The sequence below is a fragment of the Desmodus rotundus genome, chromosome X, assembly GCF_022682495.2.
Source record: "Desmodus rotundus isolate HL8 chromosome X, HLdesRot8A.1, whole genome shotgun sequence".
Lineage (NCBI taxonomy): Eukaryota > Metazoa > Chordata > Mammalia > Chiroptera > Phyllostomidae > Desmodus > Desmodus rotundus.
Window position 1 is genome coordinate 22,826,714 of NC_071400.1, and position 144,179 is coordinate 22,970,892.

General features: G+C 37.3%; 1 pseudogene; it reads right to left on the reverse strand.

Annotated features, from left to right (window-relative positions):
* Nucleotides 1–737: 737 nt before the first annotated feature.
* On the reverse strand, nt 738–60,653 carry LOC112310560 (probable ATP-dependent RNA helicase DDX53; annotated as a pseudogene).
* Nucleotides 60,654–144,179: the final 83,526 nt, after the last annotated feature.

Genomic DNA, 144,179 nt, shown 5'->3' on the forward strand with positions numbered 1-144,179 from the left:
TATTTGCAGATGGCATGATGCTGTACATAGAAAAATCTATAAACTCCACAAAAAAATTACTCGACCTAGTAAGTGAATTTAGCAAAGTAGTGGATATAAAGTCAATATTCAGAAAAAAAACATATTTTTGTACCCCAACAATGAAATAACAGATAGAGAAACTAGAAAAAAATCCTATTTAGTATAGCAACAAGAAAAAAAAAAGCACCTAGGAATAAAGTTAACCAAGTAGGTAAAAGACCTGTACTAAGAAAACTACAGAACACTAAAGAAATCAATTAAGGAAGATTCAAATAAATGGAAGAATTTACTGTGTTCATAGATTAGAAGAATTAAGCCCATTGAATGTCCATACTACACAAAGCAATTTATAGTTTCAGTGCAATCTTCATAAAATACCAGTGATGTACATCACAGATTTAGAACAAATATTTCATAAACTTATATGTAACCCCAAAAAACCAAACCGAAACAAACAAACAAACAAACAAACAAACAAAATAACCTGAATAGCCTCAGCAATCTTGAGAAAGAAGAACAAAGTTGGAAGGATCACAATACCTGGTATCAAACTGTACTTCAAGGCCACTGTAATCAGAATAGTCTGAAACTGGCATAAGAACAGACACATGGATCAATGGAGCAGAATAGAGAGCCCAGAAATAAACCCATGTCTCTATGGTCAATTAATATTTGACAAAGGGGACATAGCATACAATGGAGTTAAAATAGCCTCTTCAACAAATGGTGTGGGGAGAACTGGAATGATACATGCAAAAAAAGCCATCTAATGCTTGCCCATGTTTTTTGTGTTCTCTGTACCCATGCAGTGACTGTACAGGTAGGCTTTGGATGCTTATATCACTGGATGAATCATCAGCAACAAGTTTTCTGCTGGCAAACACAATGGCTTTGTGTTTTGGCAACACACTCTACAGGATCAGGAATTATGGATAAAAGATAGTTTCTCTTCTTCTGTTCTAATTATTATACTTTGCTTCACTGTATTATAGCAACCAGATCCAGAGTACCAACATAAACAATTATAGACTCTTTCAAATGCGATTGTGCCAGTCAACAAATGGTATCTGGCCAGTTGTACTGTTCATAACAGTCTGTTGGTCCAGGCACACATCTAATAAAATCTTCATTATCTGCTGCTGAAATCCTAGATCTAGCATTTTATCAGCTTCATCTAAGAGGAAGTAGGTGATGCTTCTTAAGTTGACAAAGTTATTCTTGCAGATCATTCAGTTGCTCAGGAGTTACAATGATGATATCTATCCCTTTGGCAACGTCTTTTACTCATTCTTTTCTATTTCTACCACCATATATACAAATACTTTTAAGATTTTTATATGAATACTTAGAACATTCAGTTTCCACCTGAAGATCTAATTCTCCAGGCATTGTAAGGACTAGCCTGCCAGGACAATTGCTTTGTTCTCTAGGTTGAGAATTGGTGTGAATAATCCCAGACAATAAATAAGACAATGATTTGCCTGTTCCAGTTTGGGTGACTCCTATAATATCTATCCTTTGTAGATTAATTTGCCATGCCTGTGATTGAATTGATGTTGGCTGTTGAAATCCTGTTTTTTAAGTGTTTTTCATCAAGTTAGGATAATCCTGGAAAGCACCTTCAAATTTACAAGTCGGTTTGGAGGTAGAACGTTTTTTTGCCATCTTTCAAGTCATTACACATAATACTGAAATTTTCCTTTATCCAAATGTCTACCTACACTTAAGACAGGAAACTTGTTGCTTCAGATTCTATGTCAAAGTTTTTTTTTTTTTTTTTAAAGGAAAATGTACAGGGAACCAATAGTGATGAGAAGGAAACTGGGACTCAAATCAATGGTATGGACCAGAAGGAAGAAACAAACATCCAACCAGAAAAGAATGAAGAAACAAGAACTTGGAAAAATGAGGAGAGGCTTAGGAACCTCCAGGACACCTTAAAACATTCCAACATCCGAATTATAGGGGTGCCAGAAGGAGAAGAGGAAGAACAAAAAATTGAAAACTTATTTGAACAAATAATGGAGAACTTCCCCAGTCTGGCAAAGGAAATAGACTTCCGGGAAGTCCAGGAAGCTCAGAGAGTCCCAAAGAAGCTGGACCCAAGGAGGAACACAACAAGGCACATCATAATTACATTACCCAGGATTAAACGCAAGGACCTACATCCAAGATTACTGTATCCAGCAAAGCTATCATTTAGAATGGAAGGGAAGATCAAGTGCTTCTCAGATAAGGTCAAGTTAAAGAAGCTCATCATCACCAAGCCCTTATTATATGAAATGTTAAAGGGAGTTACCTAAGAAAAAGAAGATCAAAAATAGGAACAGTAAAAATGACAGCAAACTCACAGTTATTAACGACCACACATAAAACAAAAACGAGAGCAAACTAGTCAAACAACTAGAACATGAGGGTTGTCAATAAGGGAGTGGGAGAGGGGGGTAAAGGTACAGAGAATAAATAGCATAGATGATAGGTGGAAAGTAGACAGGGGGAGGGTAAAAATAGTGTAGGAAATGTAGAAGCCAAAGAACTTATAAGTATGACCCATGGACGTGAACTATGGGGGGGGGAAATGTGGGAGGGAGGGGCGTGGGCAGGATGGAGTGGAGTGGGGGGGGAAATGGGACAACTGTAATAGCATAATCAATAAATATATTTTTTAAAAAATTGGTGGTAAATCTGCCCATCTTTTTCCAGTCTGCAACTTCTGCCCTAATTTGATCCCAGTCTATCAATGACTGAACTTCTCTAACAATGTTATCTGTGGTTAAATCTCTTCCAACAGAGGGTTGGGATGCAGCATTATCTGAATTGTAGTTTCCTTCTTTTATAGCTTGCCTTTGCTTTCTTTGCCTTACCTCCTTACTGCCAAAAATTTTTACCTCTGAGTTGAAATCAACCTTTATGATCTGCATTTTGGTGTTTCTCACACTCTAGATGTCCTTTATTTTTGATCCGTGGTGATAAATCACTGTACAGACCACACTGTTTTTCTTTCTTTTTTTAAAATTAAAAAAAAATTTATTCAGTTACAATTGTCTGCATTTTCTCCTCATCCCTCCACCCCACCCCAGCCAATCCCAACCCCCCCTCCCCACTCCCCCCTGGTTTTGTCCTTGTGTCCCCTATAGTAGCTCCTGTAGACCCCCCTACCCACTATCCCCTCCCCACTGTTTTTCTTAATTTAAAGGCAAGAGCAGGTTCTCAGGGACCAGTGGCCCTAGGCTCCAGGTGGCTGGAGGAGTCAACCCAGTCCCCACCTCTGATCCCTCTGCAGTCTCTGCCTCCATTGCCATTCTTGCAGGCCCTGCCAGCCCTGAGATTGCTTAGAGTCAGCTCCACCCTCTTCTGCCCTGGGACCCAAGCCAGTGCTGTGTGGCAGAGTTTGCACAGACCTCTCCTTGCTTACTTCGGGTTGGGAGATGTAGCCTGAGGTCTCTTTCTCTTTTGACTCTTTCCTTAAAAAATTATTTTATTGTTGTTCAAGTACAGTTGTCTGCACTTACCCCCACCATACCCCCTCCAACCAGCCATCCTCACCTCCCTCCTCTGATTCCACCCCCCTTGGTTTTGACCATGGGTCCTTTACAGTTGTTCATGAAAGTCCTTCCCCTCTTTCCCCCCATTATTCCCTCTCAACTTCCCTCTGGTTACTGTCAGATTATTCTTAATTTCAATGTCTCTGGTTATATTTTCTTGCTTGTTTGTTTTGTTGAATAAGTCCCACTTAAAGGTGAGATCATATGGTATTTGTCTTTAACTGCCTGGCTAATTTCACTTAGCATAATGCTCTCCAGTTCCATCCATGCCGTCACAAAGGGTAGGAGCCCCTTCTTTCTTTGTGCTGCATAGTATTCCATTGTGTAAATGTACCATAGTTTTTTGATCCATTCATTTACTGATGGGCACTCAGGTGGCTTCCAGCACTTGCCTATTGTAAATTGTGCTGCTATGAATATTGGGGTGCATAGGTTCTTATGGATTGGTATTTCAGGGTTCTTAGGATATAATCCTAACATTGGAATTGCTGGGTCAAAGGGCAGTTCCATTTTTAGTTTTCTCAGGAAATTCCATACTGTTTTCCACAGTGGACTCACCAGTCTGCATTCCCACCAACAGTGCACCAGGATTGCCTTTTCTCCACATCCTCTCCAACACTTGCTGTTTATTGTTTCATTTATGATGGCCATTCTCACCAGTACGAAGTGGTATGTCATTGTGGTTTTAATTTGCATCTCTCTGATGACTGGTGATACTGAGCATCCTTCCATATGTCTCTGGGCCCTCTGTATGTCCTACTTGGAGAAGTGTCTGTTCAGGTCTTTTGCCCATTTTTTAATTGTATTATTTGTCTTCCTGGAGTGGGGACATGTGAGTTCTTTATATATTTTTGAGATCAAACCCTTGTCCTACGTATCATTGGCAAATGTTTTCCCATACTGTTGGTTCTCTTTTCATTTTAATGCTGTTTTCTTTAGGCTTGCAGAAGCTTTTTATTTTGATGAGGTCCCATTTGTTTATTCTTTCCTTTATGTCCCTTGCTTTAGGGGACATCTCGGTGAAGATATTGCTGCATGTAATATCTGAGATTTTCCTGCCTATGTGGTCCTCTAGGAGTTTTATATTGTCATGACTTATATTTAAGTATTTTATCCACCTTGAATTTATTTTTTGTGTATGGTGTAAGTTGGTGATCGAGTTTCATTTTTTTATATGTAGCTGTCCAGGTCTCCCAACACCATTTATTGAAGAGGCTATTTTTTACTCCATTTTATGCTTCTGCCCCCTTTGTCAAATATTAATTGACCATAGAGACTTGCATTTATTTGTGATATCTCTATTCTGTTCCATTGGTCTATGTGTCTGTTCTTATTTCAGTACCAGGCTGTTTTGATTACAGTGGCCTTGTAATACAGTTTGATATCAGGTGGAAATGACATGATAGGATACATAGAAAATCCTGTAGACTCTATCAAAAATCTATTCGACCTGTAAATAAATTTGGCATAACAGCAGTATACAAAATCAATATTCAGAAATCAAAGGCATTTTTGTACACCAACAATGAAATATCAGAAGGAGAAATCTGTTTTGACTCTTGAGCAGCAGACCTTACTGCCTGTCTTATACATAGCTATATAGTGTTACCTAGGGAAACGTTTAATAGGATTTCAGGGAGGAGATTTGATGGTATGACCAATAAGAGGTCTGGGACTAGGGAGAGGTAAAGCAGGCACCTCTGAGGCAAAATTTAAAGTGACACTCACACCCAGGGGCTGACACTTTATAGGAGCTTGAAATTGAGTGTTTTCTCATCATCTGTGTCATAGGTACCTGAATTGTTCACCTCACACTAGTACTAGTTCAGGTTGGGATCAGACTTGAACCATGCTTTGAGCTTATCTGCATAGCCTTTTTTATAAGCCAATTATTTCCATAAGAAGAAAAACTCATGGATTTTAAAATATCAGCTTGTTTCAGTAAGTTTCTTTCTGTATAACAATAGTTGATCTAAATAAATTCAATTCCCTGTACTCTACGGTAACTTAAATTATACCATCAGAATTCAATAGTGCATGCTTAGGGATGGCACTTTGACACTGATTCTTTGGCTAAACTCCAACGTTTGTATAGGCAGCTTCTAGATATTGTTTCAGGGATGCTGATTAAATGAGGGGTAGAGTGGGATCTAAGGAACCTTAGGGAATGTTTTCAATAGTTTGCTAGTTTTCTCAGTGCCTCAATTTTTTTCTTTCTCTGTGGTTTCGTAGATTTACAGATCTTAGAACTGAAAGACCACATAGAAGTCATGTGTTAGGTGGAATGTAGAAGACACCATGGCAGCAATCTAGGCAGGTTGATATCCTGCTTCTATTTAAACAGTCCCAGAGGCCAGGAGCTCACTTTGTGTTTGGTAGTAGGTAGGAATGAGTGGCCAGGGGGGAAATAAAGGCAGGGCTCTCACCATTACAATCTAACAAAGAACTTAATACTGGAGGCTAGAAGTAGGAGGAAAACATGTCTCATCAATTAACTCAGCAGTGCTGAGCCACGTTTGATGAGATTGCCAGGTGTCCCAAGCATCACAAGCAAAATACCTTAGGAGAAAGGGGGTTTAGTCCGTGAGATCCTATGCTGGGAAAGGGAGCTTCTGTAGTGATTTCACTAAGACAAAGAACCTTTACTAACTGAGAAAGAAAACCTCTGTAGCTGTACATTATTCCCAAGGCAGAGAATGAGGGAGGCCTAGAAGCTGACTAAGGTATATAAGCCCTGAACCCCAATAGTCAGCTGTAGCTTCAGCTCATGTGTATAGAACAAACTCACTAACTTACTAACAATTCTTTTCTCTATATGTGGGGAATTTGAAGTAGCTGCGTGCCTGCTTGCAGCTTTGGGCTTCCGTGTTTCATAAATAGACTTGCCATTTCATTTCCATTATACATGTTTGTCTCTCACTTGAATCCTTGCCTGATGGGTGAGACAAGAACCAAGGCAGGGGAAAGGGCCTCTTGACTTGGCTCTCTCTCTCCCCATCCGTAACAGTTGCTTCAAGGATATCCACTCCATAAATAGGCATTTTAATGGTTACAAAGATGGTATTGAACTTAAATATGCCACCTCTTGTTTCCTTAGGTCCTCCAAATTCTTATTTAGACACAGGATAACAATATGAGTAAGACCTAGTGCCTGCCCTAAGGAGCTTACCATCTAGTAATACTTAAAGTATTCCATAAGATATTCCAGGACAGAAGCCATGACTTCTGCTTTTTAGTCCCTACTTAAAACTGGAAACACAAGATGTGGTGAAGTAAGAATTTATTTAATTGAATTTGGTTGGATTTTGTCTGAAAAATATAGTTTTCTATGTTCACTCCTTAGCAAGCAATGCAATGCATAGGAAAATGCCAGTATCCTGTGGCTTGACACCTGGACCTTAAAGTGAGGATCCGCACTCTGCTCCTCTCAGCCTCCCAGATGAAGAGTTGACAATCTCACCGCCCACCCCCTGTCCTGGGCTTCTCCTGCTCAATCCCCACTCCCTTTCTTTTGCTCTGTGTCCTGTTGATGGTTATATTTGTGTATAATTATTATTATAGTATTATTAATATTATATATTTTAAAATTTGGATTCTCACTTTGGAGAGAAGAATGCTCTCATCCCCTCTTTCTGCATCCCCTGCCATTTTCACTGGCTGCGGGAGCTTTATTGTAGGAAGGGATGGGACACTTTGTACATCGTACACATATGCTGCAGGAGGGGGTGGGGTCAATGGGCCTTTCGGAAACTACAGGTGCCAAGCCCTTCATGCAGAGCCCTCCTACCCCGTCCCCCAAATAGAGGGAAATAACCAAACAACTATCAAACAACAAAACCATAAAGTTGGCTTGATGGTGGGTTTCTGTTTTAGGGGAAAGTGAGGCAGAGGTTCTGTAAAGGGTTTCTGCTTCTGGGCTGTTTCTGTGGCCACAAGCACATGGGGCAGAGTACTCAGGCCTGGCCCCCACATGCCCCCACATACACACAACACTCTCACTGATTCTTGTGTGACTGTGCCTCCAAGGTGTGGGGCTGCTGGCTGAGCTTTTGGGCTGGGAAGGCTGTCTGGGAATCTGAGGCTGGGGGAAGGTTTTGAGATGGGGCCCCTATGAAGCACATTTGGAGAGAAAGAGCCACGAGGAGAGGCCTGAGGAGGGACAGAGTGCTGGGGCTAGGGATGAGTCAGGGTCCCTTCCCTTTCTCAGAATTTTCTCTAAGATACACAGTAAATAACTCCCTGTCCCTGTAAAGCTGGCCACAAAGCACAGGGACAACTGGGGAAAGGCCCTTGAGTGAGGTGACTCAGTGGGAGTGGACCTTGGTCACTCCAGGGTGCCTGAGGACTGGAACCTTTGCATCCACCAGCAAGTGTGAGTGAGGGGACTTGTTCTTCCTTGCAATACACATCCCCAGAGGAGTGGTTGTTGGGATGGGGCTGTGAGGATGGGAGAGGGGACTGGGAGGTTTGCAGAAAACCTGCCTCCCTTCTTTCCTCCTTGGCCCCTCTCACCAGCCCTCTTCCCTGCTCCTTCCACTTCTGAACTGCTGTGGACCCCACCTTCCTGCTCTTGGCACCCTCATTGTTCGGCTACCTCTTTCCAACCACCCCCAGGCTGCATCCTACCTTCCCTCTTGGCTACTGTATTTGTAAATAGCAACCTTTGGAAAATGTTAGCAGTGTAACAGTCCAGGAACTTTTGTTGTTGTTGTTGTTGTTGTTGTTGTATTGATATGAAATTAGGTTCTATTTTTGTCAAAGTATATTGTAATAATAATGATTCAAATGCCAAAATAAAAAGAAATTCCAGTATCCTAAGACTGCACCAAGTTTGATTTCTTGATGAAGCATCCCAAACAATTTCAAATGCCAATGGATGACATGTGTGTGTGTGTGTGTGTGTATTCTTTTATTGGTAGGAAATTATCAACTATGTTAACATGTTCCCTGGGCAATTTCAGCTTTACTATTAGTGGCTCATTAATCATCTGTTTAGATGTGTTTACTCACACTTGCTGGTGTACATGACCTTCTTTTCTTGTATGTGAAGTCTCAAAGAGGCATGACCATTTCTTCCCCATCTATTTTATTCTGATCTGAACTGTGTTGTCTCCAGAGAAGAGCATGGAGTCACATAGGTATTCTAGTTTCCCAACCTTTCCCCACCCACTGGCAAATTGAATTGTTTGTTATTGTGGAATTCATAGCAACTAATCCTTTATAAACTCTCTACAGCAAAATGTTACTTTCCAGAGCCCTCATTTATTAGCAACCCACTGATGAAGGTAACACTGGCCAAACCAAGAGTTCATGCTTTGGTTTTTGCCAAATTAAAGACCCTAAAAAAGCAGAGCAATGTGGGGATTCAGAAGTGTATTTCCGGTAAAAATGAAATGGGTCACATAAAATTTACCTGCTGCCTAAGTAACTGCAGTGTTTCATAAATTTCCATATAAAATTCTGGCTTGCGTTCATCCCTCTTTTTAAATCCTCTCATTGGAGTGATAAACTTGTGGGCAAAGAAACAATTTTTATTGTTATTTAAAGAAGTAGTTTAATTCCAACTATGAGGAAGGGACTGAGCCCATATCCAATATAAGCCAGCTGCAGTACTAATGTATGTGAAGTCATCTTTTTCTTTCTCTAGGCAACCGAGCATATATGGGTCTTATGATTCATCTTGGCAAAATGCTTGTTTTGAATTGATGGGCTTGTCCAGTAGCAATTTGTTACATTGACACTTTTCCTTGCACACTTACGAAGAGATAGTTATTTGCAGATACATTGTCTTCCTCTTCACTGAGGACCTGTTTTGCTCTTGGTATTTTTCAGATGACATGAAAAGAATGGAAAAATTTAGGCCTGAACTGAAGGTCACAATTGATTGATTGGCTGAAAACCAGCCTTGGATGTACAGATTAGATGGTAGATCTTGCTGAAAACTTCATATTTCTCTCTCTCCTTTCTCTATCTTACACACACGCAAACACAGAGAAACACACACAAACTAAAATAAAAATTTCTATGAAAATAGATTTTTTCTTTTAAATAGGACATATAATTTTTTACTTTGTACTTCTGTATTTATATATCTCTTCTGAAATCATCTTGTTCAGTTAGCATATTAGAGTACTTTAACGCTGGTTTATAAATTGTTTTTGTGCCCAAGTAAGATTGTGAGAAACTTATAATGATGAATGTGAAAAAAATTATATATATTATTTATATGTATAAATAATATAAATACATTATTTATAGTATATATAAAACATGTACTATGTATATAAAATTGCTAAACCTGTTTAACTTAGTGTCTGCAAATAATGATTACTGAATATAAATTTTGAATGTGAAGAAAATTAGACAAGTGTGTCGATAATTGTCTTCTGAAGCAGCTGAGTCTGATAAGCTCTGTGAGGAATAAACAAAAAAACAAACTGAAAACAAAAATGTTAATATGTTAGAACAATGTAGCTATTTTTGATTCAAGTGGGAAAAATAGGGTATATGTCAACTTTAGCAAAAACTTATGGTTGCTTAAATCAATATGAAAATGATTATATTTGTATAACAGCCTGATGTAATTTTGTGACATGACTCCCCTTTTGGAGTGCCTCAGTATCTGCAGGTCAGTCAACTCGAAGGGAAGCTCATCCCTGTCACTGAAAAAGATGATGGTGACAATCAAATATAGATCATCTGGGTAAGAGACCTCAACCTCCAGGCAACCAAGAGTGAAAGTGAACCTAGCTTAAATTGATTAGGCTTTCATGACTTCATGATGATAGATGGAAATCTACCAATTATACCATGGGGCAGAAATAATAATGACCATGTCTATTACTAAGTATAGAGAATATTTCTGGGTAACTAGGTATTCTCTATTCTCACAAACATTTTAAAAACTTTCTGGAGGACAATTTATTTTTTCCAGTGTTATTGAAATACAATTGGCATACAACACTGTATAAGTTTAAGGTATACAACTTAATGATGATATTGGTATGTAATATGAAATGATTACACAAGTTTAGTTAATATTTATCACCTCATATAATTACAAAAATATTTGGTCCTGAATAACATTCCATTGTACGTGCATATACCACATTTCCTTTATACATCCATCTGTCGATGGACGGTTAGATTGTTTCATATCTTGACTATTGTGAATAATGCTGCCATGAACACTGGAGTGCAGAGCAATCCCTTTGACATGGTGATTTTATTTGGTTATTTTATTTTATTTTATTTTATTTGACATGGTGATTTCATTTGGGTCATATGGCAGTTCTATTTATAATTTTTTTGAGAAATCTCCCTCCACATTGTTTTTCATAGTGGCTGCACCAATTTACATTCCCACCAACAATATACAAGGGTACCCTTTGCTCTATATCCTCCCAGTATTTATCTTTTGTCTTTTTTATGATGGCCATTACAACAGGCTTGAGGTAATATCTCATTGTAGTTTTTGATTTACATTTTTTTCTATTGATTAGGGATGCTGAGCACCTTTTCATGTACCTGTTAGCCATTTGACTATCTTTGGAAAAATGTCTACTTAGGACTTTTGCCCATTTTTAAATTAGATTATTTTTTGTTATTGAGTTGTATGAGTTCTTTATATTTCTTGAATATTAACTCCTTATCAAATATATGGTTTGCAAATATTTTCTCCCATTCTGTAGGTTACCTTTATATAAGTTATCCTCTTAACAACACCCTTCATTTTCCCTGTTCATAATCTAATTTTGAACCTTACTGATTATTGTAAAAATGTGTTGTTTCACCAAGAATTCATAGTTGAAAGTATTGTTAATTATTTTAACAGTATAATATATGTACTCACACTACATATATTAATTTACACTTATAGAGAGAAACTATGTATTGAATTTCAGAAATTCAGAAATTTATGATATTCAACCATGCCCCTCAGTATAAAGTTTCAACAGACATCCCTGATTACTCCTTTAGAGTGTTTTGGTACATTTACTTTACAGAATTTGTATGTTTTCTGGTAGTCTTTTACTGGTTTTATTAGCCCATGCTTTTCATCTTCCTCTGGATTTTAAAGTTCTTGAAATCAGAAGGTACATATTTCTACTTCTCCTGAGTGCTTCAGTGGATTAAATTAAAGAAGAAAGAGGAAGGAGAAAGTTACTGCTGAACCACAATATGCCCGCCAAAGCCAGAGTGGGGATTGGGGAGAGGTGATGTTAAAAGGTAAATTTACTTGAAACTGTGAGGTAATTTTAACACATCTGTCTCAGTTTTTATCTGGGGAAGAGTTCAATTAAAATGATTTGGCTTCTTTAAGGCTCTTAATATCCATTAAGAAGTATAAAATAGGGTGGTGAACAAATCATATCTGTCTAGGGTTAAAGTTCAAACCTTCTCAATGATGCTGATTTATTGAACACTTTAACCTTGTGGACTGTGAATCTTGTTCAACTACTTAGCAATTTATGACCTACCTGATACTCCCCACCATAGCCAGCCCCTTGAACTTAACCTATTTCTTGCCTACTTAGATCTATAGATCTCCCACTTATTTAATGGAAAATAGAGTGCTAGTACCTCCTGACCAGCCACATCTTTTTGTCAACTATACCTCAGGTAACAAAAGCTGAAATGGTCAGTTGCACATTTTGAGTTAATCCATGTGCAGGAAGATTAAGTAGTGGTTTGTTTGGGAAATGCTAACATAGATTAAGGGGGAGGCATCATGATTTTAATAATATTTACTTTATAAGATGGATAATACTATTAAAGAGTGATTCCATACACAGGGCTTGGCAGATAACAATAAGCACACAGTAAATACTATTCTGTTCTTTGTAATTTTTTTTCTAAATTCCTTATGTGTTCCTGCCTAAGATCTGAAATGGTAAAACTCTCTGATAATAATCATACACACTTGCACACACACAAGCACACACACATGTGCATACTCACGCACTACTTTGAAGATCCATTCCCTTTCCCACATTTGTCTAAATAAAAGCTGCTGCAATGGCCAGAGATGAATGGTTAGTGCCTTGATCCTTAAACATCAGTAGGCACTTACAAATTGCCTCTTACAATATTTATGTGCTTATTGGCTAATGCTGTAGTTTGTTTTTACAAAGATAATATCAAAACCATAGTGATTGAGTGCCAGATACCTCATACTTTTCTGTTTCATCAATTATTCAGTGAAATCTATGCACATTAATGTTCATAGCAGCACAATTTACAATAGCCAAGTGCTGGAAGCAACCATCAGTAAATGAGTGGATCAAAAAACTGTGGTACATTTACACAATGGAATACTATGCAGCAGAAAGAAAGAAGGAGCTCCCACCTTTCTCAACAGCATGGATGGAACTGGAGAGCATTATGCTAAGTGAAATAAACCAGGCGGTGAAAGACAAATACCATATGATCTCACCTATAAGTAGGGCTTAATCAACAAAATAAACAAGCAAGCAAAAAGTAGAGACATTGAAGTAAAGAACAAACTGGTAGTAACCAGAGGTGTGGGGATGGGGGATAAGGGGGAAAAGAAGGGGAAAGGCAATCATGGAACATGTATAAAGGACCTATGGACAAAGCCAACATGGGGAAGGATGGAGGGTGGGAGGTGGGGGTGGGTGGGGCAGGGGAAAGTGGTGGGGAGAAAATGGAGTCAATTGTACTTGAAGAACAATAAAAATAAAAGAGCTCTCAGTTGTGGTAACATGGAACAAATGAATGAAGTGCTCTTGAAACAGATGAACTACAATGTGACAGACCCCATAGATCAGAGCTGATGTTCCAAGAAGCTTTTTTTTTTCATATTTAGGGGTGATTTTTCATACTGAAAATTGGGCAAAGAAGGAGCACAATGACTGGTCAAAATAGAGCTTTATATCTGTGACTTACGACTATCGACACTTAAATGATCTATATATTACACGAACATATTACAGGCCCAGGGCACCTAATGCAAAGAAGATGTCATGTAAATAATTTATAGCCTATTGTATGGATGATGAATTGTCTTGTGTGCACACTCTTTCCAAATTGCAGACTAAACCAGAAACTTTCAGAGCCAAGGTTTCCATTCACTAAACCACTAATAGGGCCAACATTTTTCAGTTAGTTGGGTTAATTCCATATTCCCATCAGAAGAACACTTGGTGAGGATGAAATTTTGGTCTGTTTAATCAAATTTGGAATATTCTTTAGCATTGTGACTATATTTGTTAATCTTACTAATCTTTTTCCCTCAGCCTTGGATATTCAAACAAAAAAATTAGTCAATATGCATTTAGCACAATATTAAGGTCAAAATCCTCCAAGGGTTCTATCTTTTAAAAAAAATGCAAAAAAACAAAATGAGAACTTCCCAACTCTCCTTGTTTTTCTCAAATCCAGAATATAATTCTTATGGAAATGTACAGGAATGGTTTTTCTTTTTCTTTTTCTTTTTTTACAAGAATTTTATTATTTTTTAAATATATTTATTGATTGTGCTATTACAGTTGTCCCATTTCCCCCACTCCACACCATCCTGTCCACCCCCTCCCTCCCACATTCCCCCCTATAGTTCATGCCCATGGGTCATACATATAAGTTCTTTGGCTTCTACATTTCCTATACTATTCTTACCCTCCCCCTTTCTATTTTCCACCTATCATTTATGCTACTTATTCTCTGTACCTTTCCCCCCTCTCTCCCCCTCCCACTCCCCTGTTGATAACCCTCCATGTGAGCTCCATTTCTGTGGTTCTGTTCCTGTTCTAGTTGTTTGCTTAGTTTGCTTTTGTTTTTGTTTTAGGTGTGGTTGTTAACAATTGTGAGTTTACTGTCATTCTTACTGTTCATATTTTTTATCTTCTTTTTCTTAGATAAGTCCCTTTAACATTTCATATAATAAGGGCTTGGTGATGATGAACACCTTTAACTTGACCTTATCTGAGAAGCACTTTATCTGCCCTTCCATTCTAAATGAAAGCTTTGCTGGATAGAGCAATCTTGGATGTAGGTCCTTGCCTTTCATGACTTGGAATACTTCTTTCCAGCCCCTTCTTGCCTGTAAGGTCTCTTTTGAGAAATCAGCTGACAGTCTTATGGGAAGTCCTTTGTAGGTAACTGTGTCCTTTTCTCTTGCTGCTTCTAAGATTCTCTCCTTCTGCTTAGTCCTGGGGAATGTAATTATGATGTACCTTAGTGTGTTCCTCCTTGGGTCCAGCTTCTTTGGGACTCTGAGCTTCCTGTACTTCCTGGAAGTCTATTTCCTTTGCCAGCCTGGGGAAGTTCTCCTACATTATTTGTTCAAGTAAGTTTTCAATTTTTTGTTCTTCCTCTTCTCCTTCTGGCACCCCTATAATTCGGATGTTGGAACGTTTCAAGACATCCTGGAGGTTCCTAAGCCTCTCCTCATTTTTCTGAATTCTTGTTTCTTCATTCTTTTCTGGTTGAATGTTTCTTTCTTCCTTCTGGTCCACACTGTTGATTTGAGTCCCAGTTTCCTTCCCATCACTATTGGTTCCCTGTATATTTTCCTTTGTCTCTCTTAGCATAGGCTTCATTTTTTCATCTAGTTTTTGACCAAATTCAACCAATTCTCTGAGCTTCTTGATTACCAGTGTTTTGGACTGTGCATCAGATAGGTTGGCTATCTGTTCGCTGCTTAGTTAAATTATTTCTGGAGCTTTGAAGTGTTCTGTCATTTGGGACATTGTTTTTGGTCTTGGTGCTTCTATTACTTAAAGGGGCGGAGACTTAGGTGTTCCCTGGGGCAGGGTAACGCTGGTTGCTGCGCTTTGATGCTGTACATGGGTGAGGGGCCGAGAGGGAGTAATGGTGCCTGCTCCACTCTCTGCCGGATTTCAGTCACTCCCTCTGCTACCCACAATCAAATTGGGCCCCTCTGGTGCTGGTTCTTGAGTGGGTGGGCTTGTGCACTCCCCAGGCCCCTGTGGGTCTCTCCAACGACCTCTCCTGTGAGGCTGGGAGTTTCTCCTGCTGCCGCCCCAACCCCCACAGGTGTTTTCAGTCAGAGGTTTGAGGCTTTATTTTGTCGGGCTGGAGCCCTGGGTCACGTAGTCTGCTTCGCTCCCCTGCCGCCCGGTTCATCTATGCATGAATGTAGGGCCGTGGTGTGCTACCCACTGTTCTGCCTGCCCCGTTCTCCGCCACTCTGAGTCCGGCCCTCTCGGTTTATCTGTGCGCGAATGTAGGGCTACAGGGTCTGCTAGTGGTCAGACTGCCTGCCCCGTTTGTCCCACACTCCACCAGTCTCGGTCCCGCCACGGCAACGTGAGTCTCTCCGCCCCGGCTGCCTGTCTCCGCCCCTCCTACCGGTCTGGATGAATGTTTATTTTTTATCTCCTTGGTGTCAGACTTCCTCGCCGTTCGATTTTCTGTCAGTTCTGGTTGTGCAAGGAGGCACCGTGTGTCTACCTACGCCGCCATCTTGGTTCTCCCTCAGGAATGGTTTTAAAGTGAGCAGAATTGTCCTTCTCCTTTAATTTTAAAGATCAGGGGTCTGGGCTATCCCCCTAACCATCTTAACCTCCTTTAATAGTCCATAGATCTATTGTCCAAAAATTTTTCAAAACATCCTTCAACTAGATATTGTGGAGACTGAACAAATAACTTTCTGTAGAGAGAGGACTTAGAAGCAGATCCTTATGGTATACCTTTTCGACTCTACTTGTGCAGTCTAAAGGCTGTGGACATCTGCCAGTTAGTTGTGATTTTGACTACTATAGATAGCCGAACCACAGTATTCATCTAATTCCAGATTTCCCTTTGCAGTTACTGAACAAAAGAGGATTGGGGATGATTCATGAAGCATATAGCCTAGGGCTCAAGTTCATCCTAGGGACAGAAGTTATAAAACAGTTGCATAGAAAAAGAATATAGGCTGAGTGCTCATTTTGGGTTAGAGCAGGTAATTGTACACTTGGGCAATATCCCCAGAGAGATAAGTGTAATCATGTGTCAAGGTCAGACAAAGGAAGAATGAATAGAACTTCAGGAGCTAGGGTGGAAGTAGAGATAGATTGCAAGTAATTCTCATAAGCAAATAACATGAAGATTCCTTCAGAAGGCCCAGTCTGGGCTCTTGGCTCTCTCATCTATTGACCATACTCACACAGCTAGGTTTTATGTGAGAAACCAACAAAAATGTGACCATCTATGTTTAAATATATTTATAAACTCCCTTTTATCTAAGTGTATATTTAGCTTTTATATACTACATCTAACTTTACCTTTGTATGTAAAAAAGTAGAATAGTAGTCCCCCAATATCTGTGTATATCTTCCAAGATCCCCGGTGGGTACCTGAAATTGTAGATAGTAGCAAACCCTTTATATGCTATGTTTTTTTCCAACATGTACATATCTAAGATAAAGTTTAATTTATAAATTAGGCATATAAGAGATTAACAACAACAAATAATAAAATATAACAATTATAAAAATATGTTCTAATAAAAGTTATGTGAATGTGGTCTCTCTCTCTCTCAAAATACAGTATCTTATTCTATCGTACTCATCCTTCTTATTGTGATGATGCTAAATGGCACAATGCATATGTGATGAGAAGAAGTGAAGTACTCAAAATGGCATTCAATTTAAGACATAACTTATTTATTTCTAGAATTTTTCATTTAATATTTTTGGACTGTGGTTGATCCTAGATAACTGAAACCCCAGAAAGTAAAACCACAGGTAAGGGGATATTACTGTAGAAGTTTTTCCAAAACAAGAGTATGTAATTTTAATAGTTAATATCAATCTAAGTATCTTTTATGAAAATGTTTTTTTTAAGATTTTACTTATTTATTTTTAGACACAGGAGAAGGAAAGGAGAAAGAGAGAGAGCGACAGGCATGTGCCCTGACTGGGAATTGAACTATCCACCCTTTGGTTCACAGGCCCATGCTCAATCCACTGAGCTACACCAGCCAGGACTGAAAACGTTTTTTTAAGAGTAAAATTTCCCTTCAGAGTCAACTCTGTCTTTCTGCAGTGAAATCATTTCTGTGATTTATAGAACTATTATCTCCTCTGTGATACATACAAAGATCTTCTGAGTATATGTGCAAGTTCTATAGCCTTAGTTCACCTGGTGTTTCAACAATCAAGTAAAAGAGAAAGGTAAATGTACAAAGGATAGGGTTTTCTCCTGATAGGTGGAACATGTGGAATTTAGAGTCCTATTAAGAGACTTCTCATCAAGCCAGGGCATGGTTAGGAGGTCAGAAGGATTGGGTAGTAATATATTTAAATAGGGTCACTCTATAGCCATTCTTTCAGTGTCATGGATGCCATGTTTTCCTGAAGGATCTTTTATAAGTTGGAAGATTTCTTTGTTAGCATGTCCCCTCCTTTATGCAGGAAGAAGAGTAACCAAAATGTGCTCACACTTGAAAAACTTTATTATGTCTTAAACTATATTGTGTCTAATATAGTTTATCTCATATATGGTGCTGGACCCAACTCCAACACCATTTATATCATAAACAATATTAATTAAGTTACAAAATTCTTTGGTGTATCATAGAGTTGAACAATAGCTTGGGATTTATGGGACCTAGCTACACTGGTTCCAATTGTGTTTTGAAATGGCTGTTTGAATGTAAGTATGTCATTTAACCTTTCTAAGGATTTGTTTTCTCACCTTTAAAATCAGGAGTGGGAATATTGGTCCACATTAATGATTTTCTAAGTTGTTTGTTTATATGTGTGTGTTTTTATGCAGTTTTTCAGCATAATTTTTAAATAAAATATTATGTAGAACTCCCACATGTAAAACAGATAAAATAGAGCAATTCTGCTTGAAGCTACCATCATTTCATCAAATGTGCCCCAAATGTGTATGAGCCCTTAGGCTCATTAGAGCATAGTTGAAAAATCACCAGTCAGGATCTAAGGCTCCTCATCATTCTGATCTTCCATGATTACTAGACTTGGTAATGTTGAAGCAACAGGTTTAAATGACTGAATTAGTGTGAATTTTATCTTTATTCACCAGGATGGGTGAAACCATTGATTTATTTAGCAGTGCCTAACACAGGGAAGATTCATCCAAAGTATTTATTGTGGTAGACACTCACTGTCAGGTGGTGAATTAATTGTTACAGCCCTATTTAAAAAATGGTTAGAGCTCTCCATTTAATCAGCTACACACTGTACGAAAAATAAATGTGTCCCATTAAAAGAGGGTATCAACCCTGGCTGGTGTGGCTCAGTGGATTGTGCACCTGCCTGTGAACCAAAGGGTCACCGGTTTGATTCCCAGTCAGGGCACATGCCTGGGTTGTGGGCCAGGTCCCCAGTGGGAGGTATGTGGGAGGCAACCACACATTGATGTTTCTCTTCCTCTCTTCCTCCCTCCCTTCCCCTCTCTCTAAAAATAAATACATAAAATCTTTTTAAAAAAAGAATGGGTATCAAGAAATAAAGTATATCATGGAGGAAGTCAGCTGAAAACGTTACTAAATTACTGGTGTGTGTGTATATGTATAATGTGTGGTGGTGGAGATATTTGAAGTTTTTACTGCAGTAAGTTTGCAGTGACCACATTACTTGGAAGTGGCAGCACTAAGCATAAGTTATGCTGGTCTACCCAAATAAGTGGCAATAAAAACTGCATAGTGCCACACGCAATAATCACATAGTTTATTCAAATTACTTATTTTCTTTGGGTTTTATCTCTCTTAATTTATTTCTATTTTTTCCTTCTTGCTTATGTTACTGAACATAGAATTATGCCCTCTTTGGAGTATGCAGGGTCAAGAGCATTTGAAATGAAAAGAGTAGAATCCATTTATGTTCCAGTTAGAAATTTATGCATTGGTGTGGGAAGTCTATAGTCTGTCTGCTGGTGGTCATGGTCAAATATGGATTAGAAAGGATAAATTATTAACCATAACTTACAAGAACAAATGGGAAAGGCATTTGAAACTCTGAAATAGCAATAAAGTTATTAAATATTGTTGACTGGTTTCACTAGCTCTACTGAGACAATGTGCTTGCAATAAGTAGATTGGTGAATATGTAATCCAGCCTTCTGGCATCAAAAACAACTTTTGCTTTGCTTCTAGATTGAATTAATATTGGAATATAAGCTTCACTGGAGCAGGTATCTATCTTGTATGTGACTTACCACTGTATCTCTAGTGCCTAGAAGACTACATGGCATATAATAATTTCATAATATTTTCTGAGTTGAATGAATGGATGCAATCCTTATTTTTAACAAGAGACTGCATATTTTTACCCTGCATCACTGAGTAGGGAAAAGGATTAACTTGACTCTTGCTTGAATCCTTACTAAGCACGCTCTGAACCTTTTAACCTCCTGGAAAAGTCAGAAGTCAGCAGCACAATATACATGCAGAATGGAAGTCTTGATTCTAGATCACAGTGAAATGTACCAGAATGGAAAGTTATGATACCTGGCAACCATACTTGTCCACATGCATAAACTAAGTGCTTGAAGATAAATCCAGTTTTCCATGATGGAATAAACTTTAGCTGAGTATCCTGATAATATGATAAAAGGTAGTGAGTAGCACAGCAGGAACACTATCAGTATTAAAGGAGATCCTAAATAGGAAAACAAACAAACAAAAAATAACAGCAACAAGAATATAAGAGATGAAGAACAGATAGTTTCTGTCCTAGAGTAATTATTATTTATTTTCAATTAAGTGTTTATGAGTGCTACTGTATATAAATCAATATTTGTCTTCAGTAGAGGTACTGTCACAAATTCTGTGGATATTTAATTTTTACCAGATTGAATTTTATATCTCTAGCTTTATTTGAATTTCTGTTCTCAAAACATCACCTTCTCTGATGTTAAAATTTTGTGATATTCTAACTTCTCTAAATCTTTTGAAATTCCATTTACCTATCCAGTGAGCCCACAAAAAAAAATTTAGTGGTGTATATTATTGGGCACTGAGACTATAGTAATCCAAAAAATAAACATAGTCTCAATTATTCTACAACTTTCAATTTCCCATACCTAGGCATAAAATAATATCACAACTTTTTTTACATAAAATTACTTTTTTGTCATCTCTCAACCATATCTTTATATCCATTCAGGATCAAATCTCTTCTATTTTCTCAGTATTTGTTTGCTTTGTTAACATAATCTAAGTCTATAAAAAGTGCGGTATGATGATTAATTTCATGTGTCAACTAGACTAGAGCATGGGGTAGCTTGATATTCTTTCTATCAACCATTATTCTGGATACTTCCAAGAGGGTATTTTTGGATGAGAATAACATTTAAATTGCTAAATGGAGTGAGGTAGATTTCCCTCATCCAATCAGTTTAAGGCCTGAATAGAACAAAAAGACTGACCTTCCTGAACAAGAGACAATTCTTCCTGACTGATGCTTTCTAACTGGAATATTAGCTTTTCCTGCCTTTGGAATGTAACTAAAATGTCAGTTCTTCCTGGGTTTTGAGCCTGTGTGGCTTCAGACTAGAACTACACCATCAGTTCTCCTGGTTTTCAGGCCTTCAGACTGAGCCTGGAGCTAAATAAAATCTCTTCCTGGGTTTCCAGGACTCACCTGTAGATCTTGGGACTTGCCAGCCTCCACAATCATAAGAGCCAATTCCTTATAATAAATTTCTTTCTATTGTCAACATAAGAAATGTCCAAATCTGTGGACAATTTTTCATTGTTGTTCAGCTACAGTTGTCCCACTTTCTCTCTCATTGCTCTCCCCTGTCCTGCCCACACCCCTCCCACAGTCAATCCCCACCCTGTTGTCCCTGTCTATGGGTAATTTTATCTGTTCATTGATTATACCCTTCACCTTCTTTCCCTGTTATCCCCCTCGCCCCTCCTCTCTGGCAACTGCCAGTTTGTCCTTTATTTCCATACCTATGGCTCTTTTTTGCTCGCTTGTTTGTTTCATTGATTATGTTCCACTTATAGGTGAGATCGTGTGGTATTTTTCTTTCATAGCCTAGCTTATCTCACTTAGCATAATACTCTCCAGTTGTATCCATGCTGTTGCAAAGGATAGGAGTTCCTTTTTTCTTTTGGCTGGGGAGTATTCCATTGTGTAATTGTACCATAGTTTTCTGATCCACTCATTCACTAATGGGCACTTAGGCTGTTTCCAGCAATTGGCTATTGTAAATTGTGCTGCTATGAACATTGGGGTGCATAGGTTCTTTTGAATTGGTGTTTCAGGGTTCTTAGGATATAATCCCAGCAGTGGAATTGCTGGGTCAAAAGGCAGTTCCATTTTTAGTTTTCTGAGGAAATTCCATACTGTTTTCCACAGTGGCTGCACCAGTCTGCATTCCCACCAACAGTGCACTAGGGTTCCCTTTTCTCCACAATGTCACCAGCATTTGTTGTTTGTTGATTTGTTAATGATGGCCATTCTGACTGGTGTGAGGTCGAATCTCATTGTGGTCTTAATTAGCATACCTCTGATGGCTAGTGATGCTGAGCATTTTTTCATATGTCTATGGACCCTCTGTATGTTTCTTTTTGGAGAAGTGTCTGTTCAGATAAAAGTTTATTTGAGCCAAAGTGATGACATGCTGGGAAGCATGATCTCAAATACTCCAGGGAGTGACAATCCTGCAGTTTCTTTTCTACATTTAATATTAAGGAGGGATAGTAAGAAAGATTCCATGAACTTGACAGAAATCAAGGCAGGAAAATCTCTAAGACTGAATTACAAATAGTTAACTAGATTACGTTCTTTTTAAATTTTTTAATAATTAAGAAATTATTTATTTTCAGTGACGGGAAGGGAGAAGGAGAGGGAAAGAAACGTGGATGTGTGAGAGATACATCAAGATTATATGTTCTCTTGAGGGTAGTTATACTTCTGAGGAGTTTGAAAGACAGGCATTTTAAAGGTGTATTAACCTAAATGCACAAAAAAAGTACACAAGACTTGTTTAAATCAAAAGTAATGTTTTACTAAGGAAGTTACGAGCCTGAGGTATGACTAACCACTATGATCTGCCCATTTAGGAATTTAAGATCAGATCACACTGTGATTTTGCTTTAGGTTAGATATGTTGAATATTACAAAGCCCCTTTTTTGTAGTATACACACACACACACACATACACAGTCTATTGGTTCTGTTTCTTTGGAAAATCCTAATGCAGGGGCTCCTGAGAAGATATACCATAAGTTGTTCATAATTATATAAGGGTGAGCAAAAGTAGGTTTGTAGTTATGAGTATGTGAAACACAGAGTTTATTCCTGTATTTTATTTATTATTTATTTACTATTTACTTGTATTACAACTGTAAACCAACTTTTGCCCACCCCTTTACTTCTTCAAGTCCAGTTTCCGAAAAGTAGCCTTGTTGAAATCTTGTGAAAAAGGTGAGAATATAAATAAAGTCAATAGTACACCTCTTATGACCTACCCCATTATCAGATTTTATTCACTTTGTTGTTTTACCAAATTAACATAATGATTTTACCTAATTAATCAGATTGCTTATGTGAGGTACCTTGCCACTCATCACATACCATAATTTGAACCTCCAAACTAATCATTTTCAGGTATTCAATTTGTGAATAATTTCAGAAATTGAAATATTTCAGTTGTGCAAGATTCTTTTTTGGCCCTAATACCATTCTCATAGACTTTCATAGTGAGTGGGGTTATCCCTAGTGACTGCCAATACCACTAACCATTTTTGGCTAGACACTGAACATACCTCCAAATTGTGGCAAAAAATATATATTATACATGTATATTTGTGTTGAAAGAAATCTGTAGTTAAGACCATGGAATATAAGCATTAGTAAAGTTTTTGGTTTTTGTTTTTGTTTTTTGGGTTTTTTTTTTTTTTTTTTTTGGTCTGCATAGACACCAACTCACTTTTCATACCACAATTTTGCCAGGAAACAACAGGATTATCATGCAGTAAAATCTGTAGAGGATTGTTTCTACAAAGAGTGTATGTTAGAACATATTTTACAGAGTTGCCTATAACATGACTGATATCTAATGTTAATATTTAAAATATTCTGAGATTGTGATATCTCCTTTCTGTATCCTCTGTCCCCACCTTTCTACTACCAAAGGGAGTAACTTTTCCTGAGCCATGATGAATATTCTGTAATGGCTATGATATCAAACGTTAAGCAAATGTGTTTCTCAGATGATAATGTTCTGTACATCAAAGTATATATTTTCAAATTGTGCACTTTAGAATTTTGACTGGAGATATCACCTTTAATGTATGCTTCACTAGCTGCTGATGGATGGGAAAAAATCATTACTAATTGATATGCCTTAATGACCTGAAAGCTTTCAGAGTTGGATGAACCCAAGGGAACTGCTAAGAGATAGATATTTGATTCTAACTATGCCTGGTACATGCTGAAAGTAGGCCCATTGTGACAATTATATCACTGTCAAATTGCTAGACCTCAGGTTTTCTAATAATTTGACACTATTATCAAATACTGTCTTACTGAGTTCATGATAAGAAAAGTGAGATAAAAGATGAGGGCAGAGAAAAGTAGAGCTTCATGATCTCTATTTGCTACAGAGGTTGCTATATTAAGAGAAGAAAGAAGTGACAAAAAACTAAACCTGAGCTTAGTAAATGATGTTAATTGACTTTAACCTTAGCATTTTCTTTTATGGCTTTCTTGTCACAAACTTGGAAACAGAAGCAGCAGTGATCTGAAAATCAATTTGGATTGTTATTACTGGGTTCCCTTTGAATAATTGGTCTGTCTAGTATTTCCTGTGTAGTTTAAACTTCTATGAGAATTACTGTTGGAACTGAGTTAATATCCGATTTTCCAAAACTGAAAACCATGGTGATATTTGTCTGAATGCATTTTTTCTATCTGCAGTGATAGGCTTTTATTTTTGCTAACTTATTTTAATACATAAAAATGTATTAACTTTCTCTGACTTGTTGGGATGTGGAGAGTATTAAATATGACTTGAAAAAATTAAAAACTAGTTGTTTTTCATTTTTTAGGAAAACTATTTTATTATTTCCTAAATATACCATATATTGGCAGGAATAATTCTGACCAATACTAGTACAATTATGTTTCTGGAAGAAGTACATAGATTTATTTTAGGTTAATAATCTGAATTAGGTGAAACTGTGAAGCCACATTACAACTTGAAGAGAAAGGTGTATTATATTCGATATGTTCCTCATGATCATCAAGTACGAGAGCTCAAAGAGACCCTTAACACTAATCCAACCTTCAAGCAATAGATAAATTATCTTGTATCTGTAATTAGTCATAAAAACGATCTGAAGCCTTTCATGATTAATATCAATTGAATAATGCATAATCATTGGCCTTCAAAAGATAACTTTTAATATTTTAAGACTTAGAACCTCATTAATAAACAAAGTAGCTACTCTAGCATTGATTAACTCAATAAATGCATATTGAACCACAAGAAAGACAGTATCCTTAAGTGTATATATAAATATAAATGATGTGGTTTCTGTTCACAGAGAGGGGTACATTGTAGCATGGGGAATAAAGCAACTATACAAAATAAAAAAGTAAAGCAGGATGAGATGAATGTTATAAACATATAACTATAATAACATATGTTTATGAGAGTAAAATGAGAACTATTAATAAATGTATTACTAAAACAGATATCAACCATCACCAATCTAAGGAAATGAGTATTCACCCCAACAATGAGTGGTAAATGCTCTCACAGTTTGTAGATAGTTAAGAGCGCTCTCTCTCTCTCTCTCTCTCTCTCTCTATATATATATATATATATATATATATATATATATACATACACACATTCATATATAATTTATATATAAATATAGGCCCATTGTGACAATTATATCACTGTCAAATTGCTAGATCTTTATATAGTTTGGAGATCAGACACTTGTCTGAGGTATCATTGGCAAATATGTTTTCCCATACTGTTGGTTCTCTTTTCATTTTAATGCTGTTTTCTTTAGCCATGCAGAAGCTTTTTATTTTGATGAGGTCCCATTTTTTTATTCTTTCCTATATGTCCCTTGCTTTAGGGGATGTGTCTGTGAGGATGTTGCTGTGTGGAATGTCTGAGATTTGCCTGCCAATGTTTTCCTCTAGGACTTTTATGGTGTTACAACTTATATTTAAGTCTTTTATCCATCATTTGTTGCTTGAATTTATTCTTGTGTATGGTGTAAGTTGGTGATCGAGTTTCATTTTTTTGCACATAGCTGTCCAGATCTCCCAACACTGTTTGTTGAAGAGGCTATTTTTGCTCCATTTTATTCTCCTTCCTCCTTTATCAAATATTAATTGACCGTAGAGACTTGGGTTTATTTCTGGGCTCTCTGTTCTGTTCCATTGGTCTATGTGCCTGTTTTTATGCCAGTATCAGGCTCTTTCGATTACAGTGGCGTTATAATACAGTTTGATATCAGGTCTTGTGATTCCTCCTGCTTTGTTCTTCTTTCTCAAAATTGCTGCAGCTATTCGGGGTCTTTTATGGTTCCATATAAATTTCTGAAATGTTTTTTCTATATCTGTGAAATATGTCATGGGTACTCTAATAGGGATTGCATTGAATCTATAAATTGCTTTGGGTAGTATGGCCATTTGGATGATGTTAATTCTTCCAATCCATGAGCATGGTACATGCTTCCATTTGTTTGTGTCTTCCTTAATTTCTTTCTTCAATGTTGTGTAGTTTTCTGAGTACAGGTCTTTTACCTCCTTGGTTAGGTTTATTCCTAGGTACTTTATTTTTCTTGTTGCTATATCAAATGGAATTTTTTTCCTGATTTTTTTTCTTATGTTTCACTGTTGGTGTACAAGAATGCCTTTGATTTCTGAGTATTGACTTTGTATCCTGCTGTTCTGCCAAATTCATTTATTAGGTCGAGTAGGTTTTGGTGGAGTCTATAGGATTTTCCATGTACACTATCATGTCATCTGCAAACAGTGACAGTTTCGTTTCCTCCTTTCCAATTTGGATGCCTTTTATTTCTTTTTCTTGTCTCATTGGTGTGGTTAGGACTTCCAATACTAAGTTGAATAGGAGTGGTGAGAGAGGGCATCCTTGTCTTGTTTCTGATCTTAGTGGGAAATCTTTTAGGTGCTGAGTGTATGCTTTTCATATATGGCCTTTATTATGTTGAGATATGCTGCCTCTCCTCCCACTTTGCTGAATGTTTTTATCATAAATGGGTGCTCTTCCTTATTAATGCTTTTTCCACATCTCTTGATGAGATCATGTGATTTTTGTCTTTCCTTTTGTTTATATGATGTATTACACTTATTGACTTGTGAACATTGTACTATCCTTGCATCCCTGGGATGAATCCCACTTGGTCATGGTGTATGATCTTTTTAATGTATTGCTGGATGCAGTTTGCCAGTATTTTCTTGAGGACTTTAGAATCTATATTCATCAGCAATATTGAACTGTAGTTTTCTTTCATGGTTGTATCTTTGTCTGATTTTTGGATTAGGGTGATGCTGGCCTCATAGAAAGAGTTTGGGAGCCTTCCTTCTTTTTGGATTTTTTGGAATATTCTGAGAAGGATAGGGGTGAGCTCTTCCTTAATTGTTTTGTAAAATTCTCCTGTGAACCCATCTAGTCAAGGGCTTTTGTGTGACAGGATTTTTTTTGATTACTGCTTTGATTTTACCAGGTGTTATCAGTCTGTTTAGGCCTTCTGCTTCTTGATTCAGTTTTGGAGGATTATATTCTTTTAGATATTTGTCCATTTCACCCAGGTTGTCCAATATCTTGGTGTATTAATTTCTTACAATCCTTTGCATTTCTGTGGTATCAATGGTAATTTCTCCTCTTTCATTTCTGATTTTATTTATTTGGGTCTCCTCCTTTTTTTTCTTGATGAATTTGGTTAAAAGCTTGTTGATTTTGTTTACCTTTTCAATGAACCAGCTCCTGGATTTGTTGATCCTTTGAATTGTTCTTTTAATCTCTATGTCATTTAATTCTGCTCTGAACTTGAATATTTCCTTCCTTCTACTTGCTCTGGGCTTATTTGCTATTCCTCAAGTTCTTATAGATTAGGGTGAGTTTGTTTATTTGAAATGTTTCTATCTTTTTTAGGTAGGCATGTATTCTTATGAACTTTCTTCTCAAGACTGCATTCACTGTGTCCCATAGGTTTTGGACTGTTGTGTGTTCATTTTCATTTGTTTCCAGAAACTTTTTGATTTCTTCCTTGATCTAATTATTAACCCACTCATTGTTTAATAGCATGCTATTCAGTCACCATGAGTTTGAGTGTTTTTGAGTTTTTTCCTTGAGGTTGGTTTTGAGTTTCAAGCCCTTGTGGTCCAAGAAAATGTTTGATATGATTTCAGTATTCTTGAATTTGTTGAGGCTTGTTCTGTGTCCTATCATGTGGTCTATCTTTGAAAATGTTCCATGTGCATTTGAAAAGAATGTATATTTTGCTTCTGTGGGATGAAATGTTCTATATATGTATCAATTAATTCCATTTGATCTAATGTGTCATTCAGTGCCAAAATATCTTCATTTATATTTTGTTTGGAAGATCTATTGATTGTTGACATTAGGGTGTTAAAATCCCCTACTATAATTTTTTGCTGTGTATATCTTTTTTGAAGTCCTCCAAGATGTTCCCTATATATTTGTTTTCTCCTATGTTGGGTGCATATATATTTAAAATATTTATGTCTTCTTGATGGGTTCTTTTTGAGTATTATGAAGTGTCCTTCTGTGTCTCTTTTTATGGCCTTTGTTTGGATGTCTATTTTTTCTGATATTAGTATTGCTACTCTGGCTTTTTTTTTCCCCTCTCCATTTGCTTGGACTATTTTTTCCAACCCTTCACTGTCAGTCTGTGTAGATCTTTTGTTCTGAGGTGGGTCTCTTGTAGGCAGCATATGTGTGGGTCATATTTTCTAATCCACTCAGGTACCTTACATCTTTTGATTGAAATTTAATCCATTTACATTTAAGGTTATAATTAATAGGTACTTATTCATTGCCATTTTACTCCCTTTGTACCTGTGTTACTCTCTGACACTGTTTTTCTTCCTCTTCTAAAGCAGACCCTTTAGCATACCTTGCAATGCTGGTTTGGTGGAGGTGTATCCTTTTAGACTTCTTTTGTCTGGGAAGCTCCTTATTTTGCCTTCTGTTTTAATTGAGAGCCTAGCTGGGTAGAGTAGTCTTGGTTGCAGGCCTTTGGTTTCCATTACTTGGATTATTCTTGCCATTTTCTTCTGGCTTGTAGGGTTTCTGTTGTGAAGCCAGCTGCTAGCCTTATGAGGGCTTCCTTGTATGTTACTTCCTGTTTCTCCCTTGCTGCATTTAAGATTCTCTTGTTATCTTTGAATTTTGCTATTTTAATTATGATGTGTCCTGCAGTGGGCCTCTTTGGGTTCCTTTTGTTTGGGACCTTTTGTTTTTCCTGGATTTGTGTGACTTTTTCTCTCATCAAATTAGGGAAGTTTTCCATCATTAGTTTTTCAAATAGCTTTTCTATTCCTTGTTCCTTTTCTTCTTCTCCTGGTATCCCTATTATAGTGATATTATTATATTTCATGTTGTCCTGCAGTTCCCCTAACCATCTTCAATCTTTTTGAGTCTTTTTTTCCTTTTCTTGCTCTTTGTAGGAGGTTTTTTCTACTTTGTCATCCAGCTCACTGATCTGATCCTCTGCTTCATCAAGCCTGTTTTTGATTCCTTCTACTGTGTTGTTTAATTCAGAAATTGTAATCTTCATTTCCTCTTGGCCCTTGTTGATTGTTTCTATGTCCTTTTTTATGTTGAAATAGTTTGCAGGAAGTTCTTTATAATTTCCCTGTAGTTTTTGGTAATTCTCAGTGAGCTCATTGAGCTTCCTTATAACCATTGTTTTGAACTCAATATCTGATAGTTGACTTGCATGTATTTCATTTAGCACTCTCTCTGAGGATTCCTCTTTTCCTTTTTTTTTTTTTTTTTTGTTTTTTTTTTTGGTGGTTGTTTCTTTGTACTCCCATTGTCTGTGAGACTCTTCTTGTTTGCCTCTTCTTCTTAAATTGATCTGTTTTGACTCTCTGAGTTTGTGTTGTGAAGTTCTATGGTAGGAGACTTGTGAGAGTCAGTTGAGCAGTCTCCTTGATCTGCTGAACTTGATGCTCTTGGGATGCCCTTTATACCATTTTTGTTGGCTCTCTGGATGTAAATGGGTTTTGATTGTTGTTGGGTGTTTCTTTGATGGATCCTTCCCTCCAGCTGGTTGAGTGAGATTCACTCCACACACCACGTCTTGTATGCTGTTGTGCAGGTGCTGCCACTGTTTTTTTTCTTTCTGAATCCTCCTGTGGTAATGTGAGATGTTGACCTCTTCTGACCTTAGGCAACCAGTTGGAGACGTCCTGGGACCTACTGTCTGTGGCTGTCTCCTTCAGTTTTTAATGTAGTCACTCTGCATTCAGCAGTCAGGCTTAAGCCACATAGGGTGGGTCAGAATCCCTCCTTGTTTTGGGGCCATTATTTTCCCTCAGACTGCTGCCACTGGAAGGAGAGTGGATTGTGCCTGAGCACAATGGATGCTGCAGTATGGGGATTGACTAAGCACTGGGATCCTGGTGGCTACTCATTCAGTTCTCTCCCCAAAGTCTCCATGCCCAGTCTCTCCTCAGGTGTCTTCAGCCAACTTTGCCCCCGCCTTTGCCAGAGCCCAGGTTAAGTGGCATACAGGTTGTGCTGAATCCGATTCTTCTGCCTGTCTGAGATTATAAAGCTTCTCTCTCACTATTGGTCAGTTGTTTGTTCCAGGTGATTTCTCTATAATTTAGTTTTAATTCCAGATTGGTCCTAGGAAGAGGTTACTTCCATTCATTCCTCTGCCATCTTCCTCACCCAATTGATAGTTAAGAACTCTTAAAGCTAGAATGATTATGGACATCTTTATGGAGGAGATAGTATCTGAAATGAACTTTGAAGGATATATAACATCTTGATAGGTAGCTGTAGGAAGAAGGCATTTTAAAAGGTAGGAATAAAAAATAAATAAAATGTGGGATTATCATGAACAAAGTCCTGGTGGTAAGGATGGGAGGGGTCTGCTTAAGGAGAAATAAGATATGTACCTTGAATTAGGAGACAATAGAGATGGTAATTTGAAGATGAAACTGGAGTAGTTGGTTAGGAACATCATATGTGCACTCCAGAGCTTTGAATTTTATGCTAAAGAATTTAAACTTTATTTCAGTAGGTATTGTAGTCTTTTGCAAATGCAGCTGTTTTACTTGAAATATCAGTGGTCATTATTGCCTTTAGTATTTAGGATTGGCTGAAGTTTTGAATTAGCCTGAGCAGGAATCAAAATCTTAAAGGGAATCAGTGTGAAATAGCTCTATTTAATGGGCTAGTGGATGGTCTTGCAGGGATATTCGGGGGGGGGGGAGTCATGTGGTCAATTAGCCTTAGCAATGGGGAGTAGATATGGAAAAAAGTTAAAGGAGATGCTTGTTGATGGTTCATGTTTATTATCATTTTGTCTGTTGTTTAGTTGAATAACTGTTTTTTTTTAAGATTTTTTATTGTTATTCAATTACACACATCGAAATATATGATGTATTCATTTCCTCAATAGGTAGTACAAGTCGAATATTTTAATGTAGCTATTAAATGAAACATAGTCTGTGGTATTTGACCCCAGAGGAAACAACCAATGAAGAAGGGAGTTCTGGGTTGGCTTCAATGGTGGCCTGCTATGGAAATTTTTGTTTTCCTTACTTTGTACCATTTTTTTGTCTCCTTAAACATTGAATCACAAAAATCCTATTATTATTTTGAGGGCTGCCTTAGGCTGGGTTCCTCAAAAGGAGAGCTTGAAGCAAATTCTTTATTAGGAAGCACAATTTCAGGGAGGAGTGAGGGAAAAGGTGAGTGAGATAAGGAGGGAGAGTCAATATAAGGATTAAATTGATCACCACTTGATATTAGGGGATTGTGGGGATGTGTTCTGAGAAGCTGTATAAACAACTACTTCTCTTGACAGTGCATCTAGAAAAACAAAGGAAAATAAAAAATAATTTATTCTCTAGTACTCATCTCCCATCAGTCAAAGTTAAGCCCATGGGGCCTTAATTCACCGTGCACTTTGAATTTGTACTATAGGAAGGTACCTGCTCTCTCACACCCTGGTAAAAAGAATGGCATCCCTGAGAAAGAGGATAGATGCTATCAGGTTTCCCCATATGGAGTAGGTCAGACACCACATGGAATAATTTGGCCTGATGGAAGCCGCAGCTATAACAAATGCCCCAAATCCTGGAGGTAGGAAAGCCTGAAGTGGCATATAATAAATGTCTGTTACATAGTGCAGTCCAATTCCATTTTGTGGTTTCACTTGAACTTTACTGAATTATTTTCCCACACACCAAATTTCAGCTACTTAATAATGATATCTGTAGTACTGGTTAAGAACTTTTGGTGCAGTTACAATTAACGCAAGCCCTAAGTGGGGATACAAGGTAAATGAAGAGCTGGTGGATGTCTGTGGCAATCTAATGTACTCCCTTTCTCTAAAACTTGTCTCTCACTTGGTCTCTGTCTCCTTTGCCTTGCCATTACTTTCTATTCTGTTTTCTACTATTCTCCTTCAGTAACTAGTCATAGCAGCTTCCCTCATTATTTCATTCCCAAGTCTTCAAATGGATATTTGCACCTATATTTTGATCATTTGACTATTCAATTTTGTTTTTTATTAATTTTCAGTTATTTCCTCATTTTGAATCAGTCTTCAGAGGCTAGTGATTCTAAGTTTTACATCTCAGCCTCTCTGCAAAGGAGTTAATAATCTATAAACATACACTTAAATGCACAGTCTAAAGAATCTTCCTGTGAATTATTTTGTGAAGGAAAAAACAACTTTGTAAGGCTAATAATGAGTTCTTTATTTAGCTTTGTTCAGGGTTTGGGTGTTTGGATTTCAAAGTGAATTCCCTTAAACAAAATGATATAAATGAAAGAGAAGACATTGCAACTTGCTCTCTTTTTTTTTAAACTCCTTACCCGAGTATATATTTACTAATGAGAGAGAGAGAGAGAGAGAGAGAGAGACAGAGAGACAGAGAGACAGAGAGAGACAGAGAGACAGAGAGAAACATCAATGTGAGAAACGTCTATCTGTTGCCTCCTATAAGCACCCCAACTGGGGACAGAACCTGAAGCCTAGGTATGTTCCCTGACAGGGATGGAACCCACAACCTTCCAGTGCATGGAGTGATGCTCCAACCAACTGAGTCACCCAGCCAGGGTACTCTCTTCTTTTTTTTCATAAGTTTAAGATTTTTTGGAGGGAATCTACTTGCTAGAATATTATTGGGATTATCTCTTTTACCATTACTCATATGTTATAGATATATAGATTTTCTGGTTTATAGAAGGTAGTCATTGTGAAGTGTTTTTGTATCCTTGGTGCCTTGAGAATATATTGCGAGCTCAAGCTGTGAGAGTTACTTGTGTCTAACTCTTGATTACCTTCCTTGTTTCTTGATTTGTGTTATTTAAGGTCTCCTCAGTTTCAAGTGTTACCATTAGTTGAAAGTGCAGTAGGTATAGAGCTTTGTGTTCTGTGACAGGGCTATTACATATCATCTTGCTTTTGACATACATCAAATTTCTTATATATGTGGATCTGTTTCTGGGACCTTTACTATGAATTTTAATTTTGTCTACTTTTGTAGAAAACCCTTTGTCTTAAATATGGTAGACTTGTTAAAACAAGTCTTTTCTTCCTTTTTTATTGAATTTATTAGAGTGACATTGGTTAATAAAATTATATAGGTTTAAGGTATACAATTCTATTATACATGATCTGTATATTGTATTGTGTGTTCACCACTACAAGTCTCCTTCCATCACTGTTTATCCCCCCATACTCTCTTTTGACACTCCATTGTAATATAGGTCTTCTAATTTTATCTTTTAAAGGTTGTCTCACTTATTCTTGATCTTTTACATTTCTATGAAACTTGCTAACTCCAAAACTAAAAACCTGCTAGGCTTTGATTGGGATTTCATTTAAATTATAACTTTATTTGCACAGAATTGTCTTGTTTATAATATTGAGTATTCCAGTCCATGTTTCTGGTATATTCCTCCTTTAATTTAGGGTTGATGTCTCTCAATATTGGTATGTAACTTTCTGTGTAGATGTATTGTGCATATTTTTTAAAGATTTATCATTAGGTATTTGATATATTTGATGCTATAAAATGTTCTTTATTTACAAATAATTTTATAATAACAGAATAATATCTCTTTTAAAGTTGTACTTTAATACCTTATATCTATTATGAAGAAATATGTTTGTTTTTTATATTGATCTTATATCCAGTGAATTGACTACATTTATTTATTAATTCTAATTTTTTATCTATAGATTCTTTTGGATTTTCTATGTACCCAATCATGTCACCTGAGAATATCAATAGCATTATGTCTTCTTCCTTCACTCTTATACTTTATTTATTTTTTCTTATTATATTGGCTAGGCACTCCAACATATTGTTGCATGTATTTGACAATAATAGGAATCATTATACTGTTACCAATTCCAGTTTAAAGGCTTTCAATATTTTGTTATTAAATATAAACTTTGCTATTTTTTACATATTAACACATTTTAAGTTCCCTCTTACCACTTTGTTAAATGTTCTTTTAAAATTATTGTGAATAGATGTTGAATTGTATAAATTGCTTTTCACCATCTACTGACTTGATCATGTGATTTTTCTTATTTTTTTGCAGTGGTGAATTACATTTTTTGAATTTTTTTAATGTTAACTACCCAAGTATTCTTAGGATAAAACCAATTTATCTTATTATAGTATCCTTCATTAAATCTCTTAGATTCAAATTGCTAATATTTTGTTTAGGTCATTGGACTATGTGCTCTCCAGAAAGAATGCTATGTATTTTTTTCTTTCTGTTAAGGCTCTTTTCAGATTTTGGTATCTTTGTTATGATTGCTTAAAGGATAAGTTGGGAAGTATTTTTTTATTTTATACTTAAAAATCTTTACAAATGATTGTTGCTGTTTTCTTATATTTTTGGAAGAATTTACTGTTGAATTCTTCTCTTCCTAGAGGTTTGTTATTTGCTCTTTGAATTTTAATTAAATATTTATTTTTCTTAATGATTATTAAGACTAATTAAATATTTATTCTTATGCCAATATTGGTACTATTTTTTTCTTTTAAATCTAGTTTATTTCAATAAGCAGAATGTTTTCAAGGTGTATCCATGTTATAACACCTATCAGAATTTCATTCCTATTTAAGGTTGAATAATATTGCATTGTATGTATATTATGGTTTTTAAAAAGGTGAGTTTTTTTCCCTAAAATTGTTTACCCAATGTAAATTTTCATTTATTTTGGCAAATTCATCAATGGTTTTCATTATACTCTTGTATTAGTTATTATCATTGCATAATATTGCCCTCAAAAGTTAGCATCTTAAAACACACACATTTATAATTTCACGTTGTTTCTGAAGGTCACAAATCTGAGAACAGTGTATATGAGTACTTTTGGATCCAGGTCTCATTGTGAGGTTGCAGTCAAGATGTCAGCTGATAATGCATCATCTGAAGGTTTGACCAAGGCTGGAGTATCCACTTCCCATATGGCTCACTTACATGGCTGTTGGCAGGAAGTTTGATTTCCTCATTGGTTTTTGGCTGGAGGCCCCAGTTCCTAGCTTCTCCATAGTTGGGTGCTGTTATATCTTGACATCTGTCTTCCTCCAGAACAAATAGTACAAGAGAGCAAATAAGCAGCACTGTTTATGATCTATTCTTCCAAGTTGCACAATATAACACCCCCCTTTATTGTATTTGGTAAATGTGAGTCACTAAGACCAGTCCATGCTCAGGAAGAGGTGGACCCACTTTTTGAAGGGAGAAATATTAAAGAATTTGTGTCATTTTAAATAACTGTAATCCTTCTGTTAATTTTTTAATATTTATAGGATCTAATATTGCTTATTTGTACTTATTTTTTCTTTTTTAAGTATATTTTATTGATTATGCTATTACAGTTTTCCCAATTTCTCCCCCTTTATACCCTCTCTGTCCTGCACCCCCCCAGCATCCAGCATTCCCCCCTTAGTTCATATCCATGGGATGTACATATAAGTTCTTTGAGTTCTCTATTTTCTATACCATTTTTGACCTCTCCCCATCTATTTTATGCCTACCAATTCTTCTTCTTCTTCTTCCCTGTACATTTCCCCCCCATTCCTCCCTTCCCCCTCCCCACTGAAATCTCTCCATGTGATGTCCATTTCTCTGATTCTGTTCCTGGTCTAGTTGTTTGCTCAGTTTTTGTTTCATCATTTGTCTTTTCTTTGAGGTTCATTTGTTGATAGTTGTAAGTTTATTGTCATTTTACTGTTCATAGTTTTTATCTTTTTCTTAGATAAGTCCCTTTAACATTTCATATAATAATGGCTTGCTGATGATGAACTCCTTTAACCTGGCCTTATCTGGGAAGCACTTAATCTGCCCTTCCATTCTAAGTGATAGCTTTGTTGGATAGAGTAATCTTGGTTGTAGGACCTTGCCTTTCATGACTTTGAATACTTCTTTCCAGCCCCTTCTTGCCTGCAAGGTTTCTTTTGAGAAATCAGCTGATAGTCTGATGGGAACTCCTTTGTAGGTAACTGTCTCCTTTTCTCTTACTGCTTTCAGGATTCTCTCTTTATCTTTCATCTTGGGTAACTTAATGATGATATGCCTTGGTGTGTTTCTCTTTGGGTCCAACTTCTTTGGGACTCTCTGGGCTTCCTGGACTTCCTGGAAGTCTATTTCCTTTGCCAGATTGGGGGAGTTTTCCTTCATTATTTGTTCAAATAAGTTTTCAAATTGTTGCTGTTGTTCTTCTCCTTCTGGCACCCCTAGAATTCGGATATTGGAACATTTCAGGCTGTCCTAGAGATTCCTCAGCCTCTCCTCATTTTTTTGGATTCTTGTTTCTTCATTTTGTTCCGGTTGGATGTTTATTTCTTCCTTTTGTTCCAAATCATTGCTTTGAGTCCTGGTTTCCTTCCTGTCACTGTTGATTCCCTGAATATTTTGCTTTATTTCATTTTGGCTATCTTTCATTTGTTTTTTCATTTTTTGACCAAGCTCAATCAGTTCTGTGAGCATTTTGATTACCAGGGCTTTAAATTCTCCATCATATAAGTTGGCTATCTCCTTATCACTTAGCTCTCTTTCTGAAGCTTTGCTCTGTTCTTTCATTTGGGCCATATTTGTTTGTCTTGGCACACTGGTCTGGTTGTTCTGTTTGAATGTTTCTTTAATTCCTTGTCTGTCAGAGCTCCATGAAGTTTGATTTTCTGGCACTTCTGGTTGTTTACTGATTTTAGATTAGTTGTTATCCTTCTTTTGGTTGTGCAGGGAAGTGAAGGGTTTCTGCCTACACCTCCATCTTGGCCAGAACTGTTACTTTTTCTTAAAAAGTCCCTCCAAAACTCATGTATTTTATTGGTCTTTTCCAAAAATTTGCTTTTGTTTTATTGATGCTCTCCCTTGTCATTTAATTCTGCTTTCATCTTCATTAATTCCTTGCTTCTATTTGCTTTGCATTTAGGTTGCCTATTTTTTAAATAACTTTTTTGAGATGGATACTTAATTGATTTTTAGACTTCATTTTTTCTAATATAATATAAAATTATTAATTCCCCCCTAAGCATGGTTTTAGAGGTATTTTACAAGATTTGATATATTCATTATATTTAATTTAAAGTATTTCAATTTTCCTTCAGATTTCTTCTTTGGTCCATGGGAAATTTAGAAGTGCATTACTTAATTTTTAAGAATTTAGTGATTTTCTAGTTATTTGTTGTTTATTTACAGCTTAATTACACTATAGTCAGAAAACATGCTATGTATGATTTCAATAACAGATATTGAAATACAGTATCTGTTATTGATATGTCAAGTAGGTCAAGTTATTCAATCATATTACTCACATCTTAAACATAATTATTGATTTTGTGTGTGCTTATTTGATATTAAGAAAGGTTAAATATTTCTCTGTGATTATGGTTTCATCTGTTTCTTATATCTATCGTTTTTGTTGTTGTGTGCTTTTTTTTTACTTTATATTGTCAGCATAAGAAAGGGGAGGGTCTAGTCAAGGAACATGTACAAAGGACTCATGATAAAGGAGAACAGGGTGGAGACTGACTGAGGCAATGGGGTGGGTGGAGCAGGGGAGAACAATGGGGGAAAACATGGGACAACTATAAGTGAACAACAATAAAAAAAAAGAAAGAAAAAAAGATATGTCCAAATCTGTAAAGAGTTTTTATGAGTTTATTTGAACAAAACTAATGGCATCGCCAAGAAGCAAGATCTTAAATGTTCTGTAAATTACAGTTTTGCAGGGTTTTGTTGTTGTTGTTGTTGTTGTTGTTGTTTTACACATTTGGAATTAAGGAGGGATGGTAAGGAACATTGCACTGAATATGGGAGAAACCAAGATGGGTATTGGATTATAGGATTATGTGCTTTTTTGAGGGTGGCTATTTTTCCCAGGGGTCTGTAAAAGAGGCACTCCAAAGCTGTGTTAACGTATAGGCACAAGAACAATGGACAGAGGTTGCTGAAGGCCAAGATAAACTTTTTACTAAAGAAGTTACATGACTGAGTCATGACTAATCACCATGACCTGCCCAGTTAGGAATTTATGATCAGATCATTCTGTGAGGTTATTTTCAGTTAGATTTATTACACTGCCCCTTTATTTGTCTATAATCTAAGGTAATAGATGCTAAACCTTTGGGATTGTTACATCTTTTTGATGCATGGGGTCCTTTGCCATTGTAAAGTGTCTATATTTTTAACATTTCTTTTAGTATAGTCTACAAGTTATCTGAAAAATTATCTCAGTTTAGATTTTTGGAAAGTTTCTTTATTTCACTTTTATTTTTAAAAGATATTTTCACTGGGTACAGACTCCTAGTTTAGCAGTTCATTTTATTGTCTTCTGCTTTATCTCGTTTCTTTTGAGAAGATAGTTATGAATCTTATTGTTGCTTCTTTGGAAGCTATGTGTTTTTATGTCTGTTTTAAAACTTTATCATTGTCTTTGAGGTACACAGGTATTTTTATTACCATTATATTTTTGTCTGCTTGTGATTCATGGCAAAACTTGCAAAATTCTACATTGATAGATATTGAAATATTTATTGTGTCCCAGTCTGTTTCTCTTCTGTGCTCTGACTACACTTGTTAGCTCTGTGTATTGTCTACTTTTCATCCATTACGTTTTCTCCTATATTTTCTCTCTCTCTTTCTTTGTGATTCTAATATGTAGGATCATATCTACTGAGTTATTTTTTTTTTTTAATTTATTTATTGTTATTTAATTACAGTTGTATGCCTTTTCCCCCATCCCTTCACCCCACCCCAGGTGAACCCACTTCCCTCCCCCCTCTCCACCCTCCCCCTTGGATTTGTTCATGTGTCCTTTATAGTAGTTCCTGTAATCCCCTCTACCTACTGTCCCCGCCCCCACCCCCCACCCCCGCCCTTGCTATTGTTACATTGTTCTTAACTTCAATGTCTCTGGTTATATTTTGTTTGCTTTTTCCTTCTATTGCTTATGTTCCAGTTAAAGGTGAGATCATATGGTATTTGTCCCTCACTTCCTGGCTTATTTCACTTAGCATAATGCTCTCCAGTTTCATCCATGCTGTTGCAAAGGGTATAAGCTCCTTCTTTCTCTCTGCTGCGTAGAATTCCATTGTGTAAATATACCATAGTTTTTGGATCCACTCGTTTGCTGATGGGCACTTCGGTTGCTTCCAGTATTTGGCTATTGTAAATTGTGCTGCTATGAACATTGGGGTGCACAGATTCTTTTGGATTGGTGTTTCAGTGTTCTTAGGGTATAATCCCAGCAGCGGAATTGCTGGGTCAAAGGGCAGTTCCATTTTTAGTTTTCTGAGGAAATTCCATATTGTTTTCCACAGTGGCCTCACCAGTCTGCATTCCCACCAACAGTGCACTAGGGTTCCCTTTTCTCCGCATCCTCTCCAACATTTGTTTGTGGATTTGTTTATGTTGGCCATTCCGACTGGTGTGAGATGACACCTCATTGTGGTTTTAATTTGCATCTCTCTGATGGCTAGTGATGCTGAGCATCTTTTCATATGTCTCTGGGCCTTCTGTATGTCTTCCTTGGAGAAGTGTCTGTTCAAGTCCTTTGCCCATTTTTTAATTGGGTTGTTTGTCTTCCTGGAGTGGAGTCGTGTGAGTTCTTTATATATTTTGGAGATCAGGCCCTTGTCTGAGGTATCATTGGCAAATATGCTTTCCCATATTGTTGGTTCTCTTTGTAATTTGGTGCTGTTTTCTTTAGCCATGCAGAAGCTTTTTATTTTGATGAGGTCCCATTTGTTTATTCTTTCCTTTATGTCCCTTGCTTTAGGGGATGTGTCTGTGAGGATGTTGCTGCGTGGAATGTCTGAGATTTTCCTGCCAATGTTTTCTTCAAGGACTTTTATGGTGTTACGGCTTATATTTAAGTCTTTTATCCATCTTGAGTTTATTTTCGTGTATGGCGTAAGTTGGTGATCGAGTTTCATTTTTTTGCACGTAGCTGTCCAGATCTCCCAACACCATCTGTTGAAGAGACTGTTTTTGCTCCATTTTATGCTCCTGCCTCCTTTGTCAAATATTAATTGATCGTATAGATTTGAGTTTATTTCTGGGCTCTCTATTCTGTTCCATTGGTCTATGAGCCTGTTTTTATGCCAGTACCAGGCTGTTTTGATTACCGTTGCCTTGTAATACAGTTTGATATCAGGTATTGTGATACCTCCTGCTTTGTCCTTCTTTCTCAAAATTGCTGCTGCTATTCGAGGTCGTTTATGGTTCCATATGAATTTCTGTAATGTTTGTTCTATATCTGTGAAATATGTCATGGGTACTCTAATAGGGATTGCATTGAATCTATAAATTGCTTTGGGTAGTATGGCCATTTTGATGATGTTAATTCTTCCAATCCATGAACATGGTACATGCTTCCATTTGTTTGTATCTTCCTTAATTTCTTTCTTCAGTGTTGTGTAGTTTTCTGAGTACAGGTCTTTTACCTCCTTGGTTAGGTTTATTCCTAGGTACTTTATTTTTCTTGTTGCTATATCGAATGGGATTTTTTTCCTGATTTGTGTTTCTGCAGTTTCGTTGTTGGTGTCAGGAATGCCTTTGATTTCTGGGTATTGACTCTGTATCCAGCTATTTTGCCAAATTCATTTATTAGGTCGAGTAGTTTTTGAGTGGAGTCTATAGGGTTTTCCATGTACACTATCATGTCGTCTGCAAACAGTGACAGTTTCATTTCCTCCTTTCCAATTTGGATGCCTTTTATTGCTTTTTCTTGTCTGATTGCTGTGGCTAGGACTTCCAATACTATGTTGAATAGGAGTGGTGAGAGAGGGCATCCTTGTCTTGTTCCTGATCTTAGTGGGAAAGCTCTAAGTTTTTGTCCATTGAATGTGATGCTGGCTGTAGGTCTCTCATATATGGCCTTAATTATGTTGAGGACTGCTCCCTTTATTCCCACTTGGCTGAGTGTTTTTATCAGAAATGGGTGCTGTATCTTATCGAATGCTTTTTCCGCATCTATTGATATGATCATGTGATTTTTGTCTTTGCTGTTGTTGATGTGATGTATTATGTTTATTGATTTGCGAATATTGTACCATCCTTGCATCCCTGGGATGAATCCCACTTGGTCATGGTGGATGATCTTTTTAATATATTGCTGGATGCGGTTTGCTAATATTTTGTTGAGAATTTTAGCGTCTATGTTCATCAGCGATATTGGCCTGAAGTTTTCTTTCTTCGTTGTGTCTTTATCTGGTTTTGGGATTAGGATGATGTTGGCTTCATAAAAAGAGTTTGGGAGTCTTCCATCAGTTTGGATTTTTTCGAATAGTCTGTGAAGGATAGGGGTTAGTTCTTCCTTAAATGCTTTGTAGAAATCTCCTGTGAAACCATCTGGTCCAGGGCTTTTGTGTGATGGGAGTTTCTTGATGACTGCTTCAATTTCCTTTGCTGATATTGGTCTGTTCAGGTTTTCTGCTTCTTCTTCAGTCAGTTTTGGAAGATTATATTTTTCTAGAAATGTGTCCATTTCATCTAGGTTTTCAAATTTCTTAGCATATAGGTCTTCATAGTAATTTCTTACGATCCTTTGTATTTCTGTGGTATCAGTTGTAATCTCTCCACTTTCATTTCTAATTCTGTTTATTTGGATCCTCTCTCTTTTCTTCTTGATAAGCCTACTTAAAGGCTTGTCGATTTTGTTTATCTTTTCAAAGAACCAGCTTCTGGATTCATTGATCCTTACAATTGTGCTTTTAGTCTCTATGTCATTTAGTTCTGCTCTGATCTTGGTTATTTCCTTCCTTCTGCTTGCTCTGGGCTGTCTTTGTTGTTGTTCCTCCAGTTCTTGTAGGCGTAGGGTTAGGTTGTTTGTGTGAACTGTTTCTAACTTCTTAAGGTAGGCCTGTATTGCTATGAACTTCCCTCTCAGGACTGCCTTAGCTGTGTCCCATAGGTTTTGGGTTGTTGTGAGTTCGTTTTCATTTGTTTCCAGGAAGTTTTTGATTTCTTCCCTAATCTCGTTCTTGACCCATTCATTGTTTAATAGCATGCTATTCAGTCTCCATGATTTTGAGTGTTTTGGGTTTTTACCCTTGGGGTTGGTTTCTAGTTTCAGACCCTTGTGGTCAGAGAAGATGCTTGATATGATTTCAATTTTCTTGAATTTGTTGAGGGTTGCTTTGTGTCCTATCATGTGGTCTATCTTTGAAAAAGATCCATGGACACTTGAAAAGAATGTGTATTTTGCTTCTTTGGGATGAAAAGCTCTGTATATATCAGTTAAGTCCATTTCCTCTAGGGTATTGTTAAGTGACACAATATCTTTGTTAATCTTTTGTTTGGAAGGCCTGTCCATTTTTGATAGTGGGGTGTTAAAATCCCCTACTATAATTGTGTTGCTGTCAATATCTTTCTTGAAATCCTCCAAGATTTTCTTTATGTATTTGGGTGCTCCTATGTTGGGTGCATATATATTTATAATGTTTATGTCTTCTTGGTGGATTCTTCCTTTGAGTATTATGAAGTGACCTTCTGGGTCTCTCTTTATGGCCCTTCTTTGGAAGTCTATTTTGTCTGATATGAGTATTGCTACCCCTGCTTTTTTTTCCTGTCCGTTTGCTTGGAAAATTTGTTTCCAGCCCTTCACTTTCAGTCTGTGTGAGTCTTTTGTCCTGAGATGGGTTTCTTGTAGGCAGCATATGTGTGGGTCATGTTTTCTTATCCATTCAGCTGTTCTATGTCTTTTGATTGGAGCATTTAATCCATTTACATTTAAGGTTATTATCGATAGGTAGTTATTCATTGCCATTATTTCCTACCTGTGTTCCTCTGTCTTTCTCTTTTCCTTCCTTTCCTTAAAGCAGTCCCTTTAGCATCTCTTGCAGAGCTGGTTTGGTGGAGCTGTATTCTTTTAGACTTCTTTTGTCTGGGAAGCTCTTTATTTGGTCTTCTATCTTGATTGAGAGCCTTGCTGGGTAAAGTAGTCTTGGTTGGAGGCCTCTGGTTCTCATTACTTGGAATATTTTTTGCCATTCTCTTCTGGCTTGGAGCGTTTCCATTGAGAAGTCAGTTGCTAACCTTATTGGGGCTCCCTTGTATGTTACTTCCTTTTTCTCCCTTGCTGCCTTTAAGATCCTCTCTTTGTCTTGGAAATTTGCCATTTTAATTATGATGTGTCTTGCAGTGGGTCTCTTTGGGTTCCTCTTGTTTGGGACTCTCTGTGATTCCTGGATTTGGGTGACTTTTTCTCTCCTCAGATTAGGGAAATTTTCCATCATTACTTTTTCAAACAGGTTTTCTATCCCTTGCTCTTCTTCTTCTCCTTCTGGTATTCCTATTATACGGATGTTGTTACGTTTCATGTTGTCCTGCATTTCCCTTATTGCCTCTTCATTCTTTCTGAGCCTCTTTTCCTTTTCTTGTTCCTTCTGGGTGTTTTTTTCTACTTTATCCTCCAGCTCGCTGATCCGATCCTCTGCTTCATCAAGTCTGCTTTTAATTCCTTCTACTGTGTTCTTCAATTCAGAAATTGTATTCTTCATTTCCTCTTGGCTCTTGTTGATATTTTCTATTTCCTTTTTCATGTTGATATAGTTTGCAGTGAGTTCATTGTAGTTTCCTTGTAGTTTCTGGTAGTTCTCTTTGAGCTCAGAGAGCTCAGTGAGCTTCCTGATGACCATTGCTTTGAACTCAGTATCTGATAGTTGACTTGCCTCTTTTTCGGTTAGTATTCTTTCTGAGACTTCCTCCTTTCCTTTCATTTGGGAATTGTTTCTTTGTCTTCCCATTGTTTGTGAGGCTCTTCTTGTTGGCCTCTGCTTCTTAAATTGCTTTGTTCTGAATCCCTGGGTTTATGATATGAACTTCTATGGTAGAATGCCAATGGGATTCGGTGGTGCTGTCTCCTTACTCTCCTGTGCTCACTGGTCTTGAGCTGACGTTTATGTGTTTAACATGGTCTAACTCTAGTCTTTTCAGCACTCCAGGTTTTGTTGTCGCACCTGTGGGAAAAATAGAAAGGGGGGGAGAAAGAAAAGGAAAAAACAAACAAACAAACAAACAAACAAAAAAAACCAAAGATGGGAAGGAGGGAAAAAGGAAATAGGAAAGGAGGAAAGGGAGGAAGGAGGGAAGAAGGATTAAAGAAAGATCGGAGGCAAGATAAGAAGGAATTTTAACAAAAATTAAAACATAGAAATAGATAAAAGAAGGGAGGAAGAAGACATAAAAATGGTAAAGGATGGGAGGAAGAAGGAATGAAAGAAAAAAAAGAGAGAGAGAGGAAGAAGGAGTTCAGGGGGAAAGGAAAAGGGAAAAAAGAAAAAAAAAAAAAAAAAAGGGAAAAAAAAAAAAATCTTCTGTTGGCTTTAAACCGTTCAGGTTATTTCTGCTGTTGTCCTGTCTGTGCAACGGGAGGCGGTGGTTGGAAGGATTGGTTTCACTTTTCTTCCTTCCTGGGTCACACTCTTCACTGTTTTGTAGGTGTGGTCCCTGGCAGGCAATCAGGCCGTTGATCAGCCAATCCAGCAGCTTTGTTCTTGGGACTCTCGAGTGGCCGCTCCAGCCGCTTTGGCTCCGGACGCGTGCGCGCGCAGCAGGGGAATCCAGCCGCTTCGGGTTTGTGACGTTATTTGGGCTCTGAGCTCGCAGCCGGCCGACCAATCCAGCCGCCCAGGCTAGGGAGGCTGGCGCGCCGCAAACTGCTGGTTCAGCCGCCTTGGTGTTACGTCTCTCGCCAGCCCCTTTGTGCTTGGGAAGTGCGCATCCAGCCGGCCCTACGCTTGGTGAGCGCGCAGCCCGCCGCCGAGCCAGAGGCTCTACGCTTGGGGGCCCGATCCAGCTGTCCGGGGCTTGAGACTCTCGGGTGGGCGGGGCCGCCCTGGGACCGAATCACGCGGTCCTCGGTTCCGAGGTTTTGGGTCTGTGGGTGGAGCAGCTAGTCTCTGCTCCAAAAGATCTCGGAGGTTTCAGGTGTGGGCGCCCCTCCGGGGTTTCACGTACGGGCCCCGTTCGCTAATCTGCGCGCGCGCTACCGCGCGCAACCGGACCTCAGGTGAGCGCCGGTGCTGCTTATCCCGCGTTCCCCGTTCGCAGTCCAGGGGCGGAGGGGGGAGGGGCGCCAGGGGCCTCGGCCACCACCGAGAGTTCTCTAACTAGCCCCTGAGTGTCTCTATTTTCTTTTTCTTTTTGAGAAATTCCTCCTTTTCAAGCCCCCCTGGTCCAATCAAGCACCTGGCTGCTCACAGCGCAGCCTGGCCCTCTCTCAGGACTCCTGCAGCAGCCCCTGCGCCAGGGCTGGCGCCTCTGCAGCCCTTGTACCGCGCGGTCCCGGGTCCGGGGACCTTATTGTCCTTGAGCACTCTTCTTACCGTCAGATCTTTCAGTGTCCTCTATCTTTGGTCTCTAATCTTCGTATATGCTGGAGTACTGTTGGCTGTTCGCTCTGCTCCTCAGATCAGCTAGGTATTTCCCTGGCACTGAGGGGAAGTGAATTCTGCTCCCACCTATGTTGCCGCCATCTTCCCAATATATGGATTCTTTAGATATATTTCCAGAAGTGGAATCTCTGGATCATAAGGCAGTTCCATTTCCAGACTCATAGATAGAGTACATACTGATGGCTGTCAGTGGGGAGGGGGTTGTGAGGCTGCATGAAAAAATGAAGTGATTAAGCAAAAAAAAATAAATAAATAAAAAGACACAGACAAAGCATGGTGATTACTGGTGGAGGTAGAAGAGGCTATAGTGGAGATAAATGGTGATGGAAGGAGACTTGAAGCAGACTTGATTTGGGGTTGTGAACACACGATACAATATACAGATGATGTATTATAGAATTGTACACATGAAACCTATATAATTTTATTAAGCAATTTCACCCCAGTAAATTCAATTTAAAAAAGAACAGGATTCAGTTACAATAGCAAGGAAATCAAAGAAGTTACATCTATCTTTGTTTTTTGCATTTTCAAAAATCATCTCATGCTTAATTTTTATTCTATAATAATGACAAATTTTACTTCAACTAGTTCATATCTTACTTATCAAAATTAATGGCACATGTACATTGTTTAAATTTTTAAAAGCTCTGAATGCTTACTGCAAAAATCAGCAGGTCCTGACACACTTTGCTTCACCATTTCCCATTCCTCAGAGGGGTTCCAATATTTTAGTACATTCTTTTGTTATTTTTGTCTTTTTTATTTTTATTGAATTTATTAGGGTGACATTGGTCAATAAAATTACATAGGCTTCAGATGTACAATTATATATCATTATCTATTTTATATAAGAATGAAAAATGGTCTGAACTGAGTTTACACATGATAAGCATGACTGATAGACAATATGAAAAAAGGAACTGTATGGCAACTATGAAATCAATTAAAGAATAATACATGAGAGTGACACAGCAAGTGTAGCCACACAGTGGTGGTGCTCCTCCCATATCTCTTCAAATCCTTTCTTACAAGTATTTTTGTATCCTTTGCTTTGATGTGAATTTGTTTCTAACAACCAGCATCTAACACTCTTTTTCAGAGATCAACCCTTGGGCTACTAGAGTTCGCATTGCCTGTAGTCCCCCAGAAATGGAAGCACCGAGGATTAATTACTCTTCCTCTCTCTAACCTAGTCAATTTGGGGTTTAACCAACAGCTATGGGTAAAAACAGTATAGAAGCACTTCTCTTTGAGTTGGTTTGAAGGAACTTTGAGCTGTAGCATACATTGTGGAAACTCCCTACATGAACAGGCTTTGCCTAAAGACACATATTTGCATGGATTCTCCCCTTCCCTCTGTTGCTTCTCTTGGGATTTTCCTTCTCTAATAAATTATTCAAGAATTCTCCCTCTCAGGTGCTACTTCTGGAGAACCTAACATAAGTCATCCAAAAGAGATTGAATAAATCCAATATGAAAAAAATACATATGCCAATGACAGAAACAAAAATTTCTTTCTGGGTGCTTTATGCTATGGAAGAATATAATAAAACATTATTTCAGTAAAATAATGTCTTGGAGATAAGAAAATAAAACACCACATTGAGATAAGTGAGATTATTGAGATAACAAAGCAAACCAAGGGTCAAAACAATACTATTAAAGAAATTATAAACATTAACATTCATGAAACAGACCAGATATGGTTTAAAATATAATTACTGAAAAGAAAGTACCTGTGTTAAACACAGGTAATCAAGAAAAAAAGATAAATAAATAATTAAGCCATTAAAGATCATGGGTATGTATATATTGAGTGTGCATTAAGCAACAGTCTTATCAAGGAACCTAAATTATTTATATATATAAATACATATATATCCTCTTAGAACAAACTGATTCTGCAGAAGATGGTACATTGTGTTCCAGAAAAAAAATGATAAAGAATATGACATAGGACACTCAAATCAATGCATTTTCTGGTTGAGTTATTTAATTTTTTGAAAATCACTACTTTATTGTTGTTCAAATACAGTTGTCTCCATTTTCCCACCACTACTTTCCCCTGCCCCATCTGCAGTCCTACCCACCTTTAGCTTTGTCCATGGATACTTTACACCTGTTCCTTGATGACCCTTTCCCTTCTTTCCCCTGTTATCTTCCTCCCCCTTGCCCTCTAGTTACTGTCAGTTTGTTCTTTATTTCAATGTCTCTGGTTATATTTTGCATGCTTTTTTGTTTTGTTGATTAAGCTAATTTCAATTTTAATAAAAGAAAGCCATGCATTTGGGTATTAAACATATAAACATATAAAAGGAAAAATTTGGTTGATATCAGAATTCCCCACAGCAACATTCAATGCCAGAAGAGGGTAGAACAATATCTACCAAGTACTGTGTGAAATAAAAGGTGACCCAAATATATGATACCTAGCCAAGATGCCCTGCAAAATAAAGGCTACAGATCTTGGCTTTTGTAAGTGATGCTGATATGAACACAGGAGTGCATATATTCTTTTGAATTGGTGTTTCAGGATTTTAAGATATATTCCCAGAAGCGGAATTGCTGTGTCAAAAGGCAGTTCCATTTTTCACTTTCTGAGGAAACTCCATACTGTTTTCCACAGTGGCTGCACCAGTCTGCATTCTTACCAGCAGTTCACTAGGGTTCCCTTTTCCCCACATTCTTGCCAGAACTTGTTGCTTGTTGATTTATGAATGGTAGCCATTCTGGCCATTGTGACATGATATTTCACTGTAGTTCTAAGTTGCATCTTTCCAATGATTAGTGATGTTGAACATTTTCTCATGTCTATTGGCCATTTGTATGTTTTCTTTGGAGAAGAGTCTATTCAGGTCCTTTACCCATTTTTTAATTAGATTGTTTTTCTTCCTGGGTTTGGATTGTATAAATTCTTTATATATTTTGGAAATCAAACCCCTATCAGATGTATCATTGGCAAATATGTTCTCTCATTCAGTGGGTTCCTTTCTCCATTTTGTTGATGGTTTGTTTTGTTGTACAGAACTTTTTCAGTTTGATGTAGTACCATTTGTTAATGTTTTCCTTTGTTTTCCTTATCCTAGGAAATATATCAGCAAAAATATTTCTACAAGAGATGTCTGAGATTTTACTGCCTATGTTTTCTTCTAGGATTTTTATGGTTTCATGATTTACATATATATTTTTATCCATTTATCCATTATTCTTATGTATTGCATAAGTTGGTGGTGTGTATTTATTTATTTTTTGTATGAACCAGTCCAGTTTTCCGAATATCATTTATTGAAGAGACTGTTTTCACTCCATTGTGTACTCTTGCCTCCTTTGTCAAGTATTAATTTACCATAAAGGCACAAACTTCTGGGCCCTTTGTTCTATTCCATTGATCTATGTGCCTCTTCTTGTGCCAGTAGCAGGATGTTCTTCTTTTATTGTTGTCTAACTTCAGTTGTCCCCATTTTTCCCCCATTACTTCTCCTGCCCTACCCACCCTCCAACTTCCACATTCAATCCTCCCCACTCATTGTCTTTGTCCATGGATCCTTTATACATGTTCCTTCACTTGACCCTTCCCTTTCTTTACTCAGTTATTACCCTCTTTCCTCCCTTCTGGTCACTGTCAATTTGTTCTTTATTTCCATGTCTCTGGTTCTATTTTGCTTGCTTGTTTGGTTTTTTTTATTAAGTTTCACTTATAGGTGAGATCATATGGTATTTGTCTTTCACTACCTGGCTTATTTCACTTACAATAAAGCTCTCCAGTTCCCTCCATGCTCTCGCAAAGGGTAGGAGCTCCTTCTTTCTTTCTGCTATGTAGTATTCAGATGTTTTGATTACAATGGCATTGTGGTATTGTGTGATATCTGCTATTGTGATCCCTCCAATTTTGTTCTTCTTTCTCAAGATTGCTGAGACTATTTGGGGACATTTTGGGTTCCATACAAATTGTTGAGATTTTATTCTATATTTGTGAAATATGTCTTTGATATTTTAATAGGAATTGGGTTGAATATATAGATTGCTTTGGGTAGTATGGATATATGCATATATAGATAGCCTATGAATACAGATGACTATGTGATGAAGGTTGGGGGGTAAGAAATGGAGACATTTGTAATAGTGTCAACAATAAAAATAAGTAAGTAAATAAATAAATGCTACAAAGTGTATTAAGCAAGAAATAACTCAGAGAGTACAGCAACTATTAATTTTTATTGAAAAAATCTACCTGAGGATAAAATCTAGTTAAATAAAATCAGATAAAATACCTCAGAAATGTAGATGTTATAGTAAAAGACTGCTGATGAAAATAAAATGAAATAAAACACAGAGCTAAAACAAAACCACTATGAGAATTTTAGAGTCCAATTTCTTTTTTTTTCACTTTTACCAATAATTTTATTGATTTGGATATTTTGAGTATGTCGGCTATCTCCTGCATGCTATACATTGATTGTTCTTAATTAATGTCTGGATTTGATTGCTATCGACTTCTACCTGAACATGGAGCCAAAATTAGAGTCCAATTTCTAACTTGGTTGAATCATATAGTCACAATAATCGAGGGGCCAAACTTTCCTGGGAGTACAGCATAGAAAGAATCCTTTTATTTTTTTTAAAAGATTTTATTTATTTATATTTTAGAGAAGGGAGGGGAGAGAGAAAGAGAAGGAGAGAAACATCAATGTGTGGTTTTCTCTCTTGTGCCCCCTACTGGGGACCTGGCTTGCAACCCAAGCATGTGCCCTGACTGGAATCCAACTAGTGACCCTTTGATTCGCAGGCCATCACTCAACCACTGGGCCACAGCAGCCAGGGCTGGAAGAATCTCTTTCATAACGACTTATGTTGAAAACTTTAAACTCACAACGGTAACATTACAGTGTCCCTTAAGCTTATTATGTAGTCAGAAGGGAAACTTTTTTGCATATATTGACTCCCTCTTCAATTCATTGAGTGCTATAAGTGAGCTTATAGTCTAATATAGGGAATAGACAAAAATTCTGAAAACTGCATAATCTATGTTAACTTGTCCATTGTTTCCAACTGATCATGTAGAATTTCAATAAATGTTGGTTGATTTTTTGGCCACCACCTTCTCCCCAACTGCTTTGGAAAAATAATTTTATTTTCATAGTTATTTTGTGGCCAAAATTGCAATAGGCTATTTTGTATACATTATTTCTTTCAATATTCACAATAATCCTATAGTTTACAGATGAAATAGAGTCTCAGAGAAGTTAAGTGAGGAAGAGTCAAGAAGTTATTTAAATCTACTTTCTATTTTGACTCTGTCTTCATTGAATATCCTGGTATCAGGCTCAGAATAAAACAAAACAAAACAAAACAAAACAAAAAAATCTATGGCAAGTACTTTTACCTACCTGTCTTCTATCAGTTTTCTAGTGCCCCCAACAATTTTACTCTCTAAAGCCTGAGTTTCTAGTACATATTAAGTGACCTTGTGCATTGCCATATATGAGATGCCAATGTATGCATGCTGAAGTACATAAGGAAAAAAGGCAAAATAAGAAGGCTACAGAAACTACAGAGTTACACCAAGTCAATTATGCACTTTTGATCTCTTTTTCTGAATTCAACTTCACATTCTATAGTGGCAAAGTTGACAAAATAAGAATAAATTTAGGAATTCAGCTCCTATGTATGTAGGTGTGTGTGATACATGTGTTTTACAAGCGTAGAATGACATAACTTATTGGACCATATGGTTGTACTTTTATTTGAGATTTTCCTTAATAATCACCATGTTGAAAGTGATCTGATTAAATGGGTTATTCTTGTCAATTATGTGCCTCATATACCAAAAATCTGATTTCTCAGGATTGTGGTTAGCTATGGCCATGAAACATAATAAAGGCAGCAGCAATCATCTGTTTTTCCTCTCCCTTAAAGTTCAGAAATTAAAAAAAAGGTGATATAGAAAAGGGACATGCTTAAGCTGGAGCCAGGGAAGAGAAAGTTATTCTGCTCTAATAAACTCTTCCTCACACCATCAAGAATGTGGACAGTATTTTCTCAGCCTTTATGTCAAACTGAAGTGTGAGGAGGTGACACAAAACTATTCACTGCCTCTGGGGAAGAAAGAGCCAAGATTAGAACATTACGGCCCAATATTGTATCCCAGAAAACAGACCATAGCCAGCAGTTAAGGGCCTAGAGGAGACTGGTGTTTGAAATTCAATATACTGAGTCAGAATCATTTCCTGTCATATCGTGTCTATCATTCAATTTGTCACAACTATGGCGTAAGTCAGTGGAAAATCCCTCAACCTCACTGTTGCCTACAAAGTGTCATGGCAGAGTAAGTGAGTATATACAGTGTTCCATTCTAGAGGACAGCACTGGAAGACTTATGTGTTAAAAAATATCCCTCTCCTACTCCCTCTACTTCAGTATGCATTGATGCCTGTAATTAATATTATCCCAAGCAACATTTAACAGTCTTCAGAGTCATGCACATTTTATCAGGGCTAAAACATTCTGAAACCTGAGGTGGGTGATATCCTATATTTAGTTAACTTAGTTGTACAAACTAATTTACCTGTCACGTGGCAGAGAACAGAATCCCAGGGGACTATTTGATGCTGTGAAAGAACTAGCCTAAGAGAATGTCCAAATTATGCAACCTTGTCTAGGTCTAGTGGGATACCACAAGGAGGTCTTTGGAGTTCAGGAATCTGTATGAGAACCCTGGGATACTAGCAAAATGAGGGAAGAGAAGGAAAAGTTCTACTGGTGACTAATAGAGCACTGAAAAGAACAGTGTCTGTTGGTCCTGTGATGACACATACAGTAAGAAGGGAACATAAGGATTGAAAAGATATAGAAATCTTTGGTGTATATTAAGTGTGGAGAAGATAGAGAACTCCAAAGGTGTTAGGGTAATTTTAACATAGGTTATTCAGATTTAACCTACAGTGAATATGTTCAACAAATATGCTCCCCAGGAGGTTGTGATACTAGAGTCATTACAAATCCCTCTATAGAGGCACAGCTTAGAAGTGAATCCCATATAAATATCCCCATATTGGAAGGGTTCAAATAGTAGTCTTGGTAGGGGATTAAACCACAAGTAAGATTTGAAGAGTAAAGAGAGCAGCACTAGGTTTTATATAAATAAGACTCTGATTAATTCAATTGTGAAGGACATAAGAATATAAATTTACAATTGCTAAACTACTGATCTCAGTCTTTGAGAAATGACCAGTAATGAGATAGGTACCTCAAGACTAGATATGGATAAATGGTTTGATTTTCAAAACTAGAAAAATGTTGGATTCTAGAACAAAATTTCAGAGAAATAAATGTTGATTTCCAGCAAAATAGAAGAATGGGTTATTAAACGGATGGCTTTTATGAAAACAATCAATATGGGCTTGTTAAAAATTCATGTTCATTTCTTTTTTTCATAGTGTTACTTACCTGGAAAATTTGCTGAATTCTACAGTTAGAGTTCCTATAGCTTACAAAAGGAGATGTGATAACTCTTGCAACTACACTGAATGATGCTGACTAGATTCAGATAAGTACATTCTTAAAAAGTTGGATGACCACTGCCAGAGAATGCACCTTAACGAATAAATTGGTGGCAATCTGGACAAACAGATTTCTGTCATAGGTCTTACACACATGATCAATAACTTGGAGTAGTTCCAGAAAGGTCCCTGATATTTATCATATTTACCAAATATAATAAAAAACAACTAAAGTAGCAACAGATAGTTAATATACAAAATCATAATTCAAAGACATCTTAACAGACTAGAATGATGGATCAAATTAAATAACTTAATAAAGAATAGTTCTGCATTTGGGAAGAAATAAATCTTCCCCAAAGGTGGGGAATAGTTTAATAGGCTCTCTGTTCTATGACCTGGTAAAGCCAACCAAAAATAAGTATTTAGATGTGGGCCTTACATTATCAGAGGAATACTGACAACCAAGAGAAAATCCAGAAGATGGGGCTAAAGAGTTAAAATTTATAATATACAAAGGGTATCTGAAAACATGACATCTTGGTGGCAAAAAAAAGAAATGGAGGGAGAAGTTGAGTAAAAACAGCAGTTGCCTATTTGAAGAGTTACCTCATGGAAGAAGATATAGATTTATTCTGTGTAGCCTCTGGAGTAGAATTAGGAGCAATAAGAAGTTAAAAGGAGGTAAGTTTCAATTCAATGTAAGGAGGTCCATAGACATAAAACACTATAGAATGGCTTATATAATATTGAACTCCTTTGCTCTAAAAATACTTAAGCAGGCTAAATGCATATCTGTCAAGGATATAATAGTATAGATTTTTTTCAAGTTCTTACAGAGGTAGTTTCTTTTTTTATTTATTGTGCAGTTACAGTTGTCCCACCCTTTTCCCCATTGCTCACCCCTACCCCACCCCCCCACTCCCACAGTCACTCCCCCCATTCTCCGTGCCCATAAGTCCTCTATTCATGTTCCTTTGCTTGCCCCTTAACCTTCATTCCCACCTTTTCCCCCTCCCCCCCCCCCTCTGGTCACTGTCAGTTTGTTGCTTATTTCCAACTCTCTGATTTGATTTTGCTCATTTGTTTATTTTGTTGATTAGGTCCCATCTATAGGTGAGATCATATGGTATCTGTCTTTCATCACCTGGCTTATTTCACTTGGCATAATGCTCCCCAGTTCCATCCATGCTGTTGTAAAACATAGAAGTTCCATTTTCCTTTCGTTTGTATAATATTCCATTGTGAAAATGTACCACAGTTTTTTGATCCACTCGTTTACTGATAGGCACTTTGGCTGTTTCCAGCACTTGGCCATTGTAAATTGTGCTGCGATGAACATTGGGGTTCATAGGTTATGTTGAATTGGAGTTTCAGGATTCTTAGGGTATAATCCCAGCAGTGGGGTCACTGGATCTAAAGGCAGTTCCATCTTTAGTTTTTTGAGAAAATTCCATAGTGTTTTCCACAGTGGCTGCACCAGTCTGCATTCCCATCAACAGTGCACTAGGGTTCCCTTTTCTCCACATCCTCACCAGCGCTTGTTTTTTCATGATTTATTAATGATGACCATTCTGACTGGTGTGAAGTGGTATCTCATTGTGGTTTTAATATGCATCTTTCTGATGGCTAGTGATGCTGAGCATACTTCCATATGTCTCTGGGCCTTCTGTATGTCCTCCTTGGATGTGTCTGTTCAAATCCTTGGCCCATTTTTTTAATTGGGTTGTTAGCCTTCCTGGAGTGGAGCTGTGTGAGTCCTTTTATATTTTGGAGATCAAACCCTTTTCAGAGGTATCATTGGCAAATATGTTTCCCACACAGTTGGTGCCTTTTTCATTTTGTTGATATTTCCTTAGCTGTGCATAAGCTTTTATTTTGATGAGATCCCATTTGTTTATTCTTTCCTTTATATCCCTTGCTCTTGGGGATATATTGGTGAAAATATTGCTGCATGGAATACCTGAAATTTTCCTGCCTATGTTTTCCTCTAAGACTTTTATGGTGTCATGACCTATATTTAAGTCATGCTCATCTTGATTATTTTGGTGTATGGTATAATTTAGTAGTTAAGTTTCATTTTTTTGCATGTGCTTGTCCAGATCTCCCAACACCATTTATTGAAGAAGCTATTTTTACTCCATTTTATGTTGCTACCCCCTTTACCAAATATTAACTGACTATATTGACATGGATTTATTTCTGGGTTCTCTATTCTATGTGTCTGTTCTTGTGCCAGCACCAGACTTTTGATTACAGTGGCCTTATAATATAGTATGATATCAGGTATTGTGATTCCTTCTGCTTTGTTCTTCTTTCTCAAATTTTCTGAGGCTATTCAGGGTCATTTATGGCTCCATATAAATTTTTGAAATATTTGTTCTATATCTGTGATATATTTCATTGGTATTTTGATAGGGATTGTGTTGAATCTATACATTGCTTTGTGTAGTATGGATATTTTAATGATGTTAATTCTTCCAATCCATGAACATTTTACATGCTTCCATCTGTTTGTATCTTCCTTAATTTCTTTCTTCAGTTTTGTGTAGTTTTCTGAGTATAGGTCTTCTACCTCATTGGTTAAGTTCATTACTAAGTATTTTATTTTTTCTTGTTGATATAGTAAGGGGAATATTTTCCTAATTTCTGTTTCTCATATTTCATTGTTGGTATACAAAAATGCCTTCGATTTGGAACCTAGAAGATTGTACCACATGAATTCTAAATTCCCTTCCAGCTCTAAGATTTAGTAAACCTGTGGTTCTATTTTTAGAAAATATTTACCACAAAATTTCCTTAAAAACAGATTCCTTTGGGGTTTATGTTTCTGCTTATTGTGAGATAGCTAGTATTGATATCAACTCTCAATTGTACAGTTAACAGATATTTCAATCAAGTTCCTCTAGAATAATGATGATAATTGGTAATTGGTAAGCAAAATAGAGTATGAACTATAGATATTTGATTTAAAGGTTTCAGAAATATACATTTCTTATAGCACAGGCACACTTTTAGTCTATAGTAATTGATCCCAGAATGTCAACGGTAGGAAGAGTAGTGAGGTTGTGTTTTTTGATTCCCTCAGGCATTCAAGAAAGGGAAAGTACTAAAGACACTGTTCTAAACATGCACTTAAATTTTAAAATTTACATAATGTGATAACTGTGTATCTAGGTGGCCATTGGTTTCAAGGTAGGTCAAAGGTTTGAACACTATATCTGGACTAGTGCCATGTTAGATGGCTAGTAGGGGACCTTCACACTTGTAATAGAAGTAAAACAGAGAACCATCATTTTGGAACATGAAGTTGAAGGAGACACCCTTTTAATAATTGAGAAAAACCTCTCTTCATTAGCGTGTTTGATATGGTATTCTTGTCACCATACAAATAAAATGATAGACCAAAATTTCCGGTGCAAGAGATGGCACACAAGTTGTTAACTTGTGAAAACTCTTTACATGTGTCATATTGGTTTCTATAGTCTTATAAAGCAGAAATCATGATAACTCACTTTTTCACTTGAGTAAAATGTAGTCTCTTTATTGAATATGAATTTGCAATATTAACTTCCATATGACTTTTAAAACTGAAGAAGTTATATAATTTTGCTTCATCTGCTTTCATTAGGGTCTTTATCAGGTGTAAAAGGCAAAGTTTCATCTTTAGCACCTTATGTAAAATAGGCCAGAGCAGTAGCTCAGGTATGCCTGGTTCACAAACTTTTCCTGGACTTTGCTGATGTGACTCCAATGTGAATGACTACCTCAGACACACTAGGCACACTTGACACACTAGGTTTATGCCCTTTCTGAGTGTGTGTTTTTCATTCAACCCATTTTGGAGCCTCAGTAAACATTGTTAGTACCTAGGGAAATTTTTTGTATAGTACACAGAATGATCTTTGTAGTAGAGTCACAGAACAAATTTCAATAAGTGTAACCCACAAAAATTAGCCAATGTAAATATATCTCTATAATTCACTGCATTCTACATGTTAATATATAATTTAGTCACTGAGAAATGAATCTATGAAGTTTTCAATACTTTATGGCTCACTCTGCATTTTTTTAAAGCACCACAGATTATTCTGATAGGGGCACTAGGGTTTAGAGAGAGCATATAAGCAATACTGTCCATACATCTAAAGTGAATTCAGTCTTCACAGAAAATTCAGTTTATTTTCTCTAATCTGCCAGTATATTTCCACAATTATATTCACTCGGTAAGAGCCTTCTGGAGATTTGTGTTTTGCAAGTAGATTAAGCTACCTTTTATTCAAAAGATGTAACACATAAACTAGTTTACATACCTTTTACCTGATTAAACTATCAATTGTCATTTTTCTCCTTAGGACCACAGGGCCTGAGGGCATAACATGAAGCTTAGATTGGTTTGATTTTCCTTAACTGTTATTTATGGAGCAACTATTCTGTGTCAGATACTATACTGGGCTTGTAGAGGGAAATACCTAAGATTAATAAACATGGTTTTTGGTCAGAAAGGAGTTCACAATCTAATGTGGGAGACCTATTTGTCTGAAAAACTGTTTTGATGGGTAGAGAGGGAAGGAAGGATTTCTGGAGCCAGACACACAGCTGGCAAATTCACTGGCAATATACTTCAATGAACTATAGAAGGAGATTTTCTTCAAAAGTAAACAACTCCTATTAACCCCCCCCAAAATGAGGTATCTGTTCCTGAGTTAAAAACACATATTATTTTTTCTTTAAAAAATTTTTTTATTGTTATTCAATTACAGTTGTATGCCTTTTCTCCCCATCCCTCCACCCCACCCCAGCCAAACCCACCTCCCTCCCCCACCTCCACCCTTCCCCTTGATTTTGTCCATGTGTCCTTTATAGTAGTTCCTGTAAACCCCTTTCCCCACTATCCCTTCCCCAATCCCCTCTGGCTATTGTTAGATTGTTCTTAATTTCAATGTATCTGGTTAAAATTTGGTTGCTTTTTTCTCCTGTTGATTACGTTCCAGTTAATGGTGAGATCATATGGTATTTGTCTTTCACCGCCTGGCTTATTTCACTTAGCATAATGCTCTCCAGTTGCAACACATATTATTTTCAAAAGACTTCAGAATGCTTTCTCTCACATTAGCTAACAAAGACACATATATTTAATTCCTTGATCAATTTCCTTGAAAACTATTCAAATGAAGAAGAAAGGGACAACTTCATGGCATTGATAGGATTTGAAGGTTCCTTGTCTGGAAAAAGACAACATGGGCCTGGCTGGTGTGGCTGAGTGGACTGAAGTTGGCCTGTGAACCAAAAAGGGTCATTGGTTTGATTCCCAGTCAGGGCACATGCCTGGGTTGTGGGCCAGGTCCCCAGGTGCGGAGTTTGTAAGAGCCAACCACACACAGATGTTTCTGTCCCTCTCTTTCTCCCTCTCTTCCCCTCTCTCTAAAAATAAGTAAATAAATAAAATCTTAAAAAAAAAGAAAAAGACAACATGACCATTTGTAGTGTTGTATTTACTTCTCTAATTGATCTTTCGCATATAACTAGACATAGCAATTTGTTAATTTCATAACTGCTCTAGATCCAACGGGCTTCTTCTTTTATTGCTCTATTAAGATATTTTGAACAATTAAAGCCTCAAAAAGAAATCAATAGGGAATTTTAAAAAGTATATTTGAGAAAAGAGAGACATCACCAAGATCACACAGTAGGAAACTCCTGAAAGATCAACAATCGGACAGTGATCCACAAACAAAAACAGCTCCAGGAAAGCTCTGGAGTCCACTCAAGATGACATGCATAGATCTTGAGGTTGTTATGCTAAGTAAAATAAATCAGATGGAAAAGGACAAAAACCATATTATTTCCTTAATATGTGGAATGTAAAACAAAAAAGTAACAAATGAACTAATAAAACAAAACAAAACAAACTTATAGATACAGAAAACAGAATACTGGTCACCACAGTGGAATAGGGATGGGGCAGGGAAAACTGGGAAAAGGGGTTCAAATATATGGTAATGGAAGGAAAGTAGATTTTGGGGGTTGAGCACACAATAGAGAATACAGACATTGAATTGTAATGTTGTACATCTGAAATTTGTGTTATTAAAAAATGTTACCTCAGTAAATGTGATTGGAGATTAAAAGAAACTTCCATAACATAGTGGAACAAAAACTTGAGAATAACTGCACAAAACCAATAGGAAGAAGAGTTTCATGTTGCCTGCATCATTCCATACCCAAAGCCAGTATTGCTCAGTGCCAATAAACTTGTTGAATGGAAAAAGTTTCTCTCACCAGGAAAGGTAGAGTAGGATGAGCAACCAGCTTGTCCAGCCTTTTTGGGCAACACATGAAGGACCTGCTTTGGTTTCACTCCATTCAAAGACTGGCAAAGTTGAGATGTACAGAAAAAAACAAGAAAGAAAAGCAGGAGCTACCAATATCAGCTATGTAGTGGGACCAACCACAGTATCCAGTGACTTTCTCTGCAAAGGACCCCAGAAACTTTCACCATTAAAGAAACCAATGACCAGCAAACTCATGCAGACACCCTGCAGATTTCACTAGTTTTTGCTCCAAAGGTATTTTCATTTGCTGATGCCAGCCACCTGAGTCCTTCTCTGCTCCTTACCCTGATTCCACCTCCACTAGAGCCCAGGACCCACCCCAGCAGCCAGCTTGGGCATCTGTGACTGTGTGAGTGCAAGACACCAGCCTAAAATCACACAGCTAAACATCCCACCGTGAGTCACACAATTGGGTGTAGCCCTAACCCCTGAGCATTTGCCTGTTGCTGGCTTGACACCGATCCCCAGCCTCCATCGCTGTATGTACACCCATGGTAAGATCTTACAGTCTTGTAAGTGCATGTGAATAGTCAAGGCCTCCAAGCTGCTTGTGGACCAGGATTTGGCCCCATCTCCTATCACTATCCTACACCACTAGGCTCCCATACAACTATTCCCTAGATGTATATCTTCCTGCTTTCAGTCCAACCCCAAGAGCAGCTTCTACTGCCATGTCAACACAATAAGGATACTGTGTAGCCACAGGGTGCACCCTGACAGTGTGGGCCTCCACAGATGCTTGTGAGCCCAGATCCAGTTCTATCTCCTGTCACTGGACTGTATCACTGCACTCATCTGCTGCTAGTCCCTCCATCTCTGCACCTGCATACTCCTAACCTGATCTCTGTCAACAGCTCCACAGCTGTGTACATGCCTGTGGAGAGACTGTGCAGCTATCAAGTGCACACTGATAGGTCTTCTGTAGCTACATGTGGGTCCAGATTCAGCCTGATCTTCTATCACTAGCCTGTACCACTGTGCTAACCTTCTACTGGCTCCTCCAGCACTGCATCTACATGCCCCCAGCCTGACTGCCAAGTCCCAGCTCCACTGCCATATGCTCATGGTGAGAACCAGCATTAATGGTAGTGCACACTGACAACTCAGGCCACTGTCAACTGCAACCTCCAGTTTGTCATAACACTTGCTACTTTCCTCGGCCCCCATGACTACATGTATGTTTGCAACTGGCCCCTGCCATTACATAGGCACTTTCAGTTAGCCCTCATAACCAAGAAAGTGCACACTAGTCAGTCCAGCTACTGTCAATACCTGCCTTCATTATGGTCCCTAGCCACTGGACCTGGAGTCACTGCTGAAGAACCAAACTGCCCTTTCGACTTCTGTGGACCCTCTGAAGCACTCATGAAGAACCACAGAGTTGTTAATGTTGTGGATGCCAGTTATATGATCTAACAAGTAATTATACCCCACCACACACCCCTCATATTTCTACCCTGCATTACTAGTCCCAGAGTCACAGCATGTTCTAGTATGCCCTCACCAACAGTTGAAGGACTTTCCTTACCAAAGCCAGAAGTAGCTTCTTCAAATGCTCAATCATCTACCACCTACACAAAGCTACAGGGATTACGAAGAACTAGAAAAACATGACTCCACCGAAGACGAAAAATAAATTCACTTACTGACATCAAACAAAGAGAAATACAGGAATTGACTAACAAGGGATTCAAAATAGTTGCCTTAGAGATACTCAGAGAGCTATAAGAGAACACAAATAAATAATTTAATCAAACCAGGAAAACAATATAAGAACAAAATGAGAAGTTTAATAAAGATATAGGAAATGTAAAAAATACACACACATAGACAGAAATTTTGGAGCTGAAGAATACGACTGAAGATTTCAATATGGAGCTTCAAGAAGAAATTGGAACAAGCAGATGAAAGAATTAGTGACCTCAAAGACAGATCATTTACAATTATCTAGTCAAAGAAGTAAAAAAGAAAAAGAATGAAAAGGAATAAAGAAACTCTATGGGAATTGAAGGGAACCATTAAGAGAAACATTCTACTCATTACTGGAGTCCCAAAAGGAAAAGAGAGAAAGAAATGGGTGCAGAAAGCTTATTTGAAGAAACAATGGCTGAGAAAACCCCAAACCTGGGGAGAAATTTGGACATCCAAGTTCATAGTTAACAAGCCACCCCAAATTTTTCATCCAAAACAAAGTTCTACAAGACACATTATAATAAAACTTTCAAAAATCAAAGACAAAAAGATAATTTTAAAGGCATCAAAGTTCTAGAGAAATTCTCACCCCTTGAAGAGAAATATTCCTAAATAAGCCAAATATCAGAATATCCTCATTGCTAGTGAGAACTCTTAACAACTCCCTTTTCTTCAGTTCTGTATTCATTAAGCAATATGGTTTTTCCTGACAACATTCTATGAGGACACCTGACTTTTAAGCTGTGTATCTATCTGTATTAATTCCCTGCTACAAATCAATTTAAGATGAATTTGAGGGCATGATTACTCCCTGATAAGGTGATTATTTATAAAAATATGGTAACTATGGAAGTTATTGATATGATCGTTAGTTTGATTGTAGTAATCACTTCACAATGTAAACATGTATATACTTTTAAAAGATTTATTTATTTATTTCTAGAGAGGGAAAGGGAGGGAGTAAGAGAAGGAGAGAAACGGCAATGTGTGGTTGCCTCTTGCGTGCCCCCAACTGGGGACCTGGCCTGCAACCCAGTCATGCGCCATGACTGGCGATGAAATTGGTGACCCTTTGGTTCACATGTGGCACTCAGTACACTGAGCCACACCAGCCAGGGCACACAATGTAAACATGTATTAAAAATATATGAATAGAGGACTCATGGGCATGGATAAGGGAGTGGGGATTGACTGTAGGGCTGGTGGGACCTGAGAGAGAAATGGGGAAAAAGGTGGGATAATTGTAACTGAACAACAAAATTTTAAAAATTGGAAAAACCCCATCACATCATTGTATAATATATATATATATATATATATATATATATATATATATATATATACACACACACACACATATATGTATGTGTGTGTGTTATCTAGCAGAGCTAGCTATTCACCATGGGAATTTGTGACTCTTAGTTGAATTAAAGGATACAAAACTTGGTCCTGGGTTCATGGTGAACTAATCAAAATGAAGTTCCACCCTTAGTTCAGGCTAACTTTCTCATTACTACAGGACACATTAACACTACACTTGGCTCAGTTACCAGGACAGAGGCAATGTATAGGGCCTTTATTATGAAATATATGTACCCTACTGGTGACTGATGAATGCAGCTCAGACATGGATACTCTGAATTGTTAAGACTGATTATATCTTCTAAACTGGTCCCATACAAGGAAAACCTTTTTATAGCCCTCAATCGAACATTCTATGCAGACATTCCCTAAAAACAAATAATTTGTTAAATGTTACTCAGTTCTTTAAGATTCTTCTACTGAAACTTTCTAGAGTTTCACTAACATGTCAGTGCTTTGTTCAGGCTGTTTCAGTTAGAACAGTTCAGTAAGGGTCCAATTTTGAATTTCTAACTGGGCCTGGAAATGAAAGTACAGCTATATTGACCTATTGTGTATGTGTGTATACTAGTGACCTTTTTCTGTGCTCTGGAATATTTCCTCCTCTTGATTACACTCCTATTGAGTTTATCTCAATCTCAGAATCATTTAAAAAGAAGAAAGATTAAATGACTGTCATGACTGCTTAGGAAGTAAAAACTTCAGTAAAAGTGTTAATGATAATAAGAACTCCCAGATCACAACAAAGTTCTCATTTTGTGAACCTGCCAAATTCATGTAAACTTACCAGATTAAATAATTACTTATAGAATACTTTGTGCTCAAAACTTTCCTAATTTCCCCAACTGCTGTAGGAATATATATGACAGAGGTTACAATCTGTCCTAAAGTAGCTTTTCCATTGTGAAAAAAAGAAGACATGCACACAGAAAATAAGAGAAAGTAGAATGCAGTCAAGCTTGTGTTATAGAAATAGTAGATTTCATGAGGATCCAAATATATAAGGGATGTATTAAGGACTAATTAGATTTCATAGTAGTTTGTCAGTAAACCTGGCATATAGATCTACTTTTTTAGTAAGGATATTGTTTTTTTAATATTTATTTATTTTTAGAGAGAGGGGAAGGGAGGGAGAGAGAGGGAGAAAAACATCAATGTGTGGTTGCCTCTAGCACACGCCCTACTGGGGACCTGGCCTGCAACCCAACCATGTGCCAAAACTGACGATCAAATCAGTGACCCTTTGGTTCACAGGCCAGTGCTCAATCTACTGAGCCACACTAGCCAGGGTAGAAAATTATTATTTTTATTTGTTTAGTTTTATTTGCTTCAGTTACTTTCAATCTTTTTATTTTTAAAACATGTTGTAAGCTATGTAAGTTGTAATGATAACAAAACTAATTCCCACAAACTTTTACCTTGATTCACCAAATGCTAGCATTTCATTTTATTGACTTGTACATGTTCACATGTATTTTTTCATTCCCTCTCTTCTCTCTCTCCCCCAATTATTTAAGAAAGTCTTGAAGACATAATGAATACTCAACTCAAAATGGTATAGCATATATCTCCCATGAATAAGGACATTCTTTTACCCAACCATGTAAAATGATGAAATGCAGACAATTTAACATAATGCCATATTATCATTTAACATAAGCCATATATTCACATATTTTCAATATTCTCCTTCCCATCAATTTTTTCTAATGGCCAACTGTATAATCTAAAATTTGGTTTGCATTTAGCTCTCATGCTTACTTAACTTACTTTAAACTGGAATAGTTCCTCAATTTCTGGTTGTCTTTCATGACATTTACATATATAAAGCATTCATACCAGAGGTTTGTTTTTAATAAATTTGGGTGTCTTTAGTTTCAGTTTGCCACAGATCATAATGAGTGATGCAGGGTCACTATCATAGTCTATATAGATGGTAGATACCACATGAATTAAGCTTGGATGGTCCCACTTTTGAATGAACTTTCTGACCAATGGAAATGTTCTTTTGAAACCTAGTTATGGAAGGCTTCTTGGTTGAAGTAGCAAGGCTTGGAGAAAAGGGTTAAGATATTCAAGATTTGGGAAGGTTAGTCAATGTGCATGAACATGGCATAGACACAAAGTAGAAGAATGTCCCAAGTGTGTTAGATTAGTCCAAAGGCCTATAGTTTTGATTTACAAATTATGTTTTCATTGTTTAAATCAATACTGTAAATAGCAGTATCTCTGTAGTTAATCTTAAAGAAACCTCAGAAACCCATTGCTGGTGAATATACCAATCAATATAGATGCATAAACAATAGTAAGCAGCAGACTATTAACTGACTTTTATTCTGGCTACATTGTAGTAAAAAGGACCACACTTAACTTCTTAAACAATTAGAAAACTGGGAAAAATATATAAAACAGCTGTTTTCACACATTGGACAATGGACAGAATAGACCTGGGATTCCTGAGGGAAGGGAAACAAACAAGGTGAGCTATTCAAGAACTCCAGCATTCAATCTGGAGGCAATTTCCCCATGAGAATATAGATACAGAGAATCCAAACCAAGCTTGGAGGCCTTGCTGGGTTGAAGAGATGGAGATGAAAGTCTGGAGATACTAAGGAGGCTGGAATTTGTTGGGTAGAATTCTGGTGAGAGATATGCAGAAAAAATGCTCCTATATATGCAGACATCTATATAGCCATCCCTTGAGAATGCAGGATGCAAAATCTTAATCAGGTGCACTAAAAATGACCAGAGTTGCAAGCTAAGTAATTTCTAGAGTCCAAGTAATGAGGAAAACTTTAAGTTACAACCTGTCAGAGCAGAGAGTCCTTGGTGATCCCGAGTTATTCAGAGGACATCCCAGGGGAATCATCCCTTAGCAGTAGAGTTTAACTTCCCTTGGAATAAAGGTTAACCCAGAACTCTTAGAAAAATATTAAAAACAAGAAATCAAATTTATCTGCAAGTTACTTATTTTTGCCAAAAACAAAATCCAGTCCCTTTCATGGAAGATGACAAAATTCAGACAATCAACAATGAGCAACATAAAATTCACAATATTCAACATCCCAATAAAAAATGACAAGATAAAGTCAAGATAATCCATGTAATTAAGATGTCAAATTTCCATAAATTGATCTATATATTTAATGTATTTTACATCAAATTTCTAACAGGATTTTTGCTCATAGAGACAAGCTGACTTGAACATTTATCTGGGTAAGAAAAAAGCAGCAGGAATAGAAAAAAATTTTGAAAAAGAATAAAATTGAAGAACTACATGATTTTAAGATATAAAAATTACACTAATAATAATCAAGATTTTGGTACTGAAAGGAATAAACATACAGATCAAGGGAGTAGACCAGAATCTAGAAACAGACATATACAAATATTGTTGGCTTATTTTTGACAAAGGTGCAAAAATAAATGCATTGAAGAAGAAATAATCTTTTAACAAATGGTGTTGGAACAGTTTGACATCTATGTGCAAAAAAAAAAAAACCACAAAACAAAACTCAACATGAACATCTACATACATTTGAAAAAAATAATAGCATGTTAGTATTTGAGCCATGCTCTTTCTTCAACCTAAAACAAATAGTCTATGCATAAATGGATTCATTAATACTTTTCATCATTCTGAATCCCCTAAGATTTTGAATCACTAAGTTTAAAGCATATCAAATTCATTCATAGCAAGTGATATGTGAGGCATTCTATTTCTTTAATCTACAGCCACTTTGGTGATACATACACTTCCTTAGGGAAAATTTATGCTCCTGTACCACAAAGAGACCAAGACTAGCAGAAAGTAGGTGGCTGGCTCAAAGAAGACACATTATCACTTCTAAAAAAATAAAAAGCAAAAAGTTAGTATAATTATTTTAATTTAACATAAATACAGTGGAAAAAGAAATAGAAAACACAGTAAAATGTAAGTTAAATAACTGATACTGGAGGTCTTGAGTAAAATATTTAGTCAAGTTAAATACTTGACATAATGAAAGTGAAACTCCTAAGAATGGCATTTAGGGTACTCCAAGATCTTATATGCACCTCCCTTTCTTTTCAGACCCACATGCCAACATTTTACATAATCTACACTGCATTCAACCTAGTCTCCTCTTCATTCACAAAACTTACTTCACATCTTTCCACTCACACATTTTTACTAACATAATTTCTTTGCCCAATATGTCTTTCCCTCATCTCTGCATATTCAGATTCAACTTAGTCTACAAGGCCCAGTTTAAATGTTTCTTGCTTCATGGAATCTTTCAGATCATTCATTTAGAAGTACTCACATTTCTCTGAGTTTTTCCTCACATGCATTTATGTGTATGTCCTCCATAGCGTTTAACATATTTTATGTCACAGATGCAAAATGAACAAGTTTTTAGGATGAACACCATTTTTTTTTCTCTTACTTGAACTACAAGTATAAGGAGTTTAATCATATGCTTCATTTGAAAGCAACCTATTATGATCACTTCAAGGTTTATATCAAAGTTACCTTTGCATATCCCACAATGCCTTCCCTATGGTCTTTACTAAAACACATACATTTGAAAAACTTCTTTTTGAATGAATGAATAAAATGAGTATGTGAACTATGTGTGTTTAAAACCCCAACCAAATAACTTTTGTGATTTCTCACTCATTTTCAAAACCTTTGGGGGACTTTTTCTTTCAGGTAGACTACCTTGTAATAGACATATCTTCCTGCCAAAAGCAGTAGGAAAAAAAAGATTTTACAAATTAATCTATTTGAATGGATTGGAGATTTACTATAATGCTAAAGACTTGAGTGAAAGTCTAAGATTCTGTGGGAAAAAAAGAAAAAAAAAGAGTTAAGCCCAAAATTCAGTTCCATTTTTCCCATTGAAGTATTTGCCAAATTTTTAAGAGTAACAGAGAAACATAAATCAAACAGAGAGCAGTGGTTGGCAGGCTGCATAGATAAACTGAGCTTTCAGAAATCCCATGGAATAAGAGAAGTAAATAATGGTGTTCCCACCCTGTCAAGAAAGAGCAGCCATAGAAAGCACACCAATCATACAGATGGGACTCCTGAAACAGTACTCTCTAGTAATAAGAAGAAATCAGAACTAGGAATGAAAGGCATTTTTAAAATAATTTCCATTCAAGACTTGTTTAAAGTCATCTTATCCTACCTTAATTAGAAGTAAAAGTAAGTCCTTTATGAAGGAAAATAAAACATTCATTATACTCTTAAATGATGGCAAAAATTTTAATGTAAAATTTTTTTTGCATTAAATAGAAAACACTAGAAATACCAGGAAAAGGATAAAATGAGCAAAAAAAAAGGATAAAAAAACAGTAGAAACTAACATAGAGAAGATCTAATTATGGAGTTATCAATGCATACCTTAAGATATACAAATAAAATGGAGAAAATAAAAACAGAAATTAAGAATTCCATAAATGGCTCTGGCTGGTGTAGCTCAATACATTGAGTGCTGGCCTGTGAACCAAAGGTTTGCCAGTTTGATTCCCAGTCAGGGCACATGCCTGGGTTGCGGGCCAGGTTCCCAATAGGGGACGTGCAAAAGGCAACCACGCACTGATGTTTCTCTCCCTCTTTTTCTCCTTCCCTTACCTTCTCTCTAAAAATAAATAAAATCTTAAAAAAAAGGAATTTGATAAATGGGTCAGATTTCAAAGCAAATTTTTAAAAAGTGTGCTAAGTGAAGTAAGTCAGGCAGTGAGGGACAAACACCATATATATGATCTTACCTTTAACTGGAACATAATCAATGAAAGAAAAAAGCAAGCAAAATATAACCAGAGACACTAAAAGTAAGAACAATCTGACAGTAACCAGAGGGGAGGTAGGACGGGATAATGGGGGGAAGGGTTTTCAGGAAGAACTAAAAAGGACACATGGACAAAAACCAAGGGGGAGGGTGGAAGCATGGAAGGGAAGGTGGTTTGGCTGGGGTTGGAGGGAGAGGTGGGGGGAAAATGCAAACAACTGTAATTGAACAACAATAAAGTAAATAAATAAATAAATAAATAAATAAATAAAAATAAACTGATAAATAACTCAGTAGAGGATTGGAAGATGGCGGCAACATAGGTGGGAGCAGAATTCACTTCCCCTCAGTGCCAGGGAAATACCTAGCTGATCTGAGGAGCAGAGCGAACAGCCAACAGTACTCCAGCATATACGAAGATTAGAGACCAAAGATAGAGGACACTGAAAGATCTGACGGTAAGAAGAGTGCTCAAGGACAATAAGGTCCCCGGGACCCGGGACCGCGCGGTACAAGGGCTGCAGAGGCGCCAGCCCTGGCGCAGGGGCTGCTGCAGGAGTCCTGAGAGAGGGCCAGGCTGCGCTGTGAGCAGCCAGGTGCTTGATTGGACCAGGGGGGCTTGAAAAGGAGGAATTTCTCAAAAAGAAAAAGAAAATAGAGACACTCAGGGGCTAGTTAGAGAACTCTCGGTGGTGGCCGAGGCCCCTGGCGCCCCTCCCCCCTCCGCCCCTGGACTGCGAACGGGGAACGCGGGATAAGCAGCACCGGCGCTCACCTGAGGTCCGGTTGCGCGCGGTAGCGCGCGCGCAGATTAGCGAACGGGGCCCGTACGTGAAACCCCGGAGGGGCGCCCACACCTGAAACCTCCGAGATCTTTTGGAGCAGAGACTAGCTGCTCCACCCACAGACCCAAAACCTCGGAACCGAGGACCGCGTGATTCGGTCCCAGGGCGGCCCCGCCCACCCGAGAGTCTCAAGCCCCGGACAGCTGGATCGGGCCCCCAAGCGTAGAGCCTCTGGCTCGGCGGCGGGCTGCGCGCTCACCAAGCGTAGGGCCGGCTGGATGCGCACTTCCCAAGCACAAAGGGGCTGGCGAGAGACGTAACACCAAGGCGGCTGAACCAGCAGTTTGCGGCGCGCCAGCCTCCCTAGCCTGGGCGGCTGGATTGGTCGGCCGGCTGCGAGCTCAGAGCCCAAATAACGTCACAAACCCGAAGCGGCTGGATTCCCCTGCTGCGCGCGCACGCGTCCGGAGCCAAAGCGGCTGGAGCGGCCACTCGAGAGTCCCAAGAACAAAGCTGCTGGATTGGCTGATCAACGGCCTGATTGCCTGCCAGGGACCACACCTACAAAACAGTGAAGAGTGTGACCCAGGAAGGAAGAAAAGTGAAACCAATCCTTCCAACCACCGCCTCCCGTTGCACAGACAGGACAACAGCAGAAATAACCTGAACGGTTTAAAGCCAACAGAAGATTTTTTTTTTTTTTTTCCTTTTTTTTTTTTTTTTTTCCCTTTTCCTTTCCCCCTGAACTCCTTCTTCCTCTCTCTCTCTTTTTTTTCTTTCATTCCTTCTTCCTCCCATCCTTTACCATTTTTATGTCTTCTTCCTCCCTTCTTTTATCTATTTCTATGTTTTAATTTTTGTTAAAATTCCTTCTTATCTTGCCTCCGATCTTTCTTTAATCCTTCTTCCCTCCTTCCTCCCTTTCCTCCTTTCCTATTTCCTTTTTCCCTCCTTCCCATCTTTGGTTTTTTTTGTTTGTTTGTTTGTTTGTTTGTTTTTTCCTTTTCTTTCTCCCCCCCTTTCTATTTTTCCCACAGGTGCGACAACAAAACCTGGAGTGCTGAAAAGACTAGAGTTAGACCGTGTTAAACACATAAATGTCAGCTCAAGACCAGTGAGCACAGGAGAGTAAGGAGACAGCACCACCGAATCCCATTGGCATTCTACCATAGAAGTTCATATCATAAACCCAGGGATTCAGAACAAAGCAATTTAAGAAGCAGAGGCCAACAAGAAGAGCCTCACAAACAATGGGAAGACAAAGAAACAATTCCCAATTGAAAGGAAAGGAGGAAGTCTCAGAAAGAATACTAACCGAAAAAGAGGCAAGTCAACTATCAGATACTGAGTTCAAAGCAATGGTCATCAGGAAGCTCACTGAGCTCTCTGAGCTCAAAGAGAACTACCAGAAACTACAAGGAAACTACAATGAACTCACTGCAAACTATATCAACATGAAAAAGGAAATAGAAAATATCAACAAGAGCCAAGAGGAAATGAAGAATACAATTTCTGAATTGAAGAACACAGTAGAAGGAATTAAAAGCAGACTTGATGAAGCAGAGGATCGGATCAGCGAGCTGGAGGATAAAGTAGAAAAAAACACCCAGAAGGAACAAGAAAAGGAAAAGAGGCTCAGAAAGAATGAAGAGGCAATAAGGGAAATGCAGGACAACATGAAACGTAACAACATCCGTATAATAGGAATACCAGAAGGAGAAGAAGAAGAGCAAGGGATAGAAAACCTGTTTGAAAAAGTAATGATGGAAAATTTCCCTAATCTGAGGAGAGAAAAAGTCACCCAAATCCAGGAATCACAGAGAGTCCCAAACAAGAGGAACCCAAAGAGACCCACTGCAAGACACATCATAATTAAAATGGCAAATTTCCAAGACAAAGAGAGGATCTTAAAGGCAGCAAGGGAGAAAAAGGAAGTAACATACAAGGGAGCCCCAATAAGGTTAGCAACTGACTTCTCAATGGAAACGCTCCAAGCCAGAAGAGAATGGCAAAAAATATTCCAAGTAATGAGAACCAGAGGCCTCCAACCAAGACTACTTTACCCAGCAAGGCTCTCAATCAAGATAGAAGACCAAATAAAGAGCTTCCCAGACAAAAGAAGTCTAAAAGAATACAGCTCCACCAAACCAGCTCTGCAAGAGATGCTAAAGGGACTGCTTTAAGGAAAGGAAGGAAAAGAGAAAGACAGAGGAACACAGGTAGGAAATAATGGCAATGAATAACTACCTATCGATAATAACCTTAAATGTAAATGGATTAAATGCTCCAATCAAAAGACATAGAACAGCTGAATGGATAAGAAAACATGACCCACACATATGCTGCCTACAAGAAACCCATCTCAGGACAAAAGACTCACACAGACTGAAAGTGAAGGGCTGGAAACAAATTTTCCAAGCAAACGGACAGGAAAAAAAAGCAGGGGTAGCAATACTCATATCAGACAAAATAGACTTCCAAAGAAGGGCCATAAAGAGAGACCCAGAAGGTCACTTCATAATACTCAAAGGAAGAATCCACCAAGAAGACATAAACATTATAAATATATATGCACCCAACATAGGAGCACCCAAATACATAAAGAAAATCTTGGAGGATTTCAAGAAAGATATTGACAGCAACACAATTATAGTAGGGGATTTTAACACCCCACTATCAAAAATGGACAGGCCTTCCAAACAAAAGATTAACAAAGATATTGTGTCACTTAACAATACCCTAGAGGAAATGGACTTAACTGATATATACAGAGCTTTTCATCCCAAAGAAGCAAAATACACATTCTTTTCAAGTGTCCATGGATCTTTTTCAAAGATAGACCACATGATAGGACACAAAGCAACCCTCAACAAATTCAAGAAAATTGAAATCATATCAAGCATCTTCTCTGACCACAAGGGTCTGAAACTAGAAACCAACCCCAAGGGTAAAAACCCAAAACACTCAAAATCATGGAGACTGAATAGCATGCTATTAAACAATGAATGGGTCAAGAACGAGATTAGGGAAGAAATCAAAAACTTCCTGGAAACAAATGAAAACGAACTCACAACAACCCAAAACCTATGGGACACAGCTAAGGCAGTCCTGAGAGGGAAGTTCATAGCAATACAGGCCTACCTTAAGAAGTTAGAAACAGTTCACACAAACAACCTAACCCTACGCCTACAAGAACTGGAGGAACAACAACAAAGACAGCCCAGAGCAAGCAGAAGGAAGGAAATAACCAAGATCAGAGCAGAACTAAATGACATAGAGACTAAAAGCACAATTGTAAGGATCAATGAATCCAGAAGCTGGTTCTTTGAAAAGATAAACAAAATCGACAAGCCTTTAAGTAGGCTTATCAAGAAGAAAAGAGAGAGGATCCAAATAAACAGAATTAGAAATGAAAGTGGAGAGATTACAACTGATACCACAGAAATACAAAGGATCGTAAGAAATTACTATGAAGACCTATATGCTAAGAAATTTGAAAACCTAGATGAAATGGACACATTTCTAGAAAAATATAATCTTCCAAAACTGACTGAAGAAGAAGCAGAAAACCTGAACAGACCAATATCAGCAAAGGAAATTGAAGCAGTCATCAAGAAACTCCCATCACACAAAAGCCCTGGACCAGATGGTTTCACAGGAGATTTCTACAAAGCATTTAAGGAAGAACTAACCCCTATCCTTCACAGACTATTCGAAAAAATCCAAACTGATGGAAGACTCCCAAACTCTTTTTATGAAGCCAACATCATCCTAATCCCAAAACCAGATAAAGACACAACGAAGAAAGAAAACTTCAGGCCAATATCGCTGATGAACATAGACGCTAAAATTCTCAACAAAATATTAGCAAACCGCATCCAGCAATATATTAAAAAGATCATCCACCATGACCAAGTGGGATTCATCCCAGGGATGCAAGGATGGTACAATATTCGCAAATCAATAAACATAATACATCACATCAACAACAGCAAAGACAAAAATCACATGATCATATCAATAGATGCGGAAAAAGCATTCGATAAGATACAGCACCCATTTCTGATAAAAACACTCAGCCAAGTGGGAATAAAGGGAGCAGTCCTCAACATAATTAAGGCCATATATGAGAGACCTACAGCCAGCATCACATTCAATGGACAAAAACTTAGAGCTTTCCCACTAAGATCAGGAACAAGACAAGGATGCCCTCTCTCACCACTCCTATTCAACATAGTATTGGAAGTCCTAGCCACAGCAATCAGACAAGAAAAAGCAATAAAAGGCATCCAAATTGGAAAGGAGGAAATGAAACTGTCACTGTTTGCAGACGACATGATAGTGTACATGGAAAACCCTATAGACTCCACTCAAAAACTACTCGACCTAATAAATGAATTTGGCAAAATAGCTGGATACAGAGTCAATACCCAGAAATCAAAGGCATTCCTGTACACCAACAACGAAACTGCAGAAACACAAATCAGGAAAAAAATCCCATTCGATATAGCAACAAGAAAAATAAAGTACCTAGGAATAAACCTAACCAAGGAGGTAAAAGACCTGTACTCAGAAAACTACACAACACTGAAGAAAGAAATTAAGGAAGATACAAACAAATGGAAGCATGTACCATGTTCATGGATTGGAAGAATTAACATCATCAAAATGGCCATACTACCCAAAGCAATTTATAGATTCAATGCAATCCCTATTAGAGTACCCATGACATATTTCACAGATATAGAACAAACATTACAGAAATTCATATGGAACCATAAACGACCTCGAATAGCAGCAGCAATTTTGAGAAAGAAGGACAAAGCAGGAGGTATCACAATACCTGATATCAAACTGTATTACAAGGCAACGGTAATCAAAACAGCCTGGTACTGGCATAAAAACAGGCTCATAGACCAATGGAACAGAATAGAGAGCCCAGAAATAAACTCAAATCTATACGATCAATTAATATTTGACAAAGGAGGCAGGAGCATAAAATGGAGCAAAAACAGTCTCTTCAACAGATGGTGTTGGGAGATCTGGACAGCTACGTGCAAAAAAATGAAACTCGATCACCAACTTACGCCATACACGAAAATAAACTCAAGATGGATAAAAGACTTAAATATAAGCCGTAACACCATAAAAGTCCTTGAAGAAAACATTGGCAGGAAAATCTCAGACATTCCACGCAGCAACATCCTCACAGACACATCCCCTAAAGCAAGGGACATAAAGGAAAGAATAAACAAATGGGACCTCATCAAAATAAAAAGCTTCTGCATGGCTAAAGAAAACAGCACCAAATTACAAAGAGAACCAACAATATGGGAAAGCATATTTGCCAATGATACCTCAGACAAGGGCCTGATCTCCAAAATATATAAAGAACTCACACGACTCCACTCCAGGAAGACAAACAACCCAATTAAAAAATGGGCAAAGGACTTGAACAGACACTTCTCCAAGGAAGACATACAGAAGGCCCAGAGACATATGAAAAGATGCTCAGCATCACTAGCCATCAGAGAGATGCAAATTAAAACCACAATGAGGTATCATCTCACACCAGTCAGAATGGCCAACATAAACAAATCCACAAACAAATGTTGGAGAGGATGCGGAGAAAAGGGAACCCTAGTGCACTGTTGGTGGGAATGCAGACTGGTGAGGCCACTGTGGAAAACAATATGGAATTTCCTCAGAAAACTAAAAATGGAACTGCCCTTTGACCCAGCAATTCCGCTGCTGGGATTATACCCTAAGAACACTGAAACACCAATCCAAAAGAATCTGTGCACCCCAATGTTCATAGCAGCACAATTTACAATAGCCAAATACTGGAAGCAACCGAAGTGCCCATCAGCAAACGAGTGGATCCAAAAACTATGGTATATTTACACAATGGAATTCTACGCAGCAGAGAGAAAGAAGGAGCTTATACCCTTTGCAACAGCATGGATGAAACTGGAGAGCATTATGCTAAGTGAAATAAGCCAGGAAGTGAGGGACAAATACCATATGATCTCACCTTTAACTGGAACATAAGCAATAGAAGGAAAAAGCAAACAAAATATAACCAGAGACATTGAAGTTAAGAACAATGTAACAATAGCAAGGGCGGGGGTGGGGGGTGGGGGCGGGGACAGTAGGTAGAGGGGATTACAGGAACTACTATAAAGGACACATGAACAAATCCAAGGGGGAGGGTGGAGAGGGGGGAGGGAAGTGGGTTCACCTGGGGTGGGGTGAAGGGATGGGGGAAAAGGCATACAACTGTAATTAAATAACAATAAATAAATTAAAAAAAAATAAAAAATAGAAAAACAAATAAATACTGAAACCCTGTCAAAAAAAAAAAAAAAAAAAAAAAATAAAAAGAATCCATATATTCACTTGATGTTCATTGTGGCATTATTTGCAATAGCCAAGATTTGGAAGCAGAACAAGTACCCATCAGTACATGAGTGGATAAAAAAGCTGTGGTATATTTATACAATGGAATAGTGCATGGCCATAAAAGGAAGGAAATTTTACCCTTTGCAACAGCATGGATGGACCTGGAGATCGTTACGCTAAGTGAAGTAAGACAGTCAGAGAAAGACAAGTACTATATGATGTCACTCATATGTGGGATCTAATATAACAAAATAAAGTAACAAACAAAATGAAACCTGTTGTTTATCTCCCAAGTATATTTTGAGAAATGGAGTATACAATGTTGGTGTAGGTAGGTTGGAAAGAGCTTCACTGTGCATGGATACTTTGTGTGGCTGGCCTGGATTCTGCTGTTGCTCCAAAGATGGTGTAATAGGTCCTATATCAGGATTCAGTCTACCAACTTGGGGGCATATCATTTCATATATCACATTCCTCTATCATGATATGCTTGAACTTTAAATCAATCCTACAATTTGTCATGGAACCCTAAAAAATGTCAGAGTTTTATAGACTGTTCTGAATTATTGTTTATGGAAGATATGAACTCTACTCTTAAAGATTTTACCTCAACTTTTCTCTTGGATTTGCCAAAGTACTTTCTCCAGATTTGGGGTTCATTCATGAAAATATTCTAAATCTTTTTGATCTACTGCTTTTCCTTAGAGTCGATTTTATAGGTTCCCCAGAGAACTATACCATGGGTTGTGTTTCTTTGGTTTTTTTTTGTTTATTGTTAGTTAGTACTCAAATCTGTTTTTTTTAAATTTTAATTTTGTATTGTTATTCAATTACAGTTGTGTGCCTTTTCTCCCCATCCCTCCACCCCACCCCAGCCAAAACCCCCTCCCTCCCCCACCTCCACCCTCCCCCTTGATTTGGTCCATGTGTCCTTTATAGTAGTTCCTGTAATCCCCTCTCCTCACTGTCCCCTCCCCACTCCCCCCTGCCCATTGGTGTTTCTTTGTTTGACTACCACTTTTCTTTTTTTTTTTTTTAATTTTCCACCAAATATTTTTTATTCAGCTATTTTTATTTTAATTCAATTTAGGCAATTTATTTTTGACATAAACTCTTTGGTATAATTACACAGAGGAATATCTAATATGATTAGCCTCTAATTTTTTTCATATTCCTGGTTGCATTTTTATGTTTGTATATCTGTGTTCTCTTTCTTAACTTTTTTATTGTTATTCAAGTACAGTTGTCTCCATTTTCCCCCACTCCATCCATCCCCACCTCCCATTCTCAATCTTACCCTCCTTTAGCTTTTTCCGTGGGTCCTTTATACATGTTCCTTGTCAATCCTTCCCCTTCTTTGACTACCACATTTCGAAGTTTATAACATGTTTCTCTTTTTCTTTTTTTAATATATTTTATTTATTATGCTATTACAGTTGTCCCATTTTTTTTCTCACCTTTATTCTGCTCTGCCCTGTACTCCACTTCCCCCCAGCATTCCCCAAACATAGTTCATGTCTATGGATCATACATATAAATTCTTTGGCTTCTCCACTTCCCATACTATTCTTCTTATTTTATTTTATTTTTTTATTTAATTGTTATTCAAGTAGAGTTGTCTCCATTTTACCCCCACCACTCCCCCCACCACAGCCATCCACACTCCCCACCCTCGATCCTACCCCTCTTTGGTTTTGTTCATGTGTCCTTTGTACATGTACACGTTCCCCACACTATTCTTAACTACAGCCTATTTTGTTCCTACCATTTAGTCTTATGAGAATTCCTTTGTAAGTAACTGTCTCCTTTTCGCCTACCACGTTGAAGATTCTCTCCTTATCTTTCATCTTGAGTAAAGTGATTATGATGTTTCTTGGTGTGTGATTCCTTGGGTCCAACTATTTTAGGACTCTGAGTTTCTTAGATCTCCTGGAAGTCTATTTTGTTTGCCATACTGGAGAAGTTCTCCTCCATTGTATTTGCAAATAAGTTTTCAATTTCTTGCTCTTCCTCTTCTCTTTCTGGCACCCTTATGATTCAGATGTTGGAATGTTGAAAGTTGTCCTGGAGGTTCCTAAGCCTCTCCTCATTTTTAAAAAATTCTTGTTGATTTATTCTGTTCTGGTTGAATGTTATTTCTTCCTTCTGCTCTAAACCATGGATTTGAGTCCTGATTTCCTTCCCTTTACTGTTCATTCCTTGTACATTTTCCTTTATTTCACTTTTCATAGCCTTTACTTTTTTCTCTATTTTGTGACTATACTCAACCATTTCTGTGAGCATCCTGATCACCAGTGTTTTGAACTCTGCATCTGATAAGTTGGCTATCTCTTTATTGGTTAGTTGTATTTTTTCTGGAGCTTTGATCTGTTCTTTCATTTGGGCCATATTTTTTTTCTTGGCATGCCTGTTACGTAGTAAGGGGCAGTGCCTTAGGTATTCACCAGCACTAGGCAATCTACGTCGCTGTGTTGTGGTGCTGTACATGGGGGAGGGGTCCAAGAGGGAACAATGCTGCTTGTTCAGTTGTCAGCCAGCTTTCAGTCACTTCCTCCACTACCCACAAGCAAATTGGACCCTTTTGGTGCTGATTCCCAGGTGGGTGGTCTTGTGTATGTTCCAGGACCCTGTGGGTCTCTCCAATGAACTCTCCTGTGAGGCTGGGAGTTTCTCCTGCCCTTCAACTCCCACAGGTTTTTTCAGTCAGAGGTTTTGAAGCTTTATTTCCCCACACTGGAACCATGGGTTGCACAGTCTGTCTTGCTCCCTAGTTGTTCCCCCCAGTATACCCACACACAAACATGGGACTGCCCACTCCACCACCTGCTGCCTTGCCCAGTCTCCAAGCTGCCTTGCTGTGAATCCTCTCCACCCCAGATGTCCATCTCCATCCCTCCTACTGTTTGGATGTATGTTTCTTCTTTAACTACTTGGTTGTTGGCTTCCATAAAGTTCAATTTTCTGGCAGTTCTGGTTATTTTCTAATTATAAATTTGTTGTTTGACCTTCTTTTGGTTGTGCGAGGAGGCAATTGTATCTACCTAAACCTCCACCTTGGCCGGGAGTCCCTCAATATTTGCTTTATTTGGATGCTGCTATGGAATTTCCTTTGCTCATTTATTTGTTAATTGAGGGAGAGAGATTCTGTGATCTAGTTTTACTCTGCCATTAAACCTGGGATATTTACTATATTCTCTATCAGAAATTTTACTGTTACTTTTGATAAAATAGAATAAAAAACCTCCTGTAAAATGCCATTCATATGTTCACATTTTAACCTGGATCTTACAGATATTGAAAAACATGTGATACTTTTCTTTGTATCAATCAACTCTTTATTTATTTTTTAAATTTTTTTATTGTTGTTCGAGCACAGTTGTGTTCATTTTACTCCCTACCACTCCCCCAGGCACCATCCCTCCTGCCTCCCACCCTGAATCCTACCTTCTTTGGCTTTATGCATGTGTCCTTTATACATGTTCCTTAATGGGCCTTCCCCTATTTTCCTCCATTATGCCTCTCCCTCCTCCCCTCTGGTTACTATCAGTTTGTGCTTTATTTCTATGACTCTGGTTATATTTTGCCTGCTTGATTGTTTTGTTGACATATTTAAAAAGTTGATTGAGTGGAGAAAGGGGACTTAATCAACTTTTTAAACATGTTCATAACACTTAGAGTAATAAAAATAAAATTTTCACAATAAACACTTTGTTAAATCTTCTGTAATTAAAATACATAATTTCTAAACAACCCTTAACTGTAGTTACCATAATTTCAGTCATAAATTTTACATGATTTCACCCCAAGACAGCAAAGGGGAACAGTAATTAGCCTTTTTCACTCTTCCTGTGAGCACTTCATGATGGTTATATCACAACAGTCACAGCTCTGCCTTGGTTTAAATATCACTGAAATTGAATGAATGTTGTATTCATGATGTCTACTTTTTTCTCACTGATGTTCCGGCTGTGGAATACGTTTCATAGATTGGTTGGGTAGTGGCAGAAAGGATGAGGAACTAGAAGGGTACCATAAAAATTTTTAATGTGGAAAGGGGGAACAGCCTACATAAACATCTGTGAATGTTTACTCTTTGAATAGGAGGTGAAATTCTCTATTTCTTACTCCTACAATGCCAGGAAGCATCATGTGATTAGTAAAGTTACTCAAGATATATGTCCTGGTTGGTTTCTGTCCTGGCTATGATACTTCTCTGAAATTATAGCTACTGTCAAAGGAGAATTCATAAATGCAACAATTCAGAAAGGGCCTTTTTTTTTTTTTTTTGGACTGTTGTGAAAGGAAGGCAGCAAACTAAGGTTTGGGGCTGCTTGATACCTTTTAAAGGTAAGAAAAACACTACTTTTTTCCTATATCATTTGATTACTATACTTGTGAAACAGTTTTGCAAGGAAATTCTCTTGTTTGTACTTATTGTTACTTAGCCAGCTTTAATTTCTAAGGACAGGGAAAATATCAGAACTCTGGGCTGGGATAAACTGGATAATCAAAAAAGGAAACTAGATAAAGAGGCAATAAATATTTCTGCTCTAGATTTTTTCAGACAAAATATTTTAAAAAGTGCTTGTTGAGATGAGTCTTTCTCATTCAGATCAGGTTCTGTTCAGGTCATTAGTAGATGAACAGTTTGGAGATATGTATTGGTAGTTTCTGTTTGTTTCTGGTGGACAGATGTGAATGATTCCTTTCTGTCGGCTTGCTCATTCTCAGGAAACTAGATTCATCATTTTGTTGTTGGGGTCATAGAGTCATCCAGTCATGAAGACTGCCTATCTGCTTTGACATGGAAGGAAATTGAGGGTGTTAGTGGAGGTTATTTAGGGTCACACAGTAAGTGTATTGAAAAGAAACGACAAGAAGTGCTTCAGCAGATTTGAATTTAGAAAATAAGACCAAGTAGGAAAAAAACAATACAGTTTGGTTATCAAATGCATTTTTATAAAAAAGAATTGTGCTGTATCATTTCTTCTTTATGTGCATGAATGTGTATTTTTCTTGCCTTTCCCATCAGTCATAGCATAAAATATGAAATGATGAAATGATCAAATTGGCATTCATAGTTTTCCAAACTATGACTATACTCTTAATTACCAGGATATATATGTATATGTGTATTGATATGTATGTATTTTATGCTGAGCCACATGAAATTGCTTTTGTTCTAGGTCTAAAATAATCAAGTATTGGCAGTTTCATATGGTTTAATCTAATGTACTGTTGATGATCGAAATGTCCCAAGCTTTGGATATTAGTCATGGACCATACAAAAAGTCCTTTTTTTAGTGATTTAAAAAAAATACTAAGACAGAAATTTAAATTGATGTACTATAAGGCAAGACTATGTGAGAAAGTCCTTAAGTAATGAATGACATAAACACCATATTAATTAGCTTTCATAAAAATATAACATTGTTTAAAGTGGAAATAACACATTTTTTCCAGCTGTTGCTGGAGATATATGGAAAAAAAGTGAATAAAGTGATTGTTTTTAGTTGGAAAATAGAATTTGTTGGTATGTTAAAAAATAAAGCATCATATTCTATCACACCTCAATCTGTGATGTGAATAATTCACCCTATATGGTCTATGTGGAACTTAGAAAATTTTACTCCTTAAATTGTTTCAGTCAGTGTTCCAACAAGTGCAAAAATGTTTAGGAAGAGAGAAATGAATACTACTGAGTGCTAAAATGGCTTACTTTGTTATCCAGCATTGATTGTGTCTTATATTATATAACAATACTCTGAATTTCCTTTACAAATTACCTCTCCCTAGCCCTGTCACATTCCCAGCCATGTGACTTACAAGGGATTGACTCAATATGCAGCTGTAGGTGAGTGCAGATTGGCCTGAGGCAATCAGTGTATGGTATTCAACTAATAAACAGGTAATTGGTAGGCGCATGATGATGTTCAGAGCAATCATAACAAACCTCAGGAGTTTTGCTGAGAATGCCAGAATGAAGACGTCCTCTTCTCCATAGGGTTTAGTACTGTGAAAATGTATGGCTTGGTATTACTGCCACCATTTTTGACAGCATGAGGAGAGATAACCTGAAGACAAAGTTTGAGGGTAGAGGAAGACCGAGTGAGATACTTGTGTGACAACAATGTTTGAACATTTAGGATATCTTGAATTTCTGGATCATACTCTGTCTGAAGTTAGCCATACTTTAGATCCTGTCAACCAAGGAATACCCTATTTTGTCAATACACTTTTATTCACATTAATTTCTCACTGGATATCAAAAGCATCCTAACCAATATAGGTGTTTAACTTGAAGTTTGAAGATATGCATAGGAAACATCTAATTTTCAACAGAAATGTGATTTGAGAAAAAGCCAAGGAATTGTTCATAAATGTCTATCATGCATCTGTTAGAGGAAACACAAAGTATCTACTTAAACAGATGTTAATTATGAGTAAAATATGGATGAAAAATTAAAATGTGCATTCCATTAAACATTGCTCCTGAGTATAAAAGTACACATCCAAATAAAAATATTAAAATTGTCAAGCATAGGGCAGAAATCAGTAGTCAACTATAACTCTACCACCCAGAGTAAAACAGTCTTTATTCTAGCATATATGCTTCTATTCCTTTTTTCCTAACCATTTTTATGTAATAGAGATCACACCATATATTCAATTTTTATCCTGCATTCTTTTTCATTTGACACAAAATAATAAGCATTTTCTCACATCATTAACAACTCTTCATGAATAACATGTTTTTGCCCAAGGAAATTATACTTTATTTGGAGATGTAATACAAATACAAATGAAAGAGTGAACAGTGCATTAAAAATATTGTTGTATACAATAAAATAATTTTTAAAAATTTAAAAAATTATAGGTATTTAAAGGAATGTGACTACAAAAAATAAAAATATTGTGATATACAATAAATTTGAGAATATCACTATAATAAAATGCTATGACTGTGGGGTTTTTTAGGATATGGAAGTTTGAATTTTATTCTCAGATGGTTGTTTAAATTCAAGGACACAAGGCTATACAGAGCAGAGTTATAAGTCAGATTTTTTGCATGTTTTAGTTTTTTGTTTGTTTTCTTTTTCTTTTTTTACTGTTGTTCAAGTACAATTGTCTCCATTTACCCCCCACTCCAACCATCCCCACCTCTCACCCTCAATCCTACCCCCCTTTGCCTTTTTTTAATTGTCAACTTAAAATCGAGCTTTTAGGAAATCAGGAAATTTATCTTAGTGAAGGTGGAATTTATAGGGGAATAGAATACAGCTTAGCAGGGAAAAGATTAGACAGTCTAGACCAAGAGAATTGCATTTAACATATATTATGATATAATTGGGGCATGACCCATGCAGAAGGAATGAAAGCTAGGAAAAAGATTTAGTAAGTGCAAGTACCCATCAGTAAATGAGTGGATGAAAAAACTGTAGTACATTTACACAGTGGAATACTGTGCAGCAGAAAGAAAGAAGCTCTTACCCTTTCATGACAGCATGGATGGAACTGGAGAGCATTATTCTAAGTGAAATAAACCTGGCAGTGAAAGAAATACCATATGATCTCACCTATAACTGGAACCTAATCAACAAGACAAACAAGCAAGCAAAATACAACCAGAGACATTAAAATAAAGGAGAAACTGACAGTTACTAGAGAGGAAGGGGGAGAAGGATAATAGGGGAATGGCCATCAAGGAACATATATAAAGGACACATGGACAAAGCCAAAGTGGGTAGGTTTGAGGGTGGGAGGCAGAGGTGGGTGGGGTGGTGGGGGCGTGATGGGGTGAAAATGGAGACAACTGTACTTGAACAACAATAAAAAATAATAGAAAAAAAGAAGATTATATCTGTAAAGTGTTCTGATTCTGGAGGATCGTACAAATCAGGCAAACAGTTTCTATTTCTGTAGAACAATGAGGTGCATGTAAATTTCTGGATAAACTGGGGCTTAGTTTAAGGACCATAAAAAGACTATGTAGTCTTATGTGACATGTCTTAACTACAAATTATGGGGAAAGAAGAAGCCAAATGACATGAATAAGATTCTTCCAAGAGGATACTGTATAAACTATGGTGTTGCTTTTGCTAAAGAATTGAATTTGAAATCAAGCACTCTAGTTGAATTATGGCACTTCCTTTTTTAAACTTATGTGATTGATTATATTGAAGTTCTCTCTTTTTTTAAGCATTTTTTATTTTTGTTCAAGCACAATTGTCTCCATTTTCCCCCACCACTGCCCCCAACCCTCCCCATCACCTCCCACCCTCAATCCTACCCCCTTTTGGCTTTGCCCATGGATCCTTGATGACCTTTCCCCTTCTTTCTCCAGTTATGGCCCTCCTCCCTCCCCTCTCGTCACTATCAGTTTGTTTTTTATTTCAATGTCTCTGGTTAGATTTTGCTTGCTTGTTTATTTTGTTGATTAGGTTCCACTTATAGGTAAGATCATATGGTATTTGTCTTTCACCACCTGCCTTATTTCACTTAGCATAATGCTCTTCAATTCCATCCATGCTGTCTGAAAGGGTAATAATAGGTCCTTTTTTCTTGATTTCTGCTGCATAGTACTCCATAGTGTAAATGTACCATAGTTTTTGATCCATTCATTTACTGATGGGCACTTAGATTCTTCCAGCACTTAGCTATTGTAAATTGTGCTGCTATGAACATTGGGGTGCATAGGTTCTTTTGAATTGGCATTTCAGAGTTCTTAGGGTATAATCCCTGCAGTGGAATTGCCGGTCAAAGGACATTTCTAGTTTTAGTTTTTTGAGGAAATTCCATACTGTTTTCCACAGTGGCTGCACCCATCTCCATTCCCACCAACAATGTACTAGGGTTCCCTTTTCTCCACAGCCTTGCCAGCACTTGTTGTTTGCTGATTTGCTTATGATGGCTTTTCTGACTGGTGTGAATTAGTATCTCATTGTGATTTTAATTTGCATCTCTCTGATGGCTGGTGATGCTGAGGATCCTTTCATAAGTCTCTGGGCCCTCCGTATGTCCTCCTTGGAGAAGTGTCTGTTCAAGTCCTTTGTCAATATGGTACTTTCTTAAAATGATATTTTGCTCTATTATATATACATTATTATTTTCCTCATTGTAAATGTATGGTGTCATTATATTTATTTTATTAAAGAAGAAACTAAGGCTCAGAGAAATTGCAGGTACAGTAATCCAGCTCAAACTAGCTTAAGATATATATATATAAGATATATATATATAATATATATATAATATATATAATATATATATTATATATATATACACACACACACACAAATATAGTCTGAGACAGATTACTGACCCATGCAATGAAAAAATAGTGAAGTAATTGAGATTTCAACACAGGTCTTTTCCCAACCAGTCCTATGTTCTTTTTTTTTTTTGTATATTGATTTTTATTACACATGTTAAAAATTGAGATAAAATGCTTATACTTTAGAAATTTTTTAACAATGGAAATGTTTCTTGACAATGTTTCTTGAGGAAGTAAAGATATGCCATAGACAATGAGTCCAACTGCCATTGCTTTGTAGTATAAAACACAGTCAATAAAATACTAATGCTGAGGGAGTCAAATAAATGCTTACATGGGAACGTCTTCAAAAGGACATTAAAGTGCCATTTAATATCTTATTAATTTATATTTAAAATAAATTTGATGCACTTTTTAAAATAGACTTTTAATTTTTTGAGAAGTTTTAGGTTCACAACAAAATTGGGAATAAAATATAAAGAGTTTTCATGTTCCTCCATCACCTTACATGCATAGCTTCCTCCATTATCAACATCCTCCAACAGAATGATATATTTGTTACAATTGAAGGACCTATATTAACACATCATAATCATCCAAGGTCCACAGTTTATACCCGTTCTACTCTTGGTGTTATACATTCTGTGGATTTGGACAAATGTGCTCATATAGTGACATGTATCACCATTATAGTATCATATAGAATGATTTTACTGCCCTAAAAGTACTCTCTGCTCTACCAATTCATCCCTCCTTCCATCTAACCCCTGGCAGCCACTGAGCTTTTTACTGTCTTCATAGTTCTTTCTTTTTCAGATTGCCATGTGGTTGGAATCATCTAAAATGTAGCCTTCTGGACTAGTGTCTTCCACTTCATAATGTGCATTTAATTTCCCTCCAAGTATTTTCACAACTTGATAGCTCATTTCTTTTTAATACAGAATGATTTTACAGTGTTTGATTCTACTACCATTTATGTATCTATTCACCTGTTGAAGAATATCTTAATTGCCTCCAAGTTTTGGCAATTATGAACAAAGATACTGTAAACATTTATGTGCAGGTTTTGGTGGGGACATAAGTTTACAACTTATTTAGTTAATACCAGAGAGAGTGAGTGCTGGATTCCATGGTAAGAGTATATTTAGTTTTGTGAGAAACTTCCAAACTGTCTTCTAAAGTGGCTATACTATTTTGAATTCCCACTAGCATTGAATGAGAATTCCTGTTGCTCCACATCCTCAACAACATTTGACGTTGTCACTATTCTGAAATTTGGCCTTTCTAATAGACTTGTAGTGACATCCAATTGTTGTTTAATGTTCATTTCCCTGATGACATGTGATGTGAAGCATCTTTTCATATATTTATTTGCCATCTGAATAGCTTCTTTGGTGAGATATCTGTATAGCTTATTGGGTGCAGTGTCTGTTAAAGTTTTTGACCCATTTTAATTGAGATATTTGTCTTTTATTGTTGAGTTTTAAGAGTTCTTTATATTTTGCAGAAACAGAAGGTGTGTCTTCTGCAAGTATTTTCTCCCATTCTTTAGCTTGTCTTTTCATTCTCTTGATAGGGTCATTCACAGCACAGAATTTTTAAATTTTAATGAATTTTAGCTCATCAATTCATTCTTTCATGGACTGAACCTTTGATGTTACACTGAAAATGACATTGCCAAATTCAGATAAGTTTTTCTTATGTCATCTTCTAGGAGTTTTATAGTTTTATGTCTTATGTTTAGGTCTATGATCAATTTTTAGCTGACTTTTGTGAAGGGGATAAGGATTGTTTCTAGATTTTTTTTTTTTTTTTTGCATGTGGATGCCTGCCAATCTATGTTCTTTCTACCACACTTTATTACATTGCTAGTGTTAATGTTAGGGCACTGGGTCTTCAATTCTGGTAGCAAAGGCATTAATCTTTTCATGTCATTGCTTCCTTCTTTGTAAATATTAAATGCCCATTCATAGTTTTGGCAGTGGCCATATAGTCCAAGTACTTATTTTAAGGAATTATATATGACAGTACAATTAGGTTTTATACTGTCCTATGAGCCTTTGATTACCTGACTCTGCTCCTTTACACATAAAAGACCATTAGGTTTAACATATAATTCTTAGTTTGCATCCCTCAGAATTCTGTCAATATTGCTTCATTTATTATCTTTTGGAATATAGTGTGTTTCTGAGATGTTTGAAGCTAGCTTAAATTTTGTAGGTTTATAGATAGCCTGTTTATTTTTCTCCATGGACATTTGTAGGAATTTTTCTTCATCCTTCTAATACAAAAAATTTTGGTCAGAATATGTCTAAGTGAAGATCTTTTTTCATGGTCTTTTTTTAAAACCCAGAAGAAGTTTTTTCAACCATGTCTTTGATGATCACTTCTGATATCTTCCTCAGTAACTTCCATAATTCTCAGGCTGGATGTCTATTCTCTGTTCTCTTTATCTATAATTTTTCTCTTATCTTGCTTTCATGCTAACCTATAACATTTTACTTGTGAGGAATGACCAAATGTTTCTGGGGAATTTAAGTCTCTGGATATAGACAGAAAAATAGTAACAATGTGAGGATGGAGAAAAAAAGCACTCTGGTTACATCCAAATGATATATGTGTGTACTGGGCAGTCAGCGTTTGCTTTACTTAATCATGGGACAGACAGTGAGGAAAGGATAAAGTGTGTTTTTGTCCTTAATTTTAAGTAAGTTATCTGTTTCCAGCAGGATGAGACAGGTGGGCTAGTATTTGCATTTCCTCTGCTCTACAGGAATCTAAAATGACCATGTAGGCCAATCTTCCTCATCATCTTAGCTTCAGCTTTGCAAATTCAGGTTAGTGCTCAGTTAATACTACAAAATAATAGAGTTTATTGAGTGGTAAAATTTATTCTCATAGTTTTATAAATGATTATTACCCTGTTATAGAATTATGAAATGTCTGATTTTATTTGTAATATTTTATTTTTCTTTTCTTTTTTTATTTTTAAAATATATTTTATTGATTATGCTATTACAGTTGTACCATTTCTTTCTCCCCTTTATTCCCCTCCTTCCTGTAGTGCCCTCCCACAAGCATTCCCCCCTATTTCATGTCCATGGGTCATACATATAAGTTCTTTGGCTTCTCCATTTCCCATACTATTCTTAACCTCAGCCTATTTTGTCCCTACCATCTATGCTTCTTATTTCCTGTACCTTTTCCCCCATTCTCCCCCCTCCCTGATGATAATCCTCCAAGTGATCTCTATTTCTGTGAATCTGTTCCTGTTCTAGTTGTTTGCTTAGTTCGTTTTTCTTTTTGTTCCTGTTTTTAGATTCGGTTGTTGATAGTTGTGAGTTTGTGGCCATTTTACTGTTCATATCTTTTATCTTCTTTTTCTTACATAAATCCTTTTAACATTTCATATAATAAGGGCTTGGTGATGATGAACTCCTTTAACTTGACCTTATTCAGGAATCACTTTACCTGCCCTTCCATTATGATAGCTTTGCTGGATAGAGTAATCTTGGATGTAGGTCCTTGCCTTTCATGACTTTGAATACTTATTTCTGGCCCCTTCTTGCCTGTAAGGTTTCTTTTGAGAAGTCAGCTGATAGTCTTATGGGAACTCCTTTATATGTAACTGTCTCGTTTTCTCTTGCTTTTAAGATTCTCTCCTTATCTTTAATCTTAGGTAACTTAATTATGATGTGTCTTGGTGTGTTTCTTCTTGGATCCAACTTCTTTGGGACTCTTTGAGCTTCTTGGACTTCCTGGAAGTCTATTTCCCTTGTCAAATTAGGTAAGTTCTCCTTCATTATGTCTTCAATTTCTTGCTCTTCCTCTTCTCCCTCTAAGTGAGCATGTGTACTGTGTGGCCATTGCATTCAAAGTGAGTGAGTGAGTAGGGCAGTAAACCTGCATCAAATTTTATATTAACTTTGAACATTCCCCCGTGGAAACTATTTAGATGTTTCAGAAGTCTGCAGCAATAGGCAACTGGTGATTAGCAGCTTCATCACTGTAACATGCCTGCTCATGCCTCTTATGCAGAGATTTTTGGTGAAACATCAAATCACCCAGGTGACTCAACCCCATTATAGCCCAGATTTGGTTCCCTGTGTCTTCTGGCTTTTCTCCAAACTAAAATCACCATCAAAAGAGAAGAGATTTCAGACTGTTGATGAGATTCAGGAAAATACAACAGTGCAGCTGATGGCGATTTGGATAACTGTGTGAGGTCCTAAGGTGCCTACTTTGAGAGTGACTGAGGTGTCACTGTCCTATGTACAATGTTTCTTGTATCTTGGATCTTCTTGAATAAATGTCTTCATTTTTTATATTACATGGCTGGGTACCTTCTGGACAGACCTCTTATACCCTGGAAATATCAAGGATCTACTATATATGTTTATTTGAATGTATGTTTTATATATCTATGAGCAATAACTAACATTTCTTGAATGTTTGCTATGGGCTGTAAATTTTATAAGTGCTTCATATATATACACACACACGCATGTGTATGTATATATATGAAACTCATTACAACTCCATGATAAAGGTACTGTAATTATCCCCATTTTACAGATAAGGAAAATAAGGCAGAAAGGGATGTCAAGTGACTTGCCTAAGGTCACACCACAAGGAAATGTAGCCTGAATGGAAATCCAGACAATCTGGCTCCAAACCTCTGCACTAAACCACTAGGCAATTTTATCATCCATGTATATATTATGTATGTCACATCTCTCTATCTTCCTACCAATTGATTGATTGATTTATCAGGGTGTGTGCTTGTGTTTATGTTCGGGTGTAAGGTGAATGTGAAATGAATATTAAAGATAGTGTCTTTTTCTAGAACATATCCAGTTTAATTGATTATATACAGTTCCCTTTAGTTGTTGATCCTGACACTTTCCAAACCCCAATTTTCCTGTAATCTCAGGAAACTGTAATCTCTATGCTTCTGGATTTCACTTTTGACTCATTACTTCTTGTTTTACTGGTCACAAGCATGAAGACACATCTGGATCTTGGGTTGTACTTGTCCTTCCTACATGGATTTACTATCAAATTGTGGACCTACTTCAGATTTTATATTTATTCTGGAAATCACTACATGCTTAATTGTAGAATAAACAACACTTGGCCTTGTTCCCTATGTAGTCACCATTCCCTCATTTGACCTGGTATGTCATCCTGCACTCTGGCTTTCCCTTTAACCTGTTAAGCTGAGTAATAATACAAACTTGTAAGAGTTGATGTGGGGATTAAATCACAAAATGTACAGGGTGGGGCAAAAGTAGGCTTATAGTTGCTCTTATGGAAAATAATATCATAATCAATAAATAATAATAAAAGAATAAACAGTATGTCTGTACTCACAGCTGTAAACCTATTTTTGCCCCACACTGTATATGCCGAGTATCTAACATAGTAACTGGGGCTTCAGAAGGACTAAATTAGAATATGTGAACAGTTACTGGTGGGTTGAATTATGCCCCCTAAAAGATATTGAAGCTCTAACAATCAGTTCCTATGGGTATGACCTTAGAAATAGGGTGTGTGCAGTTGATCAAGTTAAGATGAGGTCATTAGACTTGCCACAGTGATCACATCATAATATATTTAAAGGTGAATCACTATGTTGTACACTTGATAATAATATAATATTATATGCCAAAGGTACTTTAATAAGACATTTTGGTAATTACATAATTATATAATTCCTCCTTTATTTATTTATTTTTCCTTTTTTTATTGTTGTGCAATTACAATTGTCCCCAATTTCCCCCCATTACTCTCCATCACCCTACCAACCCCCACTTTGTACATTCAATGCTCCCACCTTTGTCTTTGTCCACGGGTCCTTCATACATGTTCCTTGATGACCTCTCCCTTTCTTTGCCCTGTTTTCCCCCTCTCTCTCCCCTCTGGTTACTGCCATTTGTTCTTCATTTCCATGGTTGTTGTTCAAGTACAGTGGTCTCCATTTCCTCCCACCACTCCCCACCACCACTGCCATCTTCACTCTGCACCCTTGCTCCTAACTCCCTTTGGTTTTGTCCATGTGTCCTTTATACATATTCCTGAAAACCCTTCCTCTTTTACCCCCATTATCCCCTCCCACCTCCTCAATAGTTACTGTCAGTTTGTGCTTAGTTTCAATGTCTCTGATTATATTTTACTTGCTTGTTTGTTTTGTTGTTTCAGTTCCACTTATAGGTGAGATCATGTGGTATTTTTCTTTCAAAGCCTGGCTTATTTCACTTAGTGTAATGCTCTCCAGTTCCATCCATGCTGTCGTGAAGGGTAGGAGCTCCTTCTTTTTTTCTGCCGCATAGCATTCCATTGTGTAAATGTACCATGGTTTTTTTGATCCATTCATTTACTGATGGGCACTTAGCTTGTTTCCAGCACTTCGCTATTATAAATTGTGCTGCTATGAACATTGGGGTGCATAGGTTCTTTTGAATTAATATTTCAATGGTATAATCCCTGCAGTGGAATTGCCAGGTCAAAAGGCTATTCCAGTTTTAGTTTTCTGAGGAAATTCCATACTATTTTCCACAGTGACTACACTAGTCTGCATTCCCACCAACAGTGCATTAGGGTTCCCTGTTCTCTATAACCTCACCAGCACTTGTTTTTTGTTGATTTGCTTATTATGGCCATTCTCAGTGGTGTGAAATGGTATCTCATTGTGGTTTTAATTTGCATCTCTTAATGGCTAGTGATGCCAAACATCCTTTCACATGTCTCTGGGCCCTCTGTATGTCCTTCTTGGAGAAGTGTCTGTTCAGGTTCTTTGCCCATTTTTTATTGTTGTTCAAGTAAAATTGTCTCCATTTTCATCTCACCATGCCCCCCACCACACCCACTACCACCTCCCACCATTGAACCCACCCCATTCAGCTTTGTCCATGTAACTTCATACATGTTCCTTAAAGGCCGCCACCTCTTATCCCCTATTGTCCCTCTCACCCTTCCTCTGTGGTAACTGTCAGTTTGATTTTATTTCAGTGAGTCTGGTTGTATTTTGCTGCTTGCTTGTTTGAATTGGGTTGTTTGTCCTCCTGGAGTGTATTCCAGTGAGTTCTTTATAGATTTTGGAGATCAAACCCTTGTCCAAGGTGTCATTGCTAAATATATTTTCCCATATGGCTGGTTCCCTTTTCATTTTCCTGATGTTTTCTTTAGCCATACAGAAGCTTTTTAATTTATTGAAGTCCCATTTGTTTATTCATTCCTTTATGTTTCTTGCTCTAGGAGACATATTGGTGAAAATATTGCTTCATGGAATATCTGATATTTTCCTACCTATGTTCTCTTCTAGGACTTTTATGGTGTCATGACTTATGTTTAAGTCTTAAATCCACCTTGAGTTTATTTTTGTGTATGGTGTAAGTTGGTGCTCGAGTTTCACTTTTTTGCATGTAGTTGTCCAGATCTCCCAGCACCATTTGTTGAAGAGGATAATTTTACTCCATTTTATGCTTCTGCCACCTTTGTTGAATATTAATTAACCATAGAGACTTGGGTTTATTTCTGGGCTCTCTATTCTGTTCCATTCATCTGTGCATCTGTTCTTATGCCAGTACCAGACTGTTTTGATTGCTGTGGTCTTGTAATATACTTTGATATCAGGTATTGTGATCCCTCCACTTTTGTTCTTCTTTCTCAAACTTGCTGCAACTATTTGGGGTCATATAAATTTTTGAAGTGTTTGTTCCATCTGTGAAATATGTCATTGGTATTTTAATAGGGATTGCATTGAATCTATAAATTGCTTTCAGTAGTATGGACATTTTGATGATGTCAGTTCTTCCAATCCATGAACACGGTATATGCTTCCATTTGTTTGTGTCTTCCTTAATTTCCTTCTTCAGTGTTATGTAGTTTTCTCAGTACAGGTCTTTTATCTCTTTGGTTAAGTTTGTTCCTAAGTATTTTATTTTCTTGTTGCTATAGCACATGGGTGTTTCTCCTAATTTCTGCTTCTGATATTTTATTGTTGGTGTACAAAAATGCCTTCGGTTTCTGAATATTGAGTTTGTATCCCACTGTTTTGCCCAATTCAGTTATTGGGTCAAGTAGTCTTTTGGTGGAGTCTATAGGGTTTTCTGTGTGTACTATCACATCATCTGGATACAATGACAATTTTACTTCCTCCTTTTCAAAAATTATGAAAATATTAGGTCATTAAGCTATGCCATAATCAAATATGACCTTGTCCATATAAAAAAGAAAAATTTGGTCACACAGACAGATATGCACACAGGGTGAATGACTTATGACCATGAAGAGAGATCAGAGCAATATAATCTATAAGCCGAGGAACACCAAAGCCAAATATTGCCAGCATACTACTAGAAACCTTAAGAAAGGTATGGAACAGATTCTTCCTTGCAGCTTTCATAAGGGATCAACCCTGTTGACACCTCAATTTCAGATTGCTAGCCTGCAGAATTGGGAGACAACAAATTTCTGTTGTTTAAGCCACCCAATTTGTGATACTTTGTTATAGCAGTCCTTGAAAACTAATAGTTACCTAAATTTCTCATATTCATGACTAGCTCTGACACTCCTTAAATAGTAACACAAGATCCTTGCAAAGATCTATGACTAAAACTGTTCTCTGGAATACACCATAAGTCATGATTCTGAAACAAGTGGGTATCTATGTTCCTCATTTACGAAGTATGTAGAAATGTAGATATTTATGATCAGACTTACTCAGACCTGTTGCCCTCTCTCACTTTTGTAGGAAGAAAATTAGGCTAATTTGGAAAAATTTAAATTTGACAGTTCTAGAATATGAAGTCATTTTTTTTTCAAACTCTGTCCATTGGACATTACCACCAATGTGCTTCTTTGTCAATGAAGGCTGCAAGAGCATTTGGAATGCTTATATGAGTATAGGTGTTCCCAAATATTTTTGTGTCATATTACTTCTAGCTTTCTCACTTTTTTCTTTTCATTTCCCCCTGTTTCCTCACCTTATAAATATCAAGGATGCCTTCATTGGGTCATTCAGGGTGTCTTGTCTATTTTTTTTAATTAAACATTTTTTTTTATTGTTGTTCAATTACACTTGTCTGCATTTTCTCCCTACCCTTCCACCCCACCTGTCTAGACACCTGAAGGGCTGAACTCATGGCTTGAATTGCCCTCACTAGAATGTAGGTCCAGGACAGCTCACTTTAAGGCCAGTGAATGCCATCTTTTGGCTTGATTTTATGATAGTTTCTACATTTTCCAGTCCATGGCCTTCACCTTTGAATTTGTTGAGTTTGAATATTAACTCAAATTATCTAGGAACACTTGGTTTGGTCCTTGACTACACCTTTTATAATACTCATATTGAGTGTGACCCATGTCCTCCACACTGTCTTCAGTGTAATTTTTCCAAATGGGACAGCTATTGGCCTACATTAAAACCTCCAATAGATACCCATAGCCTAAATGATAAAGTCTAAACCCATTCAAATAATAGTGTATAAGACTCTTGACAATTTCACCTCTGCCTGTCTTTCTATTTGCATATCTTGCCTAGCATTCTAAAACATGCTTCTGCACTAGAGGGGCAAATAGTAGGAAACACTGGATCCTTCCCATAGTAAGTATCACTCAGTACATGTTTGTTAAGTTAATTAAAAAGTAAAAGATATTAGGATGTAGCATGAAGTAGGGCAGAAACACTTCAAAAGCACCTTGAGTTTTGTGGCATGATGGCAGGGCACTAACCAGAAGGATGCAGGGAACCTGCAGAAAAACGTTGCTTGTTTTGCATCTCTGCGTCACTAAGAACACTTCTCTAGTAACTGTGAAGTATGTGCCTGAGAAGGAGACTGACTAGGGCATATCGTTGTGGAAGATCTATTATTTGAATCCTGTTGTGTCAGTGAATAAACAGACATTTGGTTAATCTATGCACCCCTTCCTTTTGCACATCCGGACCTGAAACATTACAGTGTCCTGCTAAGGCCTTAGATAATAGGATTTGTGCATCTGCAAAGTCAGAATCAAAGACTAATCCATACTTGGTTATTCTAAGTGAACTAAAACACAGTAATTCATTTTCATTATGGATCGAGCATGCTGAGGAGAGGAACTGATCCATTACTGAAATCTGCTGTCTATTCTCCATTAAATGCACTGAGGGAAGGGTCAGTCTATCACCTTACAATGAGAAAGCCAGGGGGAGGGGGATAAACACGGGGAGTGTGAAGTTGGCTAGAGTAGTTTGCATTGTAGTTTTGGCAGCTGAAAGTGCATTTAACTACATGACTTCTGTCAAAACCTTCTGCGGTAAAGGCTTTAGCAGTAAATGTGTGGGATGATGACTGAGGAAGCTGCATGAAAGCCAAACAGATGTGGAAAACGTGTATTTATCGAACGTAGAAACCAAGATTTAAAGACATTGTTGGTCTTCCTTGTAAATGTATCCCTAGGGCCTAAAACAGATTCCACTAGGATAAAAATGGTGGTGTCCTCTGCTGGTCCTATTGTTCTAATATTTGGAAAGATGTTTTAGCAGAGTTACTGCAAGAGTATGGCCTTCATATCTTTCTAGGTGGTCATCCTCTGTTAACCTTACTTGACTCTAAAGGTTGGTTCATTTGCTTAAATCAGTCCACTCAGCACTCATGAACTCATATTACACTACAACTTTGGGTGTTTCATTCCTTTGCCTTGTCATTGTTCCTATGTTATGAATGTGTGTGTTATGGCATGTACATGATGTGAAAATACATGCATGTCTTTGCTCTACATTTCAAGTGCAATCTTCTAACAGGAAGGATGTTTGGCTGTTTTCCTTTTTTGCATTCCCCCTATGCTTTTGGGTCTCTATAGCACAAGAGTTTGATATAACTGCTTTTTCCTACCAGACTGTATTGGAAAATTTAATGCAGAAAAAACATTCTTGAAATTATATCAGAGGCAAACTGGAATAAAAGAAAAATTAGTCCTGAGTTTTAATTCTGGATATGCCACATTCTTTCAAAATGAGACAAGTCCCTTTCTATCTCTGCATCTCAGGTTTCTAATAAGAAAATGAGAGGATCGGCCAGCATACTTTCTAAGGCCCTTTCTATTTCAGTTTTCTGGAATCTATCATGACCATTCTTTGTTACAGAATATATAGAGTTGAGCTTGAGAAGAAATTTGCAATAATAAACCAGGTTCTTATCCTTAAATATCTTAGACCAGCTACCATTTATTGAGAGCCTACTATATACAAATTGTGAGTTCAAACCCTTTACATGTATTATTGCATACAGTCTTCAAAACAACTGTATGAGGCTGCCACTATTATTTTCTCCATTTTCAAGGAGATTTTAAGTAACTTGCCCACTGTTCTATGGCTAGAAATTTCTAGAGCCAGAACACAAATCCATGTCTCTCTGACACCAAAGCCCATTTTCTTTACTAATGTACTATACCACCATACTGTACTATGCTCTCTCCAGCTGATGACATAGGACAGACTCAGGCATACAAACATATGTACACTTACACGTATCCAGGTAAAATAATAGCAAGAGACCAAGTTGTACCTGACAGGCTATGGTCACCTCTGAGTGGGTAAACTCTATTTCCCAAGACTTGACCTGTGATCTAGGCCTGTGCAGTTTTGAAATTCAAGTTGCCCCAACACTTGAAAGTAGCTGGAAAGGAGTGCTGAACAGCAGTGTGGAAAACAAGGAGATTTAACCAAGGGAACAAGAGCAGCACCATAGAAAACTCTGCATCTGTGCAAGAAAAAAAAGATACACAAGGAAAAAAGATACAGAAAGTAACATGAGGAAGTCAGAAGAGAATGATAAAAGAAACAACAGAAAGGAACCCAGCACAATCTGCTCCAAATCCCTGCCCAGTTAGCTCTGTGTACTCTTTCAGTACTTGTGTTTTCCAGCCTGAAGCTTCAATAACTTCTGCTTTAACCTAATTAGGAATATGAAATCTTCTTAATCAGCTAATGATGAGATACAGATAGTATACAAACCATGAAAACCCCCTGTGTCTGATAGATGGGACTAAAATCAAGGCAGTTTATGCTGGAGAAAAAACTATTTCTAACTTAACATTGTCTTGTGAGGTTGGGTGAAGAATGGCTCAACATTTGGTCAAAGTGAGGGCTCATCTGTACCACCAACACCATCTACTATACAGTCACTCTCCCCTCACCCCTCAATGCCATGTTAGAAAAATTTTCATTAGTCTATTAATTTTTTTCAGACTGGTGGAGAATCCCAGTAGCCCATATTGTTTGACAAGGAAAAAAAGGCTGGGTAGCTGGGAGGTGGTGCAGAGGGAAAGAAATCTTATGGTCCATCCCAGCTATGCTTAAATTAGGCATTCAGTGAAGTCGAATTGTATTTAGTTGAAGGAGCTCCTGTAGTGAAAAGCAAAGACCTGGGTAAGATCAAATGTTATGTCTTCGATCTGGGTACTATGAGATGGGGTCTTAGGGGCATGGTGGATTTGGATGGAGTTCTTGTAACAGACTAGCCTAGGAAAACTACTAAAAACAGTTATATGTAGAACTCTCTAGCAAGAGGCTATTTCTCTGGCTGGCTATAGTGTAGCCATTACATGAAGCTAATCCATTAAGTCCTCACTTCATATAGCTTCAAGTCTTCCATGTCCTATATTATTCAGCAACTCTGTCGATGAAGCACAGAACATTTTCTTAGGTCATTTGTCTCACTTGGAAGGGTCAGTTGAACTGAGCTGTTAAGAGGATTGAGTAAGGTAGGAAGAAGCTTTCAGAAAAGGAAGGAAAGAGCAGAGAGCTTTAGCAAATGCTCCCTGGTCCCAGATAGGGCAGTGCCAGAAAGAGAGCAAGAGTCATTCTGAAAAATTAATGACAACAAAATAGAGTCTTTTTGAAAACTCCTAAGTGAGGTATAGAAAATTAGTTGCAGTAGATGGAAGACTTATTTATTATCCTCCACACCTCTTCTTATGAATAATGTTACTTCTCAACTCCTCGCATGTGTTACTCACTCTGTGGATTGGCTGCTGCCAATTTAGAATATCCCAAATCCAGCATTCTGAGTCTCACAACCCTATGATTGTCACTTGCAAATATACAAGTTCTGTTATTCATCCAAGCAAAATTACAGAAGGTAAAACTACAGCAAAATATAGGTGCAAACATCATATATCCCAAAGCCAGATATGAGTCAATTTAGATAATTACCTCTTTTGGAGCATTTGTGACTCTCCTTCAGTACCATGAAAAATCAAGTGTTGTTTGGCATGCTAGATGAGCCTCATCAGATAAAGAAGAAAGCACTGAACTGCATTGCAAATAGCTGACACTTTAACTAATGTAATTATCTTTGATGCAAACAAGGTGTGCTGTTCCATTAGCCTCTGAAGAGCATTGAAGGATGCACAACTACTACCACTGCATGCTGGGAGGCTCTCTCCTCTCTTGGACACATAGAGAAACAAGACTTTCCAGGTATCTTTAGGAAAAAAAATAATGGTTTTGACCTTGTGTTTTTGTGAGAGACCTGAGAAATGTGTCTAGGAAAGCATAGTTTTATGTTATATACAAGGTACAAAAGTGATTGTACAACAATGAGCCTCTGGGTGCCACCTTGTTGAGGCAGAAATGTGGAATTTGATCTGTTTTTGTTTCTTCCTATGGAAGCAGGGTAGGGACCTGCAGTGTTTCCGTCTCTGCTCCATTAGAAAAGCATGCTACTATTATGACCCCAGGATCAGTTGGAGATCTCTGGCATTTTAAAATAATCTCTTTCCAGCTGGCAGCCATGGCTTAGTTTGTTGAGCGGCATCCTGCAAAGTGAAGGGTCACAGGTTTGATTTCTGGTCAGGACACATGCCTGGGTTGCGAGGCTGTCCCCAGCTGGGGGCAAGCCAGAGGCAACCGATTGATGTTTCTCTCCCTTTCTTTCTCTGTCCCTCTCCCCCCTGCTCTAAAAATAAATAAATACAATCTTGAAAATAAAATAAAATAAGACAATCTCTTTCCAGGAAATCTCAGAGACAAAGTAGAGTCTGTTTCCCTGAGTCCTTGCCACAGTTAAATCCAGGAATCACAGACACCACCTGTAAATGTGACGTTGAATTCACACCCCTTGATTTTTTGCTAGATTTAGAGCTGAACTTGGGGCAAGATCAAATCAACCTGTGGTATGCCTTTTCTGGGTTCTCTGTTCTGTTTTTTTTTGTTGTTGTTGTTATTGTTGTTTTCTCCTGGGTACTCAGAAGAATTTAAAGAATGATGAGCATGAACATTTTGATTGTGTCTGACAGTTTTCAAATCATTTTTACCTTGCCCTTCCTTGTTTAGCACTTATCAAGTGCCTACCATGTGCCAGGTAACTTGATTTCACATATATCATCTAATTTACTTATTGTGTCAATCCTGTGTTATGGATCTGTGTATCCTCATTTTACAGGTAAATTAGCTGACACTGAAATGATTAAACAATTTGTGTAAGTTATTGAGTCTTGTAAATTGTAGAATTTGTATTTCTATATCTTCTTGATTCCAAAATGTGTGCCAGTTCCATTACAGTGCCATGTCAATTTTTTTTTGGTGGATGACTATGATTCAAAAGAGCACAGAGAGACACATATATACATTGTTTCCTTCATTGCCCTATTGACCTCATTTGCACTGCCTTTTCATTTCTTTGCTTGTCCAGAGTTAGGTTCACTAATCTCTCCACCTATAGCATTGGCTTTGACTCACTTCCAAGATGTCATATAGGAAATACACAAGCCAGTAATAGAAAATAATTTTCATCCCATCCCAATACTGATAGATTGGCATTAACTACTTTTAATACTTTTGAGAAAACTTATGTGGTAATATAAAGGAACAGGTGCTGTGATCAATTACTGATAACTGTAATGGGCATGAAGAGAGAGCACATGTGCTACATATCTGCTTCACTCTTGAGGGGGAGAGAGGTGTATGTCTATCTTAATACAGTAGCCCCCTTCTCTGTAGGGGATACAGTCCAATATCCTCATGAATGCCTGACACCACAAATAGTACTGAACCTTATATATACTGTATATTTCCTATAGAAACATAATTTTTCACTTAAAGGAAACACTAAGGCTTCTCTTGGCATATCGAAATTGTCAGGATCACTACTCTTGCCCTTTGGGGCCATTATTAAGTAAAATAAGGGTTACTGGAACACAAACATGATACCTGAGAGTTGATCTGATAACCAAGACAGCTACTACAGTGACTAAAGGCAGGTATAGTATATACAATGTGGAAACGCTGGACAAAGGAATGATTCACACACTTGGTGGGATGAAGTGGAATGGTGTTGGATTTCACCACACTAAGAATGACACACAATTTAAATTTTAAGAATTGTTTATTTCTAGAAATTTCCATTTACTATTTTTAAACCTCAGTTCAGAACGAAAGTATGGAAAGTGAAAATGCAGATAAGGGAGGACTACTTACAACCTTTGACAGGCTTCATCCTAGTTTTGACCAATAAACCACTGCTTCTCTGGCCACCCACCCTCTCTGCACACCTTTGTTCTCATAAGGCAAGTTCCTTTACTTGACTTCCAAAGACTGGTTTATACTTACTTGTTTCCATAGCTTCCTGTTCCTTGACACTAAATGAGGCATGACTAAAACACTGAACATGAAAACTGCCCATCTAGAACCTGCACCTAAGGTTTTACCATCTCCTGTAAGTTTCATTTTTTTTTGAATGCCACACAGTGTTCTATTTTCCTATCTCCCAATAGAAAATTGTCTTATTTTAGAGACAGCATGCCTTGATCCACACACTAAATTTTCACAATTATTTCGGTCTCCTACATACCTGTCCTACTCTAGTGGGCAGATAAGAGTGTAGATCCTATCTTTTCTGGATCCAACTACTGATGGATCTTGGTGTATGAATGTTTCTGCAACATGGGGATTTCAAAATTCATTGTCATAATTATAGACCAAATCTTGAAAACAACAAAACTGTAAAATTGGGCCTAACCTCAGATACTTTTATGTCAATGGAGGCATATAAAATCAGGCTCCATACATGATCCTAGACATTCAAAAATAATTTGAAAAATCAAAATAATACCTGGACATAGTATGAAATAACAAATGGTACTAAAATATGTATACCAAAACAATAACTCTTCCTATCCTCCCTTTTCTACTTTGTAAAATGGGTTTTAGACCTACCTTATAAGGCTATTGAGCCAAGGTATTATAGCATAGTACTTATAGTACTTGGCCTATCTAATATATATTAAATGATATCTATCCATCTCTATACCTATAACCATAATTAATATTAAGCTATGCACCCTAGCAAAGAATGGAGTACAAGAAAATGTATTGCCATATTTAGCAGAGATTTCCAAGATTTCATCCCCTCTCATTAAATAGGAATAAAAGGCCTGAAAAAAACCAAGAAATTTTTTTTAACAAAACGGAGAAAATTTCATTAAAAGACAAAACTTTTTCACTTTCTCTTCCCTACTTATGTGTCCTGAAGAATCCCATTGGCAAATATAAATTGGTCAAGTATAAGGCAAAGAATATGATGATTTGACCACTGAGAGAGGTTTACCTACCAAAGAATCATTCTGAATATAAAGGTAGAAAAATTCCTTTTCACATTCTGATTAATATTCTTCTTGCTTAACAGTCACCAAATGCTAGGAGACTGGGGAAGTCATCTGCTTTTGCAATTTGATCATAACTTCAGATTATCAGGTGATAAATTTGTTATAAGGAATAATAAAAATTGTAATTCTTTCCAGCCACACAAATGCATAAAACCAATTTCCTTGTTCAGGTTCCTGAGAAATAAACATGCTAACACAGAAGAGTTATTTATCATGGCTGTCATAATTAGGTCCAATTGGGGAAGTCAGATCCCTTTTGCAAATGACAAACTTAAAGTTTCAACTCACTAGCACCATTTTGCAGGACACGTCTAATAACCTCCAGTCATTTATCATTATTCCAAAAGGCCAGAATCATCAGAGGCAAGGCAGGTGTTCCTTATTCCAGTTCACTAACTTAAAATCATTGCCATCATTTTACCAATATGGAGATACTGCTTGGCTTCTGATATAGGCATATTTTAAATATATTTTATTGATTATGCTATTACAGTTGTCCCATTTTTTCTCCCCTTTACCCCCATCTGCCTTACACCTCCTCCCTCCAGCATTCCCCACCCTTAGGTTATGTCCATGGGTCATACATATAAGTTCTTTGGCTTCTCCATTTCCGATACTATTCTTACCCCCCCATGTATATTTTGTGCCTACCAGTTATGCTTCTTATTCCCTGTACCTTTTCCCCCCATTATCTCCCTCCTCACCCATACTGATAACCCTCCCTATGATCTCCATTTCCGTGATTCTATTCCTGTTGTAGATGTTTTCTTAATTTTTGTTTTTGTTTTTTAGGTTCAGTTGTTGATAGTTGTGAATTTGTGGTTGTTTTACTGTTCATAGTTTTCATCATGTTCTTTTTCTTAGATAAGTCCCTTTAACATTTCATATAATAAGAGCTTGGTGATGATGAACCCCTTTAACTTTACCTTATCTGAGAAGCACTTTATCTGTTCTTCCATTCTAAATGATACCTTTGGAGGATGGATTAATTTTGGATGTAGGTCCTTGCCTTTCATGACTTCGAATACTTATTTCTAGGCCCTTCTTGCCTGCAAGGTTTCTTATGAGAAACCAGCTTATCATCTTATGGGAACTCCTTTATAGATAACTGTCTCCTTTTCTCTTTCTGTTTTTAAGATTCTCTCCTTATCTTTAATCTTAGATAATTTAATTATGATTTGTCTTGGTGTGTCTCTTCTTTGGTCCAACTTCTTTGGGACTCTCTGAGCATTCTGGACTTGCATGTCTAGTTCCTTTGCCAGATTGGGGAAGTTTTCCTTCATTATTTGTTCAAATAAGCTTTCAATTTCTTGCTCTTCCTCTCTTCCTTCTGGTACCCCTATAATTTGTATGTTGGAACATTTAAAGTTGCCCTCGAGTTTCCTAAGCCTCTCCTCATTTTTTGAATTCTTGTTTCTTCATTCTGTTCCACTTGGATATTTATTTCTTCCGTTTGTTCCAAATTATTGAGTTGAGTCTTGGTTTCCTTCCTGTCACTGTTGGATCCCTGTGTATTTTCCTTTATTTCACTTTGTATAGCCTTCATTTCTTTCTTCATTTCGCAGCTGTACTCAAACATTTCTGTGAGCATCCTGATAACCAGTGTTTTGAACTGTGCATCTGATATGTTGGCTATCTCCTCGTCGCTAGTTCTTTTTTTGGAGTTTTGATCTGTTCTTTCATTTGAGTCATATTTCTCTGTCTCGGTGCACCTTTTATGTTGTAGGGGGTGGAACCTCGGGTAGTTACCCATGCGGGGCAATCTTCTTTGCTTCATTGTGGCACTGTATGTGGGGGAGGGGTCAGAGAGGGAACAGTGCCACTTGCCGGGCTCTCGCCCCACTTTCCGTCACTTCCCTTGCTACTACAAGTGGATTGTGCCCTTTCAGGTGCTGATTCCTGGGTGGGTGGGCTTGTATACATTCTAGGATCCTGTGGACCTCTCCAATGAACTCTCCTGTGAGGCTGGGAATTTCTCCCACTGCCACAACGCCACAGGTTTTTACAGTCAGAGGTTTTGAGGCTTTATTTCCCTGCACTGGAACCCTCGGTCGTATGGTTTGTCTCGCTCCCCAATTGTTTCTCCTGGCTTATTTGCACATGAATGTGGGATATCCTGGTCTGCCAGCTGTCACCTTTTCATGTGTTCCCTTCTTTTGGCTTCCTTTCTCTGTCCTTCCTACTGGTCTGGATGAATGTTTCTTTAACTCCCTGGTTGTTGGACTTCTATACAGTTTGAATGTATGGCAGTTCTGGTTGTTTTGTTTTAAATTGGTTATCCTTCTTTTGGTTGTGTGAGGAAGTGAAGCCTATCTACATATGCCTCCATCTTTGCCGGAACTTCCTAAGCACATTTTTAAAGAAGATTTTTTTTTAATTTTCAGTTTAGGGGGAAGTTTATAAAAATTATTAAGGTAGGTTTTTTCCTTGACTATTGATTTTACAAGTAGGCAGTTGGCTACTAACTTTCCAGGACATGCACATATGTGAAAAAAACATTAGGAAACAAGGAGTTCAAAGAAACCCTAGGTTTCTCCTATTCTGCTTCCTGCCAGGATAGTGAGAGAAAGAACAATGTATGTTAGAGCAATAGTCTGCCAAATCACTGGCTAACAGGCATTGTACACTGTCTTGACTTAGTGACCAAAGATAAAACTGAAAGTTCTACTTAAAAATTATAAAGATCATGCTAAATATATCATCTCTTCAGTGAAAAGGATGGATCAGGGATTGTGTATGTGGTGGGAAAGGATGTAACTGATGAAGGAATTCCATTTAATAAGGTACTCTGATAAACTGAGAAATCCCATTTGTTTCATATCTTAGGATAGAAAGTCTTAACTAAAATGATGCCTGCTTTCATTACAAGTGTAGTTTAGTGACTTTTATGGGTTAGATGAAAAAATGTCAGGGAAAGGGTAATGGACTTGGCATTAACCAACCTGACACAAACAAGCAGGGGGTACCACGGCAAGTTGCTCTAAATGTTCTGGACCGTGATTTTTTTTGGAAAGTAAACATAACTAATATTGTGATTATGAAAAACCAGGAAGACAATTCATGTGAGGTAAGTGCTACTCATTTCTTATTATAGAAGAACAAAACAAAGCTCAGAAACAAGGAGTGACTTTCATAAATGATAGTTGAAGCCCTGGTTTACATGTCAAACGCATATCAGAGCCAGACTGTGAACTGAGGCATAGTGGCCTCCCATACCAGTATTTATTCTTCTATGATATAGTGACTACCTATTTTCTGAGGATTAAAATCCAATCAAATGCATCTAATTGCTCAAAGGCAAAAGTATGCCATCTCCTTTGTAATATGACAACCTCACAGACACCTTTTTGTCACTGTACTTAATTCATTGCGTTATAATTGTCCGTTTGCGTGTTGGTATCCTCATTAGACTGTGGGCTGCTCAAGGGCATGGATCAATGCATTATGGATCTTTCTATCCCCAGGATCTAGTCCAGTGTTCAGTTACAGAGTAAACACTCAGTTAATGCCTGTTGTAAGAAAAGGGGTAAGAAAATGGAGTGAAGAATAAATGATTTAGATGGTACTTTGGATTTCTGCCTTGCTGTTACTTATTTTGTACAACACCTGAAAAAATTCTGACTTTTTGAACTTTCTGGGAGTTTGAGTTCTGGATAAATGAGAGTTTACAAGGATATCTAACTAATCTGAAATTCTTGAATAGTTTAGTGATAAAGCAATCAGCCCAGCCAACTCTCAGGCATGTATCATCTAATCAATAGGAATGTTCAGGCTACCCCAAGATTTGCTAACAGCTGTTAAGGCTGACTAATCAGTGATTGTTCAAAAATCACATGGAAGAGAAAACCTTTCTCTTCTCTCAGGGGTTTGCTGTGAGAAAAGACTTTGTGCAGGATTGGATGATTCAATTCTCAAATGATCTAATTATTATTAGGAACAATATGTAAAAACGAGGATGCAGGGAGGAGAACTGAGGGACTTAATCATGCTCATCATTTCACCATTAGGAACAGATGTAAAAATGTATCAGACCCCTGATTTCTGAGATTTTCTCAGAGGACTTCAGGTGAGGGGTAGGGAAGGGAGAGATGGTTAGAGAATTAGAATAGGAAGACAAAAGTAGATAACAGTGGTGTGTGGTATCCATCACACAAAAATTTTTTGCAGCAGCTTTTTTGTTTTTAAAATATCTTCTCACATGCCCTAGCTGGTGTGGCTCAGTGGATTGAGAGCTGGCCTGCAAACAAAAGGGCAATCGGTTTGATTCTCAGTCAGGGCACATACCTGGGTTGCAGGCCAGGTCCCCAGTAGGGGGTGAGTAAGAGCCAACCATATATTGACGTTTCTCTCCCTCTCTTTCTCCCTCCCTTTCCCTCTCTGAAAATAAATAAATAAAATCTAAAAAAAATCCCCTCACAAGATTAATGAATTTGAATCACTGTGCATAACCCCACCCATGTCCTTTAAACAGACACAGACTTACCAGTCTTAGGCTTTAGCCCTTTTTGTACCACCTGCCATTTTTACATTATTAGAGTTCAGATCATAAATTGTGTTTACCCTAGATTTATTAGTTAAAATGTTTCAAATCCCATAAGGCTGAAGCTTAGTACCAAACATCAGAGGACAGATGGTTTTTTAAAGGTTGCTATTTTTTTTAAAACCTCAAATAATCAAAACTGTTAAAATATTGTTTATTTAGAGCTGAGAATACATGTTCTTACTTATGATTCAGTTATTGTTAATCTCTTCATTGAAATATGTTTTAAAAATAACATTAGGAATTTTTTGGGGGGAGGGGCAAGAGTCTTTGGTAATGTCTAGCCATAAGTTGTTATGCAGCGGAGATAGAAGGACATTGGTAAAGGTAAAATATGGTGAGATTTGAATAGCTATTTTAAGATATTATGTTACTTTATTGTATTTATTTTTTAATCCTCATCTGAGGATATGATTTTATTCATTTTAGAGAGAGAAAGGAAGGAAGAGAGAGAGAGAAGGAGAGATCAATGTGAGAGAGAAACATCGGTCAGTTGCCTCCTATATGTGCCCCAACCATGATTGAACCTGCAACCTAGGTGTGTTTCCTGACTAGGGATCTAAGTCATGACCTTTTGGTATATGGACGATGCTCCAACCAACTGAGCCACCTGGACAGGACTTACGATTTTAAATTTGATATTTTGAAGGGAATTTTTCTTTCCTCATGATTCAGGGAAGATTATGGGTGAGCTCTGCCTCTTTCCAAAATGACAAATGCAATGTTCATCTCCAAGGGATAGACTTAAATGCCATTGGAATGACTCAGTTGCAAATGATTTCAGGATTCCATCTATTTTGGCAGGGGTAGGTGTACCTGTCGCAAATAATATTTTTACACTCTGCTAAAAAGTGTGATTATGCTGAAACTGCAGTGCATAAATAATATATTTAATCATTTTGTGAAAATAGCTTTATGTTCACATTTTTGAGAGTGGGTAAATGAGGAAGGACTACTATTTTTAAAGCATCCATTTTATATCCTGTGTTATAAGACCAGCATATGTAATCTTTATAAAAATATAAATAAGGTTTTGCACCAATATTCAGTTGAAGATGCAGAGGTATCAGAATTTGGGCCCGACAAGAAGTTGAGATCCTCAAACTGTCTTCTAACTCAGGCGATAAAACGTGTATGAATAGAGACCTGCAGAAGTGCTCTTTAAATTAGTAGTCTGCAAAGAAAGATTGGTAAAACCAGTTAGTCTTTACTGTGTGTGTACTTGTGTGTGTGTTGTTTGAGGGTAAGAGGAATGAAATATCAGCTTAGATTCTCCTCTGGGTGATGAAGTTTGGGAGATAAGAAGATATTCACTACCTATGGAGCACTAAATCGGATTCACACTGTTTTATTTTTTCCCCTCTCTAGTATTCCCTTCAATGGAAGGTTGATGGAGAAGGAAAGAAAAAACACAACATTAAAAGGTCCTTTTGGCATCTATTTTCCCCAGCAAGTTCAAGGATAGCTGTTTTCTTTGCCAAAAAAAAAATAATAATCTTTATCCCTCTTTACCATTAAGACTCACCTAACTCATCCTTTTCACTACTTCTGCAGCCTGTCAATGCTCTCATGGGCTTTATTGTTCAAACAAGAGAAAAATATCCAGCCTTAGAATGTGCTAAAATATGCCCAATATCCCGAGGACAGGTCATAACTCAGTATGCTGGCAACAGCAGCCCAGCTCAGAACAGTGAGTCTGACTCCTGTATCTCTTAAAGACTCGGGAACTACATAATGGCCTCACTGTTTTGCCTTAGGTGTGGTTCCACAGATAGGAGGTGCGGCAAACATACTCTGGCACTGGCTGCCACAGAGATAATCATTGATTTGTTTCTTTTCCAGTTATTTATAGATTTCTTTATTCTATTGTCCAATATAAGATTGCTTTTTTTTTCTCCTGGCAGTCCCATTCTGGGCAAGCTTAAGTATAGTTTAAATCTATCCCTAAAAGATGTCTTATTTCATAGCAGCCAGAACAACAGCTCTATGCAGCCAACCTTCCCTGAAATCCTTAAGACAGTGCTGTTTTATTAGCATATTGTCCCTTAACCCCATGCAAAGGCTGTGTGGTAACTGTGAAGAAATGGAGACCTTTTGTGAAAAGATGTCCTGATGTCCTCTTTATAGCTCTAAAATTGCTATCAATAGATGACTCCCCCAGAACACCAACATAACATAACCTATTTAGAAGATAAAGCTGATTTTATTACTTCCCACAATATGGATGAATACCGCCTCTACAAAGCCTCAGTAATATCTCAGATGATGTGTAAAAAAGGTCAGAATTTATTGAGAATTGGAAGTTTGACTTAAGGTGGGTCTTTCAATATGAGAACTTGATTAGGAGTGGGTAAACATCATGATAGAACAATTCAAGGTAGGTGGAAACAACAAATTGAGGATTTTAAGATGATGGATTCAAATAATTTTTGGCTGTTTCTCATCAAAGAGTCGATGGATCTTTCAGGAAGTTCTTATAACAAACCACCAAAACGTTTGTTAGGGTAGGACATTTCCAGAGTAAGGAAATGTTAAATGAAGACCAAAGAAGCCATTTCTTTTAGTAACTTCAGAAAGACTATAGAAGCTTATTTTGTTATTTATTTTGCATTTTATATGATGATTTATTTTTGTTTCCTTAGATATCTCAAAAAATTTCCTTATTGTTTTGTTTTGTTTAATGCGAGCCAACCTTAGCTATGGTGAGAGGTAAAGAATAAGAATCAGAGGCCATGTTTAGGATAGAATGTCAGAGTCCAAGTAGCTCACCTCTGAGCCCTAAGCATGGTCTTGATTTTAATTATCAAAGTGAGAAGTGAGGAGACCCTTCGTGAAGGGAAAGCAGGGGTTTGGCCCTGTTTCTTCCTGTTCATCTGTCTGGTGTTGCCTAGATAGCTAGAGCAGTCTGTTTCATTTTTACAAGAATAGATTTATTCTCTAGTACTGTGTTTTGGCTGCTAAGTACCAATCATGTTCTGACATTAGTAAGGCCTTTACTCTGTGTAACTTGAGCATTATTTAGGCATTTTATCTATTATTTATCTATTGATGTACAAATAGGTTCTTTCCATGTCTTGGCTTTTATAAACAATGCTGCAATGAACCTCAGAGTGCAGAGATATCTCTTTGAGATAGTGATGTTGTTTCCTTCAGATAAATACCCAGAAGTGGAAACCCTGGATCATATGGTAGTTTTATTTTTAAATTTTTGAGGAAGCTTCATGCTGTTTACTCTAGTGGCTGCACCAAATTACATAGTCACCAATATTGCACTAGGGATTCCTTTTTTCCACATTTTCCCCAAAACTCATTATTTCTTGTCTTTTTAATTATAACCATTCTGATAGCTATAAGGTGATATTGTAATTTTGATTTGCATTTCCATGATGATTAGTGATGCTGAAAATATTTCCATGTACCTGCGACCATTTTTTTGTCTTTGCAAAAATATCTACTCAGTTTCTTTGCCAATTTCTAATCAGATTGCTTGTTTTTTTCCCATTGAGTTATGTTAGTTTTTTATATGTTTTGGATATTAACCCCTTAATGGACATATGATTTGCAAGTATTTTCTCCCTTTGCTTAGGCTACCTCTTCACTACCTGTTCATTTTGTTGATGGTTTCCTTTGCTTTTCAGAAGCTGTTTAGTTTGATGTAATCCTACTTATTTATTTTTTCTTTTGTTCCCTTTGCTTTTGGTGTCAAATCCAAAAACTCATTGCCAAGACCAACTTCATGGAGCTTATCCCCTATTTTCTCTTCTAAGAGTTTTATGGTTTCAGGTCTTATGTTTAAGTCTCTAATCCATTTTGAGTTGATTATTGTGTGTGATGTAAAAATAGTGCTTCAGTTTCATTCTTTTGCATATGCCTGTACAGTTTTTCCAACAATACTTATTGGTGAGACTGTCCTTTCTCTGTTGTACATTCTTGGCTCCTTTGTCATAAATTATTTTGATGGATGCATATGGGTTTTATTTTTGGTCTCTCTATTCTCTTCCATTGATCTGTCCACTTTTATGACAATACTATCCTTTTTGATTACTATAGTTTTGAAACAGAGTTTTTGAAATCAGGAAGTGTGATGCCTCCAGCTTTGTTCTTTTGTCTCAGGATTGTTTGGCTATTTGGGGTTTTTTTGTGGTTTCATTCAAATTTTAGAATGGTCTGTTTTATTTCTGTTGAAATATGCTATTGAAGTTTTTTTTTTATTTTTTACTTTCTAAAAAGAATTTAAAAGACTATTTTTCTTTAAGCAGTTTTAGATTCACAGCGAAATTAAATAAGGAAGGTATGGAGATTTCTCACACATGCAAAGTCTCCTTCATTTAAAACATCCCCCACCAGAGGGTATATTTGTTATAATTGATGAACCAACACTGACACATCACAATCACCTAAAGTTAATAGTTTACATTAGGATTCATGCTTAGTATTTACATTCTATGGATTTGGACAAATGGATAACAATGTGTATTCACCATTATGGTATCACACTATGTATTGTCAATACCTTAAAAATCCCTCTGTGTTTTTCCAGTTCATCCCTCCCACTGCACCATATGCATTTTTTAATTGATTAAAAAATACAATAAACTGTAAAATATGTGCTTGTATTTTAATTTATGTAAATGGTATTGTTATTTATCTCACTCTACTTTTTACTTTTGTCACCCAGCTCTGAATTTAAGACCCATTTGTCTTGCTACATATGCATCTAATCCCTTGCTTTTGTAACTACTGCAGAGTATACTAAACCCTCAACATCATTGATAGATTATGTAACTAAGAGCAAAACAAAGGATAGCAGAATAAGTTTTACCATATGCTAATTGATATAAAAATATTTAGGTACCTACAGGATCTCTTGAGATTATAATGAAACAACGTTGAACAAAATGACATTAATCAAGGTCATGCCTTACCCTATTGTGTTTCACCTTCCACATTTTATTCATCTACCCTTCTGCAGATAGACAACTGATTATCTATCATTGTCCATTTTTAGAACTGACACAACAATGAACATTCTACTCCATATCCTCTGATAGACCTCTGTGATCATTTGTATGATATATCCACCCAGGAGCGGATTCATAGTGTGCTTGTCTATACATATATCTACTCCGTCTATGAAGGAGCCTAACTCTTTTCATACCTACCAACACTTGGCCTTCACAGCTTTTCAAATTTGCCATCCTAGCAGGTGTAAGATGATTCTATTGTTTTATTTATTTGAAGCTCTGATTACTGATGATTTTAGTTCTTTTTTAATTTTATTTTTGTTACTTTTATTTTTTATTGCATTTTCCCATTACCATTTAGTCCCCTTATACCTTTCCCCCTCAATCACCACACTGTTGTTCATGTCCATGAGTCCCTTTCATTTTTTGCTCAATCCCTTCACCCATTAACCTTCTCCCCCCAGACAGAGAGCTGTTATTCTACTCTCTATCTACAAATCTATCTCTATGTTGCTTGTGAGTTCAGTTTGTTTGTTAGATTCACATATGAGTGAAATCATATATTTTTTTCTCTGAATGTCTTATTTCTCATAGCATAATATTCTCCAGGTCCATCCATACTGTTGTAAAGGGTGAAATTTTATTCTTTTTTTGTGGCCAAGTAGTGCACTATTGTGTAGATGACTCATAGTTGTTTCATCCACTTATGTATTGTTGGGCAATTGGGCTGCTTCAAATCCATTTCACCTAGTTCTTCTGGAGAATACTCTTGTTCTTTCATTTGGAGTCCATTTTTTTTTTTTTGGTCTTCCCATTTTGGCTGCTTCTTTGCATGTGTTTGTATGTATTAAGATCTGCAAAGACTCTGGTGCAGACTTTCATCAGAAGATGCTTGTGACTGGCCCTGAGCAACCTGCTTGGATCTATCTGTGATCACAGCACGTGGTTCCCTCTGTTGAGCCTGTTTGTGTGCAGAAAGAACCAAGCTGAACACCAAGGCAACTTTTACCAGCATCACACCTGGGGGAGGGTCAGCTAAAGTCTCAGAGCTCCCAGAGTTCCACTGTAGTTGTTAAACTTAATCAATGATATGGCCTCAAGCTGTAATCAGCAGATTAAGCTCCACAGTGCGGAGAGGAGTAATTCCTGTGGGTAGGGTTATTGCTTATCCTCAGGCTGATGGCACTTGAAGGGGAGTGCTGTCCCTGAGAAAGATGTCTTCTGCAGTATGGGGAATGACTCAGCTCAGGAATCCTGGCAGCCATTCCTTCAGTTCTCTCCCTACAGGCACCAGCCCCAGACTCTCCTCCATGTCTCTGGTCCACTCTGTGCTCCCCCTGATGGAGCCCAGGGTAAGTGTCTGCAAAGAAAATTTTGTGCATTGGCCCTTTAAATGCTTCTCTGAGTCTCCAGCCATCTCTCCGGGGCAGACACAAATCCAGCTGGATCTTATCTGGGTTCCTTTCCCAACTCTGTTGCTATAGGCTGGGGAAGTCAGCTTGGTGTTTAGACCCCACACTTATCAGAGGAACACCCTGGCCACTGAAATGTCCCTCCAGAACTTCAGCTGCTGCCTGTGGGAACCCAACCAGTTCTCTTGCACCTCCTACACACTCCCTACCAATCACTTTGTGGTGGTGTGGCTTCTTCTGTCTGTGCTTGGTTATAAGGCTTCTCTCCAACGAGTATTCAGGTGATTATTCAATATGATTTCTCTACAATTTAGTTGTAATTCCAGATTGGCCCTGGGAGGAGGTTAGTATAGCTTCCACTTACTATTCTACCATCCTGAGTCCATTTTTAATTCTTTTTAAATTAAATTTATTGGGGTGGCATTGGTTACTAAGTTTTTTTAAAAGATTTTGTTTATTTATTTTTAGAGAGGGGAAGGGAGGAAGAAAGAGGGAGAGAAATATCAATGTGTGGTTGTCTGTTGAGCACCCCCTACTGGGGACCTGGCCCGTAACCCAGGCATGCGCCCTATCTGGCAGTCAAATTAGCAACCCCTTGGTTCACAGACTGGCACTCAATCCACTGAGCCACACCAGCTAGGGCTGGTTACTAAGTTATATAGGTTGACAATAGTATGGCGATTACCAGAGGGAAGTTGTATACATAGAGTTAGGAGAGGGTAAAAGCGGGACAAAGGGTGATGGGAGGAAACTTGTCTTGGGTTTGTGAACTCACATTACAATATACAGATGATGTATTATTTATTAATTATTGTATTTCTCCATACAAACCACTGTAAATCTACTTTTGTCCCACCCTGCGTATATAAATCCCTATAAACTCAGACAAAATATATTCCAAACTCACCTTTCTTTAGTTAATCTCCAAAGTACAAGTGGTTACTCTAATGCCCCTTACACAGGGGAAGTCTAACGATAGAGATTTTGAAGTGCAAACTAATTGTAGCTATTATATCTTACTTGTGTTGTGTTTCTTTCTTTTTTTTTCCAAAAACACAGGATCTTGCAAACACATTGCTAAATATTATTTCTTACAGGCTATTGGGAAGAGCCTGAGAATGCGGGTGGATGTAAAGCTCACATTTCATGAGCTTAATTGTAAATCTTGCTCTGATAATCAGAAAGAATATAAACATTTCATAGCTCTGTGAACAATTACTTATACACTATATTTTCCTCAGTTATTTACTGACTGTTATTTAATAGCATCCCATTCCCATTCTCAAATTCATTATTTGACTCATATCTTGATTGTATACAGTTATTATTTTTTAAATTGTATTTTTTCTATTACTGCTTGTCCCCTTTATATCCTCCTCCACCTCCACCCACCCTCTCCTCCTGCAATTAAAGCACTGTTCTCCATGTCCACGAGTCCTTTTTCTTTTGAGCTGATCCCTCTACCCACTAACCGCCAGCCCCAGAGCTGTCAGCCTGCACTCTATCTATGAGTCTGTTTCTCTTTTGTATGTTAGTTCAGTTTGTTCATTAGATCCCACATATGAGTGAAACCACATGGTATTTGTCTTTTTCTGACTGGCTTATTTCACTTAGCATTCCTTTAACATTTCTCATAGTGCCATTTTAATGATGATGCGCCTCTTTAGCTTTTGCTCATCTGGGAAATTTTGTATCTCTTTTTCAATTGTGAATGATTACCTTGCTGGGTAGTATTCTTAGTTGTAAGTTTTTTTTCTGCCACCACTTGGGTATATCGTGCCTCTCCCTTCTGGCTTGCAAACTTTCTTTAAGAGGAACTGCCCCAAGCAGTTTCTCTTAAAGAACACACACACACAGACACCTACTCATACTCACTCCTGCTGTGCTCCAGCACAGGGGTAGCAGCTTGAAAGGCAACAGCTGAAAAGCCAGATGACAGTCATATGGGGGCTTCCCTCTATATAACTAATTAATTTTTTCTCTTGCTGCTTTTAAGATTCTGTCTTTGTATTTAAATTTTCACATTTTAATCCTGATGTGTCTTGCAGTGGGTATGTTTGGGTTTGTCTTATCTGGGTCTGTTTGTGCTTCCTGTGCTTAGATGAATTTTTCCATCACCAGATTATGGAAATTTTAAGCATTGTTTTTTCCAATAAGTATTTTTGTCCCTTTACCTCTCTATTCACCTTCTTGGACCCCTCTTAGGTGAATGTCCCATACTTCCCTTATACACTCCTCATTTGTTTAGAAAAAGTATTTCTTTTTCCATTCCTATTGGGTAACTTCTACTACCTTGTCTTTCATATCACTAATTTGGCCTTCTGCATCTTCTAACCTGCTGTTGGTTCCCTCTGGTTTATTTTTCATATTAGTTATTGTATTCTTCAGCTCTGATATTTAAAAACATTTTCTATCTCTTTGTTGAAGTTCTTTCTGTGTTCATCAGTACTTCTCCTGAGTTCAGGGAGCATCACTATGATAATTTCTTTGAACTCTATGTGGCAGGTCTCTTGTCTCTGTTTTTTTTTTTTTAATTCTTTTATGTGGGGTCTGGTCTTGTTTGTTTGTTTGTAATATATTCTATTGTCTTATCAGTTTGTCTAAGTCTGTATGTTTCTTTGTATTAGTTAGATCAGCTACATCTGACAGTATTGAAAGAATGGTCTTATGAAGGAGGTGTCCTGTGGGGCCAAACTGTCACCACAGCCAGGTTCTCCAGGAGTGTTCCTTTTCTCTGTGTTGGCTGTGTGTACCCTTCTGTTGTGTCTATGCCATGACTACTGTGGGTGCACTGTTCAATAGAGCTGCATGCAGGTCGACTGTTGGTGAGGCCTGTGTGCAACTGCTGGTGGCATCTTGATGTGTGAGCTTGCCCCCAGCATGACTGTCTGTGGGTCCAGCTGTGACTGCTGCCAGCATGCTGATGGGATGGGCTAACGATTCTGTCTGCCTGGCTGCAAGGCCTGTCTGTGACTACTATAGGTACACTGGTATGTGAGTCACATGTCCAGCTTGACTGGCAGCAGGGCTCCTCCATGATAGCTGTTGATATAGTGATATGGAGTGTAGGCCTTTGTTTTGGTTGGCTGTTAGGCCTGGCCTCTACTTTTGCAAATGCACTGGTGTGCAGAGGGTGATTGCCCCCACATGAGGCACCACTTTGGAGGGTGACCTGAGGCCACCGAAGACATTTCCCTGTTCTGGGAGTGGACCACCACCTTGGATGGGCTCCAGACTATATGGGATCACATATTGGTTGCTGAGGGATGGAGCACCTCCTTGGAAGAGCTCCAGGTCCAGCCAAGACACCTGACAGTTGCTGGGGGCAGGATAAGATGACACCTTGGATGTGCTGTGGGCTGTCTGGTATTACATATGAGGTGCTAAAGGATAGGGAGCCTTCTTGGAGGGGCTCCATGGCTCCCTGGGTGCGCGGATATGGGCACCACCTTGGAAGGGCTCTTTGGGCCACTTCTGTGTACTTGGGTGTGGGTGCCACATTGGTGGTGCTTTGGGACCATCCACTAGGTATCGGATGGTGGAGTGCTTTCTTAAAGTGGCTTTGGTGCACACTGGCCTGTATGGGCAGCTTTGGCTAGCTGAGCCTGATGGGAACTTTGGAATGAGGAGAACTATTAGTAGGTTAATGGAGAGTGTCAGAATTGGTGCCTGCCAGCGTGGGGAAAGCTAGGTGGAAGGACAATAAACAAAGCAGTCTGATAGAAAATGGCAGCCACCAGCACATTCTTCATCAGAGAAAGCTCCAAAAAATCTCCGCCTGTCTGGCACAAGCTCCCAAGTTAGTTTATGTATCTGTTTCATGTATGACCCAGGCACTTTTCAGATTATTGCCTTTGTGCTGAGATTCCAAGTTAGTGAGTTTGTTCATGGGCCCTTTAAGAGCAAAGACTTGGTTTTCCACAGTCCCTTGGCTCTCCCTGATGCCAAGCCTCACACTCAGTTGTTATGGGGGCTCCTTTTTGATTTTTTAGTCTTCACCAGAGGATGTGTTCATTGATTTTAGAGTGAAAGGAAAGGGGGAGAGAGAGAGGAGAGAGAGATTGATTCACTGGTTGTCTTTCTAAAGTCAAACCCACAATGTAGGTATGTGCCCTGACTGGGAATTAAACCGTCAACCTTCTTTTTTTTTTTTTCTTTTTTTGGTGTTTGAATGATGTTCTAAACAACTGAGCCACCCAGCCAAGGCTGGGGACTCCTTTTTTCTGGGCACATCACCTTGTCTGGGAAACCCAAATAGAAACTTAGATTCCTCACTCTTCATGGGGGACCTTCACAGCCATGATAACCCTTCCATTTGTGGGGTGCCACAGGAAGAGTGGGTGTTCTGCTTGACCACACTTCATCTCTGCCCCTCCTACCCATCTCAATGTGACTTTTCCTTCACACCATCAGTTGTAGAAAATCTGTTCTGCTGCTCTTCAGGTCATTCTCAGAGGCAATTGTTCCATGGGTGGTTGTAGTTTTGGGGTGTTTATGGGAGGAGATGAGCCCAGGATAGTCCCACTCTGCCATCTTGACTAGTACCTCTATTCTTAACTGCTTTTTGAATCATCAAAGCAAAATTACTACTTTTGGCCTGGCCAGGTAGCTCAGTTGGTCAGAGCAAGGAAACATAGATGCCAGAGGCTTAAACCTTGGTATCAAGATTTAATCCTTTGTCAGGGCACATACAAAGGCCAAGCAATGAATGCATAAATAACGGAACAATACATCTATGTTTCTTTGTCTCTCTATCCCTTTCTCTCTCTAAAATCAATACACAAAATTTTTAAAAAATTGCTAGCTTTTCCAGTGTAGCAATGTTTCTTATTTATAATGTTAGTTCCCAGAGATGCAAATTTAAATATAAAAAGTGCAACTTATATACATATATTACAATGTGATAAGGGCCATACTATCATTTGGATAAAAAAGATTTTAGAACACTGACTGGTAGTAATACTGCAATTGGACCTGATAATGCCAGGAATAATGCTAAGCAAAGAGCAGGGAGAAGCAAGTTTCATCCAAGGGAGCTATTGTAAACAAAAGATCATAAACATTTATCTAAATATATGGAATGTCTCAGAAAAAGACAAGTAATTTGCTGTGGCCAGAGCAGAGTATGCAAAGAAAGTTGAAAAAATAGGAGAAGGAGAATCAATTGTGAAGGGGATTTGATGTTCTTTATGCTGTTAACAATGCTATGTGGTGTGTGTGCATGTGTGTGTTGTAGATGATGGAAGTGGCTAGAGCGAAGAGGGAAGATTTTCAGTGATCATATTTGACATGCTATATAATCCTTGATAACCCCTGCTTACTCTATGATCTTGGTCAAATTGCTAAATGTCCTTATGCTGTAGTTTCCTAAATATAAATAAAAAATATAATCTCTACTTCACTGTGCTGTCAAAACATTAAATGAGATTAAATAAACAAAACACAAACACCATATCTATTATATAGTAAGTGTATGGAAATGGCAAATATGCTATCCAGTCTTTCCCAAACTGATTATTTGCTTAATTTGCATATCCCATTACCCAATCCTATTGGATGAGTAGCAATTTACCATACTTGTACAAGCAAGCCTGTGAACAAAATTCTCTTAAATTGAGTGATATCTAACTTCTTTCTCTACACTTATTAGTACTGCATGTGTACTAATGTGACAGAATGTAAACTGAAATGCATTATTTTAAAATAATATCTCAGAAGCCAAAGGATGAACCTCATGTACTATGACTAAAAATATAATTTCTTTTAAAATAGATATGTACCCTTCCTTGGCTTTGTCCAGGACAAGGGGAGGTGGGAGTGGGTGGAGCAGGGGAAAATGATGGTGGGAAAATGGAGACAACTATACTTTAACAACAATAAAAAAAAATACATATGTATTTGTCATGTATACATTTGTGCATTCATTCTTTCCATCATCTAATGAACATTTAACAAATATTTATTATATGCCAGGTACTATGCTAAGTGATAGTGATTCAGACATTTTTAAGACATGCCTCAACTCCTTACAGAGTTCTCTCAGACTATAATAGCATGTAGCATAAGTGATTCATTTCAGTCACTTATAAATTAGAGTATTCCCATGCAGAGTTTTTCCTTCTCAGCAAACATGCATATTGCCCAACAATGTGTACATGCCACCCATAGGTTTTAAAATATTTTGCAGAGCCCATACTGAATGTCTAAATATTAGTTGAGCCCATTATAAGCAGCCAGTAGTTATTGTTCAAAAATACTCTTTAGACTGGTCCCGGAACCTTTCAATGATCTCTTCCAAGCATGCTTTTACTTCTCTGTCTCTTGGAAGAAGGTCACTCTAAGTGCATTTTAATGTGTGCTGACAAAACGGCAGCACAACTAAAGCCTGATTGAAAATCTGATTCTCTCCCTAATGTCACAAGGACTTCCTGAGACAATGACTGAGGAGCTGTGCAACAGTTCCCAGCTGGATCCCTGATACTTATATTGACAAATGCATTATCAACAGAGACATTGATTTAGAGTGAATTAAGTAACCAATTTCCATTTTCAAGCCTCCAATTCCATTTTAGCACCAGAAGATATTAACCAGTATTCTTGTAGGTGAAATCTGATGGTGTTAAGGAAGGTATCTGGACAGTTGGAGAGAACCAGGATTGGAAATTAGACTTTTGTTCCCATCTCTAGACTAGTGAGTCACCTTGAGAAATGTACATCATAACTGAGTCTCAGTTTCTAAAAAAAATTAAAATCAAATTTTACTTGGTGTAATACTGAAAGGGATTTTTTTCTTTTTTCTTTTAAATATTTTATTAACTTATTTTTAGACAGAGGGGAAGGAAGGGAGAAAGAGAGTGAGAGAAACATCAACATGTGATTGCTTCTCACATGTCCCCAATGGGAGATGGGGACCTGGTCTGCAACCCAGGCATGTGCCCTAGACTGGGAATCAAACTGGGGACCCTTTGATTCGCACGCCAGCACTCAACCACTGAGCCACACCAGCCAGGGCTGAAAGGAATTTTTTATTAGCAATTTGCTATGTATAACTCTATCAAGGTAAGTATATGCAAGGAGTTGGTGTAGATGCAAGATTTTGCAAATTATTAAATGATACACTGGACTGGCCTTGAAATATGCTACTTTTCATTTGTATAACCAGCAAACTGAAGAGTAAAGTGAAGTACTTAAAAGATGTAATTGTCAACATGATTCCAGCAGTTTGATTGAGCATGATAGAGGAGGAAGAGAGGAATAGAAGTTATCTTATGTATCTTATGTGCAAAGTCTTTGCAAGGCATAGAAAAATATTAATATTGTATAATAACTCTTCTGGGTATAATTGTGCTACTTCAAATATTTTAAAGATATAGTGGTGATATTTTTCATCGAAATACTTTAAACAACAAAGGTATAACCAGAAGTATAATTGTGAATACAGTTTTACCCTAGAGTATTTCTCTCTGCCTCTTTCTTTCCTGTATATACACACATATATGTATAATCTCCATGTTTATACTAATAGCATAATTATATAACATTTTATAATTGACATATAAGTCAATTCATTTTAGCTAGTATTATTCTCTTTTTTCATAATTAAATAAATTGAAGTTTAGGGAGAATGTTGCTTGCAACTATTTTCCTAGGTAGGACCAAATCTGTGACATTCTATATCCACTGCTAATTATCTCTCCACCACAGGATGCTATATATATTGAACAGTGGTACAGCTAAAGAAAGTTATGATACTTGAGAAATTCAAAAGATAATTTGGGCCAAAGATCTCAAGGACAAAGATTTCATGACTAAGGTGGACATTTGAAATATGATACTTATTTATATTAGAGAAAATTCAAAATGCATAGTATTTTACCTTATTTTAACCTCATTATGATATCAATAATTTCTGAAAATAAATGGCCTCTAATATTTTGTTATCAGCATGTTTTATAGACTCTGGGGCAGGGGTAATTTCATAAAAGCAAGGACAAATACCTTTGGGGAATGTTGCATATGATAACCTTTTTTTTTGGAGAATCATAGTGCATATTAGTAGATAAAATGTTCTGAGAAATCCTGTGAAGAGATAATTTATTCAAGTTTGTTAAACTCAGTTTTTCTTTTCTTTTTTTTAAATATATTTATTGAGTATGCTATTACAGTTGTCCCATTCCCCCCCACTCCACTCCATCCTGCCCACCCCCCTCCCTCCCACATTCCCCCCCCCCATAGTTCATGTCCATGGGTCATACTTATAAGTTCTTTGGCTTCTACATTTCCTACACTATTTTTACCCTCCCCCTGTCTATTTTCCACCTATCATCTATGCTACTTATTCTCTGTACCTTTACCCCCCTCTCCCCCTCCCACTTCGTTATTGACAACCCTCATGTTCTAGTTGTTTGCCTAGTTTGCTCTCGTTTTTGTTTTATGTGTGGCCGTTAATAACTGTGAGTTTGCTGTCATTTTTACTGTTCCTATTTTTGATCTTCTTTTTCTTAGGTAACTCCCTTTAACATTTCATATAATAAGGGCTTGGTGATGATGAGCTTCTTTAACTTGACCTTATCTGAGAAGCACTTGATCTTCCCTTCCATTCTAAATGATAGCTTTGCTGGATACAGTAATCTTGGATGTAGGTCCTTGCGTTTAATCTTGGGTAATGTAATGATGATGTGCCTTGTTGTGTTCCTCCTTGGGTCCAGCTTCTTTGGGACTCTCTGAGCTTCCTGGACTTCCCGGAAGTCTATTTCCTTTGCCAGATCGGGGAAGTTCTCCATTATTTGTTCAAATAAGTTTTCAATTTTTTGTTCTTCCTCTTCTCCTTCTGGCACCCCTATAATTCGGATGTTGGAATGTTTCAAGGTGTCCTGGAGGTTCCTAAGCCTCTCCTCATTTTTCCAAGTTCTTGTTTCTTCATTCTTTTCTGGTTGGATGTTTGTTTCTTCCTTCTGGTCCATACCATTGATTTGAGTCCCAGTTTCCTTCTCATCACTATTGGTTCCCTGTACATTTTCCTTTGTTTCTCTTAGCATAGGCTTCATTTTTTCATGTTTTTTGAACAGATTCAACCAAGTCTGTGAGCATATTGATAACCAGTGCTTTGAACTGTGCATCCGATAGGTTGGCTATCTCTTCCTCACTTAGTTGTATTTTTTCTGGAGCTTTGAAGTGTTGTGTCACTTGGGCCATTTTTTTTTTTTTTGTCTTGGCCTGTCTGTTACTTTAAGGGGCGGAGCCTTAGGTGTTCACCTGGGCGGGGTAATGCTGGTCGCTACGCTGTGATGCTGCATGTGGGGGAGGGGCCGAGTGGGAGCAATGGCGCCTGCCTCACTCTCCTCCGGATTTCAATCTTTCACTCTGATACCCACAATCAAACTGGGCCACTCTGGTGCTGGTTCCCGAGTAAGTGGGCCTGTGCACACTCTAGGCCCCTGTGGGTCTCCCCAACAACCTCTCCTGTGAGGCTGGGAGTCTCTCCTGCTGCCGCCCCAACCCCCAGGGGCACTTTCAATCAGAGGTTTAAGGCTTTATTTCCCCGAGCTGGAGCCCTGGGTTGCTTGGTCTGCTTCGCTGCCCGCTGTTCCTCCGGTTTATCTGTGGGCGAATGTGGTGCCGCAGGGTGCTACCCACTGCTCTGCCTGCCCCGCTCGCCGCCACTCTGAGTCCGGCCCTCTGGGTTTATCTGCAAATGTGGGGCCGCAGGGTCTGCTAGTGCTCGGACTGCCTGCCCCGTTTGTCCCACACTCCGCCAGTCTCAGTCCCGCCACGGCCACGCGAGTCCTCTCCACCCAGGTGCCCGTCTCTGCCCCTCCTACCAGTCTGGATGAATGTTTATTTTCTATTTCCTTGGTGTCGGTCCCCCTTGCTGTTCGATTCTCTGTCAGTTCTGGTTGTGCGAGGAGGCGCAGTGTGTCTACCTACGCCGCCATCTTGGTTCCTCCTAAACTCAGTTTTTCTTTATCTTTAAATCTAATACCTATTAAACCTCTCCTGGAATACTAATATTTATGTGAAATATAATTTGGAAAATGGAAAGCAGCCATTCTATTTCTCCTACTAACCACATCAATTTTTTTTTTTACTTCTGTAATTGTCTCTTAAGTGAAAACTAAAAGAATCCAAGATAAAATTGATGTGGAATATGGGTATGGGTATAGTTATATTTAGTATCATTAGAGATCTATATTTCTTATACTTACTAAAAAGCCTAACACAGCACAGTTGCTCAGTGTATTATAATGGTACTTTCATCCAATTGACATGTAAATCTTCTCTGAACATTTTTATCCTTGAGAAGAATAACGTATTCCTAGACATTTTAAAAAGTATTTATTCAGAGATAGTAGACATTCATCTTTCTAATAGCTGTGGGCTAAAACAGTCTTTTTATAATTTCTATAATTTCATTAACAAAGATAATGTTTATGGTAGCTGTCCATTGCTCTTATTGAAATCTTTAGCTTAATCAAATACTGGTTGTGAGATAATGAATATTTTGTTGCTTTCTGGTTATAACCCTATTTTGCCTATTAGATTAGATTTAACATTGCTTATACTGATGTGCTTATTTGAAAGAAGCCATATAGCTGTGGATTTTGTGATAAGACCTCTCTTGAAATATGAAGACATTCCTGATGTCCAGCCCCTTGGAAAAGGGTCACCTATTTCAGACCAGAAACAGGAACTAAGAAGGAGAATTCTAACCATATTATAGACTGGGATTCTCTCTCCTTACAATTGATCAAGATGTCCAAACATATTTGTAGATTATACATGATGAGATTTTGGCCTTTACATGGAGGAATTCTAGAAGATAGAAAATAAGAAACCTAGGTGAGAGGCTGTTGAAGGTGCACTAGAGGTTTGTGTCTCAAATACTGATATTGCAATACAATGAAAAAAAAAAAAATGGTGCTGAGTCCCTGAAAACCTGGAAACAAGCTAGCCGTGATAGGATTCAAGAGTTGAATGTTCCAGTTCCATCCATGCCATTGCAAAGGGTATAAACTCCTTCTTTCTCTCTGCTGCATAGAATTCCATTGTGTAAATGTACCATAGTTTTTGGCATTATGCTAAGTGAAATAAGCCAGGTGGTGAGGGACAAATACCATATGATCTCACCTTTAACTGGAACATAATCAACAAAAGAAAAAAGCAAGCAAAATATAACCAGAGACATTGAAATTAAGAACAATGTAACAATAGCCAGAGGGAAGTGGGGAGGGGATAGTGGGGAGAGGTGTCTATGGGAGCTACTATAAAGGACACAAGGACAAAATCAAGGGGGAGGGTAGAGGTGGGGGAGGGAGGTGGGACTGGCTGGGGTGGGGTGGAGGGATGGGGAGAAAATGCAGACAATTGTAACTGAATAAAAATAAGAAATAAAAAACAAAAAAAATATTTAAAAAGAGTTGAATGTTTACCTTTCCAGTTTTATCCTTTCTCACTGTTTCATCAGCCTTCTGTGGAAAAGAAAAAAAATCTTTAAACATGTTTCAGATTCTTGAATATATTACTCTCTTTCCCCTTTTGTACTTTTCACATTGTATTCCCTCTATCTGGAACATTCTCCCTAGACACTACACCCACTTTAATTTGATGAATTCCTGCATATACTTCAATTCTTCCCTTCAGATGTTATTTTTTTCTGGGAAGGTATTCTTGATTCCTGCCCACTCTTATTCCCTCATTTAGCTTATTAGTTGGATACTCCTGCTGTGTGATCTCAGAGCACCCTGCATTTCTCCCATCTCTGTACTCACAATACTATACAGAAAATGTCTGTTGAGTCTCTGTCTCTCTTACTATGTTTTGAACTGCCTTTGGATAACGTCTATGTCTTTCTTGTTCACCATTACTTATAAAAGTACTTAGCTGGTAGTCAGTTCTCAATTAATATTTGCTGAATTAATATGATATTGTATTATTTTTTATATGTTATTGTATTTCTTTCTCTAATTCTTATTCTAAATTGCCAGTAGGAATGGAGAAGAGGAGAGATGGAATGATTCTCAGAATTATAGCACCTTGAAAATCCCAAGTAGAAGCCAGTCTGACAAGGGGAGAAGGTGAGTAGATGCCATTGTTTCTCAAACTGAAAGACTGAGAACACTTCTAATTTGCTTTTTGATGGTATTTGTACAAATTAGATCTTATCTGTGTAATTCTATCTCTTCCAACCTAAGTTGTGGCAGTTGTTCAACTTTAATTCCAGAAATAAAAAATAACAAGAAAAAAAAGAAACAAAGAATCTATTTGTTGATCTTTAAAGAGATTAAAAAAAGGAAGCATTTGAGACTTCCTGCCTCTTGAAGGAGGCCTAGGTAGATACACTTTGCCTTCTGGCACAACCAAAATAAGGACAACAGTAAATTTAAAAACAAAGAATAACCAGAACTGCCAGAAAAATCTAACTGTATGGAAGTCCGACAACCAAAGAGCAGACATTCTGAGGAGGTACAAGTACTTTTTAATACCATCCTCTATCTTCCCATTTGTTCAGTCATCTTCTATCATGGAGTCTTTCCAGCAAGGTATATGTATGAGTAATAATAGTTTCTTACATTTTTCCCTCCAAAATTACCAACTACTACAAAAGTACTTTTTAGACCAGACTTGATAGTACTGGATAGTAAAGCTATGTCTGTTAGGTCTTTAATTGAGGTCACCTTCAATTCTTTTAGTTTTTGAGAACCTATACCTAAAGCATAAACATTTCTGCCAAATTTCTTCTTAAATACTTCTGTAAATTTGCACCTGGAAGGAAGAGCCAAGCACATCAGCTAGAGGCATTTTACGCAGCATACTGCACAAGGTCTTTGCTTTTGTACCTTCCTCACTGGCTCAGACGAATGCCCATCCTCATTTTTCCCTCACCCTTGACTGGCTAAGGAATTCCATTTCAGTCCATACTTGCTTCAAACTGAGAACAGAGCTCAAAGTGTATTGGAAATGGAAAATATGTTACCTTCACTGAAATGCTGAAATTCTACACCAGAATATTATTTTGTTTATTTTGTTTTTGTTTGGGAAGGCAGAGGAAGGGAATTCCACTATGCCTGTCACAGGGATTGACAGAAATGGAGCATGAGAGCAACTGTGTTTATGCACCAGGGAGGTGAAAACTAGACAAGACCTGGATCATATATTTTTAACAACTCAATAAATTTCTTTCACCCATTCCCCAAATCTTCCTGTACTAGCCAGAAAAGAATGACATCAAGTTTCAGCTAGAAATGAATTTTTGTTTGTGAAGGTTGGAAAGTTATAAGACTATAAAACATATTTTTTAATGAAATTGCAGTATTCTCCAGAGCCTCACTCAAACCTAATCCTTTGGGCCATGCTATTCTTATAGGAACAAAAAACCTTAGCAAGGTCTTTGTGCTACTTCAGCAACTAAATTCTTTTGGACGAGTCTGAAGCAGTCTGTCTTTATGTGGAGCTATGTATTGTTCTCTTTAGAAGAAAGTTTGACTTACTTTACTGTTTTAAACTCCTGTCATTCAGAATAGAATTAGTAAAAAATCAGTTATGGTAAGTTTTTGGAGGAGGTTTGACAAGTTTAGAGCCAATCAATGTGCAAATTGTGCCAGGATACACAGGTGATGGCTTATGTCTCAATTTTAGAAAATTCTGAAAAAAGAGAAGAATTGTCTTAGGAAGTTAAAATCTCTTTTTCCTCTTATTTATATATTTCTTTATCTTACAGATATTCTGCTACCCCTTACTGAGGCAATATAATATAATTGAAACAGCACCAACTTTGAAGCAATTCAGACAGATTGTAAACATGTCTGTGCAAATTAGTAGCTTTGAATGAAGTTTCAGAAAAAACAGTTAACAGCTCTGACTCTGTTTCCTCCTCTGTAAAAAGTAAATAATAGTACTCATCCTTCTGGATTGTTCAGAATAAGTGACATATATCAGTATAACAAATACTGAAGTCCCTACTAAATATATTTCCTGTAGTGATATTTCTATTTATCCTCAAATGTGAATGATGGCCTTAAAAATCTAAGAAATGTGTTGTCAATCTTCTCTCTCTGTTTCTCCTCTTCCTTACTTTTCACTGGGGTAAATTTATTTTAGAAGGTACTCCTAAGCATATGCTGAATAAATTTGAAAGAATAGTCACAAGGAACTCTTTTCATAAACAGTTTGGCTAATTTTTAGTCATAAAATTAATAGTTCTCAAAAGGAGAGTGGGACCCCATGATTATAGTGTAGGAGTGCACTGGATACTAGATTATAGACACAAGCATCTACATGATGGATTTTCAGAACAGCTGGTCAGAGGTCCACCTGACCCTAAGGATCTTTACCATAAGAGCTTCTGCCACCTGCTTCTGTCATCTACAATGCCCCTGTTTATATGGTGAAGGACAAAATAATGCAGAAGTCTCCCCAACTTCCCAAAGAAGTAAAGAATATCTTTGTACCTTTAATGAATATAATATTACATGATGCCAACTATGTAAATTGTAACACATATGCCATGGTGTTTTTTCTTTCATATAAGTATATAAATTGCAAAATGTCCATAAATTTGAAAATAAATAAAACTGAGCAATTTTGGATATCTCGACTGACAATACTATTTATAAAATATCTACCCAGTAGATGTGCTCTCCATGTCGACCCTCTCAAATTTATTTTTGTTTAGTTTTCCCATATATTTATTCAGTCTATTTCAGTTGATATCTTTTATATATGAGATACTCTTTTAAGTGCAGGGAATAGAACAGAGAATGAAACAAATGAATATTGTGTTGTAGTGGACTTTGCATCGTGGTGGGGGGGACCAGATAGTAAAATGGTAAACAAATAGGGTAAGTACAGATCATGAAAAGGGCCGTGATGAAAATAAACAGGCAGATGAGATAGACTTATTGGAAAGCCTTAGTTTATATTGGATAATGGTCAAGGCCTGTCTGACAAGGTAATATTTAAACTAAGGCATAAATGGTGAGTGTAAAAAACAGCATTGCTAAGAAATGGAATTAGAATTAAAGGAAACAGCAAGACACTCTGATATGGTAAAGAAATATGCATGCTTAAGGAATGAAAGAAATCTAAGTGGCTGGATTGTACTAAGCAAGAAAGCAAGGGGGAAGATGAAGTCATATGTAGTCACGTTAAACAATCTGAATTTTACTGTAATGTGAAGGAAAAGCTATTGGGATATTTTAAGTCATCAAAGGATATCTAATTTATATTTTCAAATTATTATCTTTTGTGTAGCTAATGGGCTTTAGGTGAACATATATAGAAACTAGAAGTCTTGTTATGGGGCAAATGGAGAATTCCAGGTGAAAGCTGTTGGTAATAGAATTTTGGAACCCAAAAATGTTATTTGAACTCTTGAAATAGAATTTTAAACAAGAAAGCAAAATACAACCAGAAACATTGAAATAAAGAACAAACTGACAATAACCAGAGAGGAGGGGGGAGAAGGATTATAGGGGATAATAAGGAAAGGGCCATCAAGGAACATGTATAAAGGACACATGGACAAAACCAAAGCGGGTAGGTTCAAGGGTGGGAGGTGGGGATGGGTAGGGCGGTGGGCATGGAGAGGTGAAAATGGAGACAACTGTACTTGAACAACAATAAAAAAAGAAAACTAGAGATTTTTTAAAAAGAATTTTAACAGTGGAGAGAGTTAAGCGTGTTTTGATTTTGGGTATATTTAGGAAATAAAGCTTCTAAGAATGATGTTGGATTGTAAATGGGAGGTGGAAGAAAAACAGAAATAAGGGATGATTTCTAGGCTTGGAGCTTGAGCAACAAGTGAAAGATTGTTATATTTGTTGTGATGGGGAAGGCAGGAGATGGGAGAATGTTTTGTTTCTGACGTGTGTTTGAGATGCATATTGCATACTTAAATAGCAATGGGGGAGAGGCGGTTGGACACACACCTCTGAATTTCTGGGGAGAGGTCAGAACTGGAGATATGGGTAATATGTAGATCCATGTACCAAAGATGAGATCACCTAAGAGACACTGTAGATAGGGATGATGTTCAAAAACAGAAACCTGATGTAAATCATTATTTATTTTTATGTTCACATTTACATATCTTTATCTTTTCCTCTCCCTCCCTCTCTCTTTCTCTCTCTCTTTACTTCTTTCATCTGCTTCTTTCATTACTGGGCTCAGAATTCCTGGGAGAATTGAGACAGGAATTATCAGTACCTTGATCATAAGGGATCACAGAGTGAAATAGGAAGTGTTGCTGCCCTCTCTCCCCTAGGCATTTTGGCTAGGGCTTTAAATTTCTAGTGAGTGTAGTGAGCAGTAACAGGTGTAAATACCAAAGCATAGCTGGTGTTATGGAAATCTAGTAAGTAATAATGGGGCATCTCCTCAAGAAGCAATGAGTAATACATTTAGCATTCATAACTTCATTTTCAAATATCACTTTCCACCAGAAATCATTGATTCTTGGAGAAATAGCTAATTCCAAACAAAGTACAAGTGAGATTGGAACAAACATCTCATGACCAAAAGTAAGAAAGTGCTCAAAGATTGAAGGGATATGACAAAATAATATAGAAGCCAGCATGACAAGGCTCTTCATTGTCAAATTTGGGAATAATTTGATCATAAAAATAATGGCAATGGCTTATAATACATTAAATTTAATGTATTATAATTCACATTCACACAAAATTGACATTCACAGAAAAAAGGCATTTTGTGGGAGATGTAGATTTTTAATAGGAGAATACCAACTCATAAATGCAAAAGAAAAATAAAATTAAAAAAAAACCTATTTTGCAACCACTGATTAAATAACTGGTTTGTCAAGGATCAGCAATAATACTAAAACCCTAAGGTGAATAGTTTTTGAGGAGCAAGATATTTATTATATTGTCTCAAAGATTATTCTAAATAAATAAATCTAATATGTAATTCAGACAAATTTTATGTAGGTGTATATGTGTGTGTATGTGTATGTGTGTGTGTATATATAATATACCAGGTAAGCTGTGCGTGGACTCCTGACCCATGTAAACTATACTATAGTAATTATAGAGTAATGTGTGTTGTTCAAGATGCTAAGTTTGGGGTAATTTGCTATAAAGCAATATGTAACAAGTATAGGGCTGAAGAACCAGGCTCTAGAATCTGGGAAGGGAAGGATTTCCAAGAGCAAAATGGGTGTCAAAGGCCATGGGCTAATGGATAGGGTGAAGGATCAAGCAAGGGGCCCTGTACCTAGAAATACAACAAAGATTATATTACTGGAAATGAAATACATGGCAATGGTTTGATCTCAGGTTCAAAGTAGAATACTAAACAGTCCAAGAGAGTGCAAACGTCAGGGGGTACTAGCAGCAAGTGAACTTGGGTTCATTTGAACTTATCCAGGGCCGCAGAACTTGTAAGCTGGCATTTTGAGTACAGACAGCCTTGCTCAAAGTCTTGCTTGCATACTAGCTATTCTGCTGCACTATTTATCTTTGTTAATGGCTGTATAACATTTCTTTGTTATTAACATTCTATAAATTATTTGATAACTTTAGTATCATTGGGCATGTATTTCCAGTTGGTACGATTATATCTAACTCCACAATATGCATCTGTACATAACATCTTTGTGTCTTTTATTGTTTCATCAGGATATGTTTTCAGTAGCCTTACTTGATCGAAACCATTTTCAGATCTTAACCATTGTAGAACTATTAAAATAGAGATATATTAAGACTACTCCTTTGGCAAATCATGATAATAGCTATGATTTACTCAGCTTTTACAATGTAGCAAGCATTGTGCTGAGTGTTTTTATATTATTTAATCTTCAGTATGATGTTATGAAATATTTCCTATCATTATACAAAATTGTAAATAAAACTTGAGGGTTAGAGCTATTAAGTATTTTGTCCAAGATCACATAGTAAGTAAAGATTCAACCCAGGCTCAGTCTGACTCCAGAAACTGTTCTGTGACCCTTATTCTCTTCTGTATGGAGTAGGCATGCAAAGATTGAAGGAGAGAGGCTATTACAGTAATTCAGAAAGAGTGAATAAAGAGAGTGTCCCCAGACTGTAGCAGCAATACCACCTGGGATTGTTTAAACATGCAGATTCTTGGGCTTCATCCCAGACCTACTGAAATCAGAAATTCTAGGAATGGGGCACAGTTATCTGTGTTTTAACAATCCTTCTGTTATTCTTAGTGCATGCTAAAATATTTTAGAATCACTGGATTAAAATAACAGCAGTAGAAAATGAGAGACAAGGGGAAAATAACATGATTTTGAGGGGATATAGGTAATTTTAGGGTTGACTATGTTTCCCATGTTTGAAGCATGGATATTAAGAAGAATCATGTCAGCAGCATTATTTATAGATTGTTCTTAACTTCAATGTCTCTGGTTATATTTTGTTTGCTTTTTTCTTCTGCTGAGTATGTTCCAGTTAAAGGTGAGATCATATGGTATTTGTCCCTCACCGTCTGGCTTATTTCAGTGTTAGCGAGGATAAGGAACAACTAGAATGCTCAGTCAAAACTAATCTTTAGTCACAGAAGGCAGAATAGTTGGTACGTTTGTGAGAAGTAGAGGTGTTTGGAGAGAGACAAGAGGGGGGCTTCAGAGCATAACCCCAATCTGGGTTATGATTACAATGGATATGTTTATTTTATGAAAATTCATCAAGCTTATTATTTGTGTATTTCCTGTACATAAAGGTTTACTTTAATAAAAAGTGTATTGAAAATAAAAAAAATTAAAAAAAAAGAAGAATGAAAACCTAGAAGTGAGAGAAAATCACCTTTATGTTTTCTCTGTCAGTTTGACATTAGACAGCTTTCAACAGGTACCTTCTGGATACACAAAATAATTTAACAGTGAGTGCTAAATTATTTTCATTTCTGCCTCCCCAACTATCCTAATAGTCAAAGCAAAGCATCAAGGTGTTTGTATTCTGCACTGAGCTAAGTGGGAGGTGGTGGCAGCAGTGGGAACGATGTAGTCCAATTAAGCATAAAAGAAAAAAAAAGATATAAGTATCCTGTGAAAACAAAATGATTGTAGAAGTTAATTTTAAATACATGCACATGTGGCTGGTATGATAGTGCGAGTCAAGGAGATGACTATATTAATAAAAGCAGTATTATGCCAAATGGAAGTAATAAAGCACTGCAGCATTAACTGGGCTACATCAGAAGCCCCACTGTTCTTAGATGTCTGCCTTTCAACCTTATCGGAAATTAAAAACTAAGCTCCTTGTGAGGAAAACCTATCCCACCTGAAACAATATCAAGAGCCTTCATCTCAGGCAAATTAATTGCACTACTATTTCACATGGCTGGAGAAAACACCATCAGTTAATGATAAACCCATCTCATGAGCTAAGTTTCTGAGGAATTGTCCCTGATCACCTAAACTTATATGACCAATATTGTATTTGGATAATACTGGGCAGTCTTGAGGCATTTTAACATATAATATTTTAGTTGAGGCTTATAAACAAGTGAGTGAAGCAAAGGTGGTGTTATTATTCCCATCATATGGTGGGGAGATGGAGACCTATAGAATGTCTCCTATGAAAGTTGTCATTCTTAGTGAAATGTGTTCTGTGTAACTCCCTCTTCTCATAAGATAAATTCTGTTTAAGGAGCTTCATCAGTCTTCCATGCAATATACTTCTGGTGGGTTCACCGCACTAGCTGTCAGATGATACTAGATATGTCTGAATTACAGCAAACACAAGGTTTTGAGATCAGGCTGGTTTCCCCACTCTGGACTTTTTTCTTCCACTTAAAAATTTATTGTTAATTTTTCTCATGCTATTAAAATATTCTTTAAAAATGTGATTTTTCACTTTTGTACTATTATTGTTTACAGGAATATCAATATATATACACATGTGTATGCATATATGCATATACATATATATACACACAGACACACATATAGAGATATATATGTGAAATCTCATATGTGAATATGAGATATATATTTGTGCATATCTTTCATTTTCTTGGGACAAGATTCTAGCAGTGGAGTTACTGTGCCCAAGGGTTATGATTATTTGCAAAGTCTCTGGTACATATCGCCACAATATTCCCAAGAAAGAACTTGCCTATTTACATTCTACCCAATGGTAGTTGATAGCACACCTCTCCCTAAACTTTTGCCAATACTGCCAGTTTGATAGGTAAACCTGGTGTCATATTTTTATGATTTGTATTTTTGATGACTAGTATATTGAAAAATTTGTATTCATAAATAGATTGGCCAATTGCCTTTCCTCTTCTGTGATTCTCTACCTCTTTAGTTCAGGCATTAGCAAACTTTTGTTGTAAAGGACATTGAGATTTTGTGGCTAAATATTCTCTGTCACAAGTACTCAACTCTGCTATTGTAGTGCAAAAGTAGCCACTATATGATGTGTAAATGAATAGGCATGGCTGTGTCCCAATGCAACTTAGAACAACAGGCAGGAGGCCAGATTTGGCTTATGGACAATAGTTTGCCAACACTTAATTTACGTCATTATACTAGGGGAAGTATTTATCACTTTTTAATTGATTTTTTAAAGTTATGCATATATCAGGGGCAATTAGCCCTTTGTAATTTATGTTGCAAATGCCTCCAGTTTGTTCTAAAATGTTATGTATTTAAATATATATCATTTTTCTTTTTCATTTCTGCCATTGCTTTTGTGCTTAGCAAGATTTTCCACATCAAGAAAACAGATATCTATTTATGTTTTCTTCAAGCCCTTTTATGATTTAATTTTTATGATTCACTTTTAAATCCATCCAGAAATAATTTGGTATGAGTCTCGAAGTAGGGAACTGACTTCATATTTTCTGAAAAATAGTCAACCAATGGTGTCAGCAACTTTTACTGAATAAATATTCTTTGCTCAGTGGGGCTTCTTTTAAAGCAAAATCTCTACTAAACTGGATGTGTCTCTATTGATCTTAGAGGTGTTGTCCTTTGAGTCTAGCATCTGAAAATAATAGTTCTAGAAGTATATTCACTGTAGGGGAACTCTCAAGCTCCTTTTGTACTTACTTAATCCAGTTTGAAATCTATCAAGAATTCTCCGTTAACTACAGCTGTTGCTGTTGTATCTGCTCCTGTCCTTCCACTTTTATCTTTCATATATCTCTGTCTCTTTGCATTTTTGTATAGTCTTGTATTGTTTAGTTGAAGACATGCCTTTCTTATGAAGCAATCAAACTGTGACTTTTCCTTCTGTTGTAATTTAACCTTAGTTCATGATTCTCATTTGTGATGGGCTTAGTTTCCTCATGGTATAGAACTACTTGCACCCCAATGTTCATAGCAGTGTTATTTACAATAGTCAAATGCTGGAAACCACCTAGGTGCCCATCAGTAAATGAGTGGATCACAAAATTTTGGTACATTTACACAATGGAATACTATGCAGCAGAAAGAAAGAAGGAGCTCCTACCCTTTGTCACAGCATGGATGGATCTGGAGAGCATTATGCTAAGTGAAATAAGCCAGGCAGTGAGGGACAAATACCATGTGATCTCACCTATAAGTGGAGCCTAATCAACAAAACAAACAAGCAAAATAGAACCAGAGGCATTGAAATAAAGAACAAACTGACAGTAACCAGAGGGGAGGTGGGAGGGGATAACCCGGGGAAAAAGGAGAAGGATTGTCAAGGAACATGTATAAAGGACACATGGACAAAGCCAAAGGGGGGTAGGATTGAAGATGGGAGGTGGGGATGGCTGGGGTGGGTGGGAGTGGTGGTGGGGGGAAATGGAGACAATTGTACTTGAACAACAACAAAAAAGAGAAAAATTTCTACTTGTCTAAACTACAGTATTCCTCCTTAATTCTCCTGTATACTTTTTTTTTTATCTGTGTCTAAAAGCTATCTTTTCTTATTTTTTACCTGACTGTAAGGATAAGTTTAGGCTTCCTGGACTCCTAAGGAATCATGCCCTAGAATACTGATAAGGGTAATATACCTTTTTTAAAAATAATTTTTATTGTTGTTCAAGTACATTTTTCTCCATTTTTACCCCACCATGCACCCCCTCCCTACCCATCCCCACGTCCCACCCTCGAACCCACCCCCTTTGGCTTTGTCCATGTGTCCTTCATACATGTTCCTTGATGGCCCCCCAATTATCCCCCTATTATCCCTCTTTTTTTCTAATTTGTCAACCATAATGACATACTCCCAATAAATTAGTACCTTCACCTTGACCATTTTATATCTATGGTCTTTTCTGATAATAGCGGGACCTTCTAATCTTCCTAGACTATGTTATTCCAAGTGTTACTTTCTGTTCACTGCCCTCAGCCTGATAGAAGTATGCTGAGAGGTTGTATGTCCTTTTCCCATGGTTTGAGAAAAGAAGAAATAGAGGGCTTCCATGTAGAAGACCATCAGGGAGATTAACCCACAACCCTGGGAAATAATAGTTCCTTCTGAATGACTTTCCTATTTTCAGTTTAAAAATTAATGTGCCCTTACAACTTCAGGGAAAGGCGCAAAATGGTTGTGTCTGAAGTATAGTTTGTATGTAACCTGTATTCAAATTTCTGCTTTCCTAACAAAGACATTTGCAATGTTTTTATTTCCTTCTGATTTCACTATGTGTATAGTCTTCATGGTGGAGGCAGGAAAATATGTAAAAATCACACATAGATCTGGAGTTATAAGTTCATTAAAATTCTGTGGCCAACCAAAATTTTATAAAGTATAAGATTTATTTTTAGTGAGAACTATATAAAGCTTTTCATACTAGAAAACTAATATATTTTATTAAACTTTGCAATTAGAAAAGTATAACATTAATATCCTGCAGTGATAATGTAAAATTTAAAAAATGGATTAATCAAAAATTTTTAAAAAGCAGTCATGTCTATATAATATATGACTTTGTACGTTGAACGCAGCTTTGATTCATTCTATTTAAGCACCTTGCAAACATTTACTTATAATCTGGTTAGTGCCCTTGTAATGGCAGTTAATTAAGACAAAATTTGTTACATGCTACAAAGAAACCAAGACATGGAGCTAAAATGATTTGATCTAGAATGTATAGCCTGTTCATGAGTAAGTAGGACCCTCCGTATCTCGCCAGTATCTCTATGCTGAACCTTACATATCTGGAGGTGACTTTGGGCATGACAAATTCGTTCCTGTTATCACCAAGAGGCCTCAAGTGAAGACAATGCATCTACCGCTTGTAGAAAATATCTTTTTCTCTCCCTTGGCCCTGATCATAGCATTTCTCCATTTTTTTTCCTGTTCTTATAAACACAGTTTATGTTATATGGACTTGCCTTACAAAATGTAGTATTATAAAATGACCAAAATTGTGAGCATTTTCTTTGCTCCGAATTCTATTGAAAGCTCCTTGACATTGCAAATAATACGATAACTGTTTCCCCTCTCTCTCAGTGTCTAGTTCAGGGCTGCAGGACTACCTACAGCGCGGGTCTGATACTGTTCTAAGGAACATACACGTAATTGAAGATAGTATAATACCCCAATGGAAATACTCGAGTAGGAGTTGTGTGTCCCTAGCCATGTCACCTTGTACCTCTGGGCACTGGTTTCTTTCTATTAAAAAGTGGGGGGGTGGAATTTTATCTCCTAGTTTCCTTCAAGTTTTACAATTCTGTGATTCTCAGCTGTTTGTTACTTTTTTTTATAGTACCAATATGGCACAGTTGTTATGCACATGTATTTTGGAGTTAGATAGACTTAAAGTAACAGTTCTATCACTGTATAGTTGTATGACCTTCAGTAAATAATTCGGCCCCTCCAAACTTCTGTTTATTGGTAAAATGGGCATAATAGTCCTTTCCTCACAAAGTCATTGTGCAATAATGCATGGAAAGTGCTGTGCACAGTTAATATCACATAGAAATAATGCACTGAATGTTAACTATGAACTATATGTAGGGCCAGCCTTTGGCAAAGGTGTGATAAGCAAAGATGAAGCCTGACACCTCCCTTACCTCTTTCTATGCTCCTCAGTTTTGTTGTTTTCTTTGTGGTTACTCTCTCCTCACCCATCACATCCAGGTGGGAGGTGCTGAGATTTGAAGAACTTTTGCTGCGAGATCAATGACTACATGGTAGTGACCATGTCTCTATCTAAGCTAGCCATGTCATACAATGCTAATATTTTTAGATCTTTTATTCTATAATTTTCCATTTCCTGCTTAAGAAAATTTCATTGGTAATTAATACTGAATATCTGATTGCAGGAACCATGATACCTCAAAAGAGTTCTCCTATATGCAATATGTATTAGTTATTAGGAACTACCTGGCACTCATTTATAAAGCTGGTTACAGGCCTGCTCTCTATCACTTACAGACAGTTCATAATAATTGTACTAGTTCAGGCAGACTATGTCTCTCCATGAAGCTATATATTCTTAGAGGGAGAAATTTTTATCTTTATTACATGACAGCTCATATGCTCACATCCATCACTTTTTTCAGTATAGCTATTTGCACTCTGCTGGAAGTTATATAATCTGCCACTAAAATTTCAACAAAGAAATGAGAGGGAATTAAGAGAGAGGTGAACCACTCATCTTTCCATGAATTCTGTTTTGTTAATAAAAGCGATGTCTCAGATCAGTGGCAGATTCTCCTATTCATTCCAAGTACCACTTCTATGCTGTTTTATCCAAATCACTAATATATATTAGTGATTCCAGAAGGCATTCCGCCATGTAATATGAAAAATAGACATTTATTGAGGAAGATACAAGATGAGAGAAACATTGTACATATCACAGAGTTCTTCCAGTCACTATCAGCTGCCCCATTGTATTTTCCTGAATCTCATTGATCGTCTGAAATTTCCTCCCTTTCAAGGGTGATTTTAGTTTGGGGAAAAGTCAGACATCTCAGGGTACCAAATCTGGGCCGTAGGGGGGCTGAGTCATTTGGGTGATTTGATGTTTTGCCAAAAAACTGCATGATGAGTGATGTGTGAGTGGTCGTGTAGTCATGATGAAGCTGCCAATCACCAGTTGCCCATAGCTGCAGCCTTTTGAATCATCTGAATAGTTTCTGCAAAGGAATGTTAAAACTTAATGCAAAATCTGATGCAGATTCATTACTCTACTTGCTCAGTCACTTTGAACACGATAGCCACACAGTACACATGCTCACTCAACAGTGTCTACCACCCCCACTGACCAGTACTGTGAAGTTGTCCTTGTTCACACATGTGCATTCCGGTCCACTCTCCTTGGCTGCCAGGTTACATTGATGTTGTGCAAAATGATCTCATTATATTAACAATGGCTGGACATTTTCCAGATAGACCTCATATATGTATATATAGTGTGGGGCAAATTTGTAAATAGGTGAAACATAGAGTTTATTCTTGTATTATTATTTATGAATTATTATATTTCTTTCCATTTGAACAACTGTAACCCTACTTTTGCACCACCCTGTATATATCACACACACACTAGAAATGGGTTGTGACAAGTTTGTACTGAGCATTAAAAATATCCCCTGATGTCAAGCCAGTGGGATCCATTTGGATGAGTTTTGTTCATGCTGGTCAGGTCAGACACTAATTTTATGTCAGGTTGGAAAATGTACTTGAGATGGGATCTGGGGCAGTACTGGGCTATGGTGGCTATCTAAGGCAGGGGTTCTCAGTTGTGACACTGTTGTCATTTTGGGACAATGTCTAGCAGCATTCGTGACTCAATCCACTAAGGTGCCAACAGCATCCTTAACCTCCTCAATTATAATAAACACAAATGTCTCCAAGTATTGCCACATATCCCTAAGGGACAAAATTATCCGCAGGTGAGAACCTCTGGTCTAAGGCTATCTACTTTTCTCTGCTTCTTATCCATTACAATTACCACAGATGCAATAAAAATGCATCTGAGAGCTTTATTTCAAAATAACCAGTTACAAGGTATAAGCATTTCTTAGAGAAGGAATAGGAAACTCAACAATGATTCTCAAACTTGTCCATGCATACACACAGGAATCACCTGGAGATCTTTAAAATATACTATTGTCTGGGCAGCACTGACCCCAGATTTATAATATATATATATATATATATATATATATATATATATATATATATATAATTTTTTATTGTTGTTCAATTATTCCACACCAGGAAGACAAGCAATCCAATAAAAAAAATGGAAAAAGGACCTGAACGGACACTTCTCCAAGGACACACAGATGGCCCAGAGACACATGAAAGGTTGCTCTCCATCACTAGCCATCAGAGAGATGCAAATTAAAACCAGAGTGAGAGATCACTTCGCACCAGTCAGAATGGCCATCATTAAGAAATCAACAAACAACAAGTGCTGGCAGGTTGTGGACAAAAAGAAACCCTAGTGCACTGCTACTGGTAATGCAGACTGGTGCAGCCACTGTGGAAAACAGTGTGGAATTTCCTCAAAGAATTCAAGATAGAACTGCCTTTTGACCCGGTAATTCCACTGTTGGGATTATACCCAAAGAATCCTGAAACACCAATTCAAAAAACCTATGCACCCCAATGTTCATTGCAGCATTATTTAAAACAGCCAAATGCTGGAAACAGCTTAAGTGCCCATCAGTAAATGAATAGAACAAAAAACAGTGGTACATTTACACAATGGAATGCTAGGAAGCAGAAAGAAGGAAGAAACTCTTACCCTTTGCAACAGCATGGATGGAACTGGAGAGCATTATGCTAAGTGAAATAAGCCAGGTGGTGAAAGACAAAGACCATATGATCTCACCTATAAGTGGAACCTAATCAACAAAACAAACAAAAGAGCAAAATGGAGCCAGAGATATTGAAATAAAGAACAAACTGACAGTGCTCCCAGACATGCTGGTGTTTTGGGTGTGATCTTGGTGTTGGGATGTTTAAAAATGCTTCCTGGAGTTCTAATTGACTACATACAAAGTTGGAGGATCACTGTTTAGATGTTTCCCTTTAGGAAGTAGACACTGAAAAGGTAGTTATATTAAGAACTTGACAGTATGCAAGTTAGGAGAGCTTGATTTATGTGCTGGGCTGTGGACTTTCCCTGGAAGGGAAATGATGGATATGAATTAAGTGACAGATAATGTTACCAGCAGACCAGGGAGGGCCTTAGCTAGACACTAGTTTGTACTACACCATATATTCTGGAAAACATTCCTGCTACTCCTTTGCCCCCACTCACCTACATACAAATAAACATAAAGAAATGCCATTCTAAACTAAGAGGAACTATTTTTAGATGAAGTTTATGCATGAAAAAACTAATTTTAGGTTAATGTCCTGGCAGTCCTGAAGGAAAATAAAGTAACCAAAAAGTAAGTTACTCCAGAGCAGGCCATGGTGTACAACAGAAAATGGATGACTTTCCTTTAGTCCCAGAGATGAACTACTTTGCTTAGTCCCTGAGGTGGAAGATAGATAGATGTCTGCCTTAGTATTAGACATGTGTGGCTGATTTTATGCAGATGGGTGACAACCTGCAAAGGCATTAATCCTATTTTTTTCATTTGTGCAGAAAGTATTTACTAGAATTGTCAACTCCAAAGGTTGAAAAAGAGCCTAATTAGAGATCATTGAGACCAGTGATTCTGAAACTTTAATGTGCATATGAATCACCTAGGCCTTTGATAAATGCTACTTGATGTGTGGTGAGGGGATTAACAACATCACCACCACTTTTTTATTAGAACTGCAAAATTAAAGGCCCTCTTTCTGAAATTATTGAATGGGAATTTGCATTTCTTTTAATGGTATAAATGGAACCTAATCAACAAACAAACAAGTCAGCAAAATACAACCAGAGACATTGAAATAAAGAACAAACTGACAGTAACCAGAGAGGGTGGGGAGAGGAATAATGGGAATACTGGGGAAGAACCATCAAGGAACATATATAAAGGAATCTGCATTTTAACAAGATCCCCAGGTGATTCCTTCTGCACAAGAAAGCTTGTAAAACATGTAGCTAGACTAGCTTCTTTCAAGATTTAATGTGGGATAGTGAATCTCCCTAGGCCTTATGTTTCATTCTGGTGAATAATTGTACATTCACCTTCTCCAGACCTGTTCAGTTTAGCTCACTTTTCCAAACTATCACTGAGTTTCTGCTGTATTCCAAACACCAGGAATATAGTAGTTAATAAAACATTCCCTGTCCTTAACCTTTGTCTTTTTCCTCCATGCTCAGGGTTACTAGACTTCCCCGTTTTTGAACCACTTGTAAATATTGTGCTATGGACTGACTGAGAGCCAACTTACCTACACCTGGTTTTAAATGAGAGCAAGAGAAATTTCAAATAGGGTTACAGGAATATTTTCCTGACTGGGTCTCCCTATTTCTAAATGTGCTCCTTCCAATTTCACACAGTACCCTCTTGGTTTTTTTGACACCTTTCACTATTCTTTCCTTTACTTCTATGATCCAGAATTAATGGCCTGCTTTCAGTTCCTGGAAAGCCTCAAGCTCTGTCATACCTTAGTGACTTCACATATGCTTTTCTCTTACTGTGGAATGTTATTCCACAGTAAGGCCTCTTCATATGGTTAACTTTCATGAATCCTTCAGAACGTATCTTAAGTGACTCTTTTTCAGAGAAGCTTTCCTTGACCAATCTCTTTCAATCTAAATCAGCTCCTATTATCATCTCTCATCCCAATTCCTTTGTTTCCTTTGTGAAACTTACAAAATTGTGAATATAGTTTATAATTATATTTTAATTTTTGTTATTATTTTTAACTGTCTCTTCTACCAAAATCTAAGCTTCATGGAGATAAGAACTTTGGTTCTTTATCTGGGATTTCTAAGGCTTAAAGGAATATTTAGCATATTGTGCATTCTCAATATTTGTAAAATGCAATGCATATATTCTTTCACCAGTCTATCTAATATTACATACCCCAGCCATTCTTTAACTCATTATCCTGTTTTATTTTATTTATAACAGTTATTGCTGGCTGAAACTTTCTTTTAAAGATTTTATTTATTTATTTTTAGAGATTGGTGAAGGGAAGGAGAGAGGGAGAGAAACATCATTGCGTGGTTGCCTCTCACACGCCCTCTCCTGGGGACCTGGCCTACAACCCAGGCATGTGCCCTGACTGGGAATCTAACTGGCAACCCTTTGGTTCACAGGCCCATGCTCAATCCACTGAGATACACTAGCCAGGGCTGAAACTGTCTTTTTAATTAATGCATATATTTATGTTATTGTCTCTCTCCTCCAAATACATTATCAATTCTATGAGAGTGTGGACGCTGAAGCAGACTACCTGGGTTTGAATCTCAAGTTTACTACTTACTGTATATATACTTGTGAGGAAGTCACTTAAGCCAGCTCCCGTGGTTTATTATTAAAATGGTGGCAATAATTGTCTTCATCTCAGAAGTCTGCTGTAAGGATTGAATGAAAGATTATATATAAACCACCTAGAAGAATGACTGCTCATAGTAAGCATTATATGAGTTGCTGAGTTGATGATGATAGTTGTTATCATTATTATTCATATCTGTTTTCTTGGTAACTAGATCAATACCATTTTCATTGTAGGTGCTCCATAGATATATTATAAATATATTAAGGAAAGTATTATGCCTTATTATACATTAAACTGATATTTTATTTGGCTGTTGAGGAACAGTGCCAGTTTACCAAGTTTCATAAAAGTTATTTGTTTATTTGCCATGACATACTACTATATAATTTCCCATGATGACTATGAATGGAAGGGAAGTAAATTAGCTTTTGCTGCTATACTTCTGGTTTTGGAGAAAGAGGGTGATGCCTCCTAGTATCTAGATCCAATTCCTGTTCCTTAATCAGTATGATTCTGCGTATTCAGATCTTAAAATAGCTGTTCAATTAAATTATTCAGTATGCACCCCCTTCTTACCCTCTACTTGGCCCATTGTATATACATTTTAAATTGATTTTAGGGCTACTGTGAAGATAACTTCTGCCAAAGCAAGAAACATCTTCTAAGGGTAGAATTGGATGCTAATTTAAATTCTTTTCTTTCCTTTTGTTACAAATGTTAGAACATTGAGACAAGTTTGAGCAGGAATATTCGAGCACTTAATTCAACCTTCTTTCCACATATATGAAATAGAGAAGCTGAGTGATTTATCATACTCTGTATTTTATTATACTGTCATTTTTTTTGTATGTTTAACTTTGGTTAATATAATCTTGACAGCAAGGTGGAATGTAATTTAAATTTTAATATATTCAGCTACAGCAATGACATTGTATTATTTCTGCGTATGAAAAGATACCAATTCTGTGATTGACTGGTATAGTGTGTGTGTGGGGGACAAATATATATCCTCAGGTTACTTTTTTAAAAATAAAAGTGAAAAATGACCTCACCATGTCACTGATATCATGACATAACAGAAACTAAGTTATTCACTAAATTTCTTATTGCCAATGGTGTCATCAAATTTTGGATTATATATTTTAGACACTTAAACACAATCTTAAAGATAATTATTTAATTTTCAAAATTGGTCTTTCAACATTATAATGCCATTATAAAAAAAATCACTCAATAATACTTGAGTTGGTTAAATTATGTCTCTCCAAAGGCAAAATCCTGAACGTGAATAGCTTACAGGGCTAATAACCATACTGTTTGTACATGTCAGCCTTATAAATGGGCCCTACTATATTTGATTTTTCATTACAAAAATGAAAATTTCAGTAGCATCAATTAGAATTAAATTAAAATTAAAAAAACTGGAGACTGTTTTGTCTGGAAGGAAAAATATGAGTTCTAGTCCAAGATATAGGGCATTAGTTGATCTGATTCCAGGCCTATGAATCAGACATCTAGTTATCAAAATGCCATGGCAGGAATGTGCCCTTGGTTCAAACATGATCTGAGTTAAAGAAGGGGTCCTTTTTGTCATGATCCTGAAGAAATGAACAATACTTTAATCATTTTAGAATAATTACTGCAGATACATGAGCTAGGTCCTTGGTGGTCTTTAACATTGTCTCCACAATTGTACTAGGCTCTAGTAGGTACACAATTATATTTTTATTGAATGAATAAAAATATTCTGTTATTTTTAAATTTAAAACCACAGAGCCCATTTTCAGCTATTACTTGTAACTCTAAGACTCTCCATAGGAACTGGGATATCTTTGAAAATCACTGGTGCAGGTAAGGATACAAAGTGAATTGGAACAAGTTGCAATTGGGTAGGTCTAATCCTACTCAGTTTCTCTGAATCCTACAGCATCTTCTTGCCTCTATCCTCTTTTTGCCTCCATTATCTTTCTTATATTCTAGGTAACAATAGAGAGAATGTTAATGAAGGAGACAGGATGGTCCAAAATGTAGGAAGAAGTATGGAAGCTACCGTGAATTGAGATTCACAGTCTCTGAAAAAGGGAAATGAGATGAAAACTTTTGAAAAGAAAAAAAGACAGTTCAAAAAAAATTTTTTTTCTGGCGTCTCATTCCATGAATGAATCTTACTGTAGAATATTTCCCATAACATGGGAGATAAAGTTAGACAAAAATAAGCAGCATATCTGTTTGAAGAGTGGGAAAAGCATGCTGAGGAATCAACACTAGAATACATCAACCACAGCTTTCTGACCACCTGAAATAGCATTTTAGAGAACTAAAAAAAAAAAAAAAAAAGATAATTGACATACATTTTAAGTATATTTTATTAATTATGTTATTACACTTGTCCCAATTTTCCCCCTTTGCCCTCCTCTGTCCAGTACCTCCCTTCCCTCCAGCATTCCTTCCTCTTAGTTCATGTCCATGGGTTATGGATATAAGTTCTTTGGTTTTTCCATTTCCTACACT